Below are 110,241 nucleotides of genomic sequence, written 5' to 3' on the forward strand. Positions count from 1 at the left end.
ACAAGTTACGGATGGCTCTCTTTACAGAAAAATGAGAAAAGCTCTGTTAGTTACCTGTTGTCAGCAAAACGCAAATGTAAGTAACAATCAGCTACTTCATGCCGTTGGAAACGTTGGACAATTTATAAACGTAACAGCACTGTTAACTGCAGTGAGTCATTTAATGCAAATAAACAGCATTCAAACAGCAGAGCAAGTAATGCAGCGTATTTCTTTGCATTAGCTGTTATTGTCTAAAGAAACATGCTATTTAACACGAAACTGCCCTTTACATCTGCAAACAAGTAAACAGGGAGTTTTGGAATAACTGAAAAAATAAATGATGATGTAGTTTACAGAATTATTTGTATAATTTTAACATAGCGGGTAATAGTATTAATGATAAAACTCAGAAAAGGCTAAACTAGTTCTCTTAATTTACTAGCATTCAAACTAGCGCATAAAAAACGTCGATTTTCGCTCTTTTTGTTTCTAATTATTGTAAATATTTATATGTAATTTTTTCATGCATTTTTTTACGATTTTATTATATGCATAAATTGATAACGCTTTCCAAAAAATAACTCTCTTTATGTATAAAATTAAGTAGATAGTACTTATTTGTTATAGATTAGAACTGTAGTTTCAATAGGCAACACTACTACAACTTACTAACACTATTACAACTTGCATAACCTGTCAGTCGTATACACGTATGTATGTAAAAGTGGTACTTATACCTTTTTTTGTTTATTTATTACAACTTCTTACGAAAGATACGTGTTTAGTACACACTGTAGTTCGTCGATTCCTAAAGCAGCTAGTAGCATAGAATTTGAAGAAAACACACTGAGTAGTAATATGGTGTTCTCACTTTGCAAACAATCTACAGTCAAGCACTTTTAGCGCAATTTCATTCACCACTTACCTACATATGAGTATTTTTTAGCGCCATTCTTTTTTCAAACTCATAATTTATCAGTTCTTAAGCTTCACTTTTGTATCGCTTTTAATTGCTATTTTAGTTATTGGCTTCACAGAAATTATCAAATCAAATGCGTTTACTACAACTATTGCAATAACAATAACTACTTGCTACTACTACTACCACTACTACCACTACTACTACTACTACTACTACTACTTAAATCACAACAACTAGAACTACATCTTTAACCAGAACGAAAAACTAAAAGCAAGCAAAATCAGAAAAAAAATACTGCTATGAAAGTTTACTACTCGTATTAAAATGTATATTGATTTATTTGCTATTATCTACAAAAAAACCCAAACGAAAAACAAATGTATTTTTCTACATCGTTATTTACCCTTATGGCTATTTTACTTTTTTACAAAAAAACTCCAAACTGCTATTAACTTTGACAAAAAGTAAATATGTACCACTTTAATCGTTACAAAAATTGAATTATGATTTTTTTTCAAAAACAAATTCCTTTTATGCACACGCCTACAAAACTTATTCCATCCGGGGATTGTTGTTGTTTTGCTACGGCATGCAGAGTGTGCCGGTGCTGCGCACATTTGGCAACCATCACGGTGCGTAGCGCGAACTGGCAACCCTCTCCAGCACCTGCACCACCACCACCACTTTAACCAAAAACAACAGCCACACCAGTCACCACACACCCACTACCACCACCACCACCACAGCTACCAACAACAACAACAACAGCAGCACAAGCAACAGCAGCAACCAAAGCAGCGCTGGCAGCAACTCCAACACAACAGCAGCAACGGCAGCAACATCTTTGCCATCAACCTTATTGGCAGCGCGCTCAAGCACCCCACCCCTGCCGCCATTGCCGACATCCTTTGTAGCCATTAAGTGCGGCAGTCGCAACAACGAACCCACCACCAACACCAACATCAACAACCACACTGGTCATCATAAATTTAATCACACAGACAGACCCGCACCTTTGCCACACCCACTCACACTTGAACCGCCCACGTCATTGGGCTACATTGCACACCACGGCCACCACACCACTATTCTGCCGTCATCCGCATCACCATCGGCTGCATCTGCATTATCATCGGCCATGTGCACGTCCTCCCTGTCGACATTCCAGCCAGCGCCGCCACCGCCGCCGCATCACTTCAACTCCTTGGACTACCGCGAACGCAATCAAACGCACTACAAACATGGACATAGCTATCACCAGCAGCGCGAGCAATCACAGCAGCGCACAAACACACTGGATCGACGCAGCGCTGGTGCTGCCCCTTCAGCCACGGGTTGTATTGGCGACTACAATCAAATTAGTCCGCACTACTTGCAAACCTTCGACAGTCTCGATCCTTACGGTGTGGCCAATCTGCATTTATATCGCAGCCAATCTAAGTCCCAGATTTATGGACGTGGCAGCGCTAGCGGTAGTGGCAGCGGCAGCAATGATGGCTCCACGCACGATGCCGTACTATATCACAGCAATAGCACATTGAATCACTATCAACAACAGCAGCAGCAGCAGCAGCTGCAAACTAGCGAACAGCAACATTATCAATCCGGTGGTCAGCACCGCTCACTGAATCAGCCACAGCATCATCATCACAGTTTGAAGCATAGTAAAGGTGGCGGCAATAAGACGCACAAGAACAAGGCGAGTGCACATCAACAACAACAACAGCACTTGACACAACAACAAAAACCTGCAAAATCACGTAGCAGTCGCTCATTGCAGCAGCATCAACAGCAACCACCAGCAGCCGAGAAGGCTGGCAAAAGTGGTCGCGGTGGCGGTATGGAGCGCAAGCACAACAACAACTGCGTCGCCAGCAACAACACAGCACAGATTAATAACATAAGTAAAGCCAATTCAATAACAAGTCAATACTCGAGCTCCAGTGAGAGCATGCAATGCGACAATAATTACTATTAGAGCATTGCACCTCAACATACGAACCCAGCCACGTCTCAAGAGCGCGCACACGTACACGCACACATATGTTTTGTTGTTGTCACGCATTAATGTGAACAGCGTCGTGCTGCGTGGCATTTTTGTTATGCACGTCGCGCAACGTACCTGTGTACACCCACAAAATACATTCATACACATATACACATGGTACATAGATGTTGCACATAAACACTCATATTTCTATGTATAACTGCACATAACCACAATACAGTCACGCCCACAAAAGCAAACGTGCGCTCCATGCGGTGCAACATTCCACTCAGTATAAAATGTAAGTTTTTTCTTATGTTTTTTTTAATTTTTTTTTTCAACATTTGTCGTTTTCCAACACTGTGAATTGTTATTGTAATGCATAGCAATATAAATGTTCTCAGCATTTTTGTTTTCTCTACGTGGTTCTATAATTTACGAATATAGCTAAAGCGTGTGGCAGCTACAAGAGAAGACGCCACTTTCTGCTGCAGACTCCAAAAATCTGTCCACGAGTGGAGAAAGAAATATTTGATATTAATTTTTCTTTTATATTTCCTTTCTTCTAGCGATCGAAATTCCTCAATCCCGCCCAAACTTTATGCGGCGAGTAAAAGTTATCAAAAACCCCCAAAAGCTCGCAAAAGCTCTGTAGTTTTCGCAAACCAAGAGACACAGATGCTTCTTTATAATGAAGCTTAGGGGCAAGCAAACTCACACAAGGCTATTTTTTGAATGTAAAAGCCCAAACAGCTCATCGACGCACACACAAATTACTGAGGTGCTACTTATAAAATTGGGCTTCTTTAGAAAACCATACACAATGTTTTGTCTATAATTTTTTCGGTTCTTTACGCCTTAGTTAGTTGGTGTATACAATTAGCGCTCAAAACTCTTCAAGTCCATAAAAAACTCTGTTAATCTAGTAAAAGCTGAAAAGCTATCGAAAGTGCAGATACACAAACGCTTTTTTTAATTCAACTTCTACCCAAGGTTATTTAAAATATAGTCGAGTCAAGAAAATTTGAGATTTGCTAATAGTAGGTTAAAAGCTCTACAAAGCTCCCTTTCTTGCATCTTAAATATTAATAAAATGTTGGATAAGTAATATCAGAGTTTCTTTCAAATGCAATAATTTTCTTACGTGAAGTAATTTTGTGAAAATTTCATTTAAGCAATAAAATTGCTCAGAATATTTGTTGCTTGAAAAACTCGGTTTTTTTCGACGATTTTTTTATTAAGCTCTTGTTTAAGAAAACCAGAACCAAAGCAATCTAGACTATATGGCTCCGGTTTTTAAAGCGGAAAAAAATGCAAGATCACTATCGAAAAAGAAGGAAGGCGTAAGGGCTTTAGCTCAAACACAATACAACTTTAAAACGGACGATTCTAAAATGACTAGTGAATAGTGTCCAAAGTTAGACCTATGCAAGTCGTATAAGCTTCCAAATTACTGCAGTTTATTCCAGGCTGATGTTTTCGCAGCTGAAAAGGCAGCAGACCTAGTCTGTGCTACTAGTGGGACCGACTTCAAGGTTAACCATTACAGAGATAGTCAGACAGCCTTTACAGCAACTACATCGTTTAGTATAACGTCCAAAAACCTTCTTCAGAGCAGGAGATAGATAGACGGGCCAAAATCGGGGTATCTCTATCTTGTTATCGAAATACAAAAGTCAATACGAGTCGGTATACAACGAATCAGACGAAAGAATGATTGAAAAATTCGGGGCAAGATGGAAAAGTCCGTCGATTTGCAGGTATGAAAGGTTCATGTGTAAATAAGACGATCACAGTCGTACTCCATTTATACCAACACAAAGGAGAAGAGTGTGTAAAACTCAGATGGGCGTGCTATAGGGCAATATCCCAGCAGCAGCGCATGCTTACAAGATAGGAATCTCGGGCAGTGAGAAATGCAGGAAATGTAGGGAGCGGGGCTCAAACGAAACCATGGAGCAACGCCTTTGCGTATGTCCTGCGTTATTCAAGACACACTTAAAATATTTGAGGGGACTACAGTTTGAGAGATTGGAGTTGCAGTAGGTTGTGAATGTCTTCTTAATGTCGCAATAGAAACAGACACCATGCGGATGGACTATTTCAACACACATAACTAATGAACTCCAACTGGTATCGCTATGAACCGAACCACTCTATGCGTGACTGCTAGTCAACCAAATCGACCTAACCCAACCTTGTTTAGGAAAGCAAAAATTCTAGCAGCCTGAGGAATATTACAGGCTAACAAGCGTTAAGTTCTCTCGTCAAGGAGATGGTTCGAAATTCATACTTTTAGGGCCATAGGTCTGATTAATTTTGTATTTAATCTGAAGGCAACTAATTACTTAATAGTTTAATTTCCATATGCATTTTCAGCCTGATCTGATTAGCTGGCGTAAGAGCTTATCAAACCTTCACTCAATTTACATGTTTTCCCCTTGCTCACTCCTCTCGGGAGCATAGGACCTCGACAAGACTCTTCCATCGTACACGGTTCTGTGCTGTTATTTTTATACCGTCCCATGAGATTTCGGCATCTGCTAGTTTGCGCAACATCGACCTTCTCCAAGTGTTTTTGGTCGACCACTGCTCCGCGGCTTGCGGCTTCCAGTCCAGTGCCATTCTCGTGATGCTATCTGGTGGTTTTCTCAATGTGTGACTTATCCATCGCTTTTGTTTGCGTTTGATTTGTCTAAGAATGGGTTCCTCGTTCGCCAATCTCCACAGTGCGTCGGCATTTGTTGATGGTGTTGGAGACCAGCCATGTTTCGCTTTCTTACAATAATACGGACTTCACGCATGAGCCGAACATTCGTAGTTTAGTGCGCCTGGAGATTTGCAAACTCCCCCATACTTTATGCATTCGCCCGAATGCCCTTGCTTTGTTTAGCCTGCAGTTGACATCTTCATTTGCTCCACCATCTGCCGTGATGATGCAGCCGAGGTAGCATACGCTTTCGACGAATTCCACCGGGCATCCGTCAGCCAATATTTACCTTGCGTTATTGTGGTTAACTCTCATAGCCTTGGTCTTGGCGATGTTGACATGTACTTTGTCCGCCTTCGCTTGCATGTCAGAGAGTTTGTAAGAGAGGAGGCAGATGTCATCGGCGAAGTCCAGGTCCTCAAGATGTCTGGTGAAACTCCATACGAAAAAAGTCAAAATGCAATTTATATTTACTTATAATAAAATATTTGTTTGGTTAATACACAACGCAGCACTACAGTGATCACATTTCTTACTCATATAAAGAACTTCTTTGCATCAACCAATTCTGCGAAGGTATCTTATGGTGATTTCGTGTCTGCCAACGCCATGAAACTTGCAAACGGCAGAGAAGTTTCAATAAATTTGGTAAGAAATAGGTTTTTTATTGTTTCTTCAAGTTGCTCTCAATGGATCCGACAACCTTTTGACAGGATGCTAAAAAGAAGATAAAATATTTAAGAAGATAATAGCATGAACTGAAGTAAGCAAAAGAGTCTTGTCTCTCAATGAGACATGAGTCAACAAACTAACGGCTGTGGACATATGGCAAGATATTATTATCCTACTACTACTTCCTCAAATATTTTGACACCCTGTGTGGTTTTCCCCTTAGTTTTTAGATGGAGCATAGATTCAGAGGACCAAAATGGCGCAAGAATTAATTAAATTTAAAATTTCTAGTTTTTTAACATTTAATGCATTTTTTGAGTTTTCTAAGTAAGATATTTTTCGAAGTTGTTTGTAAAGGGTGATCAATTTATAAATTTCGGATTTTATATTGAAACAAAACAACGAAAATTCAAATTGATTGGCCAATGTTTATTACTTATGATATTTATTTTTTAAAGATAATCCCTTTCAAATGTTGGCCGCAACTGCGACGTAATTTGGCCATCCGTAAACACCAATTTCGAATGACTCCCTGGAAGACTTCGGTCGGTATATCCTGAATAACTTTATGCCTCAGCCGAAGCTGGTTTATCATAAAGCATTTAGACTTTACATACCCCCCACAAAAAAGTCCAAAGGTATGATATCACGAGATCTTGGTGGTTAATCTGGTCCGAGACGAGAGACAAATTGCTCGCTGAAACGGCGAGACAGTAAATCCATTGTTCTGTCTTGTTGGAACCAAATGTTGTGAAGATCACGAGCTTCAATTTCCGATACCAGAAGATCATTTATCATGGCGTGATAGCGTGCGTCATTCACTGTTACATTGGTGCCAGCTTCGTCTTTGAAGAAATATGGGCCGATGATTCCTCCAGCCCATAGACCGCGCCAAACGGTTGCTTTCAATAGATATAATGGCTGTTCTTGAATGGCTCTTTAGCCGGAATATGACAATTTTTCTTATTGACGTAGCCATTAAGCCAACAATCGGCCTCATCGCTGAACACCTTAAGTTGGCCTGAGCGCGTTTCTGCAGTTACCCAGCGCTTGATATCGAGCGCGACTTAGTCTGCGGGCATATTTCAGAGAAAATGTAGTAACCTAGACTTCCAAGTAGATGACAGTGACAATGGAACCATTAAGGTTTATTGCAAGATTCCACAGAAATTCAATAAGGTGAAACTCTTTCAAAATACTCGACTGAAAGTGGAACAATTTTTTTCCAAACTATCTTCAAAATCTTAGGAGTCAAATACCATAAAAATAGAAAATATTCCTATGAAATTGATGAATATTTATCAGAAAGCTCGAAGCTTCGAAACTTGCAACGAGTGGCTTCAAGACACAGGGAGCACAGCACAGAACTAGGAAGTGTACACCGTTCGATGAGAAAACGTTTGAAGATGTCCCGATCTCAATGAAGATCCAATAGAGTTGTATTTAAAAACTTCCAGTCATACATACAGCAAGTATGAACTTAAACTATGTGCCACTATGTGAAACTATATAGTTTTTTCATAACTTTTTATATAATCTATTGCGCACTTTGAGTGCCCTATTCTATTTCTTTTTGCAAAAACGAAGTAAAACGCTTTCTTAGTCACTTTTCATTTTTACGCTACCTTTTCTTTGGCTTCCATTTTAATTTGCTATTTTTCTACGTTATGGAATACTTTCATGTTCGCCGCTTGGGCACGCCTACAACACCTATACCTACTACACACACTTCTTCAACATAACAACATACACTATATGCCTACACAACAACAAAACAAACCACGCGATTGCATACGCAATTCAAGCCGAACACAACGACGACGACGACAACAACAAAGGCAATCACCGCCACGCGCTCCTTCGATGGTGAACTCCTTTGGCAACGAGAGGCGACGGAATTTATAGAACGTTTTCCACAACGTCGTCGTCCACATGGCACACTTCGTCCCAGCGCCTCAGCTGGTGCACTTTACAAAAAAGGCACCACTGTAACGACGATCAATAAGCGCGCCAGTGGTGGCGAACTATTAACAGCACAACAACGACATCAACGCGATCTCTTTAGCGGTGACTTGGGCATACCAGAGGTGCGTTCACACGTCGGCAGTATGGTGCACACTTTCGAAACCCTCGCCACGCAGCGCAAACTAGCTGATCAAGAGCGTGCCAAAGAGCGCGCTTGGGCATTGCAGCAGCAACAGCAATGGGAACGGGAGCAACTGCAGTTGAGACAAAGTAAGTATATGCCGACGCTGACTAGCGCCGTGCACACGACCACATACACATATGACACGCCCACACACGCTTCACGCGCTTCTCAGCACGGCACCAGTAACAGTAAATACCATCAACTCAAACGTAAATCACACGAATCGCGCCAGCGTCTCATACAACTTAGTAAAGAACAGCTATTAGCTGCCTTCGACAGCCATGCCGATAAGAGTGAGAAACGGCAGCCCGCGACGTCGGCAAGCAAAAAACTTGCCAATAGCTATAGCGCACAAACGCTGGCTATCGAAAGTAATAGCAAAGCACTTACAACTGATGGTAGCCCGCATAAACGACAACGTACTTTGAGTCTGCGTAGCGCGAACGCGACGCGCTCTCCAAATGGTGATGATGACTTGGCGCAGCAATATGGTCATATGGATGACGATTACCGCAAAAATCTCTTCGGCACCCTGGCAAGTAGAGGGCACGCGCCGACATTGCAGCTAACGATGAACAGCGGTAATGGCATGGGTGGTTATGCAAAGGGAAATGCGCCTTATAATAGTCTGCGCGGCAGCCAAGAAGATGGCGATTTTGGTGTCAGCAACGATTTAAACGCGGAAAATGATGATGAGGCAATCATTGTAAATGCCGCTTTCGATGAAATATTCGCCGGCTATAGCGGCGCCGACGATGACGAAGAAGAATACAATGTTGGTAATAGCGAAGAGCAAATGGTTAGTCTTAGCGAGCTGGATGACGATGTCTTCAAATCGCTTGGCGCAAGCCAAATCAACAATCTAGGCTGCCCTGGCAACACGCCAATGAAGTTCCCGCTAATAGCAGTAGGCGCACAGAAAAAAGCACCACCACCACCACCACCACCGCCACTAACAGCAACAGCGCATACGCCTTCAATAAAAAATATAGATATAAAATTGTCAACGCCATCAACTAAGCGTAAACATACCATAATGCCGCTTGCCAAACAGAAGCAACGTTCCACCACGCTGCATAACCTCTTCGATCGCCTCAAGGCGACACAGACCAAAGTGAAGCGTCCGTTTACCAAAATATCGTCGGACAGTCTACTGAAACAGGATCAATTGAATATTGAACAGATGACGCATGCTCTGCACAAATATCCACCACAATTAGATCTTTATCGCGAAGTAGGTGAAGGCAAAGCCGCCGACGAGCGTACGGTTTGCAACGATGCAGATGCGGCAGATGACGACTTTCTACGCGGCTCCACATTAAGCCAATCATTTGTGCGTCAATTGCATATGCGACAAGACAAAGAAAAAGCTAAGAAAAAAATGCCCGCACCGGCGCCACCCATCACATCGAAATTGCAATCGAACAGCGCTAGCGGCGTGAATGCTGTAAATGGCGCACCGCGCCCACACCTATCGCAATGGCGCACTAAATCGTCAAATGAATTGCTGCTCGATGATTTGGCAATACAAGCGCGACGTTATCAGCGTGCAGCAAGTCGTAAGTATCCGGCACCAGCGACGCCAAAAAAACAGCAACCGCCGATGCTGGGGCAAGTAATGAAAGTGGCCGATGCGGGAGAGGAAGCATTACGCAGCTACAAACAGAATCGCGACAGCAGTAGGGGGCATGGCGTTGGCGCTGATACGACGCGTAGCGAACGCAATGAGTATGGCAGCTTTCTGCGTGGCAGCGCGGAAATTTAAGCACAGCCAATCAGTGTGAGTAAAAGCAAGAAAGTTGCAGTTGCTGAAGCGCGCGGAAGATAATTGAACTTACCATTTGCTGAAATCGTAGCGTTTTAGGAAAATTGCAGAATACCCAACGTAAATGTTAGTTATATACATAGATACAAATATTTAGCAGTATTGTCATTGTACTAATTAATACTAAGTAATCAACTAATTTTGCCAGTGTTATTGAGCCATGTTTTCATGCAATCAAATCTTACGCATTTATTTTTACTGTAATTTATTTAAATATAACATAAAAAAATTATATTTCTAAATGTGACTGATTTTTATGTTAGCATACTCATGTTATAACCAAAGCATTAATTCCTTACGCAAGTAAGTTATTAAACAGTGTTAAAGTTAATGTTAAATCTAATATAAAAAATTAATATCAAAGCCAAATCGTTGTAAATATATCTAAGCACTCTTTTTGAGAGTTGAAAACTTTAATTTATTAACAATATATTCTTAATGTTTATTGTAAGTAATACTTCACAGCTAATTTGAAAAATATTTTATGTAACTATACCAATACATTTTACAGTGAAGACCACTTTATTGCAACCAAGATTTTGATCCCAACCTAACGGCCAAAAAAAAACCCAAAAATAAAAGCTAATATCTACTAAAGAAATTATTCTACAAATACTTAGTAAATATTTTATGTAATCAAGAAAATTCAAATTCCTTGAGAGCTAGTAATAGTGAAGAAAACCACATAGCCCGGCAATACCAGTCATGGACTGTCGAATCGTTAACCATTTGTTATACACCAGTAGTCTCAGCTCAATCTATTTGCAATGCTTTCGGTATACGTATCTAACATTTCCATGTACTAGGCCGTAGGCAGTATGCCATCGTTCCCGCAGCATTACAATGAAAATAGTAAAATACATGTAAAGGGACAGTCGCCACTTCTGTATCACAATTCGTTCACATTTCGTTAGTACCTTTTGAGATAGTGAGACACATGCAGGGCGGTTGTAGCTAATAACGATTTAGAATGCCAAATAAAATTTTTTACATTACATAAATTTAGACTTCCTTTATTTTAAAAAGCATTTTCTTTTGGCTAATAATAAAAAATATTTAAACAACTAATTTTTAGAAAAATTTCGAGTATGGGGTTTTATAGCTCATTGAACTTTGGTATGATTAAAAAAAAAATTTTAAGTATCTTTAAAACCACGTTGATTTTCCAACAAAATTTTGGGATATGTATTTAAAGACGACAACTGATATACGGTGCGGTTAGCCGCTTCCAAGTATAGTCTTAAGTCTTAGCCCTGCGAAAGCAAAAAGAACTCGGAGTGATGCTGAGTCTTACAGTATGTATACCTCGCGACCAATGTCCTGCAAAGGCACCAACGAAATTCGAGCGCTGAGAATTTCTTAATCTCAGAAGATCCCTCCAACGCCTCTGATCCACTTGCCCAGCGCTCGCTGAGTTGACGCGAAGCCCACCTCTCCAGAAGCAGACCATTGGTATTCAACGGGATTCCAATCCCCTTTTCACGAGTTAACAACATCACAGGTCCCTTGTCTAGCCAACTTATCCGCCTCGCAGTTTTCTGCAATGTCGCTATGACCAGGTACACAGATGAGTCTTATATCGAAGTCATTCCGCAACCAGTTTTAAGTACACCATCATTGAGCCCAGGGCCCTGATTGCCCCTTGGCTGTTGGAGTAGATATTAACCTCCGTGACAGTTATTACACAAGTGAGCTAATCAGCTGGAATATCATGCTTTAATTTTACTTGAGCATGACATTCAATTGGTTCATTTGAAGCGGCATTTACCCGCTGGGTTTTTCATTTCCACACCGCCGAATTCGTGTAAGTTCTTTTTAAAGGCTATAGTCAAGCCGTCAGTATTGGAGCAACAGGCTGGTTCAAACCGCACTTTCTATTGAGCAATTGCAACTGGCCTTGCTGCACTGGCCACCCGCTGGATTTTTCACAATAGCTCACTGTTAAACTCAGTTAGTTGCTACTTAGAGGATATGGTATTGTAGCAACGTCAGACGTTGAGAGCTCCATGCATTTTACACTTGTTTGGACTAGCTTCGGTTACTAGATCAGACAAGAGAGGAGCATGTCTCAACTCCACACACGCATTTAGTGCGTTGATCCAAGTGAGTAAAGTTGTAGCTTCATTTTTATAGCTTAACCGTCAGCTCGCCGTTCCACCGTTCCAGCGTAGAAGTATTCTGCATAATCATTATCTCGAACACCCTAAAAACCGCCTCATTCAATGCTGTCATCGGCCAAACTTCTGCGCCATGCAATCGGACGGGCATAATGAAAGACGTAGTGTCATTTTTGTTCATTAGAAGCAGATTTTATTGCTCAATTGTCTACATAGTTCAAAATAACACTTGTTGGTAAGATATTCTTTATTGGATTTCAAGGATGACATTATTAACGAAGTCTTCCATTACTTCAAAATTGAAACTGACAAAGGTTTAAGAGTAGCAAGACAAGAGGAAATATTTCGTCAGCTAGGAATGGAAAAATTTATTGGTGGGTATAGCGCCAATCACGAAGAAATGAAATAAGTAAAAATGATCGTATCCATTAAAGAAACCATTTTACTACAAATAGAGTGTTCAACTGTTCTACCATTAAAAGTTTGTCATCACTAGCCAATAAGTAATGTTGTTGGGAAAAAAACTTGTTCGGTCTTCTGAATATGTTATTTTCTAGTATGCTAGTATGCGAGGCTCGGACAAATACTTCTAAAGACGGGTACAATAAAGATTAGTAGGAAGGTAAGTGAAATGATTGAAGTACCACTCTGGCACTCCCCAAGTAGAACTAAAGAACCGTTTTGATGCCATTATGAAACCTCCAACAGGCAGATACCTACAGCCAACCAGAGCTGTAATCGTCTAGTTGCCAAACCCGAACATATAGAGAAAACAGTCTCCTTCTCTGAAAGGTCCCCACAGCTTTTGCAACGGGGGTAAAATGGTAATCCTAGTTTTTCCACGTGCGTGCCGATCGTTCAATAACCGGTAAACACAGCTACGAGTTTGGGAATTGAATGGCGTGGAGTCCCAAGACTTTCTGAGTCCTCCGTCTATTGTAATGGGGCCAATGGGTGTTCGAAATAGCACAAGAAGAAATGGAGCTCCATCTTTTCTTCACTTTCCTGAAAAATCAGTTGTACAACTCCGCTTTAACAAAAGTCAGGGGAATGGGTCGCTGGGACCAATTCAGTCCCCTTCCTGGCAAGCTCATCAGCAATTTTATTTACCTCTATGTTCCTACGTACTTTATGTACCTATGTCATTGAACCCAGATCAGAGAAATGTTACCGGCACACCCAAGAGATTTGATCTCCGCCTTACAGGATTTGACTAATTTGGATCTGCACCGTGGCGGAAGAAATCGTTAATATCTCCATTGCTTCCACGTTCCCTAAGCATTTTTGCATGCCTGCAGGATCCCAAAGACTTCTGCCTGAAAAACATTACCATTATTCGACTATTTTAAGGAAATAGCTAAATTGGCTGATTTAGAGACCCCTGCTCTGACTCTCGAGGAAGTTAAAAGAGGAGATTAAATTTTAGGGATTGGTAAACATTTTATACCAAGTCTTCGGAGAAGTTCACTTCATGGAAATGCAAAGGTAGTTTTCAAAGCGTTAATGACACTGCTATTAAATACAAAAAAACTATCTAATTTTTTGGCCATAGAATAAATTTAGTAGGTGGCATCAAGACAAAAAACTCTCAAAGAAAATTCAAAGGGCAACCGTTTATTTTCAATTTTTCCGGATTTATTTGTCCCCTTTCGAGGTGCAGTGTATTCAAGAAGATGCGACCCGCATTAACTCATGAAACGTCCAATGCCAGATTATATTTGCTTGAAAACCTGAGATATTCTGTATACCTTCTAATTTCGAAGTAATTTTTTTTTTGTATTCCATGGTTGCAAATAAACAAGTTTCACTGTACGTATGTATGTATTTAATATCAAGTAATCGTTATTGTGTGTCATAATAAATACTTAAGAATAGTCTCTTAATAACTGAATTTACTGCAAGGAAGTGAAATTCTAATAACACACGAAAACAATTTTGCAAATACAAACTCGCATATGTATGTAGGTATGTGCGTGTGCTTACATACTTATATTAGTATGCATGTAGTTGTAAAATGTTTTATGCTCATTTTATCTTTTTCATTTAACAGAGCCCACTTTTCTATAGTTCCAGCGAATTATGACGTTTCGAAGTGGAAGCAAAGCAAATAAAAGGCTCTAAATAAGAATAACAGGACTATGCAAAAAAACGTTGAAAATTAAAAAAACTAAAATCGTATGTACAAAAGATAACTAACTAAGAAAATAAGAGCCGAAATTCTTAAGCAATCAAAAGCGAACTCGCACAGCAAAATAAATATTTTTATAGTTTGTTAATATTTTTTGAAAAACTCAACTAATTTACACACATATATGACCAGATGCTCGCGTTGTGCATAATTTACACATTTTCTGAATTTTTTTTATTTGGTTTGTTCGACTACAGCCATAATTTGCATCTGCAAAATGCTAGACCAGCTGAGCAATACATACAAATGTAGTTTACTATTTAAATGTATGTTTGTGGAATTACTAGTTTTTATATTAAGGCCCATAGCGATAGATGTAAAATATTCTGACGTTACAGTGCATGCAAAAAGTGCGAGAACAAACAAAAAATTAAAAAAAAAAACTTGAGAAATACCAAACATTTGTAGAAAAAATAAAAAATTGCTATATAATTAAAATTAGTTATAAAAAACACACTAAGAGTGCAGAAACAAATAAAATAATAGAAGAACATACATGCGAGTACATACATAAACGTTAAACATACATACACATTAACTAAATAATAGATATGAAGAAAATATATTAGAATATAAACAACCAAAAAAAAAGTATATGAAAAGATTAACATTTTTGTGCATGCAATAAATTTAACAATAAATAATACTAAAAAAATGTAAAAGTAATAGGACTATGAATAAGTTCGTGCGGTTTTTTTCGAAATTTGAAACTTTATTGACGTAAAATGGTTACAAATTTAATATTCAAAATATTGTCCATCGCTTACTACTACTTTTTCCCATCTTTCTGGCAATTCACGGATTCCCTTTGTGAAAAATTCGGTCGGTTTTGCCGCAATCCACGAATCGATCCATTTTTTGACTTCATCGTAATTACGGAAGTGCTGGTCAGCCAGGCCATGTTGCATCGATCGGAAGAGATAGTAATCGGATGGCGCAAGGTCTGGACTATACGGCGGGTGGGGTAGGACATCCCATTTGAGCGTTTCTAAGTATGTTTTGACCACTTGTGCAACATGTGGCCGAGCATTGTCATGTTGCAAAATAACTTTGTCGTGTCTATCGGCGTATTGCGGCCGTTTTTCTCGCAGTGCTCGGCTCAAACGCATCAATTGTCGTCGGTAGACATCCCCCGTAATCGTTTCATTCGGTTTCAGTAGCTCATAATACACAACACCCAGCTGGTCCCACCAGATACACAGCATAACCTTCAGGCCATGAATATTCTGCGCCGACGTCGATGTTGAAGCATGGCCAGGGTATCCATACGTTGCCCGACGTTTTGGATTGTCGTAATGGACCCACTTTTCATCGCCAGTCACAATTCGATGCAAAAAACCCTTTCTTTTGTGCCGTTGAAGCAGTTGTTCGCATGCCATAAAACGGCGTTCAACGTCTCTTGGCTTCAATTCATACGGCACCCAATGGCCTACCTTTCGGATCATTCCCATGGCTTTTAAACGTTTGGAAATGGTTGATTGATCAACTCCCAAAGTTTTTGCAACCTCTTCTTGCGTTTGAGCCGGATCTTGATCGAGCAATTCCTCCAATTCGGTATCCATGAACTTTGGCGGCGCACCCTCGCGTTCTTCGTCTTCCAAGCCAAAATCACCACTTTTAAAGCGTGCAAACCACTTCTGGCACGTTCGCTCAGATAGAGCATGCTCACCATAAACTTCCACCAAGATACGATGACTTTCGGCTGCTTTTTTCTTCATATTAAAATAATGAAGAAGAATTCCCCGCAAAAACACATTATTTGGCACGAAATTCGACATTTTCAAGTGTGGTAAAAATATTGTTGTTTACGCTTCAAATAAAAAACTTATACTGACGTTTGTGCCTTACGACAGTAGCTCTCCAATGAATGTTTGGAAATGTGGATCGATGGAATAATAATCAAGTTACGCCATCTGTTGTAAAACCGCACGAACTTATAAATAGACCTATTACTATTAAAATTGCCTATGAAATGTGTTTAATTTTTCTTGGCCAACTGATAACACGTAAGTACTCGTATTGTACGTATAAAGGACTTTGCCTTGGGCTCTGAGGCCAACTTCCTTGGCCCGGAGCCTGTTCTGCTACTCCCTTACTCCCTTTTGCAGCCATAAAAGCCAAGGTTACTCTAACCCACAAACGAGCTTGGCAAGCTGAGAGATTGCAGATGTTACCTGTCATGTCCGACCGACTGTCGCAGCTCCTCCTGTCACTAAGCAGAGGAGACTGTAGGCAGCTGGTTGGACTGATGACAGGCCACTTTCTATAGCACATGGAAAAGGTGGGCATCTTAGACAGTGTACTCTGCCCAGCATGTGGAGAGCAAGATGAGACGGTGGACCACTTTCTGTGCGTCTGCCCGGCCTTCGCTCGAATCAGGCTTGATGTCTTTGGCGTTGATGTGTTAAGAAGCGACCACTTTGGCTCCTTGGCACCACAAGATCAATTCAGATTTCTTCGGAGGTCGAGCAGATTTAAAGAGAACTAAAAAGGGAATCCGAGTGCAGTACAATGGACATAATTGTGTCTGAGTGCTGTACTTTCTAGTCTGTCCAGAAAGAAAAGGACTTTTCCAGCGAGACATAAAATTTGTTGTATAATATTCAAATAAAACATAGAATGAGTGATGGGATTAGTCCAAAGAAATTGCAAGAAACGATCGGTACACAAGCGGAAAAGCTAGGTTTACGATTGCAGAAGTTGTGGGGACCTTTCAGAGAAGGATACTGTTGGTTACTTTCTCTGTAACTGTCCGGGTTCGGCAGCTAGACGATTAAGGTCACTAGGTGCAGTGTCAGTGCCAGCCTAAATGTCATCAATCTTCTCCATTATATAAACAGCTCTGGCTGGCTGTAGATATCTACCTGTTGGAGGCCGTAAAATGGTATCAAAACGGCGCTTTAGTACTACTTGGGAGTACCATTTTACCTACCTACCTACAGGAAACCCAGGACTATATCCTACCATGGCTAGTGGAAATTTTCAAAGTTGTTTAAACTTAGTCCACATTACAGACAGTTGGAGACAGTTCAGATCGTATTCATACCAAAAGTATGTAAGTAGGAGGGGGCATGAATCAACGAAGGATTTTAAACCAATCAGTATTCCTTTTTTCCTGTTAAAATCTTTTGAAAGTCTTTTGGATATACACCTAAGAATCTCATTGGAGAGTTCTGGTATATGAAGTGCACAACATGCGTATCTTGAAGGCAAATCTATGGAGGCAGCGCTTCATGAGGTAAACAGTATATCATGGCGAGAAAGAAAAAAAATATATCAAATCGACGTTAAATTGCATAAGCAGCAACGTCAGTCGGTCGGACCATTTCGCAAAATTACGCGATTACTGAACTTTACGACCAATAGATCTGATTTGTTCACCAGCTGTGTGACATGTAGCTCTAGTTTTTTATAACCAATGGATCTCAAGTCCATTCAATTCTGGTTAAAAATTATCTTGCCGCATGTCACCGTAGCGAATGTCACCACTTGGTCACTATTTGCGAAAGCAATAAAATGTCTGTAGTGTGTTGGTGTGCTACAATGAATATTTGGTGTGTATAGATTAATTCAACGCAAATCTATTAAAGGTGGTATCGGTAAATCAGCTGATTTGGTTTTTTTCTTTCGCCGTGTCCATGGCGCTGTCAGCTCAGAGTGAAACAAGGCGGATTCATTATTTGTTTTCTACTTTCCCAATACTTTGGTTTCACAATAAAAACATTGTTGTTGGTCTAGTGCCATCGCCTTTAATGAACGCGCCTTGGATTATTTTAAAAAGCCTGTGCTAGAACAGAAATGTCGGGTAGAGACTGCGAATTTCATTGTTAAAAGATATCTGGGGTACCGAATTTCTGTCTTAACATCAACTGTCATTTCGTCGATTGACAACTCAATTTTGGGTAAGACTCCGTCAGAAAATATGAGATTTGCAAGTGGTCTTTCGATTTCTTTGAAACTTTGGGAAATATTAGTTCTAGGTAAGATACATTCGAGCCTAAAAGGATTTTGAAAAATTTTCAAAATTGAGTCATCTACGCCATGTTGAAAATCGGGACCGTGTTTTTTTCAAAAATCAATATTTCTTGAACCGTTGGATGGATTTCAATGCAATTTACAGACAATATAGAAACAAATAAGTAGTTTAAATTAGTATTATGTTAAAAAAAAAATTTCGAAATTTTGACCAAAAAAAAGTCAAAAAAATTTTATGGTGTCTATAATAGTTCTCGAGATATTGCGATTTTAGTGGAAGCGCGCACCGTGAAGTTCGCGGTTACGCAGCGCGGGAGTAGAAAAACGCGCACAGACCTGCAGCAGTCTGCTCCAGTCACTTCATACAGGAACACATAACGCAGCGCGCATTGCACACCTGTTACCTAAACCGTGCGTGCGCGCTTCCACTAAAATCGCAATATCTCGAGAACTATTATAGACACCATAAAATTTTTTGTTTCAAAATAAAGGTTAAATCATAAGGAATCGTTACGTGTATAACAGAAAATCTAAAAAACTGGCCAAATCAACTAAAAAAAAAAAATCACACTTTAACTTCCGATTTGTTTCCTTTTTCTTCTTGGTTTGGATGTTATAAAGACCGGCACTTCGTTGCTGCCTTATTTGATTACTTACATTCTCAACTTCAAAAGTAAAATGCATGCAAATCTTGTTGTTGCACTAGCAAAGTCGCCCCATATGAATTTGCTTCAAGACTCTGATACCAAGGCGAATTGAGTACCTTGGTGGCGCCATTACAGTTACTTTATTTTTCGAGATTTTGACAAGTCCGATGTCTGTTTCCTTTGCAATGCAAAACAAACGAACTGAATACGTTTCGCCCATTACAGTAGAAGTAGGTTGACTGACATGCCACATAAGACGTGGGGGTGTGCCACAATGAAAGTGTTGCTCAAAAATGATTTCCTTCAATCTGTTGAAGAAATCAAAGATCTAGGTGTTTGGTTATGCGTTTTACATTTCTAAGTAATATAGACTTTATTCTATCTGAAGCGTACACTGTTCTTGGTTTTATAAGAAGAAATAGCTCGACCTTTGTACCTTTAAGTGGCCAATTACTGGTTTTGTTCGATCTACATTAGAATATAGCACGTTTATGTGGACATCTTACCACCAGTTCTCTATTGACAGAATTGCACGAGTGCAACAAGTTTATATACAATTGGTGCATACACCCTTTTTTCGGGTATTTGGGCGAGCTCCTGCTCCTATTTGTGGTGTGTGTGTTGATGTTGTTCCACAAATCAAGGGACCTACAGATTCAAGCCGACTCCGAACGGCATATATTTTTTTTATGAGGAGCTTTTTCATGGCAGAAATACACTCGGAGGTTTGCCATTCCCTGCCGAGGGGCGACCGCTATTAGAAAAAAGTTTTTCTTAATTTTGGTATTTCTTCGATATTCGAACCAACGATCTCTCTGTGAATTCCGAATGGTAATCACGCACCAACCCATTCGGCTACGGCGGCCGCCGTAATCTATATTTCTGACCGCGATGACATCACAGCCAAGGCGAATTTATTATAGGTGACAGCAACCACATATAAGTTAAACCCTACATGTATTTGTTGTTGCGTTTGGTCCAAGCATCACGTCAACGTACAATCGCAAATGTAAACATACAAATGTAAACATACCAATACATACAAACAAAGCATATCATTTTGACGTAAGCCATCCCTACGGCGAAAAATTCAGCTGAGTGAATGCTGTCACCTATAATAAATCCACCTTGCATCACAGCGATGTAAATAATCTTGCCAAAGCTCAAGTAAATAAACAAGAAAAACTAATTACATCGAAAACTACAGAAGATCTGGACGCTGCGCGTTAAAGTTTCATCGAATGCGTGTTGCTGATGAAAATGCTGTGATGCCATCGTCGATAACGGCACTATTAGTATATCAGTTTAAAATCATCCCTGCGGCTTGTTTTAAGTCTCTATAGTTGGCAACGCAGTTGATCAGCAAAGTCTATAGAAGTTAATTTTTCCGCGTTTTTAATTTATTTATTACCTATTTGAATGATAAAATTTCTGAAACGGTGAAAAATTAAAGATCTATCAAAGTTAAGTGCGTTGTATTGAAATTCATTATGTCTATGTCAGACGTATTGAAAAACGCGATGCCTATTGGGGCTGATGCCAACAACGCGCCGGAGGTAGTTGACAATTCAGTCTCAAATACACTTACAGGCGTTAGTGGAACACCAATCCGTGCACGAAGTTCGCAAACCATGAACACACCAGCAACAAACTCCGATCTCTCCACAAATTCTACCGCAGCAAATACCATTGTTACAAAAGGAAAGGCATTGCCCAAACCCCCAGACGAATTTTATCGCGACGTACAACAGTTCCACGAGCGTCGTGCGTAAGTACAACTATCGGCATAATATTTCATTCTTACAAATTAATATCAAAAATTTCAATTGTGTATAGAACGCCTATAATGCATGCACCTAAAATTAGCGGACGCGAGGTGGATTTACACAAGCTTTACAGCGAAGTTACAGAGCGCGGCGGTTTCAACAAGGTAAATCAGCGCGACGAGTGGGACGAGGTTTTGCCGGTGTTAGGAATACGCGACAAATGTGTAAACGCTACGGCAGCAGTGAAGTACATATACAGGCGCTGTCTGGAGAAGTATGAACGACAGACCTTTTTTGGCGAAGATCCGGACAAGTTGGAAGCACTTGAATCCGTTGACGCCATGGAGGGAGGTGGTCGTTCACGTAGCCGCTACCCTACGTCTATATATTCAAGCAGTACGGCAACTGCAGGTGTTAATACCGTGCCGATGTCATACAATTACCGCCAACATGTTGTGAATATGGATCGTCGACGTACATATAAGCTGTCTACCGATTTGCACAAACCATCACCATATGAAAAGATAATGCTGTCACTTATTTCACCACTTCCCAATGAGCAAGACTTCGCCATTAATGTGTGTTCGTTAATGGCAAATGAAAGCAAACAGACATTAAAGTTAAACGAATATCCCAAACTCTTGGATGTGCTGCTCGCCCACACGGGCGTCTTTACGGACTACACATTGCGAAAACTGTTCCAACACGTTTATACACAAGTACGTGAAAATTCCCTTTTCGAATTTTGGCGCGATTTGTTACACGACAAGCCACAGATTTTGGATTTGTATACAGATGAGCAGGATATGCGCAATGCTGGACTCATAGCTGATGAAGATGCAGCTATGGATTCCAAAAAGTTATCATGTTACGAAGATTCCAGCGACTTTGAGTTCTTGAATTTGGGGCGTGGTGAGGGCACACAGGAATATGTGGGCCAACGCGTTCAACAAATTGTGGCTATATTTAGAAATATCAGTTTTTTTGAAGAAAATTTGCCAGTTTTTGCAAAGAGCCGAGCCTTTTTGCGCTTCATAGTGATGGGCGCCAACATACGCTGGGGCAATCTGCACAATCAAATACTGGATATCGCTGGAAATATAGCCAATGAAATTGAACTCTCAGATCCCGCTACAGACGATGTCTCGCGCAGTCTACTGGTAACGCTCTGTGATGGCATTGAAAGCATGGATCGTGGAGTAATTATAAATAGTTTGGAGATATTGTATAAGTTGTGTCAAAAAGATAGCAATGAGGACCACATAAATAAGTATATGAATCAACAATTTTATGAAACAGTATGCCAGTTTCTGAGTCTAAATGACATTATGCTACTCATCTTTACACTGGAAGCCATTTATGCGCTGACGTCAATGGGTGCTCGATCTTGTCATTTTATAATGCAGGTGCGTGGCATTGTCGACCAACTAGTCTCACTGATCACCGTCGAGGCCCAATCATACGGGCCAGATGGTTGTATCTTAATGAGAGTTGTGGAAACTGTGCCAGGTAATATGTTACCTATTGTGGCGCAAAATATCGCCAATCTACAAAATGCTGCAGTAATTCAGAAGCCACCCACACATGTACTCGCATTACCAACACAATTGCCAGCACCACAACCGCCTGTCCCTACACCAGTAATACTGCCCACATACATTGCTTCTCCGGCAATGCCAAATCCACAGTTACCTACAGTGCAATTACCACCAGCCGCAGTAGATTCTGGCCAAAATCAACAACTGCCAACACAGACCAGTGACCCAGCTGCTACTGCGCAATCAGTTACAACAGGGCAACAACAACAACCGGGCACATCGCAGCAGCATACATCGACGCCAGCACAAGCGCCAACTAATCCTCCGCAAAACTTCACACACGAAGACGAACAGTACGCATTGTCATGGTTGGGAGCTACCTTCGAACGTGCACCAAGCCCAGAGAGTCATGTCGAACAGCAGGAACTGTACCGCATGTATTTAACACATTGTCAAAAGTTCGGTAAGCACTCAGTGGTGAATCACATGCAATTTCCGCGTCTTGTGCGCCTTATTTACAATGGCAGTGTGGGGCCCATGTCTGTGCGCCGCAGCGATGGCTCTGATTTGCCAGGAATGCATTACGTCGGTATACGTTTGCGCGCACAACCTCTACCAATACAATCATCTAAAACTCTGCCAATCCAACCTAAGCCACTGGATATCAAATTGGCAACAAAACCTACTGGGAATGATAACACCGCCGCAGCTCCAACGTCTGCACGCAAATTGAAAAAGAAGTCCAAGGTGCAGCAAGAAACTCCTGTAACTTCCACGGAAGTGTCAACATCCTCATCTGCATCTAATAGCAGTATTTCGACAGCTACACAAGAACCAACAAATCCAGAGCAAAATTTTAATGAGGAAGTGTCTACTGGAGCAGCAGCAACAACAACCTCCAGCATCACAAGTCATAGTGGTGCACCCTTATTAATAGTACAGTCCGGAGGAACTGGTATCTCTGCAGCTACGACTTCATTGGCTTTGCCACAAGCCACCGATACAAGTGCGCAACCCTCTTCTTCTCTAATCAAAAGCTTGTTAGCCAACAAAGTGACGCAGCGTCAGCAGAAGAATCAAAAGGAGTTGAATACCACCGCTACTAGCTCACAGTCGCCGGCAAACGCCCTTGCGCAGCAACCTATTAAAGTAGCCAGTACTGCAATAAGTGCATTGGTGAATAATCCACTGATGCAAAATGCATCTGTAAAGGTTGGACAGACCACCATTAAACCGCTGAACCCACAAACTCCATTGGAAAAGAAGCCCATTCTCGACTCTACACCACCACCCTTGGCACCACTTAGTGGCAATAATGTTGCCAAAGACTCCAATGGACGACCAGTGATTATTGCCAATCAAATGTTGGTAGAAATACTCGACAAAAAAGGTGGTGAGCCAACAATACCAGCTACCATCATTAAAAGGAAAATTGAAGACAGCACTGAGCCTGCAAAACGACTCGCTTTGGACCCCTTGATTGGCAAAGAGGACGTGCAAGTGACGCCGTCGAAGAACGCTGCCAATTTATACGCCGAGATGGCTGCGTCCATACTTGAAGATGAGGATCTCGAAGACATACCGCCGCTGCCAGCTACATCAACCGCGCCATCAACATCTACGTCCACGACACAGTCAACATTTACTGAACCCTTGCAACAGCAGCAAATTCTAATTCCAGCTAAAATTCAACAGGCCACAGTTCAGGGTGTACAGCGACAACTTGTCTTCCAGACGAACCAGCCACCTCAACTGAAGTTGACCACACATGGTGGTGTTGCGCCGACAACACAGATGCCCACAGCCATGGCTACTATAAAAACCGATCAGGGTCTGCAGACTGTGCCGGTTATTCTGCAACAGAAGACGTTGGAACAAACGCAACCACAACAGCTAATACAACAAGTCATCACACAAAATGTACCGCAGGCGATGCCGCAACAACAGCCAACACAGTACGTTCTTGCCACAAATCAACAGGGTCAAACTTATCTTGTGGCACAACAGGCGCAGCCACCACCACCACCGCCACAGCAAACAGTATTGGTCACACAGACACCGCAACAGCAATCGGTTGGGGCAAAAACAATTATTATTTTACAACAACAAACAATGCCTGGTCAACAAACGCACCAACCGCAACCACAACTCATTGGTGGGGGGCCACAAAAAGTGATAATGACAACGTCGCAAGGTCAACAAGTGCTCGTGACGCAGCGCCCACAACCCGCTCTGCCTGTTCCCACAACACAGCAATATTTCATAAATCCACAAACAGGCACGGCCACACATATTCAACATGTGCCAGTTTCCAGTAGTGGCATAGCAACAAGTGTATCCACCAACAATCAGCTGCTACAGCGTCATCAAATATTAACATCTCAAGCGACAACTATGGCTCCTACACAGCCCGCAACAGGACAGATCTCGCCGTCTTTGCTCTCACAACTCAATCATATTCCAGCTACTATCAAACTACACCAACCTCAAATGCCTGCAACGTCCGTACAGACAGCAGCACTTCAACATCCATCGGCGACGATCTCGCGCTTAGGAAAGACAGTTTCTATTGTGCAGACTCCACCAGCCTTGGCACCGCCACCACCACCTATTCAAATACCGCAACTGCAACAACATCAGTCGATAATACAACAGCACATCATATCAGGGCCGTCGGAGAAAAGGCAGATGATACTGGGTGGGCGAGCTATTGAAATTAAGGAGACGGTAATCACTCAAGCGCCGCCGCCATCGCAACAAAGTCAATTGAATTCGCAAACGATCATAACAAAACAAGTTTTACCACAACAACAGCAAGCACAGCAAATACGCACTGTCATAGAACAACAACAGCATCCCTCACTTATTCAGCAGAAATTCACCTTGCAGCCGCAACCACAGAAGGTGAGTGTTTGCGCTCTTTAGAAAGACTATTTTAGTGATTTAAGGCAGTGAGGGCCTCTGTAATGTTATTATTATTTTAAACTGAACTTGAGGTTCACGTGGCCGGCAACTTTTGATTGTGGTATTTATTTTTTCTTATTAGTAAACAGCCAAAATTAAAAGGCGAGTACTTTTCATCGGATGATAAACAATCACCATAAGAGAGTACGTATGCGGGTTTTGTAGCCTCGTAAGTTGGGGGCATAAGGATTAAAATAACGAAAATTTTCTATCTAATAGCAGTTGTCCTTCAGCGACCCCCATCTTTGCATGTATGTACATATGTGTTCCCGGAGTAGTCTGTTTTGCATGTATGGGTCATGTTTTATGCTCGAAAACAACAACAACCTAAGTGGGTTTTTACCTTGAATAGACTTTTCATAAAATCTTTCGTTCGGAGGCGATGTAAATCCAGTAAAACTGCGATTAGTGATCTGATCAAACATGTGGGCTTCACCGTAAGCGATTATAAGAGCCGCGCCATAACGCCATAACCATAAACGTAGCTGCGAGTGTCTATTGAATTTTGGTTTTCCCCCGTAACCGTAAGCAACTGTGAAATTCTTTACATTTATTTTGATATTTGCGATAAAAATTTGGAAATGACCGACGAAAACTTGTATTGACTTAGTGGAAAATTATCCGTGTTTTTATGACAAATTGCAAATTTTGCCATTAATTCTACTTCAATATCAGCTGACTATTCGAAAATGCTGTAATGTTGCAGCTACGTTTATGGTTACGGCTATGGCGCTACGGCACCACTAATTGCAGCTTAAAGCTATCATTTATAGGGCACACAATAACTTTAAGAAAATGGGAATGTAAAATTGCATAACGCATTTGTCGATAGAGGGAAATTAGATCTTTACCTACAGTTTTGTTGTACGGCGACTCCAAACGGCTAATTGGGTTTATGAGGAGCTTGGCTATGGTAGAAATACACTAGAAGGTTTGCCATTGCCTATTAGAAACATCTTTTTCTATCATTTTGCTGTTTCACGCACGGTGTTTCTAACCCGCGTTCACGGCTAACTCATTCGGCTAGTGCCGCCGTCGATATAATAATAATTAATTTAAATAAAAAAGGCAGTTTGTCAAATAGTTAGGAATGTAAGAATAATCGTGACTTGGAGTGGTCAAAACTCCAAACTTACGTGGACAAAATTTATTAAAGTAAGGAATGAGTCTAGATTTATGATAAATCTAATTCTTATATGAAAGAATTCATTAGGGTCATATTGGCGACACTTCGCTATTAGTTTTGAAATGAAAAATAAATCAAATTTAATATCAATAATCAATCAATAACCAAATATTTCCAATACGCCAAATCTTGGAAAATACCCACGAAAGGAGAATCGACACACACCATCTTTTCGTCGATTTCAAAGCTGCATTCGACGGTACGGAAAGGAGTTACTTGTATGCCGCGATGTCTGAATTTGGTATCCCCACAAAACTAATACGGCTATGCAAGATGACGTTGCTAAACACCAGCAGCGCCGTCAGAATTGGGAAGGCCCTCTCCGAGCCGTTTGATACCAAACGAGATTTCAGACAGGGTGACTCGCTGTCGTGCGACTTCTATAACCTGATGTTGGAAAGCATCGTACGAGCCGCAGAACTTAATCGCTCAGGCACAATATTATATAAGAGCGTACAATTATTAGCGTATGCCGATGATATCGATATCATCGGTCTTAACAACCGCGCTGTTAGCTCTGCTTTCTCCAAACTGGATAAAGAGGCAAAGCGAATGGGTCTGGTGGTGAACGAGGACAAAACGAAGTACCTCCTGTCTTCAAACAAACAGTCGGCACACTCGCGTATCGGCACCCACGTCACTGTACACAGCTATAATTTCGAGGTTGTAAAAGACTTCGTTTATTTAGGAACCATCATTAACACCGATAACAATGTCAGCCTTGAAATCCAACGTAGAATCTCTCTCGCCAACAAGTGGTATTTTGGACAAGGTAGGCTACTGAGCAGTAAAGTCCTCTCTCGACGAACAAAACTAACACTCTACAAGGCTCTCACTCATCGTGCCCGTCCTAATGTATGGCGCAGAAGCTTGAACGATGCCAACATCCGATGAAGCGACGCTTGGAGTGTTTGAGAGACAGATTTTTGGACCCTTGCACGTTGGCAACGGCGAATATCGCAGACGATGGAACGATGAGCTGTATGAGCTTTAAGACGACATAGACATAGCGCAACGAATAAAGATCCAGCGGCTACGTTGGCTGGGTTATGTCTTCCGAATGGATACAAACGCTCCGGCTTTGAAAGTATTCGATGCGGTGCCAGCTGGTGGTAGCAGAGGAAGAGGAAGGCCTCCTCTGCGTTGGAAAGATCAGGTGGAGAAGGACTTGGCTTCACTTGGTGCGTCCAATTGGCGCCGGTTAGCACGAGAAAGAAACGACTGGCGCGTTTTGTTAAACTCGGCCAAAATCGCGTAAGCGGTTATCGCGCCAATTAAGAAGAAGAAGAAGAAGAATCAATAATTTGCAATTTCCGATTTTTTTTATTCCTTGATAAATTTCCGTTCGTACCATATATTTATTTATGATTGAATTAAAAAACAAAACTCTTACTACCATTTGGTAAAAACGGTATTTAATTTTTTAATTTTAAATGTGACCTTTTATAATAGTTGAATCATAGTCTCCTCCTCCCACTCTAATATTCTGTTTTGAAAAATGGAAATAAATTTTTGCATTATTTGTATCTTTCAGACGAGTGAGCAATCCAGTTTAATTCAAGCCACTTTGCCGGCCAAACCTCAAGCTGTTGTGCAGACTGTAGTTCAACAACCACCACCTTCACAGTCACCAATTCCATGCAAACCACCGGTTGCTCAACAAGTCAGAGCATCTACACCTCAACAACAACAACAAACTCCAACAGCTGCTAACAACAAAACAGTTTGCTCCGAACCACCACCACTCACACAGACAACACGCCCACCAATGGTTGGCAATCTGCAATCACAGCAGCAGCAGCAGCCGCAGCCACAGAAAGAAGTAACGAAATCAAATGAATCTGCAAATACCATGAACAATTCATCAACGGCAACAACGACAACGAATGCACCGGCAGCCACTACAACAGCTGCTGTGGCGGCAAATTCAAGCACACCGCCCCCACCATCTACAGCCAATTCAGTTCAGATGTCACTAACGAAACCCACACCTCCCATGCCCCAGCTGCCACAAGTGCAGTTGCCACCAGGAGTAGCAATACCGCCTTTAGATCCTAACTGGATTTACGTTTGCGATTGGCGTAATTGCCCGCGCCGCAAATACAAATCACTTAACGACCTACAGCATCATGCATGTTCTCAGCATTGTCCGGACCATCTGGATCCGGCAGCGGAAATTTTTTGCCAATGGGGTGTGGGGCCTGGCCTTTGCGATGGCATACCACGCAAACGTTATTCGCTGATGACGCACATCATAGATCGACACTTAACGAACGATAGTTTGCGCGCCGCTATGCAACGACGCATTGCAACGGGTACGGTAAATCTGCAGCCGACCCAAGCACCGGTAACAATCGTGCGCAATGTAGAGGCAGCACAAGCGCAACGCAATAACTCGGCTTCACCATCACCATCGACTTCGTCATCCTCCTCCGGCTCACATCAAACTGGTGTTGGCAGTGCCACCGGTAGTTCAGCTATGCACGCTATCAAACGACACACAGTGGATTATGTGAATCCCAAAGAATTGATGGATGAAAATGAAGGTCCGGTTACGAAAAGTATACGCCTAACTGCCGCATTGATATTAAGGAATCTCGTTACATACACCAACACAGCTAAACGTAACTTGCGTCGTTATGAGCCGCATCTATCCAATGTAGCTTTGAGCAACGTGGAATCAAGTGGGGCTATTTCGCATATTCTATTCGAGCTAAATAACTAAATGAGCTAATATCAGTTTGAGTGGACAATATTCCGAAATTTTTACTAAACAAAACAAAACTGTATTTCTTAATGTTTTTACTATTTAGTTTTATATTTAGGCGTAACGTTAAATGGTATTTCTGATAGATTGCTTACAGTGGTTATTGGTGTAACCATTAATCTGGCCTTTCTAAATGTACCAAGTAGCAGTAAAGTACAGTCAATACTTTATTCAATTATAATTAAAAACAAAAATAAAAACTAATTTGGTTTTATTTCTCGGCTGGAAGGTTATCTTGGTTTTATGGCAATTCTAAATCGAGTAAATTATGTTTGAGCGTACGGAGTATATTTTCATATTTTTTCAATTTCTTAGTGAGCTCTAATTTTTCCTGTACATAATACCCTTTGGTCATTTGTACGTACTCTTCGCCCTTTAAAACAAAGCTTGTGACAGATTGTGAGTCTATCAGTGTTTCCGGGTCGATTTTCTGAGATTCAGAATCATGAGTTGGTTTTTTGTTTAGTAGTCGTTTGTGTTTGTTATGTTCCTCACTGTCCTGCTTTTTGCTGCGTTTCGATACAGTAGTAACATTATCGCATCCTTTTTCCCTTAGTGTTGTAATTTTTGATGTGCAAATTTTGGAGCTGGTAGGCTCTTGGGTTTCATCACTGTCAGAACTTGGTTTGCGTTTTTTAGCGGCGTGCATTTGTATGCGTTTAACAAATGTTTCGTTATGTACGGTGTGTGGTACCACTTCTATAACAAAATTTTAAATTATTTTTACCTCGAAATTTTAACATCTTTTTCTATCTAATTTATTTACCAGTCAAAAGTTCATCATCATAATCGATTGCAACGTCATACTCGTTTACCATTTCCGCAACGTGCTCTTCTTCCCTCATTGTTGTTGATTCCACACAATAATCTGGATTACTGCCCTCCAATTTTTCAAATTCTAGCATTATATCTTCGTCGTCATCCTCACATGAACTTTCCTTAAGTCTAATGAGCGCTGAACGATCATTTGAGTTTCTTTGTGTTGAAAATTCTATTTCTGAATCCAATTCCTCAGCTACATCAACTAACGCATCTTCGAATTCTTTATTAGCATTATCCCTACATTCGATATCACTACTCCCTTCACAATATGGGTACGGTACTGCTGTGTTGGTCAGACACATTCGTCGGGAGCTTCTTATTAAATATTTATCATCAAAATGTTCAGAACACATATGCATTTGTGTTTCCGGTAATCCACCTTGTACATTACCCCGTTTCATCCATTGCTCATATCGCCTTGGATCTTTTGGGAAACGAAAAATTGTGAATTGCTTATGGCCGCAAGGTAAACTATTGTATGTATAATTCTCGCAGCCTTTATAAACACAAGCTTTATAAAGCATTATAGCGGAAGAGAAATCTCTAATTCTATGTCTTCAAACAATACCAAAGAAACAATAGTTGTTTTGACAGGAGTTAGTTCAGAGTTGTAAACAAAATTTGCCTATTCGTTGCTTTCAGTTCATCCTAAAATTTAGGTATGAGCAACGAGTAAATATGCGTTGCCAACTAAACTAAATAATATTTTTACTTATCCCGCCAAACCAATAATAAATATAATAAATGCAATGTTATAATATAAATATTATAATTCGGCCGCCGAATTATTTAGAGAGTGACCACAATTCGTAAATGTATAGGTTCGAATCTCCGTGCATGAAACCCCAAAATAACAGAAAAAATGTTTTTTAATAGCGGGCGACACTCGACAGACTTTGAGTGTATTTCTGCCAAGAAAAAACACCTCATAAGAACTATTTGCCGTTCGGAGTCGGCTTAACATATTGTCGCCCGGTAATATTTTGCTGAAGTTTACTAGAAGTCCAGTGATTTTAAAATTGAAAATTTGTTTGGGAGGTGTGCAATAAAAACAATATTCATACAAATATCATGCAAGTCCTCCGCAAAACTTTGTTCCTAATCTATAACGAAAGTATACAACTTTAAAACGAAATTAATAATTACTATGAATATTTAAACACTTGAATGTATGTATGCACCAATCACTCCTAAATAAAAACCGAATTGAAAACTTAGGTAGAAACCCAATGGATAACGTTCAATAGCAGTACAAATGCCGTTAGAACGAAAAAAATGAATGAATTGTTAATAGTTATTGTTATTGAATCATGCTTATTACCAAAAAGAGAAATATCGGTTCCCGGTCCCCAAATGTCTAATGAAAACGAAAAATCTCGTTCCCAGGCATCTATTTGTGGTACAACATAAATCCGCACGTCGTGTGTAGCAAATAGCAAGAAGAGCTCAGGCAAACGGAAGTGTACGCGCCTATTATTTATTTACTCAATGATGTAATTCCTCCATTTGTGAAACAACATCAAAATACACACTACAAATAGGAGGAGGAGCCTGGCCAAACACCCAAAAAAGGAGGAAAGCGCCAGAAATATATATAACTAATGATGTAAATGGTTATTAAGTACAGCACATATTTCCGACTGTGAGAGAAATCTGCAATAAATACATAAAAAATATACAAATCAGTAAAGTAATATTTCTTCTGATATGGCAGCATGATCTATTTCCATATTTGTATTTACATACCTACCGTTATCAATTAAAATTTGTTAGTAATTTTAGTAAAGTGGGGAGAGTTGAACAATATTAAAAAATGAACGATATGAACTTAAGTTGTAATAAAATGGACTCTGATTTCAAAGTAAAAAGAAACAATTTGATCAGAAATACTCCACAACGAAAAACATTGGTAAAAGGTATTAAAGAAATCTACTTCGAATACTGTTCCAATACATCAATTCATGGCATCCAATACTTTGGACAACACCGCCCATGGATGGAAAATATATTTTGGTTATGTGTGTTCTTGGCTTCAATATACTGTTGTTCCAATCTAATACTCAGCGTTTATATAAAATGGAATGAAACACCTGTGATCGTGAGTTTTTCTGAGAAATCCACACCTGTCTGGAGCATACCGTTTCCAGCAATTACTATTTGCTCGGAAACCAAGAGAGTCCTTAAAACAGAAGGTATGTAGTATAAATATAAGAGCTTGCATGTGAATCTCCAATTATTGTAATTTTTTAAACACAGGTGTAACTTATGCCCAATTCACCAAAGATTTACAAAATCATATAAAGATGCGACGACGCTTTGAACCGAAAAACATTAGTAATATAGAGTTGGAAGAATTCCGTACGCTTCTGCATATATGCAATACTCAACTTATTGAACGTGGTACCCCGAATCTTTCTACTGATCTGATAGATTACTTCAGCGTATTGAATAAAATGACACCGGAGTTTAGTCGATATTTCTTCTATTGCAAATGGTTTAGTCACTTTGGTGAATGTGATGAACTTTTCACACGCACTTACACCGAAGAAGGTATTTGCTACACTTTTAATGGCCTCAACGCCACTGATATTTATCGTGAAAACACTGTCCAATATCAGCGTATAGGATTTCAAAACTTTTCCAAGCATAATATAATATTGAAACGACCTCTTAAGTGGTCATTGCAAGATGGTTATATGCCTGACAGTGGTATTAAATCGTATCCGGCACGTGTTTTGGGTGCAGGAGCTCGAGCAGGGCTGTTTATTGCACTACAAAGTTTTCGTCAAGAAGTCGATTATGTATGCCGGGGCCCAATACAGGGTTTCAAAGTATCGCTGCATTCACCCGATGATGTGCCGTTGGTTTCAAATCAGTTTGTACGCATTCCTATGAGCAAGGAAGTGCTTATAGCTGTTAAACCAAACATGATCACCACGTCATCAGGAATTGCAGATTACCTACCACAAAGACGCCAATGCTTTTTGAAAAATGAAAGGACACTAAAATTCTTTAAAGTGTATACCCAAAATAATTGCGCGCTCGAATGTTTAACAAATTTAACATTAGCTAAATGTGGGTGTGTCAAGTTTTCCATGCCACGTACGTTGGACATGCCTGTATGTGGCGAAAATAAGATATTTTGTTACGATAAAGCGGAAGACATTCTACTACTAAGAGAATTTCGTCAAGGCCTTAAAGAATCACGGCTTGATTATTTGGGCACCACGGAATGTAATTGTCTGCCGGCCTGCACCTCGCTTGTTTACAATACCGAGATATCGCAAGGTAATTTTGATTTGGATGAGATGTTAAAGGCAGCTGATGATCCTTCCTTCTATGAGGAGTTCCCTGGGTCACAGATGTCACGACTATCAATATATTTCAAGGAACGTCAGTTTATAACGTCTAAGAGATCCGAGTTGTATGGCAGAACAGACTTTTTAGCAAATTGTGGTGGAATTTTTGGTCTGTTCATGGGTTTCTCTATACTAAGTTTGGTTGAACTGTTTTACCATATTTCCCTACGTTTATGGAGTAATCTGCATCGTTTGGCAGGGCCACAAACACCAATACTGTAAATAAGCGAATGATATGTTAGAAATTTAAGTGCTTGTGCGCAATTCCATGTATGTATATATAAATGTTATAATATTTAGTATTACGTATTTTGTCGGTTATTTTGTCTCATATTCTTTAGTTGTTACAATATATTTTTATTTCATATTTGTTTGTTATAAATATTTTATTATTGCTGAAGCTCAAAATTTATTCAATTTTCAGCTAAAATATAGTAACATTAGTATTTATTGTGAACATCCAAATAAATATTTGTTTTAGTACAGAAAATAATTATTTATTCTATTTGATGTATATTAAAAAGCGCAATCGGCAGTTGTATGATGGATATTTTTTTAAGATGCCGAAGCTACAATTTTATATACAAAACATTACCATCGAGAAATGTAATATCTGCTATATTTCAAGTTACCAAACTTGGAGATCTATTCTTATTCTATCGGGTGTTTTTTAAGAGCTTAAGATAAATAAAACTATTGTTGGAATGAATTTTATTATAATCTGGTAGATAATTCCATGGCATTTATTTTTTTTAATATGATATTTGGCATATGTCAGTCAAGGCTACGAGTTACATGATCGATTCGATCAGTCCAATTTTTGACTTTATCTTCCAATAAATCTAAATTAGCCCGCTAAATCAGCAAAACTGGTAATTTGGCTTTAAATCTTGCACGAGTACGTAAACCAAGATCTTTACGTAAAATGTTCATCGTTGTCCAAGGACAAGAACCAACATGCTGAGAACGACGACAAATTGAAATTTCGGCATTGTTGTTGTTGTAGCAGCATAAACATTCCCTATTCTTACATACGGGGAATGCTGCTGGAGTGGCAATCCTTGGCCGGATGTAAATCCGGGTCGTTTCGGTAACATAGAACCGACTGCCGTGGAAACGTCGGCGTCTTCCTCCATACTTCGGGAATAACATATAATTATTTTTTACTCAGAGTAAATTTCCACAATTTGGAAGCGTTTTTCTTACGTTAAACGATTCATGATCACTTGCCAAACCTTACTAAACAGAAATGCCAACACAGTTGGCCTGTCAAACCATAGTTATCGATATCGATAGTTCTTATGTAGTTAGAAAAACTACACCCGTTACTTCTGGTTGAGGGTTTCACCTTTCTTTTCGCTCAAATCCTACCAAAAAAGTGATACAATTGTGAATGGGGAGTATTCATTCATTGCAAAGTTATACAAGGAATAATTATATAAATTAAAACAATTTGCGATGATGTTTATTTTTCATATGTACGATTATCGTACAGTTTCTGTAATTCACTTCCAAGTGAATTTCATTGACTTACAAAAAAATGTAAATAATCAGTACTTCAGCAACCCGTGCATGTAACGAGTGAAGCATAAATTTTCGCGCTCGTTTTTCCAACATAACAAACGAACGAGCGGGCGATCCAGGAATTTGTCTCTTCTTTTCGCCATTCGTGCGCTGTAGTGTACGGTTCTGTGCGTCGTGTGTGATTTAAATGAAATTTTGTAACAAACATAGAAAAGAAAATCTTTTTCCAAAGTTATAAATTTGCTCAAGTTTTGTTCGATTGTGGTTATATCAAATAAAAAACGTGTGTAAAGGTTGTCACTTAAATCGGTGGTTTGCAAAAAACTACATTGCTATTTACTACGAAGCAAGTTTTGCAAAGTGTCTAGTAAATAAAAAGAAGCTTGTGAACGAAATCGAGTCATGGCCGCCGACCAGGTACAATTTCAGCAGCTCCTAAATTCGCTGTTATCTACGGACAACGATGTGCGACAGCAAGCCGAGGTGGGTATTTAGATTTGCATAAATAATTTCCTTACTGATGACTGTAGGCTATTCGCTAAACATTTTTGCAACACGAGGGCTGACTAAGGAATCTAGAAAGGGTTTAAATTGAACCAATGACGCAGCGCTGCGCTAATTGTGAAATGGGAAAGTGCATATGAAAAGTCAAAACTGCGCACATTGTAAAATCGAATTTGTTTTTGTGCTGATCGATTGTATGCAGATTTGGATTTTTGATTTTTCAAATATTTATTTTAAATCATATTTTGCAAACAGCTGCATATATTTCCATAAAGCAAAAATTTGACATATCCCATTAAGCAATTTACTTTGTGTTCTTATACTTGCCTTTTCTAATATATCACAATATATACGTGTGTTTGTGTATATATGTATTGTTCGAAGTTCTTTAAATTTGCACTTAACACTCGTTCTCGTTTTTCGCACCAAAGGCAAAGAACACGACAACGAACGAACGTCAAAACGTCAACCGTTTTATAAAACGTGTTTTCATTATACTTCACACTCTTTCGCTATTTTGATTTTAGTTTTCTTTTTGCCTTCATTTTAATATTTCTCTTAACTAGCGAGTGATTTTATATTAATTGCTTTTGTTGTGAATGTTGGGGCGTTGTATGTTTATTTAAAAATATATGGGCTGGTACGTGTACCTTTGGAGCGGGCGGTAATGAAAAGGCCATAAAACGAATTGCATAAAAACTCAAGAAAAATAAGAACTAGGGTTGGTAATGACCGATTGGATTATTATGTTTTAGATGGTTATTAGCTAGTGCGGCAGAGAATGAGAAAGTGCAGTATATAATATGATTTTTCTATGTATTTATGATTATTTGCAAATTTGCGAAAGTAGTATTTATACACCCACACACACATTCAATATTCGGCAAGTGAATTTGCAAAAAGTGGAAGACGGAAGCAAAGATAACAGAGGCAATGTATAGACAAATTGTCTATCGCTCTATTGGCGACGAGGATGAATGACTGACTATGGCTATTAACATGAGTTAGAATTCGGCGACCATGTTAGGTGAATTACCATTGTAATGCCATAACAACAAGTGAATCTGTACAAAGTTACTCTCGGGCTCTATGGCTGAATTACTTTTGAATAAGAAAAAATATCTACTAAAATCATTTCGTTGGCACGTGTTCTTGTAGTAGGTATGATTATGTCCACATTGACATCGCAACGAAGTTTGGTTCAAAGCTCTTGATGTTTTCGTGTAGCATTTGCGTTTGTGCGTTGCTCCACTTTTGTTAAAATAAATTTTTGAATTTTAAATATTTCCTTTCCTCTTATTATTTTGTTTTCTTCTAATCATTAGGATGCGTACAATAATTTGCCACGCGATGTTAAGGTAACGCATCTATTGGGCACGATCCACAATGGCCAACAATCGGAGGAAGCACGTCAGATGGCTGCAGTACTTTTGCGTCGCCTCTTCTCATCTGAATTCTCTGAATTTTATAAGGAGGTGAGTAAGCGACAATTGGGCGCTATTGACAGTGAGTCAACTAATTGCATAAAAAGGTAGATTGTAGATGTAAGCTTTTTACTACCATATAGTTATATACCAATCACCAAACAATCGACATATGTGTGTGTGTGCATATGTACATGCAAAACAAGAATAAGATACAAGTACAGTGATGGGCCATGAAATGAACTTTGAAAAAGTCAAATAATTCAAGTTAGTTTTGTTTGTCATATATGTATAATGCTATAAATATGAGGTGAGACTGAAAAACTAAACAAATATTAGCCGCTTTACAATTTTGATTTCTTTCTAATAATTTGGTCGCTAATTGTCAAATTATGTTACAATTACTCTAAATCTTTCAATCCATGTTTATAAATTCTGGCATTTTAGGCACCCAAAAACGAAATACATTGCTCTTATTGGTGTTGGGTTGTAGGAAGAGAAAGAAACAAACAGTTCCTTACATTTTCCTACAAGAATTGGTCTCCAAGGATGCATTCGGAATACTTGAAACAAAATTCAGGCGATTACATTATCAATTTGTTATCAATTCATCGTGATAGTTTATGCCTAATACCGTAGCATTAAAATTCTTTGCACAAAACCTCATAGAACATGAAATTTATCTCTGAAATTAAGGTTGTGTTGCCAAACTAATGGCGAAAAGTAAAACCAACACATCGTTGTTCCATTTCCGTGCAAAACATGTATATATGTATGCGTATACTGCATAGCTTGAAATAATTAATATTGCATATTTAAGAATTCACAGTTTTTCTATCATTCTTGAGATGTTAATGGTTTAAACTAAAATTAAACAGCAGATATAGCGTAAGAGTTTAAGACCACTTCCCAATTAAATGATAGTGGTAGATGTTTATTTAAACTTTTGATCTCATCTAACGTAATGAAAAATTAAATTTTTTCTGGAATGAAATGAAAATGGTTAAAAAAATGGAGCGGCATAATAGAATATGAAGCACGTGGGAAAATTTTCAAGAAGTTTTTGTTTAAATCACGTGCAAGCCACTTCATTATCGTTTGTTTATGCACCAAATTGTGGTAATTGTAAACTGAATAGCTCAAAGGTCGGCACCACTTGCATATATCGTCCCCTTAGTATAACAATAGCCTATGTGTTCATAGGCTATTATTTTTTTTATTGAATTTTTGGATTCTCCATCGTCGATTTTATATGTGGTCAAAATTTTGTCAAATTCTAGTTCCACAAAGTGGGTCAAAACGTCAGTCAAAAGATAATAAATATTTACAGACATAACGAGATTTGAGTGAGAGCTACTTTCGACAAAAAGTTTGATATTCATTTTCTCAAAACATCAAAAAATTTATAGGCTATTTTAATACTAAGGGGACGATATATTACTAGATTTAACCCGCGACCCCGCTCGCGTAGGAGTAGTTTTGAGGGATTTAGGATATGTATATAAAAGAATTACAAACAATAAAAATATCAAGTAAAATTATTTTTATTAATTTTCTATCTCAAACCGTTTTTGAATTTTGCATTTGGGTCATAGTTGAACAGTTTATGCGGATTATGAAGTCTAGAGTGTGCTATAAATAGTGGGAAATAGGAAAAGCTAAGATTTTTTACAATAAATTCAAGCAAATATTCGATTATTAGTGACGAATGAGAGTGGTGGCGCGGCCTGGGGTCTGTGGGAAGGGAGTTCCATCATAAAAACATGCCTATAACCTTCATTGGGTGAAAATATAAATGTATAAAAATTCAAACATTCACCTTTATATATATATTATACATGTATGTCACTGCAATCCCTGGTCTTAGAAAAAATGTGTGTACATTTTTTGTTATGTTTTAATTAATCTGACTTTAATTGTCCTCTATGAGATTTAGTGAACGAAGACTAAGAGATCGAGAAGCTAATAGAAATTATGAGCACTCAATATAAAAATATTAGCATTGTGCAAAGAACTATGTATGTATTTAGATGTGTTGGCATTGTTCTTTCACTGCGTTAAAAATATTGCATGTATTTAATTTTGGTACTAATTTGGTATTTGCTATTTTATTTTCCTTTTTTTATAATTTATCTGTGTGGTATATTTATAGGTTCATACATATATACATAATTATGATATATGTATTTAAGCTCTCGGATAATGACTAAATTCTATATTTATAATCTTACATTTTGACTTAAACACATGCACATCAGAATTCGGTTGATGAAATGATAAAAATCTTTCATGGTGTATAGAAATAAGTACAAATTTTCATTAGAATATGCAGTTCGGCCAGCATACATACATATGTAGTTGCCGAGCATGTTTGTGCGTGACATATTTACAGTAAGATCTGTATTGGGTGCCCAATGAAAAGGTTCGGTCACACTTCAGTAGACAATTTTAAATTGCCGAGTATTTTTCTGAAATGGAATGAATTTCTAATAAAAGTTCAAAGGTGCTTCTTCACGAAACACAAAACTCGTGACACGTAATTTCTCCTTTAAATTTCCGTATAGCAGGAACCGACGAAATGTACTTATTCACATCTGAGATATGACACTCGAAAGGCTCTGCGGTATGCATTCAAAACTTCAACTAATATAATGGGAGCCTTAAAAAAATTAATCAATGTTTAAATATTTTTGTTCATTGGCCATGCGGTTTTTTTCAACAACAATATATAGTTTCCTATGCTATTGCAAAAACAAATTATTAATAGTTGAGCCATTATTTCGTGCATATTCATTAAATTTTTGGCTGTTGTCAGAATTTTTTCTTCGAAATACAAAAAAAGGTATAAATACATATATTATATATTTTATTATATTGTAGTATATTTTTTGCTTGGAAACAATGTATTTGCCCCTATATTAAAGCAGAATTAAAGATTCGGGAGTCTGAAGGTCACTATGCATATTTGTTCTTTATTTTCTTGTATTATCTGTTGAAAAAGTGCACTCCAAATAATCAATAATTGGTGATAAGTGTCGGCTGGTTCTATTTTATACAGTTGCGGGTATAAAAATTCGAACGCCAAACACATTGACTTTTTCTGTTTTATTTTATTATACGTTTTCTTTGTTCATAGCAATGAAATAGATGACACGACAGTCGGTTCTACGAAACCGGAACGACCCGGATTTATATCCGGCCAAGGACTGTCACTTCAGCAGCATTCCTCGTATATACACGAGGAATATTTATGTTGCTACAACAACATGATTAAAAAAGATGGTTTGAAAAAAATATTCTCTGTATTTTGCATCCACAAAACATTTATTGTTTGTTTTTTAATTAATATATTATAATTTTTTTGTTTATTATTATTTTTAAACTATTTTTTTTTTATTTATTTATTTTGCTGATTATATTTTTAATTATTTCTTTTTAATTTATATATATATATATTTATGTATATATGTACATACATAATGTCCTTTTTTTATTTTTTTTTATTTACATATTTTTTTAATTATTTCGTAAAATATAAATGTCTATATATTTATGTTTTTTATTTTTGTTTTTATTTATTTACATATTTTTTTAATTTGTATTTTTTATATTTATTTTTTTATATTATATATTATATTATATTATATATACAATACAAATAGTTTTTTTTTTTAATTTTATATAGTTTTATATTTTTTTATTTTTTTTTTATTTTGTATTAAATTTTATTATTTTTATTATTTATTAATTAAATTTTTTTTGTTTTGATAATTTTTTAATTATTTTGTTTTATTTATTTACATATTTTTTTAGTTTATATATAAAATTTGTATTTATTTGTATTGCTTTTTTTTATTTTATTTAATTTTTAATTCTTTTTTCAATCTTTTTTTATGTTTTATTATTGTTTATTATTTATTAATTTAATTTTTTTTGTTTTGATAATTTTTTAATTATTTCGTTTTATTAATTTTTTTTTTTTTTTTTTTTTTTTTGTGTTAATTCATTTATTTTATATATAAGAGCGCTCTTTTAATATCTTCAATAGCTTTAAAGGAAACCTGCGAAACCTGAACCTGAGCCGGTTATCTTCCTCACACAATTGATGGTCTTACCAAAATCTAATTTTTCACTCATTTCCTGGAGAATCTGTTTTTTAGCAATCAAATTTTGTTCTTATTACTTCTGGTACTTTGTTTTACTTTGGTATTCTGCGATTACACCGAAGTGTCAAATTATACTTTACTTATGATTTAAAAAAGAGGCATTGGATATTTTTCTCCTAAAAAGAAGTCTACTGCTGCTTCTTACACCTGCTCGACCCTGAAGCCCTTTAAATCAATAGCCCCCCCTCTACCGCGCAGATGACTATTTTTTTTTATTCTACTAAATGTCAACAACGCATGAAAAAAATTTCAGGCGGTATAAAATGAGTTTGTAGACATTTTTTTCGACACGTTTCGTACCCTCACACAATCACACCCACTGCGGGTGCGCCAGCTGACATTCACTTTCATTATTCATGAAAGCTAAATCACAAGTATAGTCAAGAATTTAACGATATAAAAACACAGTCCAATCTACCCCTGGCTCCCGGACTGGAAAGCTTACTGTATATTCATTTACATTCATAGGTATTATGCATGGTGAAGAGAGTTTTAGAAGTGTCTATTTAGCAGACCGTTATTCGGCTCTGAGCGCATTTGACAGAATCAACTGATTGGGATGTGCTTGTACAATTTGGCTTGTGTTAGTGATATACGAAAAAAATCAACCTATGATACTTCGTTGCCATCTGAACAGTGACTGATTGGACGAATGGGTGAATACATGTGAAATGATCGTGAAGAGCTCGGCTAAATTTCCAAAGTGACGTGGCAATCAAACTTGATTTTCTCCGTAGCTAAATAGCAAGACTGGGAATCTATCCGGTGGCACAAACTGCCCTACAACAGTGCACCGCTTACTTTCACCAGCGACGAGGTTCAGGGGGCCATCAAACACATGAAACCATCAAAAGCCATTGGCCCCGACGGACTAAACATGCTGATGCTGAAAAAGCTGGGTCCATTGGACCGCCAACCAAGGGGAGTCTTATCGTCCGATAACTCTCCTTTCCCCAGTAGTGAAGACACTTGAGGCCCTTCTACTCCCACTCCTCACTGAACACCTGACTCCAGCCCCACACCAGCATGGTTTCCGTAGAGTGCACAGTACCACCACGGCACTCACCGTCATAAACACCCAGGTAAACCGCGGCCTAAACCAAAACCGCCCCTGCGAGAGGACTGTCCTAGTAGCGTTGGACCTACAAAAGGCTTTCGACACAGTCAGCCACGCCACGCTACTAAATGACATTTTACAGTCGACACTCCCGCCAGGGCTGAAGAGGTGGACCGCGAACTACCTGAGTGGTCGTCACTCGTCGGTAGTATTTCGAGACCAAACCTCCAAACAGAGAAAAATAAAGCAAGGAGTACCGCAGGGTGGTGTCCTTTCACCCTTGCTTTTTAATTTCTATATTTCGAAACTCCCCCAGCCACCAGAGGGAGTCTCACTGGTCTCATATGCCGACGACTGCACGATAATGGCGTCGGGCAATGACATTGATGGCCTATGCTCAAAAGTAAACGACTACCTCGCCCGCCTTTCTCGCTTCTTCACTGCGAGAAATTTAAAACTTTCTCCCACCAAATCCACGGCGACCCTTTTCACCACCTGGACAAAGGAGGTCAAGCTGCCACTTCAGGTACACGTCGACGATACCCCAATTCCGACGATAAACAACCCCAGAATTTTGGGAGTCACCTTTGACAGCTTGCTCTCCTTCTCGGCGCACACAACCGCTATTGCAACGAGAGTACAGAATCGCAACAAGGTCCTCAAGTCGCCTGCCGGCAGCACTTGGGGCAAAGACAAAGAAATGTTGCTGTCGACTTTCAAAGCAATAGACCGACCGGTTCTGAACTATCCCGCGCCTGTCTGGTCGCCTGGAACCAGTGATACGCAGTGGACGAAGCTTCAGACCTGTCAGAAAACTGCCATCAGGACCGCGACAGGATGTCTCCTGATGTCCCCTTTACAACATTTACATGACGAGGCGCACATGCTCCCGGTCAAGGAGCATAACAAAATGCTCGGCAAGCAGTTTCTGCTTGGGTGTCACCGTAGGCCTCACCCATGCAGACACCTGCTCGAGCCTGAGCCACCTCCCAGGCACATCAGGAGACACTTCCTCAATTACGTGGACGAGATCCAGGACAAAACGGACAGACCTCTCCAGGATCAGACAGTATACCGACAGGCAATTAACGACATTCATCGGGAGACCCTTATCACCTTCCTAAGCTCCCGACCCCCGAATGTCGTTATCGGAGTCCAACCACCACCTATCGCAGACGAAGAGCTCCAGCTTCCTCGAGAGTCCCGCGTAATCTTGGCACAATTACGTTCTGGATATTGTAGCAGGTTAAACTCCTACCTATCCAGAATCGACCCCGACATACTAAACATATGTCCTGCATGTGAAGGTACCCCGCACGACACTAACCCCCTCTTCACATGCCCCATCAAACCCACTCATCTAACACCTCTCTCCCTCTGGACCCAACCCGTCGAAACTGCCAGTTTCCTGGGCCTACCGTTAGATGAGCTAGACGAAGACGACCGGTAATTACACTACACTGACAGGGCGAAGATACTGCTACGACAACAACAACAACAACTGGGAATCTATCATTCTTGGGCAATATGTACATTCACATAGTTATTTCGTTTAGTTTTAATTTTTAATATACCACTTTTTTATTAACTTTTTATGGTGTATTTATAATTTTATGATTAATCTGAATTTATCTCTTCTTTGAAAAACCCAACTAGTCTAGTAATCGTGATTTGTAATATATCTCTCTGCCTCAATATTTTTGTCTCATGCAGTTGCCGCAAGAGTCGCAGGCCCAGTTATTGCAACAAATATTACTGGCCGTGCAACAGGAAGTTACTCCGAATTTACGGCGCAAAATCTGTGAAGTGATTGCTGAGGTTGCACGCAGTCTCACCGATGAAGAGGGCAACAATCAATGGACGGATATTTTGCAATTTCTATTCCAATGCGCCAACTCACCATCGGCACAATTGCAAGAGTCTGCATTGCGCATTTTTGCCAGCGTTCCATCCATTTTTGGCAACCAAGAAGCTCAATATCTCGATTTGATCAAGCAAATGTTGGCCAAAAGTTTGGAGCCTACAGCTGATGTGGAGGTACGTTTCCAAGCTGTACGTGCTATTGGCGCATTTATACTGCATCACGACAAAGATGAGGAGACCAATGTGTTCAAGCATTTCTCCGATTTGTTGCCACGTATGATCATGATCACTGCTGAAAGCATCGAAGCGCAAGATGATCAGAGCTTATTGAAATTACTCATCGATATGACCGAAACATGCCCGAAATACTTGCGTCCACAATTGGAACATATCTTTGAGATGTGCATGAAAGTATTTGGCACAACAGATGTAGAGGACAGTTGGCGTCACCTGGTTTTGGAAGTAATGGTTTCGCTATCAGAGAATGCACCAGCAATGGTACGCAAACGTGCCGAAAAATACATAATAGCGTTGATACCGTTGGTATTGCAAATGATGACCGATTTGGAGGACGACGAGGAATGGGCTACCTCTGATGTGGTAACTGATGACGACAATAGTGATAACAATGTCATTGCCGAGTCATCGTTGGATCGTTTGGCCTGTGGGTTGGGTGGCAAAATGGTGTTGCCACACGTCATGAACGCATTACCAAATATGTTAGGTCACAGCGACTGGAAGCAGCGTTACGCTGCACTTATGGCCATTTCGGCCATTGGTGAAGGTTGTCACAAGCAAATGGAGACGATGCTCGATCAGATAATGGCAGGTGTATTGAATTTTTTGCGTGATCCCCATCCACGTGTGCGTTACGCCGCTTGCAATGCTATTGGCCAAATGTCCACAGATTTCGCACCAACTTTCGAAAAGAAATTCCATGAACAGGTACGCATTAACATTAGCTTATCAAATAAGAAACGCTTGTTGTGGGTTTAATTTCGTATTTGCATAATTTTTTTTTTCTTTCTCAAAATTACGATATTTAAATTTATTTCTATTACTTTTGTTAGGTGGTCCCAGGATTGCTATCATTGCTGGACGACGTGCAGAATCCTCGTGTGCAGGCGCACGCTGGAGCTGCTTTGGTTAACTTCTCTGAAGATTGTCCCAAACACATTTTGACTCGTTACTTGAATGGCATAATGTCTAAGCTAGAGACCATTTTGAATTCCAAGTTCAAAGAGCTCGTAGAGAAGGGCAACAAATTGGTATTGGAACAAGTGGTCACTACAATTGCTTCAGTGGCCGATACATGTGAAAAAGAATTCGTCACATACTACGACCGTCTCATGCCATGCTTGAAATTTATCATACAGAATGCCAAGTCCGAGGACTTGCGTATGTTGCGTGGCAAAACTATTGAATGTGTCAGTTTGATTGGGTTGGCTGTTGGTCGTGAGAAATTCATTTCCGATGCTGGCGAAGTCATGGACATGTTGTTGAAGACACACACCGAAGGCGATTTACCTGACGATGATCCGCAAACATCTTACTTGATTACGGCTTGGGCGCGTATGTGTAAGATTTTGGGTAAACAATTCGAGCAGTACCTACCACTGGTGATGGGACCGGTAATGCATACGGCAGCTATGAAACCAGAGGTAGCACTACTGGACAATGACGAAGTAGAAGACATTGAAGGTTAGTGGAAATTAATGTTTATTTAATTCTTCCACATAGATATTTTTTTTATTTGACTATTGTTGCATTAAGGGAAGAATTTTTTTGTGTGAGTGTGTGTACCTATGTATGTATGTTCAAGTTGTTATTCAAGTGAAGAGTATGGTTTGGATGGTAAAAAAGTAATACTAATAATAATTATTACTTTGCTAATCTTACGCAACAAACTAAAGCCTAAATAGAGTTTTTTTTTTTTTTTTTTTTTTTTTTGGAATTTGAGATGTGTTTGGCGGGATTTTACATCCACAAAAAGCCAGGGTGTTCAACGTTTGGTATTGAAAAATACCTATTTTCGGTATGCAAAACTAAGTGCTCTGGCGCATCAAAGTTTTGAGAGTGTCATTATTTAAAAGGAAAGGTTGGCAGTACTAAGAAATGAAATAAAAGATTTAAAGACTTCATTGTTTTTAAATATGGAAACGAGGTCCGTGTATGAATCAAAAAAGCTGTAATTTGTTCTGATGTGATTAAGGAGTGGACAGTTAAAGATTCTGTGAACGTAAGAGTTAATTTCACCGCACATACAAAGATCAGTGTTATTTGCCCCTATTTTGTGCAAATATACGCTGTCATAAGTACATCCTACTAGTATTCTATTTACCATTTTGATAATTTTGACATCAAAGGAAGCTTTATGAAACCAAGGTTTTGTCGGCAAGCAATCATGCAGTTTGGTAAAAAGATTTAGTTTTTCTTCTGAGAAAGAACGAAAGCCGTCATACCAATCCTTGAATATTAAATTTCTTATAATTCTGAGTGCCTCTTCAAAAGTGAATTCTACGCTCAATATTGAGCCGTAGCAAACAGCTTTTTTTGCAATAGCATCGGCTCTTTCATTTATTGGAATACCAACATGTCCAGGCGTCCAAATCACCCAAACACTGTCAAAACCGTATTCATTTACGTTTTGTTTAAAAAGAGTAACACAGCAGTTGTTGGAGCTTGCTTTCTTGAGCAGCAGACATGAACTCAGACTATCAGTAAAAATACAGATCTTGCTCATTTTGCATTCTTTCGCAATATCTAAGGCCTTAAGCAAGGCCCACAGCTCACCAAAAGTGGAGGAGGTTCGCATTTCTATTTTAAACAAATGCTCCGTGTTGTTCGTAACATTAAAAATGCCACACCCAACGGCATTAAGCTCAACAGACGCATCAGTTGCCAGAAGATCGACACCATTACGCTTGAGTTCATCGATTTTTTCAGAAAAAATAGCTTTAATTTCATGATTAGAAAATTTGCTTTTCGCTCTAGACAAGGAGTCATCTATCACCACCAAGTTTTCACAGTTTACGGTCATTAATTTTACATTGGTATTCACGAAAATCTCTTCAAATTTTTTGAAAACAAAGCTATAACTGGATTTAACCTCTGCAGAGTTTTCAATCATTTTGTAAATGCTAGAGTTTGTTTGTTTTAATTTCACGATTTCTTTGGCCGTAAGCCAAAGAGATCTTTCAGTGGGTGGTAACTCATAGGCGACAGCATACAACAAGGGAACTGGTGTAGCTGGAGGAACCCCTAAACTTCTCCTAAGGAAGCAATTCTGAAAGGTAGTAATCTTTCTGATCACAGTCTTATTTGCATGACCGGTGGTGGTCCTACAATACTCAATTTTTGATCTTATAAAGCTTCTATAGAACTTCATAGCAGTCTGAGGGTGTAACCCAGCCCTGACAGAAGTCAACATCTTGAAAAAATTTAAATTGAAGGCCGAGTCCTTGATTATCTGATCATAGTGCGTTCCTAGGGTTAGTGATGAGCTTATTACTCGACCAAGGAACTTGATACTTTTTGTCTGTTCAATCATCACACTGCCAAAATTATTGTTCAGAGTTTTACGGTTTCCCTTTGCAACATACATCAGGTTGCATTTCTCAAGGTTGAATGACAGATTTAACGTATTTGCCACAAGATTAAACTCTCGAACTTTGCTGTGGAGATTGGCCTCAGCCAAATCGAAATCTCTATGATATGAGGCAATAATAAAATCATCCGTAAATTGATAGATAGCGGTACAATTATCCTGAATATCATGCAACTTAGCCGTATAGACATTAAAAAGTATAGGCGATAAACAGCTACCTTGGGGTAAGCCGTCACTTACAACAACCGAATCCGTACCAATTTTTAGGACTCTATTGGGTAGGAAATTCGCAATCCAGGACGTATAATGACCCTCTATGCCTTTTTTTCTGAGTATATCAACTAACAGATTACCCCTTACACAGTTATAGGCATTTTCTATATCCAAAGTAAGGAGTATAACCTTAAGACCTCTATTTTTCCATATAGCAATTTCATGTTGTAATTGATTGATGCACATAGCAGCCGATCTGTCCTTCCTGTACGCAAAAGAGTTCCTGGGGAGGGCGCGACTCCCATCAAAGGCATCGGTTATTCTTAGCTTGAGCATTTGGTTAATTAACTTTAACATGACTGAAATCAAGGAAATAGGTCTAAAATTTTTGAAGTCTGTGAGGTCTTTATCTTTTTTTGGAATGGGAACAATCTTAATACATCTCCACGATTCTCTAATGTTATTTGCAAGAAAAGCATCATTTAGAGCTGTTAGAAGGTTGCATAAGCTTTTGTCAGAGAGAGCGCGAATCATGTCGTAGGTTATTCCATCACAGCCTCCTGCTGAGCGCCGTTTTTTGGCATTAAGCACCGTGACCACTTCATCATACTGAAAGGCTAGCCTGGATACAGGAGTTGTATTGGGTAATTCCTGCCAGACAGCAGAGTTGGGTGGTACCTGTGATTTCAAATGCTTAAGGTACACATCATTATTGTCTGAGTTCCACTTAGAGTCTGCAGAATATCCATTTGCTCCTCTAAGGCATTTAACAAAATTCCTCGCCTCTCTCGAATTTGAATTACAATTCAGCTCCGCTATTTTTTCCTCAAAATTTTCTTTTTTGGCCTCTTTTACTTCAGCTTGCCACACCTTCTTGCGTTGCAAAGCTACTTCCAAATTTTCAGGAGATGGGTAGTGTTTAGCTTTTTTGTAAGCAGCAACAAGTAGACGATAGGACTTGGCTAGTCCCTCATTCCACCAAGCCTTTGGTTTGCATTTCTCAGACCAACGGAAGGTGGCAGCAGATATTTCTTCTTGAAGTTTATTTTCAATCATTTCGAAACATGGATCAAAGGAAATATCCCCTAAGGCATTTAGAAGCTTCTTTTTGGCCAGAAATTTGGGATTGTTAATACTAACTTTGGAGAACTCTATTAGAATTGGGAAATGGTGGCTACCACCAAGCTGAAAAGGCAGAAGATTCCAAGTACAGTTGGTAGGAGCATTTGTGAAGGTTTAGATCTCTTTTAAAAGTAAAACAAGAATTGTTCAGACACCAGAAATCGGATGAATTTACAAGTTCAACCAATTTCTTACCTCTGGGTGAATTTAAACTGTCACCCCATACAGTCGATCTGGCATTGAAATCCCCACAAATTAACACATTTCTAAAACCGTTTAGAAACTGAAACAACCTTTTGACTTCGGTCGCAAATTCATTTAAGTGTAGACTTGGAGGGAAGTAGACCGCACAAATTACAAAGTTTGGGTTTAAATTAACCGTCTTTGCAACAATTATATCCAGATTAGAAGCAAAAGTTATGCTCCTGAATTGAATCTGTTTTTTCAGGGCTATGGCAATACCCCCATAGCCATCTGGTCTGTTTTTTCTAATGATATTAAAATTGATAAATTTTCTACATTTATTTTCATTATACTCAAATATTTCACTAAGACAAACCACATCAACACGATTATTATTAATATAATAATCAATATTGTCTATATTTGTCTTTAAGGATTGGCAATTATATTGCAGACATTTCATCTAATGAATCTACTGATGCCGAACCGCACTTAAAAAGTGCTACGTCTCGATTAGCCAAAATCTGGTCCCTCATACCGCTCAGTTTGGTGACCTGGGCAAGGGTCTCAGTATCATTAAGTCTTACACAAGTAGCTTTAGCTATCTTCACTAGCTCCCATAACACCTTTTCTAGCTAGGAAGTAATTTGATAGTCTTGTCTTTCAAAGACTGGAACCACACGAGGCTTGGTATTTTTGTTCAAGACCTTATCAGGCTTGACAGAAGACTGTTTGGGAATTGCACCCTTCTTGACAACTGAGCTATATTTCTTTTTTGTCAAGGAACGATTTATGACTTCATTAGAGTCGATCATGTTGTCGTTCTCAACCAGTACCGGAAAATCCGTATCTTCAACATCTAAGACATCGAAGCGGTTGTTGCTTCTCGGAAAGAAAGTATTTAGCACTTCTTTACGCGATAACTTTTTTACTGTTTTCAATTTATTAATTTCATTCTCCTTCTTCCATACTGTACACTTCTCCCTATCTGAATATTTATGGTCGTTACCTTTGCATAGAATGCATTGAGTTATTTTGCAGGGCGGTATACAAACTTCCGTACTTCCACAGAGCAAGCAGCGTTTACTACTTTTACAGCCTTTTTGTGTGTGTCCTAATCTTCCACAGTTGTAGCATTGTCTAACAGATGGATAGTAATGTTCTACTTGAAAATTTGTATACTCAAGCTTCACATCCTTAGGTAGGCTGTTGCCCAAAAATCCCAGCTTAACTGAGAAGGTTGGGAGAAATTTGCTTGAATCCTCCGGATCACGTCTCAGAAAACGTTGTACGAAGTTTACTTTGCTAGCAGACTTTATATCTCTTATGATTTCTTCATTTGAAAGGTAAAGAGCAACTCCTCGAATTACGCCATATGTTTCAAAAGCTGTTCTGGGAATGAAAGGCTTTAGCTTCATTTTTAAAATGTCACTATTGGTGACGAAATTGTTTGCCGATTTGGGATTGCAGAAGAATACCTTATATAAGGTGACACCAACTGCTTCAATTATATCAATATCCTGTATTTTTAAATGACGGATATGCTGATATAGACTCATGCCATTTCTAATTTTGATATTTTTGAATAGGTCACACTCTGAGGTGTCTACCAAAACAAAAGGTTTGCCTATAAAATTGGATGGATAGTAAACGGAGCTATCAGAATTATTTGTATTTTGGATTTTTTTGGCAGTTGCATTTTTTTCAACTGTACCAGTTTCAGCATTACAAATATTTTGAATTTTTACGGAGTCTTTCGAAGATTTTACAACCTCACACTCCATCATCTCCTCACTCTCATTTCCATCTGACTGAAATCCACTCTTCTCAACCGAAGCATGTGGCTTGGTCGGATCAAGAATATGTCTCACTCTTTTTTTCTTAAATATATCGCTTTGACCTTTATTTTTGGTCTTTCGCAGATTTGTATCCACTTTTTCACTAGCAGGTTTATGGATCAGAGATTCATTGCTAGCGCAAAATTCCTCAAAATCCTCTGCTGAGCATGATGCCGAAGGCGTTGAGGACGCCATCGCATCACCTTTTTTGCGGCTTACCGCAGGCACTTTGCGGTAAGAAAACTCTATACGTTAGCCTTTCAGGTAGAAATTCCAGGAAGTAATAAAAAAAAACACGTGGTTTTCACAAACAGAACTATTACAGCGCTATACACCGAATTCCGCGAAAAAATGTCACTATCTATTGTATTTTCTATTTCACTACGCCTTTTCTTTTTTGCTAAATGAAACCAGAGCACTGAGAAAAAACACACCGAACTTCCGAAGAGACACAGGGTATCGGTTATTTACACAAGCGCGCACATGGAATATAAAAATTTGAAGTTCTCGTCGCGGGTTTCTTGCGGGGTACTTGCAGTGCATAACGGATATTATTTGAAGCCTACGCCTGCTACATATTCTAGTGGCCAGTCTGTTACCCTAGGGTCTAGTGGACCCTGTTGAATATTACCAGGGAATGTTTCGGGAGAAGAAAAGTGGTGTCGTTAAAAACATTAAATTGCAGGGACTGTCGGAGATGATATCATTAATTTCACCAAATTCGAATAGAAGTTCACAATTGAACTGGACTATAAGTTAAACTGGAGTAGACTTGGATTTGAAAGGAAATTCCAGGAGTGTACCCTGCACTACACAAGAGAGGTTGCGGCCTCGCCATTAATATGACCCGAGCCCTTGCTTGCTATGGGACAACACACTATCAAGCAAAAGCTTAGGAGTATAGAGCAAAGGCTAAGGGAGGTTTGCCAGCACCAAACTATGGCACCACTTTTGTAGAATGATTTATCTTTTGCCTCAAAATAGGCATCAGATTCACGGATCACCTCTTCATTCGAGCGAAATTTCTTACCGGCGAGCATTTTTTTTTAGTTTGCCAGCCAGTAGCCACTGCCATTCTTTTGATTGACTTGTGACACAGTGCGTTGTGTTGTTTATGGTGAACAATGAGCAAACGCGGCTCCCGCTTTGGATAGAGCTTTCTCATAGTCAAATGCTCATGCAATATAAAGCCAACACGTGCTTTTGATATCTTTAATCACGCAACTTAACTTTTCGATCACTCAAAACGATTTTGTGAATTATTTTGATGTTTTCTGGTGTTACCGTCTCATTAAAAAGTCCACTGCGTTGTGCATCATCGGTGTCTCTACGACCACGTTTGAAGTCAGCAAAACATTGTTTTATTATTGTTTCTGATGAAGCGGAGTTCCCATTGCACTTTTCAAGCCATTACTTCGCTTGAACGGTATGTTTTGAAAATAACGTCACTTTTAGCACAATAACTCACGAACAAATTAGTAGAATATCATGAAATTTTAACAGCTGTCTTTTTAAGATTAGTCCTAACTAAAAAACAGGTGAATGCAATAAAACTAGCGACATCTATGTGTTAGGCCTAGCACTTTTCAGCACATGTGTTAATTATGTGAGTACAAGTGTACATATACACATAGCCCATAAAGTCTGCGTACACCTTAAAAATATTTTTAAATTGACTAAAAACACAATATAAATTTATGGTTGAAAACATATTTTATTTATTCTTTCATTAAATTCTCAAGTTACAAAATGAAAAGAAAATAAAAAGACTCCTCACTTCATTGTTAACGTAACGGTAAGTAATTGCAGCAACATGTACAGTTTGTTTCTTTTTACTTTCTTTTTACCGTTACTTTATTGGGATTTTTTTTTTTTCGTTTTTGCGCACTTTTCATTATTTGTGATTTATAATTCGCTAACCGATCAATTATAAATCATAGTTGTATAAAACTCAGTTGCACATTTTATTTGAAAGTGATAATAAACCAACTCGAATTACATCAACAAAAATTGTTGAAAACGTAAACCAAACATCTAAAGAAAAGTATTTGTGCGGAAATCGCTAGATAAGTATTACATAAGTTCTGGATATCATGGTAGAGCCGTTCGAAGAAAACTGTTTATTTATTAAGCGCATTGAATTTGCTAATAAGCCTCACGATTTTTGGAAACAAGTCATATTTTCAGACGGAAGTAAATTTTGTATTTGTATTTTTGGGATAAGAGGGGTAGTCAAATGGTTTGGCGCAAATCAGGCACAGCTCTTGAGAAACAAAATCTTTTTGGTACAGTCAAACACGGCGGTGGTGGAGTTTTAGGTCAGTTAGAGTTTATTGAATTGACAATGAATAAATGGGGTATTTTTGAACGTTATAAAAAGGCAGAGTGACACAGAGTGGCGAAAATCGTGGCTTATCAAGAACGTATTGATTTCAACAAGATAATCACCCAAAACATCCAGCCGAGATAGTTAAGTTTTTGCACTTGACAAACGCTTCAAAACAGCTCAAAAACCCCGCCGTCAGTCAGTCAATCTGAATCCTATTGAGAAAAATGAATTCGACAGCATGTAATAATGAGTGAGTTGGCTTTCCGCAGCGTTATGTGGGCAAAATGGGCGAAGGAAAGAGAGAAGTTAGTAAACTCAATGCTAAATAGATTGAGTAAAGTCCTAAAGCATCGTAACTGTCCAACCTAATATTAATTGTAGTTCTGGGATATTATTTATAAGGATTTTTTCAAATGCTCTAAAAGTGAACACAGACTTTCTGGTTGCTATGTTCACATGTTGCTGCAATTGCTTACCGTTACGTAAACAATAAAGTGAGGAATCTTATTATTTCTTTTGATTTTGTAACTTAAAAATGTAATGAAAGAATAAATAATTAGAATATGTTTTCAACTATAAATTTATATTGTGTTTTTAATCAATTTAAAAGTATTTGTAAGGTGTACGCAGACTTTATAGATTATGTGCATGGACATATGAAAATCAATATTCATCTCGATTATTTTCTGCTGTTACAGACAACCGTTATGTGGAAAAATTGTAATGCTTTTTACACAAATACCCGCGAGGTATAACAAATTCTCATTTTATAAATTGCTCGCTTACTCTAATACTGGCATTTACTTTTCATTCCACCGTCTCAACAGCAACCGGTTTGAAACGCCCAATATTTTACGATTTACGAATGCCTGGCAAGTACCGTTTACTATCTAAAAATGTCCTTGTACTCAAGTACACAAAGGTGTAGATCGTTTGTCGATGATGCCTTGACTGCCTGGCCTGTCTTCTTATGTATTCATAAACGAGCTGAATAGCCTTGGTATATGACATTGTTAGTGTAGTCCCTTTTACACAATTTCCAGAAACTACCTTTCTAATTACTTGGCAGTGAAGCATTTCGATGGAATTTTTTTATTTTCAGAAAAGGTTTCGTCTAGTTCACATTTAACACACCTAAATGGGGTTTTACAATAATTTGGTTTGGTCGAATCCTTGGCAGAGATGGCATTATTTTAAGTGGATATACGAGTAGATGGTTCTATCTTACAGCACGGCAAAAGCGAGTACTAGGGATGTAGAATTTCTTGATTTTACTGATCGCGGGATTGTCGGGATCTAATTTAACAACGCCGTTATGCCGGGACTGTCCCAAAATTAAGAGGTTTTTGATTTTGTTAAAATTTATTGTTAAGAGCTAAGGATGTCAACTTTGGGTAGATTGGGTCAGAAGGAAAGGGTTGTTAGATGAGTGAGGTTCATTGCTTGCAGTTGTTGTTGTAACATCATAAATATTCCCCATAAATGTTTGGAAAATACTGCTGAAGTGATAGACCTTGGCTGGATATAAATCTGGGTTGTTTCGGTATTGAATTTTCTCTGCCAACGATAATGGAGGAGTTGTCAAAATTTTAATAATATCATAAAAAATTAATAGAAATTGCAGATAATGTGAGAAAACTGCAGCACTTGGTGTCGGTTTTGTTCTACTTTACATACTCAAATTACAGCTGCTCTATTGCTGCTACCTTGTTGATGTGCATTGGCGGCATGTCAGTTCCCTGCCATCACACATACCATATGCACCAGTTATGAAATGACGATATGTCTTTTCCTTTATTATATCTTTAAGGTCACACACTTCTTCGTTTACAAAAACAATACTTTATATTAGTATTTGTAGTTCATATACAGACAGCATAGTACCTGCGACCGCTCGTACTTGATCGTGCTTATAGGCAAATACCAAAGGCATTGTTATTGTAAGTGGATTATCCCATCTGTAGGTAGGCCGTTCAATATGGTTGCTGAGGGCTTCGAAACCAGGTAGCAGGCAAAATAAAATTGTAGTACAGCGAGAGAAAAAATTCCTATAAAAGGGCAGTGAAACCGAATTTTTGCATTACTATTTTAAAACATCTCAATGGATTCATCCAACCGGATAGTAGAGAAAGTGCAACAAGAGGTCCGAGCTCACTTGGCGGCGCACCAGCGAGAACCGAGTGGAGTGGAAGTGGAGGCAGTAGTGGGTTTACTACTTCTAAGAGAGCCTGGAGTAGCAGTGCAAACCCAACCAGTTTCACCCGATTCAACAACAGAACGAAGTTACCAATTTTTAAGCCGATGCAAGGGGTTGAAATCGAAGCGGCTCCAATATTTGGGTTAAAGCTTGACCCAAATTGTTTTTTCGCTCCTCTACCTGGTACAACGAGATTTAGAGGAAAAAGTAACAGTCCTCTGCCGGATATAAGTCCGCGTCGTTCCGGTTACGTAGAACCGACCGTCGTAGGAACGTAAGATTTGTATTATAATAATTTAGTGTATGTGGATGTATGTAAACATTTTATTTATGTTAAGTTTTTATTAATAAATAAAAATGTGATATTTTTGAAAATCGTTGACTATTTTTTGAACGCTTGCGAATTTGCAGGTGATGTTAGGTTAGATTCTGAAATTTATTATAGCTTTTTCAGTTAGGACTAAGCTTGAAAAGACAGCTGCTAAAATTTCATGATATTCTACAATATTAATTTGTTCGAGAATTATTATGCTAATAGTGACTCTACTTCTGTTATTTCCAAAACAATGGACCAAAAAGAATTTCGTGTTTTAATTTTACACTGCTTATTGATGGAAAAAATACCGTTCAAGTGAAGCAATGGCTGCAAGAGTATTATGGGGACTTCATTCCATCAGAAAAACAATAAAACAATGGTTTGGTGACTTCAAACGTGGTCGTAGAGACAACGCAGTGGACTTCTTAATGAGACGGTAACACCAGAAAACATCAAAAAAAATCACAAAATCGCTTTGAATGATCGGAAAGTTAAGTTGCGTAAGTTAGCTGACATCGTAAAGATATCAAAAGCATGAGCATTTGACTATGAGAAAGCTCTGTTCAAATCGGGTGCCGCGTTTGCTCACTGTTCACCATAAACAAGACAACGCACTGTGTCACAAGTCACTCAAAACAATTGCAAAACTACATGAATTGAACTTCGAATTGCTTCCACATGAACCCATATTCGCCAGATTTGGCTCCTAGCGACTGGGCTGTTCGCAGACCTAAAAAAATGCTCGCCGGAAATAAATTTCGCTCGAATGAAGAGGTCTATTTTGAGGCAAAAGAAAAATTGTTCTACGTAAGAGGTATTGAAATGTTAGAGCGGCGCTGGATTGATGGTTTTTGATGCAAATTATGTTGATGAATAAAGCTAATTTTGAACACAAAAAAAAACATGTTCTCTTTGTTGGACCCGGGACTTTTCAGCCCGTGTGTGTAGATTTTATCACTCTGTCTCTGTAGATAGGTTGTCTTTATAACTTGTAGCTTGACTGGCATATTTCATTAAACTAACAAGGTTTTTTATTTTTGCTCTGATCTATAGATGACGTCGATTGGTCCTTTATCAATTTGGGTGAACAGCAAAACTTTGCCATCCGCACCGCTGGCATGGAAGATAAGGCATCTGCCTGTGAGATGTTGGTTTGCTATGCGCGGGAATTGAAGGATGGTTTCGCCGACTATGCCGAAGAGGTCGTACGTCTAATGGTGCCGATGTTGAAATTCTACTTCCACGATGGCGTGCGTACGGCTGCCGCAGAATCGTTGCCGTACTTGTTGGATTGTGCTAAGATCAAGGGTCCACAGTATTTGGAGGGTATGTGGTTGTATATTTGCCCAGAATTACTGAAGGTCCTCGGCACCGAACCGGAAGCGGATGTACAATCAGAATTACTTAATTCATTGGCTAAATGCATAGAGACTTTGGGTCCGAATTGCTTGAATGAAGAAGCAATGACCCAAGTATTGGATATCATTTCAAAATACATGGGCCAACACTTTGAGCGCGCTGACAAGCGTTTACAAGCACGCAACGAGGAGGACTACGATGATGGCGTAGAAGAGGAGTTGGCCGAACAGGATGATACGGATACATATATTCTTTCGAAGGTGGTGGACATTTCGCATGCACTTTTCCTCACCAATAAATCTCAATTTTTACCCTATTTCGAGCGCATTGCACCACACTTTATAAAGTTGCTTGAACCCAACCGTTCATGGTCGGACAGACAGTGGGGCGTGTGTGCATTTGACGATGTTATCGGTAAGTGAGCATATTTCTTTTGGGAAAACTTCGATTTAATTTTTTAAATTCATACAACTAAATATCGCTTAATTCGCTTGTGTAGAGTTTTGTGGTCCAGCCTGCGCTGCTTATCAGCAGATCTTCACACCACCATTGTTGCAATACGTTACCGACAAATCACCCGAAGTACGTCAAGCCGCCGCCTACGGTTGCGGTGTATTGGGACAGGTGAGGAGGCATCATGAATTGTAAGATCTAATTTGAAACAGTTTTAATGCAACAAATTTTTATCTCATCAGTTTGGTGGCGAACACTTTGCCGTCACATGTGCTCAAATCATTCCGCTGCTAGTGCAAGTTATATCCGATCCGAAGAGTCGCGACCCCGAGAATGTCAACCCCACAGAAAATGCTATTGCAGCCGTTTCGAAGATCTTGAAATATAACAGCAGCGCCATACAAAATGTAGATGAGATCATCAATGTTTGGTACGTCACGATATTTTGATATGTTTTCATTCACTAAGGATTTTCCCATTTTCAAATATTTATACCCAATAAAAATAATATTTCTACCAATAGGTTCTCCTGGCTGCCCGTCACTGAGGATGCTGATGAGGCACCGCATATTTACGGATACATGTGTGATCTCATTCAGGCCAATCACCCCATCATATTAGGCAATAACAACAGCAATTTACCACGCATTGTCTCAATCATAGCACAGGCGTTCGTCACGAAAGTTGTGGCACCGCTAAAGGATGTGGGCACCCGGATGTTGGGAATTGTGAAGCAAGTGGAAGCCAACCCAGAAGTTTTTCAGGCGTGTGCAAGTATATTGACACCTGAACAACAGTATGCGCTGCAAGACGCTTATCGGGAGCTGGCTGCTGGTGCGGTGCCAGCAACTGCCTAAAATACATCAAGAAGATCAAATCAAAATATAGCTGTTGCCGCTACTGCTGCGCTGCACCTTCTCAACACTAATACACAGTTATATATGTTTAAATAAAATTGAAAAGAAAAAATATTATGAGTATAAAAAACGCGGGTGATATTGTGATGAATCTACCCACAGTATATAGCATATATAAACATAGAACCACAGCCCACATACAGCAACAAAATTTCAAACAGACAAAACACAACCTGTGCGCTACTTAAGAGAGATATGCTGCTTGACTATAACAACAAAAACCACATAAAGCTAGAGAAGCGGCAAATTTTGCATTCTATGAAGCGTTAAAATTCTATCAATTCACTAATTGCAAAAAATTAAATAAATGCTACATTATTATATATATATGTACGTGTACTACGGAAATATTATATAAATAAATATATATAGAGATATATATGCATGCATATATATAAATATATACGTATATTGAAGTGAAATTTTAAACAATTCTACTTAGCGAGGTACTCGACTTTTTATTTCTGGGGCAATGCATTATGATCAGGTGATTGACATTGAGACCTACTTAGGGGCGCACAGAAAGCAGTTGTTCTAGAGAATATTAAAATTTTTAACCGCCCAAGCTAATCACACACTGGTAAAGTGCGTGGTGTATGCATCAATTCCTATCTAGAATATTGTTGGATTATTGAAATCGAGCATAAATGGAATTATATTGGGGTCTGCCTAACTTAAATGAGGTATTCTGAATATACCGTGCTAGGTCATGTCGTCCGAATGGGTACAATCTCTCCGGCTCTGAAAGTATTCGATGCGGTGGTAGCAGAGGCAGAGGAAGGCCTTCTCTGCGTTGGAAAGATCGGGTGGAGAAGGACTGGGGGGCGGCTTCACTTGGTGTGTCCAACTGGCGTCGGTTAGCACGCGGAAGAAACGACTGGCTGAAATCACGTAAGCGGTTATTGCGCCAATTAAGAAGAAGACTACAAGGTGAAGTCCAAAATAAACAAGACTGGCGTTATAAAAATGTTTTTGTTGTCGCCATCTTTTTAATGAGTTAGTGCATTGAAAGTTACATCCCAAGCTAGCTTCCAGTGAAAGCTTGGTGACATTCGGTTCAGTGGAAGCGAAGTTATTGCGTCTAAATTGTCAGTATGTTTGTGTTATCGGCACAGAAATGAGTTTCGAACAAAGAGCTAATATCAAATTTTGTTTTAAAATCGGTAAAACGTTTACCGAAACATTTGAATTGAAAGAAGTTTATGGCGATGATTGTCTATCTCGTGCCAGGGTTCACGAGTGACTTACACGTTTCAGAGATGGTTGTGAGGACATAAATGACAATGAACATACGGCTTGCCCGAAATCAGTCATAAAAAATAAAAGAATAAAACTCAATCGAAATTTTTCGTAAATTTATCAAAAATGAACTGAAATCATCGTTGAAATTTATGGAATCGGAGTTGAATATCTCCATAACATCTATTTATCGCATTTTAACTGATCATTTGGGTTTATGAAAGGTCTGTGCTCGTTTCATTCTGCACAAGTTAACTGAGGACCAAAAATTGCTCAGAATTCAACATTCGAAAGACCTCATTAAAGAGGCGAGAAAAGACGATAACTTCCTTTACAATAATGTAACTGATGATGAAAAGTGGTGTTTTTAAAATGAACCTGAAACTAAGCGTTAAAGTACCGAATGGATGGCCCCAGACTAGCCACCACCCAAAAAATCGTGTTTGGAGAAGTTAAAAACGAAGTCGATGCTCATTTGTTTTTACGATCCCAAGGGAATTGTCCACAAGGAGTTCGTGCCAACTGAGAAATATGTTTTCTAAAAAAAAAAGGATTTAACATAAATAAGAAATATTCTTATTTCTTTTTATCATTTCTATAGAGCTTTTTTCTATCCATATAGTATTTTTAATTAGGATGAAATAAAAATTCGAACGTTTAAGATGGCCGAATTATTGGCTGAGAAATTGCCAACGTACAACACCTTTAACAATTCCATCACGGAATGCCATGCTCATTCCTAAATGCACACTTTGCACTATCGAACATTGCTTCTTCCGTAAGCGGAACCGCATTTATGAAATGTGCATTTACTTTGGGGGCGTCCATAAATTACGTGAGATATTTAGGGGGGGAGGGGGTCGAGTCAAATCTCATCTAATCTTACGTTGGAGAGAGGGGGCGGTCTCGGCTAATATCACGCAATTTTTTTTCTGATTGAAACAAAAAAAAATTATACTATTTTGGTCCATTATCCAGATTGTACATGCTTACATCTTAAGCATAATCGTAGTATGATTAAGATCATTCACTAATTCGTTCGAAAGAAAATAATTTCATTCATACTTCGACGTTATACATTACTGCTGTCAAACCACCATATTTGTTTTATACCAAATAGCTCAATTTAATCAGAATTTACGGTACAGTGTAGCCCGTCGTTTGTTTTCGCGCCACTATCAGCCGAACGTGCGACTCGATGAACAAGAGCGTACGAGCTGAGTGGCAGCGATACACGGACAGGTTCCAACCTTCTTTGTTTAGAGAGAGCCAATATTTACTCCAGGTGCATTGCAGTTGATTCATATCAAATTTTTATGCGTGCCTATTGTTTTTTTTTTTAGTTTTTTAACGAGCGTGAATGTCAACAAATTTTTATTAAGAGTTACAAAGGGAAATTGTTTTTAGTTTTTGAAGTGAAAACTTCTTTAGAATCGTTGGGAGTGATTTGAGTCTCGATGAAACGAAAAAGCGACACTCTTGGCTACGAAGCGTTATATGTTGATATACGTGTATGTGTGTGGCTGCGTACTGCTGAGCCACGCTAGTATAGTGAGTATTGTAGTACGTATACTACACTGCCTATTAATTGCTTTGGTGTTTAGTTCAAGCGTCATACGTATGTATGTTTGTATGTATACTAGTACGTATGAGTGCGCGCCTGCGTATTACGGAGCCACGGTGAGTGAGAAGGCATTATGTATACCTATACTACACTACCTAATACTTGCTTAGACCAAGCGTCCTACGAATGTTTGTGTGTATGTTAGTACGTATCTGTAATATACGCGTTACGACGCTCATAATAGCAACCGCGTGTGCTGTATTGCGCCCGTATTTTTATATTCGTAAATATTTTCATTTTTAAATATTTACCGCAATTATGCCGAAAAATAATGCAGATTGAGCAATGGAAAAACAGTTTTAATTATGGCAATTTATATTTCACCGAATCAATCAATAAATAGCATCACGGAATTCATTCACGAAAATTTAATAAAGTATACACCAGAAGTATCGCGGATACTTAGAAAAGATTACGATAAAGTTCCAATGATTTTAAGTGGCGATTTTAACGTAAATTTTGCATTGGACACAGTGGTTCCTTTAATTGACTTTCTCAATACAACATTCAATTTAAAAATGTGTAACAATCGCACTGAATCGACAACACGATCAAAAACAACAATTGACGCGGTATTTCAAAGATATGTTGACAACATCGAAACCAAAGCATTTGTATCATATTTTAGCTATCATAAGCCACTCGTATCATTTGTTGAAATTGAAAACATTGAGAATGAATAATAATAAAATGAAGAAAATAAAATATGAACTTTATTCATTCTCTCTCAGTTTGTTTTACGGAAGGTTTCACTTCTATCGTGTCTAACCGTTAGACTGGTATTTTTTTTTTTAGGTTGTGAAATGCGATGATCAGAACTGCTGCAGCCCACGCCGGAGTGATCTGCATATGATTCTTCACGACCGTTTTCTGCCACCTCCATACCCCATCACTTAGGTTGATTGACGTTTGATAATTCCGGACTTTAAAGAACATGACGGAAAGTCATTTGCTCCATTTCTAATACGCCTACCGATTCAACCGCTGAATGCCTTTATGATCTCTATTGCCCAAGTATACGTGATGATTTAGAGAAAATATGCTGCAGTAAATCCGGTATTTACTTCGCATCTATCACAAGAGCTGCAGAGCACAGGCGAGCAGCTCACATTGCACCAGTTAAGCAAGCGCGTATGTACCGCAAAGTGCGACCCTCACGGATTGTCGAAAGACGAGCTAATGAGTTACTGTGCGCAAGCGTCAACGGCTTAGAGTGGATAGATCACAACGAAGTTGAAGGAGCAGATGATTTTACTGAAAATCATATGGACATGTTGGTCCCAATAATCTTTTTTTAATCGCAGTAGTTAGGATTTAAGTCTTCTACGAGTATTGTTAAATTTTTATTACACTTATAACTCTCAGCAATATTGATTACTAGTCTTAACTAGTCGTAAATAAAAGCACGAAGCAATTTTTTTTTTCTTTTTACAATAACAATCTAACGCGTTTACATAAGAAACCCACATTTTGAAAAATCTCACGTGAGATTGGAGGATGGGGAGGGGGTTGAATAAAATCTCACGACATCTCATCAGGGGGGGAGGGAGGTTCAGAAAATTGAAAAAAACACCTCACGTAATTTATGGACGCCCCCTTACATTCAGAGTCAAATGTTTTTTCTTGTTGTAAAATACTGTACATATGCCTTTAGGCCTAATGTAATTTTCCAATGCATATTTACAAGGCTTTGAACAGCAATGTGATGAGGAGTAGGACGCTTCTCTTTTATGTACATTAAGATTTGCCGTTATTTTTTGAAAAGGCTCAAATAAAGTTTACCTTAATTATGGTAAAGTAAGTAAGTAAGTAATGTGTGTTCTCTATTTTACACAAATTTAAAATTAATAAAAGTCAAGCCTCGGTGAATTTTTACAAATGCGCTCAAAATGTTATGCGAATTAAGCAATTGTTTTTATTTTTTCGTGTAAAAGACAGACCCTCTGCTCATCAAAACATATCGTTCGAGATGGTATGTATCATACTTTCATTCCTAATTTCTTTTCGAAGCATCTCGCCTGAAAGTATGCATTGAAAAATTTAAATACAGTATGCAGTATTTTCCAACAACACAAAAATTGCAAAGCAAATGCCACCGTTATTATATAAATACGTCACATTCAATTTTGACGCCTATCGATATATTGGCGGAAGATCGAGTGAGAGTGTACGTGCAAAAGCAGCGGGTCACACTAACAGATCAGCGATTATACAAAAAGAGAAGGCTACGTCCTTACTAAAATGGCAGGAGCGTTTGGAAAACTCGACGAAAGGAAGGTGGACCTATACGCTAATCCCAAATATTGAAAGATGGTTAAATCGATTTCAATCAAAAATTCATTTGAAAAAAAATGGCTTCCCTTAGTGCAGAGATGTAAACCTCGATATATAGGGGGCGTGGCCTCTGGCATATAGACCAAAAGATGAAAACCACTAAAAGCTAGACAACTTAAAGCCAATTAAGCTATGGAACTGTAATTTGAGAATGCATATGTATATACATACATATATATATGGTATATACCGTACTCCTATATAAACTGAAATTTCCAAAGCTGTTTTCTCCTTAACCACAAAAACTACAATAGTATAATTAGATTTGATATAGTCACACAAATTATCACAAACGGAAACCTTAATATATCGTTTTTCTGGAACCACAAAATCTAAGTAAATGAAATTTTATAGAGTTACAAAAATCGCCAAAACTCAAATCACTTTTGACCGGAACCACAAAAGCTGAGATACCCAAATTTCATGCAGTTACATAAATTACGATTGTCGTACTTAAGACGAAATGCATACCTAATGCATTGGATGTACAAAATAAATGAATCAACAGAAAATTTAAAATAAAAAAAAAATGCATGAGAGCGAGTTGTTTACTTTTTACGTATAAAAGCAAAGACATCGCTGAAAAAGCTCCATAAGAAAACTACCAGGAAACCACCTTCCTCCATTTGTGTAATAACATTAAGACGCGCACATCGCAAATAGGAGGAGGAGCTCGGCCAAACATTCAATAAAGGATGCACATTTTTTCATAGACGTTTTGTAGCGCGCTACCCTCAAGTGGCCTTCTGAAACCAGACTGAGCCTGTTTATTTCCATCACCTCTCGCCGCGGGACCACCGTCAAGTATTACTTCGCGGAGAGGTAAGGTGATTAGCCGTCGCTGCTGTGTCGCAGTCTTTCTAGACGCCCCATCTCTTTCATAATCTCGGCCACTAAGTCGCATGCCGTATTCCACTTTTTTTCGAACGCAGGATGATACACGAAGGTTTCCGATGAAGGAGGTTCTCCAAACGTTCTTTTGCAGAATGGAGCGCCGGCATGTGGAAAATATGTGGTGAACGTCGTCTGAAATGTTTCCGTCGTAGCAGTCGCAATAGAGATTGTCGTCGCGGTTAAACCTGTATAAATATGCCTTGAAGCATTTATGTTACCGCGGCTTCGTTAACCAAATCTTAAGGTTGGGAAAGCATTTGTACGCCCAACGCCCTTGTAGATAATCTACGATATAGATTTATACATATGCATGTATGTATGCCATAGAATATATATATATAATTGGCGCGATCATTCTTTTTGAGTGTTTGGCCGAGCTCCTCTTCCTATTTGTGGTGTGCGTCTTGATGTTGTTCCACAAATGGAGGGGCCTACAGTTTCAAGCCGACTCCGAACGGCAGATATTTTTTATGAGGAGGCTTACCATTGCCTGCCGAAGGGCAACTGCTATTAGAAAAAACTGTTTCTTAATTTTTTTGATCTTTCACCGAGATTCGAACCGACGTTCTCTCTCTGAATTCCGAATGGTAGTCACGCACCAACCCATTCGGCCACGGCGGCCGCCATAAAAAGCTGTATCAAATTAGAGAGCGACCCGAACATTTTCAAAATTTTTAAAGAGATCATCTTTTTTCCATATGTAATAAAATATTTACATATACATGTACATACTAAACACTCTAAATAAGTTTTAAATTTTCCTCTATCTCTGGTTGTACCAGGAAGAGGAGCGAAAAAACATTTTGGGTAAAGTGTTCACCCAAATATTGGAGCCACTTCGATTTCCACCCCTGGCATCGGCTTAAAAACTGGTATTTGGTTGTTGAATCGGGTGAAACTGATTGGGTTTGCATTGCTACTACTCTCTTAGAAGTAGTAAACCCACTACTGCCTCCACTTCCACTCCACTCGGTTCTCGCTGGTGCGCCGCCAAGTGAGCTCGGACCTCTTGTTGCACTTTCTCTACTATCCGGTTGGATGAATCCATTGAGATGTTTTAAAATAGTAATGCAAAAATTCGGTTTCACTGCCCTTTTATAGGAATTTTTTCTCTCGCTTTACTACAATTTTATTTTGCCTGCTACCTGATTTCGAAGCCCTCTGCAGCCATAACAATGAAGAGAATTAGAGAATATTTTTAAGCTTTTAAACGTCTCCTAATAATTCAGAGTTGAAAGTAGCACTTGTTGGCAAGAGATATTCTCCGAAGAATTTCAAGATTGAGACATTGTTATCGGTATAAATTCTGGTTCCTAGTTAAACGAAGTATTTTATAACCTCGACATATGTGCCGATACGACTGTTTGTTTGATGGCAGGATGTACTTTATTTTTTCCTCATTCGCTACCAGATCCATTCACTTTGCTTCTTTATACAGTTTGAAAAAGGCAGAATTAAGAGCGCGGTGGTTAACTAACGAGCAATACAATTTTAGTAACATGAAGAGAATTTTGTGGAGAGATTTTATAGTCCCTTCCTTAAGTTAACAACCATCATGCCAGATCATGTGGTTTGAATCGATGGAGTCATTGGGTTAGGCCTGAGGTGTTGAGGAGTTTGTTAGTTTCCTCCTTCACCTGCCTTTGAAGCCTGAGGGAGTGGGCTTCTGCTTATTTTTCAATTTCTGGTAACGATGAATATCTTTATTGCGAATGAACCCAGGTGAAGTGATAATATCTCAAAGGATTTTATTCTGGAGTAGTTGAAGTACATATATTTATATTACTTTGACTGGCGCAACTCCATAGGTTCGCACCATAAGATTGATGATGCATCGCGTCTAAAATATGCAAAATTATTTTTCATATCCTTGTTCACTCCGCTCGAGTGCATAAGGCCTCGACAAGACTGTTCCATCGTACACGGTTCTGGACTGTTGTTTTTACGCCGTCCCATGAAATGTCGGCATCTGCTAGTTCGCGCAACATCGGCCTTCGCCAAATGATATTTAGCCGACCGCAACTTTCGCTCCCTTGCGGATTCCAGTCCAGTACCAGACTTATTCATCGCCACTTTCTACATTTGATTTGCTATAAGATGGGCTCCCCATTCGTTAATCTCCACAGTGCGTTGTTGTTGTGTTCGGTCAGAATATTCTACAGATGATGTGGAGGCATTTGTTGACGAAAGATTGTAGCCTCTGTGTGATGGTGTTGGACACCAGCTATATTTAACTTCCGAACAGCAGTACTGACTTCACACATGAGCTGAATATTCGCAGTTTAATGCGTCTGTAGATTTACGAACTCGCCCATACTGTATGCATTCGCCCGAACGCCGCCCTTGCTTTGTTTAGCCCGCTCCGCCGTCTATTGTGATAATTCAGCCGAGGTAGCAGAGACTTTCGATAAATTCCACCGGACACCCGTCAACCATTCTAGGTTTTGCTTTATTGTGGTTGATGCTCCTAACCTTTGTCTTGGCTATGTTGGACCTTCAGTCCGAGAGTGCGTTCAAGCATGCCTTGCATGCCATCGATTTGTTGAAAGAGGAGGCAGATGTCATCGGCGAAGTGCAGGTCCTCAAGAAACGAATGTATGATAGATTAGAATGTAACAAAATCAATATCGCTACTTATACTTGGGATACATGCTTAGGCTAAGCATGTCGCTTGTCAGCTAAGTAGCTAAAATCAAAGATACTTTCACATAAAAATTGTTCGCTTAGCGCGGAACGAGGCTCCCTAGTAAGCAGAGAAGCACAATTAATGTCTGCCTATGGGAAATGAAGAACAAAACTGAAAGAAAAATTTATAAATACACTTTATAATGAAATATTTTGATTTAATTGATTTTTTTATTTTTTATTTATCCATGCATATATACTCGTACACACATAAACATACGTAACAGTACATATTTATTTAATTTGTATTGATTTTAAAAAATTCTACAATGGTCTGTTGCCTTTTATACTGTTTTTTTTCAAATATTCTGGATCAGCGTTTATTAAACTGTGGGTCGCGTATTACCAGATGTACGTGAGGTATCTGAAGGTGGTACGCTAGTGGATACAAACAACAAAAAAATAAATTATTGATCCATTTTATTAAAAATAGACGTGGCTATGCATTTGTGGCAATTTTTCGAATTTCAAATTAAAAGAAAATCCTGCTGCCTGAGGTACTTTTGTATAGTCAGAATATGCATAAAACAAAGACGCGAAGAAAATTATGTTATCCTGTACATATATAAAATAAAGATCTATAGTGATAGTCAAGCCCCGGACATAGCAACATTATCTCTCTCTGCCACCTTGTTGCGCCATTTCTGGAAATACCTGGTTGTTTGGCAAGTGAGCCAGGAGCCCTCATGAGTTTTATTAGTAAAATCCTTAATGTACCCTACTGTACCCGCTATGTGCTTGAATATGAAATGGGCTCCGGTCCATAAAGAAATTCATACAATAAGGACCTCACAAACAATAAGAAAGGCTAAAATGCCGCCACGGCAAAGTTAGGCTCATATTTCTGCATCTGTACATAGCCTTGCATTCTAGCATTCTTGGGTTAGGGTTTGTTAATGAAGGAACTTTTTGGCTTCGACATAAAGAATTATAAATCATTCGAAAGAATTTCGATGCTGAAGTGAAAAAAGATAGCATAGTTTCCAATTAATCTATATATATAAAAATGAAATGATGTTCGTTTGTCCGCATTTTTTTGGGCCGATACGAGGCCAATTTTATTCGTTCTTTTTTCATATTATAGGGATCCACTAGGGGAAGGTTTTTAGCAAAAAAAATTTCTTTTAAATATTTTCTTCATATAAAGCAAAGAAAAAATCAAAATATTGTCCAAAACAAAACTTGCTCGATTGTTAGATTAAAGTAAGTTTCGAATCGACATTCATTTTATGTGTACAACTTTTTTTGAATTTTTTGTATTTGTATTGTGATACAGAAATGTATTGTATACAGAAATTTCAAATGATTCGAATGAAAATTTTTTTTTTTTTTTTATTTCTTCCATAAAATATTACACCTGTCGTTAGACAATAAGTAATTTGATTTACAAAAAGATGGAATGAGAGTGATATTGAAGGGCCAATGCCCCCAAGCTCATTTAGAAGAAATATATACATATTATTTAAAAACAAGTGGTTAACAAACAATGATATATACGATTAGTTGACAATTGATTACAAGGATTTTGCAAGATCTGTTGGTGTTTAACGGTTAAGCCGACTTTGGGTAGATTTTTCTTTATTTGGTAGTCTTCTCATCATAGGATTTGTATGCGTTAATAGTCTATTTATGTGTCTTCTGCTAGCGCTTTGTATTGTTTCATCAATAGTATCGATGTCAAGGTCGCGATGAATATCTGCGTTAGGTATGTACCAAGGTGCATTAGTTAAGGTCCTAAGTATTTATGAAAATAATGTTTCAATTCAATTGAGCAATGCTTTCTTTGACCAATTCTATATGGAAATGAATGCGTTTGCAAACGATGTTTTCGGCTATGAACAAATGTTGGAATCGAATGAAAAAGGAAAGAAACGCGAAATGATATAAAAAATTCTTGGAAAATTTAAAATGAATGGTGCTTCATTGGAAAAATTCAAAGGTAATAAGAACATACACAAGATAAAGTTAGAATTCGAATTTTTAGATTTATTTTGTTTATTTCTCATTTTTTTCAGAAGTACACAACACAACAACTCATTCCAACTCTGATTTTGAAATCCTGTTGGAATTGGTGATCGATAATTTTGTCACTATAATGGTCAATGGAAATTTGCGTGTATCAGACCCTGCATATTATTTACCATATCAACTTTTTATGGAACATATGGACCAAATGAACACAAAAAAATAATTTAGTTTTGTTTTGATTTTTTGCAAAATTTTGGTTTTCAGTTAATACAATAAAAACAATACTGTTTTTTCGTGAACACAAAATTCTAAATTTCTTACGTTGTTTGTTTAGAATTTTTTTAGAAAAAAAGTAAATTTTTTGGTTTTGAGGAAATTTGTTTATTGTTGCTATTTGTGAAAGCGTAGATATTTGTAAGTATTTGACTATAATCCTAAAAGTTAATGGAATACCACTATGACACATAGAAAACATTTTTTCAAAGGGGTGTTTTTCGAAAATTATAAAAAAAATTGTTTTAAAAAATTTTGAAGAAATAAAGTAAAATAAAAAAATTTCGAAAGCATGAAATTTGTTCAAAACCAAATTTTCCTCAAAAAGATAAAAGAAATTTCTTCGAAGAGGTGTTTTTCTAAAATTACAAAAAAAAAATTTCAAAAATTTTAAACAAATAAAATAAAATAAAACTTTTTCAAGGGTATAACATTTTTTCAAAACAAAATTTTCTGAAAACCAAACAAAATTAAAAAAAAAAGGTGTTTTCAAAGCATTTCATATTCCACTATTAATAGAGAATACATTTTTTCGAGGGGGTGTTTTTCAAAGCGGAAAAAAATCTTTTTTAGCAAATCAATTTAAACTTTTACAAAAGTATGAAATTTTTTCAAGAACAAAATTTTCTCAAAAACGTTAAATTAAAAAAAAATAGTTTTTTCAAAATATTTAATTTTCAGCAATTAACTGAGAAGAAATTTGTTAGAGCGAAGTGTTTTTCAAAACTTCAAAAAACACTTTTTAACCAAAAAAAATAAACCTTTTTTCAAAAACAACAGGAATGATAACATTGCCTAACAATTTCTGCACTTTTGCACAGTCTAAAGAGGCATTGCTACAGAGTGTATTTCCAAACATAGTTCAACATTACAAAAACCATGATTGACTCAGCGAAAGAGCAATTTTAGCTGGGAAAAATAAGGACGTCAATGATATAAATTCAGCTATTTTAGATCAAATACCTGGTGACATAGTTGCGTATAAGTCAATGGACACTATTACTGATCAAGATGATGTCGTAAATTATCCAACTGAATTCTTAAACTCACTCGATTTGCCAGGCCTACCACCTCATAATTTACGATTAAAAATTGGACCACTGATTATTATGCTGCGCAACATTAATGTGCCACGACATTCCACTACTGAATTCCACTGATTCCGACGGATTTACCATTCGATTTCAAACGTTTGCAGTTCCCTATTCGCCTTGCCTTCGTTATGAGAATTAATAAGGCGCAAGGACAGTCTCTACAAATGTGCGGTATTAATTTAGAATACCCAATTTTTTCTCATGGACAATTGTATGTAGCTTGCTCGAGTTGGCAAACCATCGTCATTATTCACGCGAAAGATGAAAAAACCAAAAACGTTGTCTACCAAAAAGTGTTACAATAAAGTTCGAATGAAATTGTATCAAAGAATTTGCTTTTTTTCGTATTAATTTTATTCTCTTTCAGCAAATCATTGAATTTATCGTCTAGCGAAGCGGGCGAGGGTACGCTAGTACTTTATATTAGTATTTGTAGTTCATATACAGACAGCATAGTACCTGCGACCGCTCGTACTTGATCGTGCTTATAGGCAAATACCAAAGGCATTGTTATTGTAAGTGGATTATCCCATCTGTAGGTAGGCCGTTCAATATGGTTGCTGAGGGCTTCGAAACCAGGTAGCAGGCAAAATAAAATTGTAGTACAGCGAGAGAAAAAATTCCTATAAAAGGGCAGTGAAACCGAATTTTTGCATTACTATTTTAAAACATCTCAATGGATTCATCCAACCGGATAGTAGAGAAAGTGCAACAAGAGGTCCGAGCTCACTTGGCGGCGCACCAGCGAGAACCGAGTGGAGTGGAAGTGGAGGCAGTAGTGGGTTTACTACTTCTAAGAGAGCCTGGAGTAGCAGTGCAAACCCAACCAGTTTCACCCGATTCAACAACAGAACGAAGTTACCAATTTTTAAGCCGATGCAAGGGGTTGAAATCGAAGCGGCTCCAATATTTGGGTTAAAGCTTGACCCAAATTGTTTTTTCGCTCCTCTACCTGGTACAACGAGATTTAGAGGAAAAAGTAACAGTCCTCTGCCGGATATAAGTCCGCGTCGTTCCGGTTACGTAGAACCGACCGTCGTAGGAACGTAAGATTTGTGTTATAATAATTTAGTGTATGTGGATGTATGTAAACATTTTATTTATGTTAAGTTTTTATTAATAAATAAAAATGTGATATTTTTGAAAATCGTTGACTATTTTTTGAACGCTTGCGAATTTGCAGGTGATGTTAGGTTAGATTCTGAAATTTATTATAGCTTTTTCAGTTAGGACTAAGCTTGAAAAGACAGCTGCTAAAATTTCATGATATTCTACAATATTAATTTGTTCGAGAATTATTATGCTAATAGTGACTCTACTTCTGTTATTTCCAAAACAATGGACCAAAAAGAATTTCGTGTTTTAATTTTACACTGCTTATTGATGGAAAAAATACCGTTCAAGTGAAGCAATGGCTGCAAGAGTATTATGGGGACTTCATTCCATCAGAAAAACAATAAAACAATGGTTTGGTGACTTCAAACGTGGTCGTAGAGACAACGCAGTGGACTTCTTAATGAGACGGTAACACCAGAAAACATGAAAAAAAATCACAAAATCGCTTTGAATGATCGGAAAGTTAAGTTGCGTAAGTTAGCTGACATCGTAAAGATATCAAAAGCATGAGCATTTGACTATGAGAAAGCTCTGTTCAAATCGGGTGCCGCATTTGCTCACTGTTCACCATAAACAAGACAACGCACTGTGTCACAAGTCACTCAAAACAATTGCAAAACTACATGAATTGAACTTCGAATTGCTTCCACATGAACCCATATTCGCCAGATTTGGCTCCTAGCGACTGGGCTGTTCGCAGACCTAAAAAAATGCTCGCCGGAAATAAATTTCGCTCGAATGAAGAGGTCTATTTTGAGGCAAAAGAAAAATTGTTCTACGAAAGAGGTATTGAAATGTTAGAGCGGCGCTGGATTGATGGTTTTTGATGCAAATTATGTTGATGAATAAAGCTAATTTTGAACACAAAAAAAAACATGTTTTCTTTGTTGGACCCGGGACTTTTCAGCCCGTGTGTGTAGATTTTATCACTCTGTCTCTGTAGATAGGTTGTCTTTATAACTTGGAGCTTGACTGGCATATTTCATTAAACTAACAAGGTTTTTTATTTTTGCTCTGATCTATAGATGACGTCGATTGGTCCTTTATCAATTTGGGTGAACAGCAAAACTTTGCCATCCGCACCGCTGGCATGGAAGATAAGGCATCTGCCTGTGAGATGTTGGTTTGCTATGCGCGGGAATTGAAGGATGGTTTCGCCGACTATGCCGAAGAGGTCGTACGTCTAATCGTACCGTGCTTGAACCCAACCGTTCATGGTCGGACAGACAGTGGGGCGTGTGTGCATTTGACGATGTTATCGGTAAGTGAGCATATTTCTTTTGGGAAAACTTCGATTTAATTTTTTAAATTCATACAACTAAATATCGCTTAATTCGCTTGTGTAGAGTTTTGTGGTCCAGCCTGCGCTGCTTATCAGCAGATCTTCACACCACCATTGTTGCAATACGTTACCGACAAATCACCCGAAGTACGTCAAGCCGCCGCCTACGGTTGCGGTGTATTGGGACAGGTGAGGAGGCATCATGAATTGTAAGATCTAATTTGAAACAGTTTTAATGCAACAAATTTTTATCTCATCAGTTTGGTGGCGAACACTTTGCCGTCACATGTGCTCAAATCATTCCGCTGCTAGTGCAAGTTATATCCGATCCGAAGAGTCGCGACCCCGAGAATGTCAACCCCACAGAAAATGCTATTGCAGCCGTTTCGAAGATCTTGAAATATAACAGCAGCGCCATACAAAATGTAGATGAGATCATCAATGTTTGGTACGTCACGATATTTTGATATGTTTTCATTCACTAAGGATTTTCCCATTTTCAAATATTTATACCCAATAAAAATAATATTTCTACCAATAGGTTCTCCTGGCTGCCCGTCACTGAGGATGCTGATGAGGCACCGCATATTTACGGATACATGTGTGATCTCATTCAGGCCAATCACCCCATCATATTAGGCAATAACAACAGCAATTTACCACGCATTGTCTCAATCATAGCACAGGCGTTCGTCACGAAAGTTGTGGCACCGCTAAAGGATGTGGGCACCCGGATGTTGGGAATTGTGAAGCAAGTGGAAGCCAACCCAGAAGCTTTTCAGGCGTGTGCAAGTATATTGACACCTGAACAACAGTATGCGCTGCAAGACGCTTATCGGGAGCTGGCTGCTGATGCGGTGCCAGCAACTGCCTAAAATACATCAAGAAGATCAAATCAAAATATAGCTGTTGCCGCTACTGCTGCGCTGCACCTTCTCAACACTAATACACAGTTATATATGTTTAAATAAAATTGAAAAGAAAAAATATTATGAGTATAAAAAACGCGGGTGATATTGTGATGAATCTACCCACAGTATATAGCATATATAAACATAGAACCACAGCCCACATACAGCAACAAAACTTCAAACAGACAAAACACAACCTGTGCGCTACTTAAAAGAGATATGCTGCTTGACTATAACAACAAAAACCACATAAAGCTAGAGAAGCGGCAAATTTTGCATTCTATGAAGCGTTAAAATTCTATCAATTCACTAATTGCAAAAAATTAAATAAATGCTACATTATTATATATATATGTACGTGTACTACGGAAATATTATATAAATAAATATATATAGAGATATATATGCATGCATATATATAAATATATACGTATATTGAAGTGAAATTTTAAACAATTCTACTTAGCGAGGTACTCGACTTTTTATTTCTGGGGCAATGCATTATGATCAGGTGATTGACATTGAGACCTACTTAGGGGTGCACAGAAAGCAGTTGTTCTAGAGAATATTACAATTTTTAACCGCCCAAGCTAATCACACACTGGTAAAGTGCGTGGTGTATGCATCAATTCCTATCTAGAATATTGTTGGATTATTGAAATCGAGCATAAATGGAATTATATTGGGGTCTGCCTAACTTAAATGAGGTATTCTGAATATACCGTGCTAGGTCATGTCGTCCGAATGGGTACAATCTCTCCGGCTCTGAAAGTATTCGTTGCGGTGGTAGCAGAGGCAGAGGAAGGCCTTCTCTGCGTTGGAAAGATCGGGTGGAGAAGGACTGGGGGGGGGCTTCACTTGGTGTGTCCAACTGGCGTCGGTTAGCACGCGAAAGAAACGACTGGCGCGCTTTGTTAAACTCGGCTGAAATCACGTAAGCGGTTATTGCGCCAATTAAGAAGAAGACTACAAGGTGAAGTCCAAAATAAACAAGACTGGCGTTATAAAAATGTTTTTGTTGTCGCCATCTTTTTAATGAGTTAGTGCATTGAAAGTTACATCCCAAGCTAGCTTCCAGTGAAAGCTTGGTGACATTCGGTTCAGTGGAAGCGAAGTTATTGCGTCTAAATTGTCAGTATGTTTGTGTTATCGGCACAGAAATGAGTTTCGAACAAAGAGCTAATATCAAATTTTGTTTTAAAATCGGTAAAACGTTTACCGAAACATTTGAATTGAAAGAAGTTTATGGCGATGATTGTCTATCTCGTGCCAGGGTTCACGAGTGACTTACACGTTTCAGAGATGGTTGTGAGGACATAAATGACAATGAACATACGGCTTGCCCGAAATCAGTCATAAAAAATAAAAGAATAAAACTCAACCGAAATTTTTCGTAAATTTATCAAAAATGAACTGAAATCATCGTTGAAATTTATGGAATCGGAGTTGAATATCTCCATAACATCTATTTATCGCATTTTAACTGATCATTTGGGTTTATGAAAGGTCTGTGCTCGTTTCATTCTGCACAAGTTAACTGAGGACCAAAAATTGCTCAGAATTCAACATTCGAAAGACCTCATTAAAGAGGCGAGAAAAGACGATAACTTCCTTTACAATAATGTAACTGATGATGAAAAGTGGTGTTTTTAAAATGAACCTGAAACTAAGCGTTAAAGTACCGAATGGATGGCCCCAGACTAGCCACCACCCAAAAAATCGTGTTTGGAGAAGTTAAAAACGAAGTCGATGCTCATTTGTTTTTACGATCCCAAGGGAATTGTCCACAAGGAGTTCGTGCCAACTGAGAAATATGTTTTCTAAAAAAAAAAGGATTTAACATAAATAAGAACTATTCTTATTTCTTTTTATCATTTCTATAGAGCTTTTTTCTATCCATATAGTATTTTTAATTAGGATGAAATAAAAATTCGAACGTTTAAGATGGCCGAATTATTGGCTGAGAAATTGCCAACGTACAACACCTTTAACAATTCCATCACGGAATGCCATGCTCATTCCTAAATGCACACTTTGCACTATCGAACATTGCTTCTTCCGTAAGCGGAACCGCATTTATGAAATGTGCATTTACTTTGGGGGCGTCCATAAATTACGTGAGATATTTAGGGGGGGAGGGGGTCGAGTCAAATCTCATCTAATCTTACGTTGGAGAGAGGGGGCGGTCTCGGCTAATATCACGCAATTTTTTTTCTGATTGAAACAAAAAAAAATTATACTATTTTGGTCCATTATCCAGATTGTACATGCTTACATCTTAAGCATAATCGTAGTATGATTAAGATCATTCACTAATTCGTTCGAAAGAAAATAATTTCATTCATACTTCGACGTTATACATTACTGCTGTCAAACCACCATATTTGTTTTATACCAAATAGCTCAATTTAATCAGAATTTACGGTACAGTGTAGCCCGTCGTTTGTTTTCGCGCCACTATCAGCCGAACGTGCGACTCGATGAACAAGAGCGTACGAGCTGAGTGGCAGCGATACACGGACAGGTTCCAACCTTCTTTGTTTAGAGAGAGCCAATATTTACTCCAGGTGCATTGCAGTTGATTCATATCAAATTTTTATGCGTGCCTATTGTTTTTTTTTTTTAGTTTTTTAACGAGCGTGAATGTCAACAAATTTTTATTAAGAGTTACAAAGGGAAATTGTTTTTAGTTTTTGAAGTGAAAACTTCTTTAGAATCGTTGGGAGTGATTTGAGTCTCGATGAAACGAAAAAGCGACACTCTTGGCTACGAAGCGTTATATGTTGATATACGTGTATGTGTGTGGCTGCGTACTGCTGAGCCACGCTAGTATAGTGAGTATTGTAGTACGTATACTACACTGCCTATTAATTGCTTTGGTGTTTAGTTCAAGCGTCATACGTATGTATGTTTGTATGTATACTAGTACGTATGAGTGCGCGCCTGCGTATTACGGAGCCACGGTGAGTGAGAAGGCATTATGTATACCTATACTACACTACCTAATACTTGCTTAGACCAAGCGTCCTACGAATGTTTGTGTGTATGTTAGTACGTATCTGTAATATACGCGTTACGACGCTCATAATAGCAACCGCGTGTGCTGTATTGCGCCCGTATTTTTATATTCGTAAATATTTTCATTTTTAAATATTTACCGCAATTATGCCGAAAAATAATGCAGATTGAGCAATGGAAAAACAGTTTTAATTATGGCAATTTATATTTCACCGAATCAATCAATAAATAGCATCACGGAATTCATTCACGAAAATTTAATAAAGTATACACCAGAAGTATCGCGGATACTTAGAAAAGATTACGATAAAGTTCCAATGATTTTAAGTGGCGATTTTAACGTAAATTTTGCATTGGACACAGTGGTTCCTTTAATTGACTTTCTCAATACAACATTCAATTTAAAAATGTGTAACAATCGCACTGAATCGACAACACGATCAAAAACAACAATTGACGCGGTATTTCAAAGATATGTTGACAACATCGAAACCAAAGCATTTGTATCATATTTTAGCTATCATAAGCCACTCGTATCATTTGTTGAAATTGAAAACATTGAGGATGAATAATAATAAAATGAAGAAAATAAAATATGAACTTTATTCATTCCCTCTCAGTTTGTTTTACGGAAGGTTTCACTTCTATCGTGTCTAACCGTTAGACTGGTATTTTTTTTTTTAGGTTGTGAAATGCGATGATCAGAACTGCTGCAGCCCACGCCGAAGTGATCTGCATATGATTCTTCACGACCGTTTTCTGCCACCTCCATACCCCATCACTTAGGTTGATTGACGTTTGATAATTCCGGACTTTAAAGAACATGACGGAAAGTCATTTGCTCCATTTCTAATACGCCTACCGATTCAACCGCTGAATGCCTTTATGATCTCTATTGCCCAAGTATACGTGATGATTTAGAGAAAATATGCTGCAGTAAATCCGGTATTTACTTCGCATCTATCACAAGAGCTGCAGAGCACAGGCGAGCAGCTCACATTGCACCAGTTAAGCAAGCGCGTATGTACCGCAAAGTGCGACCCTCACGGATTGTCGAAAGACGAGCTAATGAGTTACTGTGCGCAAGCGTCAACGGCTTAGAGTGGATAGATCACAACGAAGTTGAAGGAGCAGATGATTTTACTGAAAATCATATGGACATGTTGGCCCCAATAATCTTTTTTTAATCGCAGTAGTTAGGATTTAAGTCTTCTACGAGTATTGTTAAATTTTTATTACACTTATACCTCTCAGCAATATTGATTACTAGTCTTAACTAGTCGTAAATAAAAGCACGAAGCAATTTTTTTTTTCTTTTTACAATAACAATCTAACGCGTTTACATAAGAAACCCACATTTTGAAAAATCTCACGTGAGATTGGAGGATGGGGAGGGGGTTGAATAAAATCTCACGACATCTCATCAGGGGGGGAGGGAGGTTCAGAAAATTGAAAAAAACACCTCACGTAATTTATGGACGCCCCCTTACATTCAGAGTCAAATGTTTTTTCTTGTTGTAAAATACTGTACATATGCCTTTAGGCCTAATGTAATTTTCCAATGCATATTTACAAGGCTTTGAACAGCAATGTGATGAGGAGTAGGACGCTTCTCTTTTATGTACATTAAGATTTGCCGTTATTTTTTGAAAAGGCTCAAATAAAGTTTACCTTAATTATGGTAAAGTAAGTAAGTAAGTAATGTGTGTTCTCTATTTTACACAAATTTAAAATTAATAAAAGTCAAGCCTCGGTGAATTTTTACAAATGCGCTCAAAATGTTATGCGAATTAAGCAATTGTTTTTATTTTTTCGTGTAAAAGACAGACCCTCTGCTCATCAAAACATATCGTTCGAGTGGTATGTATCATACTTTCATTCCTAATTTCTTTTCGAAGCATCTCGCCTGAAAGTATGCATTGAAAAATTTAAATACAGTATGCAGTATTTTCCAACAACACAAAAATTGCAAAGCAAATGCCACCGTTATTATATAAATACGTCACATTCAATTTTGACGCCTATCGATATATTGGCGGAAGATCGAGTGAGAGTGTACGTGCAAAAGCAGCGGGTCACACTAACAGATCAGCGATTATACAAAAAGAGAAGGCTACGTCCTTACTAAAATGGCAGGAGCGTTTGGAAAACTCGACGAAAGGAAGGTGGACCTATACGCTAATCCCAAATATTGAAAGATGGTTAAATCGATTTCAATCAAAAATTCATTTGAAAAAAAATGGCTTCCCTTAGTGCAGAGATGTAAACCTCGATATATAGGGGGCGTGGCCTCTGGCATATAGACCAAAAGATGAAAACCACTAAAAGCTAGACAACTTAAAGCCAATTAAGCTATGGAACTGTAATTTGAGAATGCATATGTATATACATACATATATATATGGTATATACCGTACTCCTATATAAACTGAAATTTCCAAAGCTGTTTTCTCCTTAACCACAAAAACTACAATAGTATAATTAGATTTGATATAGTCACACAAATTATCACAAACGGAAACCTTAATATATCGTTTTTCTGGAACCACAAAATCTAAGTAAATGAAATTTTATAGAGTTACAAAAATCGCCAAAACTCAAATCACTTTTGACCGGAACCACAAAAGCTGAGATACCCAAATTTCATGCAGTTACATAAATTACGATTGTCGTACTTAAGACGAAATGCATACCTAATGCATTGGATGTACAAAATAAATGAATCAACAGAAAATTTAAAATAAAAAAAAAAATGCATGAGAGCGAGTTGTTTACTTTTTACGTATAAAAGCAAAGACATCGCTGAAAAAGCTCCATAAGAAAACTACCAGGAAACCACCTTCCTCCATTTGTGTAATAACATTAAGACGCGCACATCGCAAATAGGAGGAGGAGCTCGGCCAAACATTCAATAAAGGATGCACATTTTTTCATAGACGTTTTGTAGCGCGCTACCCTCAAGTGGCCTTCTGAAACCAGACTGAGCCTGTTTATTTCCATCACCTCTCGCCGCGGGACCACCGTCAAGTATTACTTCGCGGAGAGGTAAGGTGATTAGCCGTCGCTGCTGTGTCGCAGTCTTTCTAGACGCCCCATCTCTTTCATAATCTCGGCCACTAAGTCGCATGCCGTATTCCACTTTTTTTCGAACGCAGGATGATACACGAAGGTTTCCGATGAAGGAGGTTCTCCAAACGTTCTTTTGCAGAATGGAGCGCCGGCATGTGGAAAATATGTGGTGAACGTCGTCTGAAATGTTTCCGTCGTAGCAGTCGCAATAGAGATTGTCGTCGCGGTTAAACCTGTATAAATATGCCTTGAAGCATTTATGTTACCGCGGCTTCGTTAACCAAATCTTAAGGTTGGGAAAGCATTTGTACGTCCAACGCCCTTGTAGATAATCTACGATATAGATTTATACATATGCATGTATGTATGCCATAGAATATATATATATAATTGGCGCGATCATTCTTTTTGAGTGTTTGGCCGAGCTCCTCTTCCTATTTGTGGTGTGCGTCTTGATGTTGTTCCACAAATGGAGGGGCCTACAGTTTCAAGCCGACTCCGAACGGCAGATATTTTTTATGAGGAGGCTTACCATTGCCTGCCGAAGGGCAACTGCTATTAGAAAAAACTGTTTCTTAATTTTTTTGATCTTTCACCGAGATTCGAACCGACGTTCTCTCTCTGAATTCCGAATGGTAGTCACGCACCAACCCATTCGGCCACGGCGGCCGCCATAAAAAGCTGTATCAAATTAGAGAGCGACCCGAACATTTTCAAAATTTTTAAAGAGATCATCTTTTTTCCATATGTAATAAAATATTTACATATACATGTACATACTAAACACTCTAAATAAGTTTTAAATTTTCCTCTATCTCTGGTTGTACCAGGAAGAGGAGCGAAACAACATTTTGGGTAAAGTGTTAACCCAAATATTGGAGCGACTTCGATTTCCACCCCTGGCATCGGCTTAAAAACTGGTATTTGGTTGTTGAATCGGGTGAAACTGATTGGGTTTGCATTGCTACTACTCTCTTAGAAGTAGTAAACCCACTACTGCCTCTATTTCCACTCCACTCGGTTCTCGCTGGTGCGCCGCCAAGTGAGCTCGGACCTTTCGTTGCACTTTCTCTACTATCCGGTTGGATGAATCCATTGAGATGTTTTAAAATAGTAATGCAAAAATTCGGTTTCACTGCCCTTTTATAGGAATTTTTTCTCTCGCTTTACTACAATTTTATTTTGCCTGCTACCTGATTTCGAAGCCCTCTGCAGCCATAACAATGAAGAGAATTAAAGAATATTTTTAAGCTTTTAAACGTCTCCTAATAATTCAGAGTTGAAAGTAGCACTTGTTGGCAAGAGATATTCTCCGAAGAATTTCAAGATTGAGACATTGTTATCGGTATTAATTCTGGTTCCTAGTTAAACGAAGTATTTTATAACCTCGACATATGTGCCGATACGACTGTTTGTTTGATGGCAGGATGTACTTTATTTTTTCCTCATTCGCTACCAGATCCATTCACTTTGCTTCTTTATACAGTTTGAAAAAGGCAGAATTAAGAGCGCGGTGGTTAACTAACGAGCAATACAATTTTAGTAACATGAAGAGAATTTTGTGGAGAGATTTTATAGTCCCTTCCTTAAGTTAACAACCATCATGCCAGATCATGTGGTTTGAATCGATGGAGTCATTGGGTTAGGCCTGAGGTGTTGAGGAGTTTGTTAGTTTCCTCCTTCACCTGCCTTTGAAGCCTGAGGGAGTGGGCTTCTGCTTATTTTTCAATTTCTGGTAACGATGAATATCTTTATTGCGAATGAACCCAGGTGAAGTGATAATATCTCAAAGGATTTTATTCTGGAGTAGTTGAAGTACATATATTTATATTACTTTGACTGGCGCAACTCCATAGGTTCGCGCCATAAGATTGATGATGCATCGCGTCTAAAATATGCAAAATTATTTTTCATATCCTTGTTCACTCCGTTCGAGTGCATAAGGCCTCGACAAGACTGTTCCATCGTACACGGTTCTGGACTGTTGTTTTTACGCCGTCCCATGAAATGTCGGCATCTGCTAGTTCGCGCAACATCGGCCTTCGCCAAATGATATTTAGCCGACCGCAACTTTCGCTCCCTTGCGGATTCCAGTCCAGTACCAGACTTATTCATCGCCACTTTCTACATTTGATTTGCTATAAGATGGGCTCCCCATTCGTTAATCTCCACAGTGCGTTGTTGTTGTGTTCGGTCAGAATATTCTACAGATGATGTGGAGGCATTTGTTGACGAAAGATTGTAGCCTCTGTGTGATGGTGTTGGACACCAGCTATAACCAGCTATTAACTTCCGAACAGCAGTACTGACTTCACACATGAGCTGAATATTCGCAGTTTAATGCGTCTGTAGATTTACGAACTCGCCCATACTGTATGCATTCGCCCGAACGCCGCCCTTGCTTTGTTTAGCCCGCTCCGCCGTCTATTGTGATAATTCAGCCGAGGTAGCAGAGACTTTCGATAAATTCCACCGGACACCCGTCAACCATTCTAGGTTTTGCTTTATTGTGGTTGATGCTCCTAACCTTTGTCTTGGCTATGTTGGACCTTCAGTCCGAGAGTGCGTTCAAGCATGCCTTGCATGCCATCGATTTGTTGAAAGAGGAGGCAGATGTCATCGGCGAAGTGCAGGTCCTCAAGAAACGAATGTATGATAGATTAGAATGTAACAAAATCAATATCGCTACTTATACTTGGGATACATGCTTAGGCTAAGCATGTCGCTTGTCAGCTAAGTAGCTAAAATCAAAGATACTTTCACATAAAAATTGTTCGATTAGCGCGGAACGAGGTTCCCTAGTAAGCAGAGAAGCACAATTAATGTCTGCCTATGGGAAATGAAGAACAAAACTGAAAGAAAAATTTATAAATACACTTTATAATGAAATATTTTGATTTAATTGATTTTTTTATTTTTTATTTATCCATGCATATATACTCGTACACACATAAACATACGTAACAGTACATATTTATTTAATTTGTATTGATTTTAAAAAATTCTACAATGGTCTGTTGCCTTTTATACTGTTTTTTTTTTCAAATATTCTGGATCAGCGTTTATTAAACTGTGGGTCGCGTATTACCAGATGTACGTGAGGTATCTGAAGGTGGTACGCTAGTGGATACAAACAACAAAAAAATAAATTATTGATCCATTTTATTAAAAATAGACGTGGCTATGCATTTGTGGCAATTTTTCGAATTTCAAATTAAAAGAAAATCCTGCTGCCTGAGGTACTTTTGTATAGTCAGAATATGCATAAAACAAAGACGCGAAGAAAATTATGTTATCCTGTACATATATAAAATAAAGATCTATAGTGATAGTCAAGCCCCGGACATAGCAACATTATCTCTCTCTGCCACCTTGTTGCGCCATTTCTGGAAATACCTGGTTGTTTGGCAAGTGAGCCAGGAGCCCTCATGAGTTTTATTAGTAAAATCCTTAATGTACCCTACTGTACCCGCTATGTGCTTGAATATGAAATGGGCTCCGGTCCATAAAGAAATTCATACAATAAGGACCTCACAAACAATAAGAAAGGCTAAAATGCCGCCACGGCAAAGTTAGGCTCATATTTCTGCATCTGTACATAGCCTTGCATTCTAGCATTCTTGGGTTAGGGTTTGTTAATGAAGGAACTTTTTGGCTTCGACATAAAGAATTATAAATCATTCGAAAGAATTTCGATGCTGAAGTGAAAAAAGATAGCATAGTTTCCAATTAATCTATATATATAAAAATGAAATGATGTTCGTTTGTCCGCATTTTTTTGGGCCGATACGAGGCCAATTTTATTCGTTCTTTTTTCATATTATAGGGATCCACTAGGGGAAGGTTTTTAGCAAAAAAAAATTTCTTTTAAATATTTTCTTCATATAAAGCAAAGAAAAAATCAAAATATTGTCCAAAACAAAACTTGCTCGATTGTTAGATTAAAGTAAGTTTCGAATCGACATTCATTTTATGTGTACAACTTTTTTTGAATTTTTTGTATTTGTATTGTGATACAGAAATGTATTGTATACAGAAATTTCAAATGATTCGAATGAAAATTTTTTTTTTTTTTTTTTTTCTTCCATAAAATATTACACCTGTCGTTAGACAATAAGTAATTTGATTTACAAAAAGATGGAATGAGAGTGATATTGAAGGGCCAATGCCCCCAAGCTCATTTAGAAGAAATATATACATATTATTTAAAAACAAGTGGTTAACAAACAATGATATATACGATTAGTTGACAATTGATTACAAGGATTTTGCAAGATCTGTTGGTGTTTAACGGTTAAGCCGACTTTGGGTAGATTTTTCTTTATTTGGTAGTCTTCTCATCATAGGATTTGTATGCGTTAATAGTCTATTTATGTGTCTTCTGCTAGCGCTTTGTATTGTTTCATCAATAGTATCGATGTCAAGGTCGCGATGAATATCTGCGTTAGGTATGTACCAAGGTGCATTAGTTAAGGTCCTAAGTATTTATGAAAATAATGTTTCAATTCAATTGAGCAATGCTTTCTTTGACCAATTCTATATGGAAATGAATGCGTTTGCAAACGATGTTTTCGGCTATGAACAAATGTTGGAATCGAATGAAAAAGGAAAGAAACGCGAAATGATAAAAAAAATTCTTGGAAAATTTAAAATGAATGGTGCTTCATTGGAAAAATTCAAAGGTAATAAGAACATACACAAGATAAAGTTAGAATTCGAATTTTTAGATTTATTTTGTTTATTTCTCATTTTTTTCAGAAGTACACAACACAACAACTCATTCCAACTCTGATTTTGAAATCCTGTTGGAATTGGTGATCGATAATTTTGTCACTATAATGGTCAATGGAAATTTGCGTGTATCAGACCCTGCATATTATTTACCATATCAACTTTTTATGGAACATATGGACCAAATGAACACAAAAAAATAATTTAGTTTTGTTTTGATTTTTTGCAAAATTTTGGTTTTCAGTTAATACAATAAAAACAATACTGTTTTTTCGTGAACACAAAATTCTAAATTTCTTACGTTGTTTGTTTAGAATTTTTTTAGAAAAAAAGTAAATTTTTTGGTTTTGAGGAAATTTGTTTATTGTTGCTATTTGTGAAAGCGTAGATATTTGTAAGTATTTGACTATAATCCTAAAAGTTAATGGAATACCACTATGACACATAGAAAACATTTTTTCAAAGGGGTGTTTTTCGAAAATTATAAAAAAAATTGTTTTAAAAAATTTTGAAGAAATAAAGTAAAATAAAAAAATTTCGAAAGCACGAAATTTGTTCAAAACCAAATTTTCCTCAAAAAGATAAAAGAAATTTCTTCGAAGAGGTGTTTTTCTAAAATTACAAAAAAAAAATTTCAAAAATTTTAAACAAATAAAATAAAATAAAACTTTTTTAAGGGTATAACATTTTTTCAAAACAAAATTTTCTGAAAACCAAACAAAATTAAAAAAAAGGTGTTTTCAAAGCATTTCATATTCCACTATTAATAGAGAATACATTTTTTCGAGGGGGTGTTTTTCAAAGCGGAAAAAAATCTTTTTTAGCAAATCAATTTAAACTTTTACAAAAGTATGAAATTTTTTCAAGAACAAAATTTTCTCAAAAACGTTAAATTAAAAAAAATAGTTTTTTCAAAATATTTAATTTTCAGCAATTAACTGAGAAGAAATTTGTTAGAGCGAAGTGTTTTTCAAAACTTCAAAAAACACTTTTTAACCAAAAAAAATAAACCTTTTTTCAAAAACAACAGGAATGATAACATTGCCTAACAATTTCTGCACTTTTGCACAGTCTAAAGAGGCATTGCTACAGAGTGTATTTCCAAACATAGTTCAACATTACAAAAACCATGATTGACTCAGCGAAAGAGCAATTTTAGCTGGGAAAAATAAGGACGTCAATGATATAAATTCAGCTATTTTAGATCAAATACCTGGTGACATAGTTGCGTATAAGTCAATGGACACTATTACTGATCAAGATGATGTCGTAAATTATCCAACTGAATTCTTAAACTCACTCGATTTGCCAGGCCTACCACCTCATAATTTACGATTAAAAATTGGAGCACTGATTATTATGCTGCGCAACATTAATGTGCCACGACATTCCACTACTGAATTCCACTGATTCCGACGGATTTACCATTCGATTTCAAACGTTTGCAGTTCCCTATTCGCCTTGCCTTCGTTATGAGAATTAATAAGGCGCAAGGACAGTCTCTACAAATGTGCGGTATTAATTTAGAATACCCAATTTTTTCTCATGGACAATTGTATGTAGCTTGCTCGAGTTGGCAAACCATCGTCATTATTCACGCGAAAGATGAAAAAACCAAAAACGTTGTCTACCAAAAAGTGTTACAATAAAGTTCGAATGAAATTGTATCAAAGAATTTGCTTTTTTTCGTATTAATTTTATTCTCTTTCAGCAAATCATTGAATTTATCGTCTAGCGAAGCGGGCGAGGGTACGCTAGTACTTTATATTAGTATTTGTAGTTCATATACAGACAGCATAGTACCTGCGACCGCTCGTACTTGATCGTGCTTATAGGCAAATACCAAAGGCATTGTTATTGTAAGTGGATTATCCCATCTGTAGGTAGGCCGTTCAATATGGTTGCTGAGGGCTTCGAAACCAGGTAGCAGGCAAAATAAAATTGTAGTACAGCGAGAGAAAAAATTCCTATAAAAGGGCAGTGAAACCGAATTTTTGCATTACTATTTTAAAACATCTCAATGGATTCATCCAACCGGATAGTAGAGAAAGTGCAACAAGAGGTCCGAGCTCACTTGGCGGCGCACCAGCGAGAACCGAGTGGAGTGGAAGTGGAGGCAGTAGTGGGTTTACTACTTCTAAGAGAGCCTGGAGTAGCAGTGCAAACCCAACCAGTTTCACCCGATTCAACAACAGAACGAAGTTACCAATTTTTAAGCCGATGCAAGGGGTTGAAATCGAAGCGGCTCCAATATTTGGGTTAAAGCTTGACCCAAATTGTTTTTTCGCTCCTCTACCTGGTACAACGAGATTTAGAGGAAAAAGTAACAGTCCTCTGCCGGATATAAGTCCGCGTCGTTCCGGTTACGTAGAACCGACCGTCGTAGGAACGTAAGATTTGTGTTATAATAATTTAGTGTATGTGGATGTATGTAAACATTTTATTTATGTTAAGTTTTTATTAATAAATAAAAATGTGATATTTTTGAAAATCGTTGACTATTTTTTGAACGCTTGCGAATTTGCAGGTGATGTTAGGTTAGATTCTGAAATTTAATATATTATAGCTTTTTCAGTTAGGACTAAGCTTGAAAAGACAGCTGCTAAAATTTCATGATATTCTACAATATTAATTTGTTCGAGAATTATTATGCTAATAGTGACTCTACTTCTGTTATTTCCAAAACAATGGACCAAAAAGAATTTCGTGTTTTAATTTTACACTGCTTATTGATGGAAAAAATACCGTTCAAGTGAAGCAATGGCTGCAAGAGTATTATGGGGACTTCATTCCATCAGAAAAACAATAAAACAATGGTTTGGTGACTTCAAACGTGGTCGTAGAGACAACGCAGTGGACTTCTTAATGAGACGGTAACACCAGAAAACATCAAAAAAAATCACAAAATCGCTTTGAATGATCGGAAAGTTAAGTTGCGTAAGTTAGCTGACATCGTAAAGATATCAAAAGCATGAGCATTTGACTATGAGAAAGCTCTGTTCAAATCGGGTGCCGCGTTTGCTCACTGTTCACCATAAACAAGACAACGCACTGTGTCACAAGTCACTCAAAACAATTGCAAAACTACATGCATTGAACTTCGAATTGCTTCCACATGAACCCATATTCGCCAGATTTGGCTCCTAGCGACTGGGCTGTTCGCAGACCTAAAAAAATGCTCGCCGGAAATAAATTTCGCTCGAATGAAGAGGTCTATTTTGAGGCAAAAGAAAAATTGTTCTACGAAAGAGGTATTGAAATGTTAGAGCGGCGCTGGATTGATGGTTTTTGATGCAAATTATGTTGATGAATAAAGCTAATTTTGAACACAAAAAAAAACATGTTTTCTTTGTTGGACCCGGGACTTTTCAGCCCGTGTGTGTAGATTTTATCACTCTGTCTCTGTAGATAGGTTGTCTTTATAACTTGTAGCTTGACTGGCATATTTCATTAAACTAACAAGGTTTTTTATTTTTGCTCTGATCTATAGATGACGTCGATTGGTACTTTATCAATTTGGGTGAACAGCAAAACTTTGCCATCCGCACCGCTGGCATGGAAGATAAGGCATCTGCCTGTGAGATGTTGGTTTGCTATGCGCGGGAATTGAAGGATGGTTTCGCCGACTATGCCGAAGAGGTCGTACGTCTAATCGTACCGTGCTTGAACCCAACCGTTCATGGTCGGACAGACAGTGGGGCGTGTGTGCATTTGACGATGTTATCGGTAAGTGAGCATATTTCTTTTGGGAAAACTTCGATTTAATTTTTTAAATTCATACAACTAAATATCGCTTAATTCGCTTGTGTAGAGTTTTGTGGTCCAGCCTGCGCTGCTTATCAGCAGATCTTCACACCACCATTGTTGCAATACGTTACCGACAAATCACCCGAAGTACGTCAAGCTGCCGCCTACGGTTGCGGTGTATTGGGACAGGTGAGGAGGCATCATGAATTGTAAGATCTAATTTGAAACAGTTTTAATGCAACAAATTTTTATCTCATCAGTTTGGTGGCGAACACTTTGCCGTCACATGTGCTCAAATCATTCCGCTGCTAGTGCAAGTTATATCCGATCCGAAGAGTCGCGACCCCGAGAATGTCAACCCCACAGAAAATGCTATTGCAGCCGTTTCGAAGATCTTGAAATATAACAGCAGCGCCATACAAAATGTAGATGAGATCATCAATGTTTGGTACGTCACGATATTTTGATATGTTTTCATTCACTAAGGATTTTCCCATTTTCAAATATTTATACCCAATAAAAATAATATTTCTACCAATAGGTTCTCCTGGCTGCCCGTCACTGAGGATGCTGATGAGGCACCGCATATTTACGGATACATGTGTGATCTCATTCAGGCCAATCACCCCATCATATTAGGCAATAACAACAGCAATTTACCACGCATTGTCTCAATCATAGCACAGGCGTTCGTCACGAAAGTTGTGGCACCGCTAAAGGATGTGGGCACCCGGATGTTGGGAATTGTGAAGCAAGTGGAAGCCAACCCAGAAGTTTTTCAGGCGTGTGCAAGTATATTGACACCTGAACAACAGTATGCGCTGCAAGACGCTTATCGGGAGCTGGCTGCTGGTGCGGTGCCAGCAACTGCCTAAAATACATCAAGAAGATCAAATCAAAATATAGCTGTTGCCGCTACTGCTGCGCTGCACCTTCTCAACACTAATACACAGTTATATATGTTTAAATAAAATTGAAAAGAAAAAATATTATGAGTATAAAAAACGCGGGTGATATTGTGATGAATCTACCCACAGTATATAGCATATATAAACATAGAACCACAGCCCACATACAGCAACAAAATTTCAAACAGACAAAACACAACCTGTGCGCTACTTAAGAGAGATATGCTGCTTGACTATAACAACAAAAACCACATAAAGCTAGAGAAGCGGCAAATTTTGCATTCTATGAAGCGTTAAAATTCTATCAATTCACTAATTGCAAAAAATTAAATAAATGCTACATTATTATATATATATGTACGTGTACTACGGAAATATTATATAAATAAATATATATAGAGATATATATGCATGCATATATATAAATATATACGTATATTGAAGTGAAATTTTAAACAATTCTACTTAGCGAGGTACTCGACTTTTTATTTCTGGGGCAATGCATTATGATCAGGTGATTGACATTGAGACCTACTTAGGGGTGCACAGAAAGCAGTTGTTCTAGAGAATATTAAAATTTTTAACCGCCCAAGCTAATCACACACTGGTAAAGTGCGTGGTGTATGCATCAATTCCTATCTAGAATATTGTTGGATTATTGAAATCGAGCATAAATGGAATTATATTGGGGTCTGCCTAACTTAAATGAGGTATTCTGAATATACCGTGCTAGGTCATGTCGTCCGAATGGGTACAATCTCTCCGGCTCTGAAAGTATTCGATGCGGTGGTAGCAGAGGCAGAGGAAGGCCTTCTCTGCGTTGGAAAGATCGGGTGGAGAAGGACTGGGGGGGGCTTCACTTGGTGTGTCCAACTGGCGTCGGTTAGCACGCGAAAGAAACGACTGGCGCGCTTTGTTAAACTCGGCTGAAATCACGTAAGCGGTTATTGCGCCAATTAAGAAGAAGACTACAAGGTGAAGTCCAAAATAAACAAGACTGGCGTTATAAAAATGTTTTTGTTGTCGCCATCTTTTTAATGAGTTAGTGCATTGAAAGTTACATCCCAAGCTAGCTTCCAGTGAAAGCTTGGTGACATTCGGTTCAGTGGAAGCGAAGTTATTGCGTCTAAATTGTCAGTATGTTTGTGTTATCGGCACAGAAATGAGTTTCGAACAAAGAGCTAATATCAAATTTTGTTTTAAAATCGGTAAAACGTTTACCGAAACATTTGAATTGATGAAAGAAGTTTATGGCGATGATTGTCTATCTCGTGCCAGGGTTCACGAGTGACTTACACGTTTCAGAGATGGTTGTGAGGACATAAATGACAATGAACATACGGCTTGCCCGAAATCAGTCATAAAAAATAAAAGAATAAAACTCAATCGAAATTTTTCGTAAATTTATCAAAAATGAACTGAAATCATCGTTGAAATTTATGGAATCGGAGTTGAATATCTCCATAACATCTATTTATCGCATTTTAACTGATAATTTGGGTTTATGAAAGGTCTGTGCTCGTTTCATTCTGCACAAGTTAACTGAGGACCAAAAATTGCTCAGAATTCAACATTCGAAAGACCTCATTAAAGAGGCGAGAAAAGACGATAACTTCCTTTACAATAATGTAACTGATGATGAAAAGTGGTGTTTTTAAAATGAACCTGAAACTAAGCGTTAAAGTACCGAATGGATGGCCCCAGACTAGCCACCACCCAAAAAATCGTGTTTGGAGAAGTTAAAAACGAAGTCGATGCTCATTTGTTTTTACGATCCCAAGGGAATTGTCCACAAGGAGTTCGTGCCAACTGAGAAATATGTTTTCTAAAAAAAAAAGGATTTAACATAAATAAGAAATATTCTTATTTCTTTTTATCATTTCTATAGAGCTTTTTTCTATCCATATAGTATTTTTAATTAGGATGAAATAAAAATTCGAACGTTTAAGATGGCCGAATTATTGGCTGAGAAATTGCCAACGTACAACACCTTTAACAATTCCATCACGGAATTCCATGCTCATTCCTAAATGCACACTTTGCACTATCGAACATTGCTTCTTCCGTAAGCGGAGCCGCATTTATGAAATGTGCATTTACTTTGGGGGCGTCCATAAATTACGTGAGATATTTAGGGGGGGAGGGGGTCGAGTCAAATCTCATCTAATCTTACGTTGGAGAGAGCGGGCGGTCTCGGCTAATATCACGCAATTTTTTTTCTGATTGAAACAAAAAAAAATTATACTATTTTGGTCCATTATCCAGATTGTACATGCTTACATCTTAAGCATAATCGTAGTATGATTAAGATCATTCACTAATTCGTTCGAAAGAAAATAATTTCATTCATACTTCGACGTTATACATTACTGCTGTCAAACCACCATATTTGTTTTATACCAAATAGCTCAATTTAATCAGAATTTACGGTACAGTGTAGCCCGTCGTTTGTTTTCGCGCCACTATCAGCCGAACGTGCGACTCGATGAACAAGAGCGTACGAGCTGAGTGGCAGCGATACACGGACAGGTTCCAACCTTCTTTGTTTAGAGAGAGCCAATATTTACTCCAGGTGCATTGCAGTTGATTCATATCAAATTTTTATGCGTGGCTATTGTTTTTTTTTTTTAGTTTTTTAACGAGCGTGAATGTCAACAAATTTTTATTAAGAGTTACAAAGGGAAATTGTTTTTAGTTTTTGAAGTGAAAACTTCTTTAGAATCGTTGGGAGTGATTTGAGTCTCGATGAAACGAAAAAGCGACACTCTTGGCTACGAAGCGTTATATGTTGATATACGTGTATGTGTGTGGCTGCGTACTGCTGAGCCACGCTAGTATAGTGAGTATTGTAGTACGTATACTACACTGCCTATTAATTGCTTTGGTGTTTAGTTCAAGCGTCATACGTATGTATGTTTGTATGTATACTAGTACGTATGAGTGCGCGCCTGCGTATTACGGAGCCACGGTGAGTGAGAAGGCATTATGTATACCTATACTACACTACCTAATACTTGCTTAGACCAAGCGTCCTACGAATGTTTGTGTGTATGTTAGTACGTATCTGTAATATACGCGTTACGACGCTCATAATAGCAACCGCGTGTGCTGTATTGCGCCCGTATTTTTATATTCGTAAATATTTTCATTTTTAAATATTTACCGCAATTATGCCGAAAAATAATGCAGATTGAGCAATGGAAAAACAGTTTTAATTATGGCAATTTATATTTCACCGAATCAATCAATAAATAGCATCACGGAATTCATTCACGAAAATTTAATAAAGTATACACCAGAAGTATCGCGGATACTTAGAAAAGATTACGATAAAGTTCCAATGATTTTAAGTGGCGATTTTAACGTAAATTTTGCATTGGACACAGTGGTTCCTTTAATTGACTTTCTCAATACAACATTCAATTTAAAAATGTGTAACAATCGCACTGAATCGACAACACGATCAAAAACAACAATTGACGCGGTATTTCAAAGATATGTTGACAACATCGAAACCAAAGCATTTGTATCATATTTTAGCTATCATAAGCCACTCGTATCATTTGTTGAAATTGAAAACATTGAGGATGAATAATAATAAAATGAAGAAAATAAAATATGAACTTTATTCATTCCCTCTCAGTTTGTTTTACGGAAGGTTTCACTTCTATCGTGTCTAACCGTTAGACTGGTATTTTTTTTTTTAGGTTGTGAAATGCGATGATCAGAACTGCTGCAGCCCACGCCGAAGTGATCTGCATATGATTCTTCACGACCGTTTTCTGCCACCTCCATACCCCATCACTTAGGTTGATTGACGTTTGATAATTCCGGACTTTAAAGAACATGACGGAAAGTCATTTGCTCCATTTCTAATACGCCTACCGATTCAACCGCTGAATGCCTTTATGATCTCTATTGCCCAAGTATACGTGATGATTTAGAGAAAATATGCTGCAGTAAATCCGGTATTTACTTCGCATCTATCACAAGAGCTGCAGAGCACAGGCGAGCAGCTCACATTGCACCAGTTAAGCAAGCGCGTATGTACCGCAAAGTGCGACCCTCACGGATTGTCGAAAGACGAGCTAATGAGTTACTGTGCGCAAGCGTCAACGGCTTAGAGTGGATAGATCACAACGAAGTTGAAGGAGCAGATGATTTTACTGAAAATCATATGGACATGTTGGCCCCAATAATCTTTTTTTAATCGCAGTAGTTAGGATTTAAGTCTTCTACGAGTATTGTTAAATTTTTATTACACTTATACCTCTCAGCAATATTGATTACTAGTCTTAACTAGTCGTAAATAAAAGCACGAAGCAATTTTTTTTTTCTTTTTACAATAACAATCTAACGCGTTTACATAAGAAACCCACATTTTGAAAAATCTCACGTGAGATTGGAGGATGGGGAGGGGGTTGAATAAAATCTCACGACATCTCATCAGGGGGGGAGGGAGGTTCAGAAAATTGAAAAAAACACCTCACGTAATTTATGGACGCCCCCTTACATTCAGAGTCAAATGTTTTTTCTTGTTGTAAAATACTGTACATATGCCTTTAGGCCTAATGTAATTTTCCAATGCATATTTACAAGGCTTTGAACAGCAATGTGATGAGGAGTAGGACGCTTCTCTTTTATGTACATTAAGATTTGCCGTTATTTTTTGAAAAGGCTCAAATAAAGTTTACCTTAATTATGGTAAAGTAAGTAAGTAAGTAATGTGTGTTCTCTATTTTACACAAATTTAAAATTAATAAAAGTCAAGCCTCGGTGAATTTTTACAAATGCGCTCAAAATGTTATGCGAATTAAGCAATTGTTTTTATTTTTTCGTGTAAAAGACAGACCCTCTGCTCATCAAAACATATCGTTCGAGTGGTATGTATCATACTTTCATTCCTAATTTCTTTTCGAAGCATCTCGCCTGAAAGTATGCATTGAAAAATTTAAATACAGTATGCAGTATTTTCCAACAACACAAAAATTGCAAAGCAAATGCCACCGTTATTATATAAATACGTCACATTCAATTTTGACGCCTATCGATATATTGGCGGAAGATCGAGTGAGAGTGTACGTGCAAAAGCAGCGGGTCACACTAACAGATCAGCGATTATACAAAAAGAGAAGGCTACGTCCTTACTAAAATGGCAGGAGCGTTTGGAAAACTCGACGAAAGGAAGGTGGACCTATACGCTAATCCCAAATATTGAAAGATGGTTAAATCGATTTCAATCAAAAATTCATTTGAAAAAAAATGGCTTCCCTTAGTGCAGAGATGTAAACCTCGATATATAGGGGGCGTGGCCTCTGGCATATAGACCAAAAGATGAAAACCACTAAAAGCTAGACAACTTAAAGCCAATTAAGCTATGGAACTGTAATTTGAGAATGCATATGTATATACATACATATATATATGGTATATACCGTACTCCTATATAAACTGAAATTTCCAAAGCTGTTTTCTCCTTAACCACAAAAACTACAATAGTATAATTAGATTTGATATAGTCACACAAATTATCACAAACGGAAACCTTAATATATCGTTTTTCTGGAACCACAAAATCTAAGTAAATGAAATTTTATAGAGTTACAAAAATCGCCAAAACTCAAATCACTTTTGACCGGAACCACAAAAGCTGAGATACCCAAATTTCATGCAGTTACATAAATTACGATTGTCGTACTTAAGACGAAATGCATACCTAATGCATTGGATGTACAAAATAAATGAATCAACAGAAAATTTAAAATAAAAAAAAAATGCATGAGAGCGAGTTGTTTACTTTTTACGTATAAAAGCAAAGACATCGCTGAAAAAGCTCCATAAGAAAACTACCAGGAAACCACCTTCCTCCATTTGTGTAATAACATTAAGACGCGCACATCGCAAATAGGAGGAGGAGCTCGGCCAAACATTCAATAAAGGATGCACATTTTTTCATAGACGTTTTGTAGCGCGCTACCCTCAAGTGGCCTTCTGAAACCAGACTGAGCCTGTTTATTTCCATCACCTCTCGCCGCGGGACCACCGTCAAGTATTACTTCGCGGAGAGGTAAGGTGATTAGCCGTCGCTGCTGTGTCGCAGTCTTTCTAGACGCCCCATCTCTTTCATAATCTCGGCCACTAAGTCGCATGCCGTATTCCACTTTTTTTCGAACGCAGGATGATACACGAAGGTTTCCGATGAAGGAGGTTCTCCAAACGTTCTTTTGCAGAATGGAGCGCCGGCATGTGGAAAATATGTGGTGAACGTCGTCTGAAATGTTTCCGTCGTAGCAGTCGCAATAGAGATTGTCGTCGCGGTTAAACCTGTATAAATATGCCTTGAAGCATTTATGTTACCGCGGCTTCGTTAACCAAATCTTAAGGTTGGGAAAGCATTTGTACGTCCAACGCCCTTGTAGATAATCTACGATATAGATTTATACATATGCATGTATGTATGCCATAGAATATATATATATAATTGGCGCGATCATTCTTTTTGAGTGTTTGGCCGAGCTCCTCTTCCTATTTGTGGTGTGCGTCTTGATGTTGTTCCACAAATGGAGGGGCCTACAGTTTCAAGCCGACTCCGAACGGCAGATATTTTTTATGAGGAGGCTTACCATTGCCTGCCGAAGGGCAACTGCTATTAGAAAAAACTGTTTCTTAATTTTTTTGATCTTTCACCGAGATTCGAACCGACGTTCTCTCTCTGAATTCCGAATGGTAGTCACGCACCAACCCATTCGGCCACGGCGGCCGCCATAAAAAGCTGTATCAAATTAGAGAGCGACCCGAAAATTTTCAAAATTTTTAAAGAGATCATCTTTTTTCCATATGTAATAAAATATTTACATATACATGTACATACTAAACACTCTAAATAAGTTTTAAATTTTCCTCTATCTCTGGTTGTACCAGGAAGAGGAGCGAAACAACATTTTGGGTAAAGTGTTAACCCAAATATTGGAGCGACTTCGATTTCCACCCCTGGCATCGGCTTAAAAACTGGTATTTGGTTGTTGAATCGGGTGAAACTGATTGGGTTTGCATTGCTACTACTCTCTTAGAAGTAGTAAACCCACTACTGCCTCCACTTCCACTCCACTCGGTTCTCGCTGGTGCGCCGCCAAGTGAGCTCGGACCTCTTGTTGCACTTTCTCTACTATCCGGTTGGATGAATCCATTGAGATGTTTTAAAATAGTAATGCAAAAATTCGGTTTCACTGCCCTTTTATAGGAATTTTTTCTCTCGCTTTACTACAATTTTATTTTGCCTGCTACCTGATTTCGAAGCCCTCTGCAGCCATAACAATGAAGAGAATTAGAGAATATTTTTAAGCTTTTAAACGTCTCCTAATAATTCAGAGTTGAAAGTAGCACTTGTTGGCAAGAGATATTCTCCGAAGAATTTCAAGATTGAGACATTGTTATCGGTATTAATTCTGGTTCCTAGTTAAACGAAGTATTTTATAACCTCGACATATGTGCCGATACGACTGTTTGTTTGATGGCAGGATGTACTTTATTTGTTCCTCATTCGCTACCAGATCCATTCGCTTTGCTTCTTTATACAGTTTGAAAAAGGCAGAATTAAGAGCGCGGTGGTTAACTAACGAGCAATACAATTTTAGTAACATAAAGAGAATTTTGTGAAGAGATTTTATAGTCCCTTCCTTAAGTTAACAACCATCATGCCAGATCATGTGGTTTGAATCGATGGAGTCATTGGGTTAGGCCTGAGGTGTTGAGGAGTTTGTTAGTTTCCTCCTTCACCTGCCTTTGAAGCCTGAGGGAGTGGGCTTCTGCTTATTTTTCAATTTCTGGTAACGATGAATATATCTCATAGGATTTTATTCTGGAGTAGTTGAAGTACATATATTTATATTACTTTGACTGGCGCAACTCCATAGGTTCGCGCCATAAGATTGATGATGCATCGCGTCTAAAATATGCAAAATTATTTTTCATATCCTTGTTCACTCCGCTCGAGTGCATAAGGCCTCGACAAGACTGTTCCATCGTACACGGTTCTGGACTGTTGTTTTTACGCCGTCCCATGAAATGTCGGCATCTGCTAGTTCGCGCAACATCGGCCTTCGCCAAATGATATTTAGCCGACCGCAACTTTCGCTCCCTTGCGGATTCCAGTCCAGTACCAGACTTATTCATCGCCACTTTCTACATTTGATTTGCTATAAGATGGGCTCCCCATTCGTTAATCTCCACAGTGCGTTGTTGTTGTGTTCGGTCAGAATATTCTACAGATGATGTGGAGGCATTTGTTGACGAAAGATTGTAGCCTCTGTGTGATGGTGTTGGACACCAGCTATATTTAACTTCCGAACAGCAGTACTGACTTCACACATGAGCTGAATATTCGCAGTTTAATGCGTCTGTAGATTTACGAACTCGCCCATACTGTATGCATTCGCCCGAACGCCGCCCTTGCTTTGTTTAGCCCGCTCCGCCGTCTATTGTGATAATTCAGCCGAGGTAGCAGAGACTTTCGATAAATTCCACCGGACACCCGTCAACCATTCTAGGTTTTGCTTTATTGTGGTTGATGCTCCTAACCTTTGTCTTGGCTATGTTGGACCTTCAGTCCGAGAGTGCGTTCAAGCATGCCTTGCATGCCATCGATTTGTTGAAAGAGGAGGCAGATGTCATCGGCGAAGTGCAGGTCCTCAAGAAACGAATGTATGATAGATTAGAATGTAACAAAATCAATATCGCTACTTATACTTGGGATACATGCTTAGGCTAAGCATGTCGCTTGTCAGCTAAGTAGCTAAAATCAAAGATACTTTCACATAAAAATTGTTCGATTAGCGCGGAACGAGGTTCCCTAGTAAGCAGAGAAGCACAATTAATGTCTGCCTATGGGAAATGAAGAACAAAACTGAAAGAAAAATTTATAAATACACTTTATAATGAAATATTTTGATTTAATTGATTTTTTTATTTTTTATTTATCCATGCATATATACTCGTACACACATAAACATACGTAACAGTACATATTTATTTAATTTGTATTGATTTTAAAAAATTCTACAATGGTCTGTTGCCTTTTAAACTGTTTTTTTTTTTCAAATATTCTGGATCAGCGTTTATTAAACTGTGGGTCGCGTATTACCAGATGTACGTGAGGTATCTGAAGGTGGTACGCTAGTAGATACAAACAACAAAAAAATAAATTATTGATCCATTTTATTAAAAATAGACGTGGCTATGCATTTGTGGCAATTTTTCGAATTTCAAATTAAAAGAAAATCCTGCTGCCTGAGGTACTTTTGTATAGTCAGAATATGCATAAAACAAAGACGCGAAGAAAATTATGTTATCCTGTACATATATAAAATAAAGATCTATAGTGATAGTCAAGCCCCGGACATAGCAACATTATCTCTCTCTGCCACCTTGTTGCGCCATTTCTGGAAATACCTGGTTGTTTGGCAAGTGAGCCAGGAGCCCTCATGAGTTTTATTAGTAAAATCCTTAATGTACCCTACTGTACCCGCTATGTGCTTGAATATGAAATGGGCTCCGGTCCATAAAGAAATTCATACAATAAGGACCTCACAAACAATAAGAAAGGCTAAAATGCCGCCACGGCAAAGTTAGGCTCATATTTCTGCATCTGTACATAGCCTTGCATTCTAGCATTCTTGGGTTAGGGTTTGTTAATGAAGGAACTTTTTGGCTTCGACATAAAGAATTATAAATCATTCGAAAGAATTTCGATGCTGAAGTGAAAAAAGATAGCATAGTTTCCAATTAATCTATATATATAAAAATGAAATGATGTTCGTTTGTCCGCATTTTTTTGGGCCGATACGAGGCCAATTTTATTCGTTCTTTTTTCATATTATAAGGATCCACTAGGGGAAGGTTTTTAGCAAAAAAAATTTCTTTTAAATATTTTCTTCATATAAAAAAAAGAAAAAATCAAAATATTGTCCAAAACAAAACTTGCTCGATTGTTAGATTAAAGTAAGTTTCGAATCGACATTCATTTTATGTGTACAACTTTTTTTGAATTTTTTGTATTTGTATTGTGATACAGAAATGTATTGTATACAGAAATTTCAAATGATTCGAATGAAAATTTTTTTTTTTTTTTATTTCTTCCATAAAATATTACACCTGTCGTTAGACAATAAGTAATTTGATTTACAAAAAGATGGAATGAGAGTGATATTGAAGGGCCAATGCCCCCAAGCTCATTTAGAAGAAATATATACATATTATTTAAAAACAAGTGGTTAACAAACAATGATATATACGATTAGTTGACAATTGATTACAAGGATTTTGCAAGATCTGTTGGTGTTTAACGGTTAAGCCGACTTTGGGTAGATTTTTCTTTATTTGGTAGTCTTCTCATCATAGGATTTGTATGCGTTAATAGTCTATTTATGTGTCTTCTGCTAGCGCTTTGTATTGTTTCATCAATAGTATCGATGTCAAGGTCGCGATGAATATCTGCGTTAGGTATGTACCAAGGTGCATTAGTTAAGGTCCTAAGTATTTATGAAAATAATGTTTCAATTCAATTGAGCAATGCTTTCTTTGACCAATTCTATATGGAAATGAATGCGTTTGCAAACGATGTTTTCGGCTATGAACAAATGTTGGAATCGAATGAAAAAGGAAAGAAACGCGAAATGATATAAAAAATTCTTGGAAAATTTAAAATGAATGGTGCTTCATTGGAAAAATTCAAAGGTAATAAGAACATACACAAGATAAAGTTAGAATTCGAATTTTTAGATTTATTTTGTTTATTTCTCATTTTTTTCAGAAGTACACAACACAACAACTCATTCCAACTCTGATTTTGAAATCCTGTTGGAATTGGTGATCGATAATTTTGTCACTATAATGGTCAATGGAAATTTGCGTGTATCAGACCCTGCATATTATTTACCATATCAACTTTTTATGGAACATATGGACCAAATGAACACAAAAAAATAATTTAGTTTTGTTTTGATTTTTTGCAACATTTTGGTTTTCAGTTAATACAATAAAAACAATACTGTTTTTTCGTGAACACAAAATTCTAAATTTCTTACGTTGTTTGTTTAGAATTTTTTTAGAAAAAAAGTAAATTTTTTGGTTTTGAGGAAATTTGTTTATTGTTGCTATTTGTGAAAGCGTAGATATTTGTAAGTATTTGACTATAATCCTAAAAGTTAATGGAATACCACTATGACACATAGAAAACATTTTTTCAAAGGGGTGTTTTTCGAAAATTATAAAAAAAATTGTTTTAAAAAATTTTGAAGAAATAAAGTAAAATAAAAAAATTTCGAAAGCATGAAATTTGTTCAAAACCAAATTTTCCTCAAAAAGATAAAAGAAATTTCTTCGAAGAGGTGTTTTTCTAAAATTACAAAAAAAAAATTTCAAAAATTTTAAACAAATAAAATAAAATAAAACTTTTTCAAGGGTATAACATTTTTTCAAAACAAAATTTTCTGAAAACCAAACAAAATTAAAAAAAAAAGGTGTTTTCAAAGCATTTCATATTCCACTATTAATAGAGAATACATTTTTTCGAGGGGGTGTTTTTCAAAGCGGAAAAAAATCTTTTTTAGCAAATCAATTTAAACTTTTACAAAAGTATGAAATTTTTTCAAGAACAAAATTTTCTCAAAAACGTTAAATTAAAAAAAATAGTTTTTTCAAAATATTTAATTTTCAGCAATTAACTGAGAAGAAATTTGTTAGAGCGAAGTGTTTTTCAAAACTTCAAAAAACACTTTTTAACCAAAAAAAATAAACCTTTTTTCAAAAACAACAGGAATGATAACATTGCCTAACAATTTCTGCACTTTTGCACAGTCTAAAGAGGCATTGATACAGAGTGTATTTCCAAACATAGTTCAACATTACAAAAACCATGATTGACTCAGCGAAAGAGCAATTTTAGCTGGGAAAAATAAGGACGTCAATGATATAAATTCAGCTATTTTAGATCAAATACCTGGTGACATAGTTGCGTATAAGTCAATGGACACTATTACTGATCAAGATGAGGTCGTAAATTATCCAACTGAATTCTTAAACTCACTCGATTTGCCAGGCTTACCACCTCATAATTTACGATTAAAAATTGGAGCACCGATTATTATGCTGCGCAATAGTAATGTGCCCCGACTTTGCAACGGTACCAGACTCGCTGTGAAGAAGCTAATGGGTAACGTTATCGAAGCAACAATTTTGAAAGGAAAGTACAAAGGAGAAGACATTTTGATACCCTGAATTCCACTGATTCCGACGGATTTACCATTCGATTTCAAACGTTTGCAGTTCCCTATTCGCCTTGCCTTCGTTATGAGAATTAATAAGGCGCAAGGACAGTCTCTACAAATGTGCGGTATTAATTTAGAATACCCAATTTTTTCTCATGGACAATTGTATGTAGCTTGCTCGAGTTGGCAAACCATCGTCATTATTCACGCGAAAGATGAAAAAACCAAAAACGTTGTCTACCAAAAAGTGTTACAATAAAGTTCGAATGAAATTGTATCAAAGAATTTGCTTTTTTTCGTATTAATTTTATTCTCTTTCAGCAAATCATTGAATTTATCGTCTAGCGAAGCGGGCGAGGGTACGCTAGTTTAATATAAAGCGAAGACACCAATTCGAAAATTGCACTAGTACAAATGCGAAAACACGTGCATTTGCCTCCTAAATGTATGGTCTATGAGTAATATTGATACTGATTAAATACGAGTTAGCCTAAGGCCTTTTTGCACTGCGGCCAGATTGATCTATTGTGCGTCCCTAATTAAATAAACGCGAGAGGTTTAAAAATAAGATTCACAATTTATTTTCTCGAAAAAATTTTCGCCTCATTATACGCCGATATTATGAAAATGTTATCATACGCCCTATTTTAACAGGACTCTTCTTTTCGCCAAGCGTTAACAAGTGGGGAATAGATGAAGCAACTGGTATAAATGAGCATATATTGGCAACGCGCGAATAGAGCGGCCTTAAATTACAAGTGTTTGTAAGGCAATGAGTTATACCAGTCTAATGAGCTATAACCGTACTCGCTAGCGGCAAATCTTGCTCGATAACTTTGTTGTTGCTTGCGCATGCAAATGTTTCGCATGCATTCAAATAGAAGAGGCCTGATATGAGAAAAATGCAACACTTCCACAAATTATGTATTTAATGATTAAACTTTATTGTTATTAAACTTTGTTAATATTAAATTTTGTTATCATTAAATTTTATTATTAAATTTTAATATAATACAATACAACGATTTACTTTCATTTTCTTGTAACAATTCAAGTTTTCACACTACCATTTTGGCAAATTTGTGGACACAGATAAATTAAAGACAGCTGAGCAACGCTCGCCCTCACTTTACGTGGAGGGTAGAAAATGCTGCATTTTTAACTGGTCAGAGTACAACAGCTTAAGAACGCAATTCTATGGCTACGCTGAGAAAAGAAAAAGATAAATTGACAGCCCTCGTGAAGAGCAAAAAAAATGCGAAATTATTGTGAGAAAAAACACCGTTTTAGATTAACATTAGGCCTCTTCTCTCCGCCACTTCTCTGCTCGCTCTATTTCATTCGACTAACTTGACGAAAAATTTGCATGTGAAAGCAACAACAAAGTTATCGAGTAAGATTTGCCGCTAGCGAGTACGGTTATAGCTCATTAGACTGGTATAACTCATTGCCTTACAAACACTTGTAATTTAAGGCCGCTCTATTCCAGCGTTGCCAATATATATTATGTTCATTTATACCAGTTGCTTCATCTATTCCCCACTTGTTAACGCTTGGCGAAAAGAAGAGTCCTATTAATACAGTGGACGCTCAGAAAACTTAAGTGGTTTGTTTTCGAGCTAATTTTGATTTCCAAATTCTTACGTTTTCTGGACAGCTTCAAAACTAATTTTTTCTAAAGAAAAATACCCACATAGCTTTTGCATTTAATAATAGTTTTTTTGCAGCAGAAGACCAGCTCAGCACATTCGCACCCAACGACCACACGTAATTTCGTAAACATATTGTTGCAGAATGGAAATAGGTCACAACAACAAAATGCAGTTGCACAACGGGCTTAGTTTTGCTGGAAATGTTGTAGAATTTGTAAAATCTTTGGTCAATCTTTTTTTATTTCTGAATAAACATGGTTGATACAGTCCGCGACGCAAATAAAATCTCTGAGTTTTCATTAACTGGCACCTGAGCAGTCGGCCAGACTTTATTAACTTATATTCTTTAAGAAAATTGTTCATACGAGTATAGCACAGAAAAAAAGTTTTTATAAAGAGGTTTCTGAGACTGAAGCAATAATTAAAATTTTAATAATTATTATTTTTATTAAATAAAACTAAATTTATTATTAAAATTAATAATAATTAAAGAAGCTTAATTTTCACCCTTGACGGCCATCTTGGGCTACTCAATAAATCGGTGGCATAGAAATGAAAACAATTACTAGAAAATTTAGCAGGCAATACTATTTTGTCCACTCTTTGTTTAAGTGAAGTCGTCAACTTGGATAGCCTACACGAAGATGCCCTTGAGCAGGGCCGTAGAGAGCATATCCGGGCCCCGGGGGAAAATTGCAAATGCGGGCCCTTTCCAATGATGTCTAATTCATATAAATACGTATAATCTCGAGTCCGGGCCCCTCTGAAAACTCCGAGCCCGGGGGATACGAAAAATACGCAAGCACACTCGCGGGCAATGACTTTTTTCAGCGCCTCATGACTGGTGAATCTTTTAGATCTGACCTTGCTCTCCAAAATTACCCAAAGAGAATAACCCATTGGATTCGCGTCTGGTGAATTTGAGAGCCATTGTGTGGACGTTATGAAGTCCGAATGGGGGTTTTTAGCCATTCTTGGTTCACTCGAAATTTGTGAGACGGTGCCGTGTCCTGTTGAAACGTCCTTGATCTGCCACCGAAATGTGACGTCAGGCTCGATGAAAACGATTCAAGAGCGCACATCTGCGTTTACGCCGGCCCAAACCACTACCTGTGGCGGGTGTTGCCTCCTGGTGGACAATCGATGACTCAAATTCTTGTATGAACGGTCGGTCAAATAAACGCTATCGTTTTTGGAGCTTACGAATTGCTCAATTTGAAAAAATTTTCTCGTTAAAAAACACAATGTTCGGTAATTCAGCGCTTTCGGCCAAGCGAAGCAACTCTTTCGCTTTCTCAAGTTTGACTTGTTGCTGCTTTGGTGTGATATTATGCGTCTTATGGATCTTGTGAGGCTTGACTTTGAGATCATTTTTCAGTATGTGGCGGATGCTACAGTCAGATATTTTCAGTTCTTTCGCCATTTGATTGGCACTTCGTCGGAGATTTCACTCAAGACGCCATTTCACGTGACGTTTTAGTCTTTTGATGACCACCTCCATGACGTTTCGCGATGCTACCAGAATCAATGTATGGAGTAATGGTGCGATAAACAAAAACTTTATTTACTTCAAGGTGCTCGAGCTCACGAACAATCGCTGGTTGTGATTTTCCAGCCAAATATAATGCACTCATCCCACTATTAGGTTTGAAATCCATTACAGATTTTCTTTTTTCGCGTTTACTCTCGGCAAAATGCTTCCACGCGCTTGTAAACAATACTCTGGACCGTCATTTAGCACGGGCACCAGCTGCGCGAGCGGTCTGAAGTTGATTACACTTCGAGTGCCGGACGCTGTAATTATTGTTTCTTGTTTAAATAAAAGTCTTCGGTAAAAACGCTACGAACTTATTCCCCAACCTAATACATTGCCCTTGGATACATAATATGAAAATTGAGGGCGTATTGGTTAAACCAAGCACCTTCTTGGACAAAATTAAGGCATTGAGCTTCACTGTGGATCATCGGTTTTACAAGTCATCGTACGGATCATCGTTGTTTAATGACAACAAGTGAAAACGTGAGTTTGCGTGATGATGTTAAACGATTTTTTTTTAAATGCCAAATAAACTTTCGAATAATACATTTTAACTGATCCAGTAAATAAAGAAGAGAACAATGAACAGGCGATAAGATAATTGCAACTACACTAAGCACTGCTTGTGCAGGTAAATAGGCACACATAGATGCCAATCACGTGCATTGTTAATGCATACTCGTATGTCTATGTGGCAAATCCACGGAAATGGTTAAGTAAAAATCTAAACAATTAATTGAGTACCATTCATTAAATAACATATATTTATTCTATGGTTTATATCGACCTTTTTTAAATATTTTCCTAACTTTTCAGGAAGGAGATAAACTTAGGCCCCTTTTTCCCTTACTACCGATTTGCCAATTACCAAACTTTACACAACCTTCCATGTATGTATTATTGAATCATTGTTTCTGAGTGTCCGTGTCTTTTTCACTCTTGGTTTCCTTGCAATACACGTATCTGAGCTAAGAGTGCAGAGCAGTAAAGCAGTGATGCTATGAAATCGAAAAAAGAAAATACCTCTCATACTAACTTTCTTATTTTTCCCGTTTTTTACCACACTTTAACACACCAATACATCAAAAGCAAGGCAAATTTATACAATTAGAGGTATTAAAGTTAGAGATGGAGAGAGGGATAGAGATAAATATGAGGCGGCAGAGATAAAGTTTTTTTGTTTTCAGAGTTTTAAAGTTTTCTTACAGATATTTCTTTATTACTTATTTCACTTTTTATTCATAATAAAGCGCTTTGGCATACACTTTTTATAATTTTTGAGTGTCACTTTAAACCTTTTTGCGGAAAACTTCCACCTTCAGTGGATGACAGACCTCGTCAGGTACCTCTTCGCCCACCGTTATTGACACATCACCTTGTGGGCAGGCGCTCAGCGCCACTAACAGATTCATATCAGCTATAAATTCGATGTAATCACCTTTGCGTGCAGGACTGGGCTTACAGAAATATTGTTGAGTATCCTGAAAAGTGAAGTACAAATATTAGTCCTACGTCACATACACACATACATACATACATATATTTTGTGGTTATTTAATTTTACATCACTAAGACTTCATATTTTCAATACTCACTCTTGTGAAACCGGTGCACATGAAAATATTCCACACATCATGCACATCTTCCTCCTTCAAACCACGCTCCTCCACCACTGCTTTTGTCAATGAACTATGACAACTACCCACACGTTCTTTGCCGGTGATCAACTTGTATGTGTAATCATCACAGCGTGTACCGATCACATCATGCAATGAGCCACCATCCTCATCAATGCCATAGGCTGCTAGAGAGTCGTAAACAAAGGTGGCCATTGGCCGCAGATATGGTAAATTGCTCCATAAGCGATCGTACACCTTGAGATGCGTACTATGGAGTTGACGCGTTTTGCCGGAATAGAAACGTTCTTTAGTGTTGTCTAAGTTCCAAAAATTTACATCGCCCACCTGCGAGCCTTCGGAGACGGTGATGCGACATAAATCGCCAGCTTGCATTGTCCAGGTGCGTGCTGTGCGCTTTGGTACGATCAGCGTCTCGACGATCGCACCTGTGAGTGCCTCAAAACGTTTGTCGTCGTATTGTTTTTCATTGACCTGTGCCGAGGCAGGTTTATTGTAGCACACCAAAGGGGCGTGTTTGGGAAATGTGCGTGGCTTAAAACCGCGTCCACACCAACCACCATTGCTTGCCATTTTTCCTCAAGTAGTTTACTAGTTTTTTAAATTTTAAATAAAATTGATAGTTTTCTAATTATTAATATCTTGGACGAGTAGACACAACTAAATGCTACTTAAATGGAAATGCTAATCCACATATGTAAATCAGATTGTATGATATTTATAAGCAACCAGCTACACTTGGAAAGAGAGAAACATTTATTTATTTACACACATACATAGATCAGTGGATAGATAAGTGTACGCGTATATGAGCTTTGAGCAAAAGCTGTGTCTGATAACAGTCTTTAAAGCGTCAAGCAAATAAGAAATGTTTATATTGTTCAGATTCGAAGCACACGAATTGTTATTTGAGAGATATTTACGAAAGGTATAGTACCGCTTAGATAAGTCTGGTGAAGAAAAAATTCTGAAAGAAAGGCGAGTAATGAAATCTAAGTTTTGCCAGATATTTATTGATTGATAAGTATATACATATGTATATGAGTATGTATGTGTTTGTGAAAATAGTGTATTTCGAAAATTGGTGTTTTATTAGAATACTAGCTTTAACCCGCGGCCCCGCTCGCGTAGGAGTAGTTTTGAGGGATTTAAGAATTACAAACAATAATTTCATTGAAAATAATTTTTTATTAATAACCATAATACTACAATACCCGGCATCCGTTGCTATGCCCCGTTGAATAAAGTTAAAACAACCAATCAGAAAAATATCAAGCAAAATTATTTTTATTCATTTTCTATCTCAAACCGTTTTTTGAACTTCATTTGGGTCATAGTTGAACAGCTTATGCGGATTATGAAGTCTAGAGTGTGCTATAAATAGTGGGAAATAGGAAAAACTAAGATTTTTTAGATTAAATTTAAGCAAATATTCGATTATTAGTGACGAATGAGAGTAGTGGCGCGGCCTGGGGGCTGTGGGAAGGGAGTTCCATCATAAAAACATGTCTATAACCTTCATTGGGTGAAAATATGAATGTATAAAAAATTTTACGTCATTTGGTGTTGTCGTTTCGTAGAGATGCGCGGACAACGTACAGACATTCACCTTCATAGTATAGATTTTAAATCAATTGTCATACACTTACGTACTGGAAGTAGGTGGCAAAATAAAGTATATCCAATGAAGATTTACAATTTCAAAGAGTGATTAATATTTGTGAATATACAGCCCGCGGCAAACGATAGCACATCAAGAATTATGGAATACAAGATTGCGCTTACCGATTTCGCTGCGACGTCATGCCCGAGAGTATTCAATTCGCCTTTTTTTTGTCGGGAGAAACCAGCAAGTACAGCACTCAGACAACATTAAGTCCATTGATTGAACTGCACTTTCTTTAAATCTACCCGACCTCCTCAAGGAGCCAAGGTGGGTGCTTCTACCAAAGACCTCAAGCCTGATTCGAGCGAAGGCCGGGCAGACGCATAGAAAATGGTCCACCGTTTCATCTTCCTCTCCACATGCTGGGCAGACTGCACTGTCTGCGATGCCTACCTCATCTGTCCAACCAGCTGCCTACAGTCCCTTCTGCTTATGGCAGGTTTGTCAGTTTTGTCCATCGCCTTGACAGCACATCAACAGTTTTTTTCAATATTCCCTATTTTTGTAAAAAAAGTATAGCATATTCTACGCAAGATCTATAAAAAATCAAATTTCAAACTTTATAATAAAATTAGAAAAATTTCACAAACCTTTCATCACAAATCCACGGTTTTTATTTACAATTTTTAGAAAAACTTTTGGCACCCAGTTTTATAACTTATTAAATTTAAGTATGGTATAATACATGTTAAGTGTAAGTTCATTGCACGTTGCTAAAAAATATCACTTTTTTATAAATGTTTTCCTCCTGGCGTGCATTTGTTACGTAGGAAAAATACGCATCATAAAGAAAAAAATCAATACGAATCTATTTTAGTGTGATGCCTACAAATAATTTAAAATTCTCGCCCTCAAACTACGAAGTAAGATTTCTCTTACTTTAAAGGCATGCAGTTTATACAATTATTAGAATATTTTTTACGCCTTATCTACAAATTCCACTGAATTCCATAACCATATTTTAAATCCAAATTAGCACAATTTCAATATTAATACTCTAGAAGTCCCTTTTTTACACGTTCTTGTAAGAAAATTAATTACACTTCGTCTTGCGCTAAACTAGGGCCATTTATAAAGCTCTTACCTAGCATTGGCGGCGCTACACTCCTTTATGCCACAGCCCCGTGTTATAACCTTAGTCCCAAGTGAGGATGAGCTCTCCAAAGTCTTGCAGGTTTTTTTAATTTTTTTTAATAAAATCTGTTTTATATAATACAATTGTTTTTGTTTGTTGAAAGCGAAAAATACCATAAATAGATAAGAATCGTTTAGAAAACGCCTTAAAAGCCAATTAAGAACATTTATGTAAATTGCAATCGTGGCCATGGTCGCATTTGGAGCGCCCTATTTTATTACTTGTAATTTGTGAAATATCAAAGATATCAAATAAAAAGTGTCGCACATACAACCTTTGCAAGTACAGACTTAGTTTTTCCATATCGTTTATTTACTTCAATAGGATCATAACTCAAAAAACCAGAATGTCAAGAAAAACGGCTTCAAACTTTGAATTTACTATGCCTCTCTGCGTAAAAGTAAATACTTATTTTCATCTAATGAGGTACTGTAAATACATATCGCTGTGAATTTTTCAAACCACATAAAAGAAGAACTTGTGCTCAAATCTGCATACTTATCTAAAAAAATTTTACATCTTCTTGCAATGAGTTTTTCATTTCATCAATTCTTATTTCTCGATTTAAAAGCACAAAAATATAAAAACCCCGTTTTTTTGGTATTTATTCAATCGCCCCTGTACTTGCTCTTCAACGATTGTTTGTTTGGAGTTTTGTATGCAGCGCAGAGCATTTGTAGTAACAGGTTCTGTATACAACGCCTAAGTCACTCAAAGTGCGAATCTAGGTGCAACCGAGAACGTAATAACGAGATTTCATTGTGAAATCAGAAGTATGGATGTGCCACATGGATGGAATGAATACTTAAT

General features: G+C 37.9%; 9 protein-coding genes across 9 annotated transcripts; 7 read left to right on the forward strand and 2 right to left on the reverse strand.

The window, feature by feature from the left end:
- Nucleotides 1–1,527: 1,527 nt before the first annotated feature.
- LOC128857803 (methylcytosine dioxygenase TET-like) lies at nucleotides 1,528–2,937 on the forward strand. Its single transcript, XM_054093575.1, has one exon. It carries the CDS (start codon nucleotides 2,043–2,045, stop codon nucleotides 2,880–2,882), a length of 840 nt encoding a protein of 279 aa, XP_053949550.1. The 5' UTR covers nucleotides 1,528–2,042; the 3' UTR covers nucleotides 2,883–2,937.
- A 174-nt stretch (nucleotides 2,938–3,111) lies between these two features.
- Nucleotides 3,112–10,426, forward strand: LOC128871586 (uncharacterized). Its single transcript, XM_054113448.1, has 2 exons — nucleotides 3,112–3,192; nucleotides 8,079–10,426. Exon 2 carries the CDS (start codon nucleotides 8,382–8,384, stop codon nucleotides 10,185–10,187), a length of 1,806 nt encoding a protein of 601 aa, XP_053969423.1. The 5' UTR covers nucleotides 3,112–3,192; nucleotides 8,079–8,381; the 3' UTR covers nucleotides 10,188–10,426.
- A 10,080-nt stretch (nucleotides 10,427–20,506) lies between these two features.
- LOC128871587 (AT-rich interactive domain-containing protein 2) lies at nucleotides 20,507–29,363 on the forward strand. The gene is made up of 3 exons (XM_054113451.1): nucleotides 20,507–20,942; nucleotides 21,011–25,382; nucleotides 28,163–29,363. Exons 1-3 carry the CDS (start codon nucleotides 20,665–20,667, stop codon nucleotides 29,351–29,353), a joined length of 5,841 nt encoding a protein of 1,946 aa, XP_053969426.1. The 5' UTR covers nucleotides 20,507–20,664; the 3' UTR covers nucleotides 29,354–29,363.
- A 181-nt stretch (nucleotides 29,364–29,544) lies between these two features.
- On the reverse strand, nucleotides 29,545–30,832 carry LOC128871588 (uncharacterized). The gene is made up of 2 exons (XM_054113452.1): nucleotides 30,162–30,832; nucleotides 29,545–30,094 (listed from the first exon to the last, which is right to left on the reverse strand). Exons 1-2 carry the CDS (start codon nucleotides 30,739–30,741, stop codon nucleotides 29,637–29,639), a joined length of 1,038 nt encoding a protein of 345 aa, XP_053969427.1. The 5' UTR covers nucleotides 30,742–30,832; the 3' UTR covers nucleotides 29,545–29,636.
- A 1,142-nt stretch (nucleotides 30,833–31,974) lies between these two features.
- On the forward strand, nucleotides 31,975–34,308 carry LOC128871590 (pickpocket protein 28). Its single transcript, XM_054113454.1, has 2 exons — nucleotides 31,975–32,409; nucleotides 32,474–34,308. The coding sequence occupies exons 1-2, from the start codon at nucleotides 32,031–32,033 to the stop codon at nucleotides 33,796–33,798; spliced, it is 1,704 nt and encodes a 567-aa protein (XP_053969429.1). The 5' UTR covers nucleotides 31,975–32,030; the 3' UTR covers nucleotides 33,799–34,308.
- Nucleotides 34,309–35,222: 914 nt separating this feature from the next.
- Nucleotides 35,223–59,064, forward strand: LOC128871589 (importin-5). The gene is made up of 8 exons (XM_054113453.1): nucleotides 35,223–35,583; nucleotides 36,930–37,079; nucleotides 43,965–45,059; nucleotides 45,185–45,815; nucleotides 56,973–57,692; nucleotides 57,778–57,902; nucleotides 57,974–58,161; nucleotides 58,255–59,064. The coding sequence occupies exons 1-8, from the start codon at nucleotides 35,503–35,505 to the stop codon at nucleotides 58,586–58,588; spliced, it is 3,324 nt and encodes a 1,107-aa protein (XP_053969428.1). The 5' UTR covers nucleotides 35,223–35,502; the 3' UTR covers nucleotides 58,589–59,064.
- Nucleotides 59,065–71,435: 12,371 nt separating this feature from the next.
- On the forward strand, nucleotides 71,436–74,508 carry LOC128863674 (importin-5-like). The gene is made up of 6 exons (XM_054102986.1): nucleotides 71,436–71,616; nucleotides 72,901–72,994; nucleotides 73,048–73,136; nucleotides 73,222–73,346; nucleotides 73,418–73,605; nucleotides 73,699–74,508. Exons 1-6 carry the CDS (start codon nucleotides 71,436–71,438, stop codon nucleotides 74,030–74,032), a joined length of 1,011 nt encoding a protein of 336 aa, XP_053958961.1. The 3' UTR covers nucleotides 74,033–74,508.
- A 12,398-nt stretch (nucleotides 74,509–86,906) lies between these two features.
- LOC128863749 (importin-5-like) lies at nucleotides 86,907–89,984 on the forward strand. Its single transcript, XM_054103108.1, has 6 exons — nucleotides 86,907–87,087; nucleotides 88,377–88,470; nucleotides 88,524–88,612; nucleotides 88,698–88,822; nucleotides 88,894–89,081; nucleotides 89,175–89,984. The coding sequence occupies exons 1-6, from the start codon at nucleotides 86,907–86,909 to the stop codon at nucleotides 89,506–89,508; spliced, it is 1,011 nt and encodes a 336-aa protein (XP_053959083.1). The 3' UTR covers nucleotides 89,509–89,984.
- Nucleotides 89,985–106,173: 16,189 nt separating this feature from the next.
- On the reverse strand, nucleotides 106,174–107,331 carry LOC128857810 (uncharacterized). Its single transcript, XM_054093587.1, has 2 exons — nucleotides 106,589–107,331; nucleotides 106,174–106,474 (listed from the first exon to the last, which is right to left on the reverse strand). Exons 1-2 carry the CDS (start codon nucleotides 107,201–107,203, stop codon nucleotides 106,283–106,285), a joined length of 807 nt encoding a protein of 268 aa, XP_053949562.1. The 5' UTR covers nucleotides 107,204–107,331; the 3' UTR covers nucleotides 106,174–106,282.
- Between the last annotated feature and the right edge of the window lie 2,910 nt (nucleotides 107,332–110,241).

This window comes from Anastrepha ludens, chromosome 2 (genome assembly GCF_028408465.1).
Source record: "Anastrepha ludens isolate Willacy chromosome 2, idAnaLude1.1, whole genome shotgun sequence".
In the NCBI taxonomy this organism is placed as follows: domain Eukaryota; kingdom Metazoa; phylum Arthropoda; class Insecta; order Diptera; family Tephritidae; genus Anastrepha; species Anastrepha ludens.

Excerpts from the sequence above, each read along its gene's own strand:
- LOC128871588 (XM_054113452.1), bottom strand. The coding sequence starts at position 30,741 with ATGCTTTATAAAGCTTGTGTTTATAAAGGCTGCGAGAATTATACATAC. Across the intron at positions 30,095-30,161 it reads TGATGATGAACTTTTGACTG|AAGTGGTACCACACACCGTA; the intron begins GTAAATAAATTA and ends ATTTTGTTATAG.
- LOC128857803 (XM_054093575.1), top strand. The coding sequence starts at position 2,043 with ATGTGCACGTCCTCCCTGTCGACATTCCAGCCAGCGCCGCCACCGCCG.
- LOC128857810 (XM_054093587.1), bottom strand. The coding sequence starts at position 107,203 with ATGGCAAGCAATGGTGGTTGGTGTGGACGCGGTTTTAAGCCACGCACA. Across the intron at positions 106,475-106,588 it reads TGTGCACCGGTTTCACAAGA|GATACTCAACAATATTTCTG; the intron begins GTGAGTATTGAA and ends TTCACTTTTCAG.
- LOC128871587 (XM_054113451.1), top strand. The coding sequence starts at position 20,665 with ATGTCTATGTCAGACGTATTGAAAAACGCGATGCCTATTGGGGCTGAT. Across the intron at positions 20,943-21,010 it reads CAGTTCCACGAGCGTCGTGC|AACGCCTATAATGCATGCAC; the intron begins GTAAGTACAACT and ends AATTGTGTATAG. Across the intron at positions 25,383-28,162 it reads TGCAGCCGCAACCACAGAAG|ACGAGTGAGCAATCCAGTTT; the intron begins GTGAGTGTTTGC and ends TGTATCTTTCAG.
- LOC128871590 (XM_054113454.1), top strand. The coding sequence starts at position 32,031 with ATGAACGATATGAACTTAAGTTGTAATAAAATGGACTCTGATTTCAAA. Across the intron at positions 32,410-32,473 it reads GAGAGTCCTTAAAACAGAAG|GTGTAACTTATGCCCAATTC; the intron begins GTATGTAGTATA and ends TTTTAAACACAG.
- LOC128871586 (XM_054113448.1), top strand. The coding sequence starts at position 8,382 with ATGGTGCACACTTTCGAAACCCTCGCCACGCAGCGCAAACTAGCTGAT.
- LOC128863674 (XM_054102986.1), top strand. The coding sequence starts at position 71,436 with ATGGATTCATCCAACCGGATAGTAGAGAAAGTGCAACAAGAGGTCCGA. Across the intron at positions 71,617-72,900 it reads CGATTCAACAACAGAACGAA|ATGACGTCGATTGGTCCTTT; the intron begins GTTACCAATTTT and ends TCTGATCTATAG. Across the intron at positions 73,347-73,417 it reads GTTGCGGTGTATTGGGACAG|TTTGGTGGCGAACACTTTGC; the intron begins GTGAGGAGGCAT and ends TTATCTCATCAG.
- LOC128871589 (XM_054113453.1), top strand. The coding sequence starts at position 35,503 with ATGGCCGCCGACCAGGTACAATTTCAGCAGCTCCTAAATTCGCTGTTA. Across the intron at positions 57,903-57,973 it reads GTTGCGGTGTATTGGGACAG|TTTGGTGGCGAACACTTTGC; the intron begins GTGAGGAGGCAT and ends TTATCTCATCAG. Across the intron at positions 58,162-58,254 it reads GATGAGATCATCAATGTTTG|GTTCTCCTGGCTGCCCGTCA; the intron begins GTACGTCACGAT and ends TTCTACCAATAG.
- LOC128863749 (XM_054103108.1), top strand. The coding sequence starts at position 86,907 with ATGGATTCATCCAACCGGATAGTAGAGAAAGTGCAACAAGAGGTCCGA. Across the intron at positions 87,088-88,376 it reads CGATTCAACAACAGAACGAA|ATGACGTCGATTGGTACTTT; the intron begins GTTACCAATTTT and ends TCTGATCTATAG. Across the intron at positions 88,613-88,697 it reads TGCATTTGACGATGTTATCG|AGTTTTGTGGTCCAGCCTGC; the intron begins GTAAGTGAGCAT and ends TCGCTTGTGTAG.